The sequence below is a fragment of the Micromys minutus genome (assembly GCF_963924665.1).
Source record: "Micromys minutus genome assembly, chromosome: 7".
Classification (NCBI taxonomy): domain Eukaryota; kingdom Metazoa; phylum Chordata; class Mammalia; order Rodentia; family Muridae; genus Micromys; species Micromys minutus.
In genome coordinates, this window is record NC_137976.1 from 56,933,877 (window position 1) to 57,078,055 (window position 144,179).

General features: G+C 40.3%; 3 protein-coding genes across 4 annotated transcripts; 1 reads left to right on the top strand and 2 right to left on the bottom strand.

Annotated features, from left to right (window-relative positions):
• Positions 1-5,973: 5,973 nt before the first annotated feature.
• KPNA1 (karyopherin subunit alpha 1) lies at positions 5,974-57,566 on the bottom strand. Its single transcript, XM_080918909.1, has 14 exons — positions 57,398-57,566; positions 43,062-43,195; positions 37,759-37,866; positions 32,000-32,099; positions 27,092-27,186; positions 21,535-21,666; positions 20,907-20,995; positions 20,519-20,618; positions 19,672-19,835; positions 18,332-18,410; positions 12,448-12,573; positions 10,783-10,910; positions 8,616-8,794; positions 5,974-8,306 (listed from the first exon to the last, which is right to left on the bottom strand). The coding sequence occupies exons 2-14, from the start codon at positions 43,188-43,190 to the stop codon at positions 8,119-8,121; spliced, it is 1,617 nt and encodes a 538-aa protein (XP_080775035.1). The 5' UTR covers positions 43,191-43,195; positions 57,398-57,566; the 3' UTR covers positions 5,974-8,118.
• Positions 57,567-64,699: 7,133 nt separating this feature from the next.
• PARP9 (poly(ADP-ribose) polymerase family member 9) lies at positions 64,700-95,366 on the bottom strand. 2 transcript variants are annotated; one of them, XM_080919647.1, is made up of 11 exons: positions 95,279-95,366; positions 93,426-93,527; positions 92,742-92,775; positions 88,646-89,499; positions 83,477-83,692; positions 81,065-81,283; positions 78,662-78,719; positions 77,050-77,436; positions 72,113-72,249; positions 69,506-69,680; positions 64,700-65,431 (listed from the first exon to the last, which is right to left on the bottom strand). In XM_080919647.1, exons 2-11 carry the CDS (start codon positions 93,438-93,440, stop codon positions 65,037-65,039), a joined length of 2,490 nt encoding a protein of 829 aa, XP_080775773.1. In that variant the 5' UTR covers positions 93,441-93,527; positions 95,279-95,366; the 3' UTR covers positions 64,700-65,036. The 2 variants fall into 2 exon arrangements, with proteins under 2 accessions (XP_080775773.1, XP_080775772.1); XM_080919646.1 differs by having other exon boundaries at positions 95,244-95,366.
• Positions 95,367-95,497: 131 nt separating this feature from the next.
• On the top strand, positions 95,498-104,535 carry DTX3L (deltex E3 ubiquitin ligase 3L). Its single transcript, XM_080919037.1, has 5 exons — positions 95,498-95,726; positions 97,681-97,931; positions 100,325-101,815; positions 102,323-102,540; positions 103,454-104,535. The coding sequence occupies exons 1-5, from the start codon at positions 95,531-95,533 to the stop codon at positions 103,521-103,523; spliced, it is 2,226 nt and encodes a 741-aa protein (XP_080775163.1). The 5' UTR covers positions 95,498-95,530; the 3' UTR covers positions 103,524-104,535.
• The last annotated feature ends 39,644 nt before the right edge of the window (positions 104,536-144,179 follow it).

The window sequence follows — 144,179 nt, forward strand, 5'->3', positions numbered from 1 at the left end:
GGCGACTATCCTCTTTAGCAATGTGGAAACTGTTTCAGTGCATCATTTTTACTGGGACTGATAGTTATGTCATAGTCGGACCTGAACTCATGGTCCTAATAACTCCCACTTCCAATTGCTGGGGTTACAGGTGTGGACCATCATTTCTATTCACAAGGGAGCAGGGACCAAGGTGTTCATCCACAGTGTCGGGTTTCACTGTTGCCCAAACTAGCCTAAAATTTAAGGCCTGAACCTCCAGAATACTGGGATTACAGGATTGCTACCACGCCCGGACTGCCTGTTTTAGTGTAGCTTTTCTTTTTTGTAATGTGTACATGTGTTCTGGGAAGACTGAGTCCTCTGAGCTAGCAAGCAAGCAGTTACTGGCCGAGCTCCCACTCCAGCTTTCAACTGGTGAGGAGAGAGGAAAAGGGGAGAAAATGGATTGCTCTCTTTGATTAGGTGTGTTTTGTCTGTGGGTATGTGTGCACTTTGTGAATGCAGTAGCCTCAAGGTCAGAAGAGGTATCCCATTGTCCTGGAACTGGAGTTACAGATGGTTGTATGCTGCATGTAGGTGCCAGGAATCCAGTCCGGGCCCTATGAAGAGAAGCCAATAAACCACTGAGCTACACCTGAAGCCCAGACTACTGTGAGTCCTGATATAGAGACACTATCAATTCAAAATTTTCCATTTTTATTAATTCACCTAAAGCACATTGCATAACCAATTTTAGGTTTTAAGTAAATACATATTTTCTTTTTTAAAGATTATATATAAGTACACTGCAGCTGTCTTCAGACACACCAGAAGAGGGCATCAGATCTCATTACAGATGGTTGTGAGCCACCATATGGTTGCTGCGAATTGAACTCAGGACCTCTGGAAGAGCAGTCAGTGCTCTTAACCACTGAGCCATCTCAGCGACTAGAAAACCAAAAGGAAATAATGGGTACAACCTAGGAGCTAAAACAGGATGGTGCTGCGTGTTTAGTTCACTACACACAAGCATGAGAGACAAAAGGTGCACAAATTTGGTGTGTTGGTAGGATTAAGACATGACTTTTAACTTTGAAGAGTAAAATGCACTTTTTGATGTGTAGGATACCTTGCTTATAAATACCATCGGGGACTTCTACAAAGAGAGGGCTGTGAATAACAGACTTTTCATCATTACTCACATAATTCGGAGTGCGCTTCGGTGACTGTGTTCAACAGGAAATAGCAATCCCAAGGTGGCAGCAGACAAGTGGGATCCCGTTCCTAGTCAGTATCATGCCTATCCTTTTCTAACAAGCTACCCTTCTCATTAGTCAAGGTGACCTTTCAAAGAAGTCGCTTTCTAATTGCCCTAAGCCTCCCATCTATAACACAAATGCTCATGTCCAGCCTCCTCAGTAGTTTCCAAACAAAAGTACTGAAACATTTTTTTAATGTGCCTGATTTACATGGCTATGGAAGATCACTCCGTTCAGAACTATGTTAATGGTTTCCTTAAAGCAGCCCTTGAAACTACAAATCCAGTAGCCTAACCTCTACCCAATCTGGAAAACCTCTTCAGACTAAACAGGACTGAATATGGCCTATAACTGAGTAGCTTTTAAAAGCTGAAGATGACTCAAAAAATTAGGGTGTTGATTCATCTATAAATTTATAAGCACCATCTTCAAGTCAGAAATCAGTGACTAATTCCCAGAACATGTGATAATCATGCTACCCTTGTAAAATCACATGCTTACAACTTGCCGCTCACTCTGAAGCCCTGTACTGTTTGTCCCCAACACTGGTCTTCTATGTTTTATTTTCTTACCTGTAGCTCAAATTTGAAAACCAGTGTCCCTTATTCCAGTCCCTCTTCTGGACTCTAACTTCCCTGTGCTAAGAGACTATGCCTAGAGATGTGTAAAGCATAACTTTATTCTCCACTAAAACACTGCGATCACAAAGGAGCCTGAATACTTAGTAATTTTCAAACATGGGTCAAGATGGAAATATGGATGAGTAGATTGAATACTTGGGTAGTATTCTCAAAGCTGCAAGTTCAGCCCTCAGCACCACTCAAGAGTTGGGTGTGGTGGTGCCTACCGATAATTCCCGCACTCCAACATTGGAAACATGGTGGCCAGTTTGAAGCTACCAGCTAAAAAGAAGTTAAACCTAGACTTGGCTTCATGAGACTCTTACTTTAAAAATATTGCCGCGCGCGCGCGCACACACACACACACACACACACACACACACACACACACACAGTCTCTCTCTCTGTTTTGTAGGCGGGTGTAATGGGCCAAAATCATCCAAGCTTTATAGTATATCTGTACAATCCACAATTTTGTACTGGACATGAAACAGTTCACAGGAACTTTAGCTATGTCTTCATTTAAAGTTCGGATTCTTTTGCAACGAAACAAAACAAAATTTAAAAAATGGCCAGTAAACCTCAAAAGGAGAGTGAATAAAGAAATATGTCTCATAAGCCTAGAGGAATAAAGCATTCTTCTGCAAATATACACAGCAAATAAAAATGGGAGATCTCAACAGCATAGTCACCTGCTCCTCAGGTGGATATAATAACAAAACTTCTAACTTTAAATATGCCAGAACATCAGAGGCAGGCAGATCTGTGAGTTCAAGGTCAGCCTGGTCTACAGAGGAAAGTCCTCTGTAAGAAAGAAACTGCAAGAAAGCTACATAGAGAAACTGTCTTGAAAAATAAAAAATAATATAAAAAATAAAGAGGGGGGGTTAAGACTTTAGGGCTGGACAGATGGCTCAGAGGGTAAGAGCACTGTCTGCTCTTCCAGAGGTCCTGAGTTCAATTCCCAGCAACCACATGGTGGCTCACAACCATCTATTATGAGATTTGGTGCCTCCTTCTGGCCTGCAGCCATACATGCAGGCAGAACACTGTACACATCATAAATAGATCTTTTAAAAACAAAATTTGGAACTAAAGTATGCCAGAATACACTAATCAGGTATTATCTGCTGTATGTCAATGCACTGGAGTATGTGTTCGTGCAGAATAAACCAGCAGCTTTTCCTCTTCCTCGTATTGCTTTGATGTCACAGACTTCTGGTTTGAAAATGTTCCTTTTCATAAACTTCAGACCCCTCTTTGTATCCTCAAAGGTAACTACAAATTTGTTGTCAATTCCGGTTTCAGCCAACTGTGTAAAGAATTCCTCTGAATTTCTTTTTGTAATCCAGAACCTGTATCACAGGTGTATATTCCTGATTCACTATTTACTGAAAATTGAGGCCTGGCAGAATGCACTCAATACAAAGAATCAAGAGCCATTCCAGATCTAGTGTACACTCTTGAGAAAGGGCACACAATGGTCAAATGTCTTGAGGTAGGAACAACCAATAGATAAAAGAGATTATGTGTACAGGGCAATGTATGTTTAAGAGCAGGGTAGGCTAATGCCACACCCATGGTGCTGTTCAGAAGAACTCTACCTCAAAGTGTTCCTATGTCAGTTGTTTTCACTTGTGTCACTAAATTTACAATAAACCTTTTGAACTTTCAAACCATTGTACTTGTCTGACTATATATGTTAGTACTACAGAAGGGGAAAGATGCTTAGGAACAAAGGAGTCAATTCATCTATCCTAATATGCAAACTAATAACAATTGTGATATATAAGATGGAGCCATTTTAAAGTACTGCCAATTAGGAACAGTTGGGAACACTGCTCTAATACAAAAGGTTTGCCCACTGATGACTACTAAAAAAACAATCTAACACAGGACTTCCTGGGCACAGAAATGTTGTATGACCATGAAAAACAGAACTTGCAAGGATCTCTCCTTTGGACAACCACCATCTAAGAATTATGACACTGAAGCGAAGTAATCCATTAAGTCTTGATCTTCCATCTAGAATCCAGTAATAATTACCCATCTTAAATAGCAACTGGGGGACTGATTAAGGGAATGCCCTTAGCCAATTTTCTGGAACAAAATAGACACAAAGTATGATTTGTTTTTATTTGACCTAAAGGAAAACAGAAATTTGTCTACTCCTAGCTGAAAACAGAACTGACTCCACTAATATTCCTTAATCCTTTCTTACCTCAAACCTCTAGATGACCTTATGACCAACAGTAATCTGATACTTTGAAAAGAATTCAGGTTTGTTTTTATCTGTGTTTGCTCATAGTGTGTGCACATGATGCCTGAGAAAGCCAGAGGTGGCTCTGGCTCCACTGGAGCTGGAGTGACACGTGGTATGAGCCACCTAATATGGGTGCTGGGTCCACGGTCCCCGGTCCCATCTTTTCAAGGACAGTGACTTCTCGTAACAGATGATCTCTTAACACACAAGCCATCTCTTTAGCTCTAGCAATGTAATATTTTAAAAATGTTTAACATCTACTTTATTAAACATTATCCTGATGTCTTAGTATTCATTCTTACAAGCTCTCTTTCCTGACAATATTATAGAATATCATTTATATTATAGACAAATGTTATACATAATTGCATCTGGTCTCCAACTACTTTTAACTAATTTTGAATGACATGAAAGGGTAGACCAAAATACTTCCAGCTCTGCAGGTAGGTAATTTATTTACCTCAAAAAAAAAAAAAAAAAAAAAAAAAGGAAATGGCTCTAGTAATTTAGGATTTCAAAATTAAACTGCAAGTGAGCAAACTTTGAAATGTGGAAGGTGGCACACAGTATATATGCATCCTGGAAAGACACAATCCCCCTCTCAAAAACCAACTCCTTTTTCTTATGGTGCATTACTCAACACACTTTCCAACTTAAATAAAAAAAGCTTTGGCCTCTAAAAACAGCTAAAATGGCTTGCTTATTGATATGAAAATTTTCCCAAATTTAATCAGAAATAAATCATCCCATAACCCAAGGAAGACCTGTTTTACAATACAGCCCCCCGTTTGGGGTCAGACAGCTGAAACGTTTATTTAGCACTACAGAAATCAAAGCTGCCGGTAGGTAGTCATGTACAACAGAATTTGGTTGACAAATTAGACTTACATATGTTTTCTTAGGCATAGTCAGCAGCAACTGGAATAATTCAGATTTATTATAGGACAGTAAGGCTGAAAAACACCCAGGGTCCAATAGCTTTGTCTGGTGTGTGGAAGAAACAACCCTAGTGAGGCAGTTTCCAGCAGTGGGTTAATGAGGACAATCTAAAATATCTTTGACTGGTGGCAAGAACAAGTGCTCCATAGACAAGCCTCCGGCAGCCGGACTTTCCGAGTTATTTCTCCACCTAACTGTATTTATTTTCTGGTGCTCTGGGTGCCAGACACCTTTATATCTCCAATTCTCTGAATGCTTTTTTTTTTTTTAAATTAAAGTTCTCAGTATAAAATATGTACTTGGAAAGTCTGGAGGGAGACAGGAAGGAAAACAACAAAGCCACTTTGCCCTGATCACTATCTAAAATCCTTAAGAGGTTTTATGTTATAAATACTAGCATGCTTCTGTAATAAGTAATACCTTTCAGATAAAAATATTCAAAAGTTTAAACTAAATTAATAGACTTTGCCAGGTGAAAGACTAAAAATAGGATTTACAAGTACCCCCTAAAATTCCACTTGCATTAAAAAACAAAAAAAGTCTGTTTTGTAAGCATTCAGTTCCAGAAGATCTGAATTTGCTAGGGTCTAGCCAACTCCAATGTTTATACTAAAGCAATCATTTTACCATAAAAACAAAGTTCAGGATATTTAAAGTTCATGAACTTCTGCTCAGGCTTAAGATAAAAGAACTCACACTCTTAAGCCTAAACTCACTGGGCCACCCTAATATTGCTACAAAAGTTCCAGCTGGATGCTCTTGGGAAGGTGGGGGTGACAACTCTGTGTGCTTTGTTTCTTTTCATTCAAACTCATTTATAAGATGCAAAGATCTTAACTATCCAATAGAAGGTACATAATTTAAAACATTCTATAGAAATAACATGTTACCAGTAATTTACAATTTAAGAAGAAATCAGCCACAAGAAAAGTCAAAGCTAAAAACAAAATTTTTACTATGAATCAGTGCTTCTATTACCCTTCTCAAAGAAGTGATATTGTAATGTGATGTAAAGGCAACATTGAAAGTTCATCTTTAAATTAACCACCTAATTTATCCCTAAAATTACAAAGAATCAGTCTTGTACAGGTCAAGTTCAGTAAACTAACATGTTCTCTCAGCACAAAGCAGCACTAGAAAACAACAGGACAGAGGGAGTTGACTGGTTTGTAGTGTCTGCTCCAGCAGGAACAGACATCAGACGGCATCCATCCCAGAGCATAGACACAAGTAAAGACTAGGGCAAGAATGCATCACACTCTTGGCTGAAAAATGTCCTTTGTCTCTGGAACTTTCTAGTTTAAATGAAACAAATTTTTCAAAGTAGATCAGGTCATATAAGTTGGCTGCTTAAATAACATCATGATGAGGTATGAAAGCTCTGAATATTCCTTACATTCAGCAGGGTTTACCAGAGATGTGCAATAGCTTGTCAGGGCAACTTCCAGATAGCTTTTACCTATTTTGGGGCTACGATGAATTCTAGAAGAGTAGTCTAAAAAGATTTAAAAGGGTATGCTCTGAAACAGACACAAGCCACTTTTCCTTCAAAATTCATTTTGAACAGAGTATCATTTAAAAAAAAAAAAAAAAGAAAGAAAAGAAAGAAAAAGACTCCTCTCTGACAGTGTGTCCCAGCATTGAGCCAAGATGGCCAACTAGCACCGAGAAGTCGAATTGAACTCATTTGCAGTTCTCTTGGCAATTATCCTTTTTATCTTGTTTCTTTCCCCTTCTAGTCCAAACACAAATGTGGGTCAGTGAACACAGTACTGGAAGCGCCATTTGCAGGTACATTACAGTCATCATTAAATAAGCAGGAGGTGGGCATGTTCTTCCTAGGGGAGGTAGGGGACTAGTCAGAGATGAAATAAAATCAGGGGGTACTGAGGTTATTCCATCATTGCCCTTTTAGTCTAGAGGTCACACTGAGGAGACTAATATGCTTTTAAAGATAAGGACGCTGCACTGCAAGAGCCTGTGTGCAGCATGATTACATTAGAATCGAGCTGCACTCAACAAAGGGAAAAATATCCCTCAGTAACATTTAAATATGTGTTATCTGCCAGTCACAAAGAGGAAAAGCACCTAGGGTGAACTCCAATTTACCAGGACCTTGATCAGGACCACAAAGCCTGAGTATCTTTTGTAATGCAGAAACACAGCCTCTAGTCACACTGGTTTAAAGAAAGTGATAAGTTTTGTGTTCTTCTTACTCTTTAATTGAATTTTAGAACATGGTTTCACTTAAGGACTTTTAGCCTTCATACCAGCGTTAAAACTGAACCACTTCCAAATCCTAAGAAACAAACCCAAAGAGAAGCAAAAGCCATACAAACTAATATATGCTTCTCCCCTTCCTGCTTTAAGGAAATCTGCCAAGCCAGGATCACATTTAAAAGTTGAAGTGTTAATTCTTCAGCATTCCTGACAACTAGAAGCACATTCACTGAAGGCTGAAGGTGAGGGATTGGATGGTTTAACTTTAATATCTGAAGAAAATGACTCCATTACAGGAAAGAAAACCATCCCATCTCAATAAGGATTAATGCAAATGTGGCTAGAAAAAGCCACCAGGTACTTCAAGGGTTGATTCACTGTGGAAGAACTCGAGAAGAGTACTCTGACGTATACACAAGTCTAAATATCTCCCTTGTCCAAGTAGTTGTGTAAAATTCAAGATAAAGGTTTTAGTTTTATCTTTTAATGTCATTTTTCCCCACTTTACGAAATGAGGAAGAGTCCTCTTTTTTTCCCCACAAAAAAAGGGAGCCACATTAGTATGTGTATATATTCCCATGACTCTAATGTAAGTGCGGATCTCCAAAGCTTAGGGATTTTTCCATAAGAGAGTGGGCCGTTCTGGTCACCCTTATAATAAAAGGGTGTTCCACCACAGAGCGCCAGAGGTTTTCCAGATGTGTGTAAGAGAGCAGGTGCGCAAGGCAAGCAAATGAGCGCAAACAGTATTATGGAAAACGTTTGAGAAATTAGCTCCATGAGGACTGTGGGCTCCACACGAGGACTTGACTGGGTAGCCTGGTCTGACACAGGAACAAGAAAGCAGAGGATTGCTTCAAAGCTGGAAACCTTCCATAGGAGCCTCACACTGCTGGAAGATGTACTGCTGCTGGCTAAGGTCAACCTGGGGTGCGATGCTGCTGTCCTCATCTTCGGTCCCAAAGTAATGCTCAATAAGATCAAAAGCCTTTTGATAGATTTCCTGGTTTTCATGACTCTGTAAAAATTCAATTTTATCCAGACCTAAAATGAAGAAAACAGAAGAATATTTCTTGAAAATTTTCAGTAACTAGATTCTTAATTTTACTTTTCTGATGTAAAGATTCTTTACATACATATCTTGTATTACATAATTATACAGAAATGAGTATTACAACTATATCCGAAAGCTACTATTATAAATTAACATCTTCAATTAAATGCACATGGCAAGCAGCTTCTGGCCTAAGGAAGCACGGTTCTCTTATGTTGTTAATAGTCACCCAGTGCTCCCATATTCGCATTTTTATATGACTATTATTAACATTTCCTCATTTTCAGCCAAAGTCTTACCATATGCTTCCTCAATCAAAGCACAATAAGGGTTAATGCCTGAGCCATTTCTCTTGGCTTCTTGTTCTCCAAGCCTCAGGATATTTTCTAAGCCATTTAGGGCAACCTGTACAATTTTTGCATCCATGACAGTGAGGAGATCACAGAGTGGCTTGATACAACCCAGTTCCACTAGGTACCTGAATCAACAAAAAAGGACAATTTAGTCATACAAAACATTAAATTATGTTACATTTTTATTGAACTGTGAAGCACCTTCAAGCTTGCTGTAGAAAAAGAAGTGTGCTGTCCACTATGTAAGTTTAGGGAGAAAAGAGTATATTTACTCGCACATCTCGACTACAGTCCATTATTAAGAGAGACCTCCACCACCTGCAGAACAACCACTAAGCCATCTCCCCCAGCCCCACAGAGCTTTGAAGAGTTAATTTTAGCATCATTTCTACATCTAGGCACACTTCTCAAATACATGTTGTGTGAACTAAGAGAAGAAGGAAACAAATGAAGGGGACGACAGCTGTGTCTTTAATTCTAGCAGGACTCACCATGTAACACAGACTACTGCATCACATTCACAGCAGACATTCACACACTCCCCATCACTCCACTGATAACTGATGTAGCTGAGACCTGTATATGGGGAGTGTCACTGTGGACCTCAGTACTAGCCTTTATATACTTTCTACCCTACTCTACACTTAAAATACATATATAGATCTCAAGAAGGAAGAGAACACATAAAATTTAATAACATTATACTATTATAAAAGTATATCATATATGTATATATATATATAAGTATATTATCATACATGATAAAGATGAAAATCACTTCTAACCAATAACTTCAACTCATAACCAATCCAGGCTGTTTAACACTGAGAGAACATTTCTGAGTATAGTTTCCTGATAGTATACAAACTAAACCAGGATATAACAAATATGAAATTACAAGCCTTTTTAAAGTTAGGATAGATAACTAGATACATAGTGTTCTATTTAGTTGATAAAAATGATGAACTGGGTGTTAGGTGTATTTTGTACTTTATAAATTACAGAATGGTAATAGTTATACTCAGTTAATATTTGAGAGTTTTTTGGTTTGTTTGTTTGTTTAAATTGGACAGCAAAGGTAAAATGTTGCAGAACCTTCCCCTAATGAATAAAGATTTCAAGGGACCAATCACTGGGTGAGTAAGCGGGATTTCAGGGCTGGGAAGAAGAGGGAGGCAGGCAATGGGAGAGAGCATCGCATAATGTAAAGTAGCCGAAGGATGTAGGTTTAAGTGGTGAATCTGCCAGAATCCACCAGAAGATTTATAACATAGAATATCTTATAAAATTAGGATACTAGGGGTTTTGCACCCAGTGATTGTGTAACTGTTGACTCTAAACTAAGATTGTGTGGTGTTTTTCCTTCACAAGTCAACTCAACTGGGTTCCAGTGGCAGAGAGTGGTGGGCAAGAGTCCACCCCAGCCAGCCATGTTAATTTGGGGTGGGTGTGGCAACAGCCAGCCATGGGAACTTAGCAGGCCGGGTGGATAGAGTGACTTAGGAAGTCCAGAGAGACAAAGCCAATGTGGGTGAAACAGGCCACTGCGAAAAAGAAAGAACATGGTCTTGGCCTGTCCACCAGGCTGGAGACATACCAAGGCCATTGGCCAGTGCCTAGCTGACAACAGTGTGGGATACCTTTCCAGAAATAAGTCCTTTAAACACACACACACACACACACACACACACACACACACACACACAGAGGAGAGAGAGACAGAAAGAGACAGAGAGAGAAAACAAGTATTAAAAACTGAATGTAAGGGATGCACAGATGACTCAGAAGTTAAATGCACTTAACTTCTCAAGGACCTGACGTCAGTCCCCGTCACCCATACCAGGCAGCTCACAACCACCTGTAACATCAATATAACCACTCTTCCAAGACTTGCATTTACGTGCACACACATACCTACACACATCACTCATGCATGAATAATTAGAATTTGTGAAAATATTCTGAGTCTAATTATAACACCGATAATTTCCCAAAGTGCTGAGTCAAGAAATGCATTTCTTAGTGATCAAGGTTTTAGGTTATATATTGGAGTTGGGGAAAGGTTAAACCTGTTTTCCTTTAATTTGCAAGATGCTACCTAGGCAGTACTTACTTGATCTGCTCGGCTGATCCTCCAGAAGTTGCATTTGTGATGGCCCAAGCAGCTTCCTTCCTTGTCCGGAACTCTGCTGTTTGCAATATACTGATAAGAGCTGGGAACATGTTAGCATCTATCACAGTCTGAAATTGAAGAAAAAGTTAAAAGAACAAGGAAGTTACATGATTTGTAAAAATATTACTGTCATTATAACTTGTTTTATTTTTTTGTTTTGTCTTTTGAGACCAAAATCAGCTCTGATTGACCTGGAACTTTCAAAGTAGACAAGGCTGGCCCACAATTCACAGTTCTGTCTCAGCTTTCTGAGTACTGGGATTACAGTGTAACTTTTGAACTAACTTGACAAATGATGCTTGTTTTTACTGTTACCATTTTTTAATCTTTATTTTTATAAATTATTTCTGTGTATGTCTGGATGTATTGACACTGCATTGATTTTCTCCTTCCACCACAGGTTCTGAAAATCAAATCCAGGTCTTTAGACTCACTCAGCAAATGTTCTTACCTGCTGAGCTATATCATCCCACAAGTCCTGTTATCTTTTTAGGAGGTTTATATTTACCATAGATAATACTCTTAAGGAGTTTTTGGTCTGAAAAAGTCATCAAAAGATTAAAAGTTCTTGCTGTTCAAGACTGACAGAGTTATAAAGCCATTAGGAATATCAGATGTGGTGGCAAGCTCAAAATGAAGGTCGTACGTAGCATTGCCTACTTGAGTTTGATGCTAACCTGGTCTTATAGTTTTAGGCCAGCCATGGCTACACACTTGAGACCCTGTCTCAAAATAATAATAGTATTTCTTTTTAATGAAATGGCATAATTTACACAATTCCAGCTACATGTTATTCCTAGTCTTCCTAATATACTTTCTTAAAATTCTAATATGCTTGAAACTGGCCTAGAAACCTACTATGGGCTAGTATAATTTCCTCTATCAAGAAAATGAGAAATTCTGCAGAAAGGCACATTTAAAGAAAATGGACCCTCCTGGGCATGGTGGTATCCATCTTTAATCCTGGAACCCAGGAAGTAAAGGCAGAAAGGTCTCTGAGCCAGCCAGGGTTACAAAAGAGCTTTAATAGTCAATAAAATTTTAAAATAACCTAACACATGGGTTCATTAAAAACTATAATAAGAAGTAAAACCAATTTATATAAACATATAGTCCATCAAAACCTTTTAAAAACACAAGCCCTTTTTTTGGATATTCGGTAAGTCACTAAACTTTAAAGGTAAAGAGAAAATGCATGGCTAAGTAAAAATATCAAAAGACTAACGTCAGAATAAAGAGAAAATTAGACTGAAAAAATAAACTCTGGAAGTTGAAAGTTCTATAAGAAATGATGCAGTCTGTATATTAAAGGCTGACCAAAACAACTTACCTTATATTAAAGGTTAAAACTAAAAAGAGGCTAAACAGATGGCTCAGCTGTTCACTACTCTCTCAGAGGATCTAAGTTCAGTTTCTAGTACCCACAGATGGTTTACAACTGCCTTTAATTCCATTTCTGGGAGATTCAATCCCTATTTTGGACCCCAACAGCATCATATGCACATATACAGCAAAGCAGGCACACACACATAAATACAAGTAAATAAAATATCTTGACAATGCACCTCTCATACAAGGACAGAGGGGCAGGTACGATAGCATTACCTGGATCTGTGCCCTATTTCCGGCTGTAATATTAGAGATTGTCCAACATGCTTCTTTTTTGATAGATTCCTTTGGGCTACTCAGCAGATGCAGTAAACTTTGAAGAGCTGAGCAATTCAAAATGACCTGAAAGGAAGAAAAAAGAGTTTTAAGTTTTAATTATGGCATTATTCTCAATATATCATTTGATTTTGGATATTTTTTGTTTTTGTTTCTTGAGACAGGGTTCTATGTAGGAGAGTGGCCTCAAACTCAATGCCTAATGTAAGAGGATCTTGAAATCCCAGATCTTCCAGAATCTACTTCCCCGGGGGTTAATAAGTACATCTTTAATTCAACAAACTTATTTTAAGAAAAATATAGTAGAAAAAACCCTCCTCTAAAAGTTTTAAAAAATAACTTTATATATATATAAAGTACTTTTAACTTGCATTTATTCATGTATGTATATAGGCTTGATTTATTTCAAATAGATATTAAAAATTACAACAGATAATTTATCTGTTATATAAGTTAAAAAGAAAAACCTAAAATTAAAAGAAAATTTCTTCACAAGTATAAATAAATCAAAATTAAAACAAAACCATGATTTTCTTTTCAATGTACCAACTAAAACATTAAAACTTACAGCTAAAGTGTCTTTCATTTAAAAAAAAAAAAAAAAAATCTGTAGGCAGTGATGCACACCTCTCAATCCAGCCAAGGCAGGTGGATCTCTGAGTTTGAGGCCACCAAGGTCTACAAAGTGGGTTCTAAGACAGCCAGGACTACACAGAGAAACCCAGTCTTGGGGGATGGAGAGAGATCAAAGAAGGGAGGAAGGGGAAGAGAGGTAGAGAAAAAGAGAAAACAAAAGAATGAGGGAGGGGAGGGACAGAGATTACTTCTCTTGTTGCCTGGTATAAAGGGCCTTCTCACTAAATCTTCACACCACAGAAGGCCGAAGAGCCAGAGAAGACAGAATTCTATTCTTACAGGACAGAAAAGCAAAACAATAAACAGAACTTTCTAAAATCAATTTTGTCACAAATATTATTTTATTTTTTATTATTTAAAAACCTTACAAATAGGCCACATGGTTCAGATGCCGGCTAGCGAGACTTTATAATGATTATCTTAATTGTTTACATTGTTTCAAAATAGATATGATGTTGAGTTTTGTGTTCATATTATTTCTGTGGGAAAGAATACAAGATACAAGATACTCTAGTTGCCAACTTAAGGACACGCTATTTTGGAGAAAGGTTTTGTCTTTACATCTTTAAAGAGTGTGATTCGGCTCTATGTGCCTTCCACAGTTATTTGGTTTAGATTTTATAGAGGTGAACCACCTGAAAAACTAAATTAAAAAAGATCAAACAAAATATTTCTTGATACTAAAATGTTTTCTGTTGAGTTTATATGCTTCAGAATGTACAACTATGATAAAGCTTGTCATCAGAATGCTGAACTGGTCTGATTCCAGACATCAGAGACTACAACAACCATCAACCATCAGTGTGCCTTTTCCTCTTGAGGCCTGTCAGGCTTCTTCATTCCTCTCCCCCCTTCTAAATTCTCAATGCCCATACACTCAGCTTGAAGAAGCTTAAGATGAGTCATTGCCCAATTCCCTGGACTTTGGAGGAGTGAAAGTTGTTTTTATAAAAAATTTAGAAATGGCTATAACCATATAGGGAGGAATTAGTCAGATTTGATTATACAGTCATAATCCTATTTTGGTAACTAAGCTATAGTTATATCTTTATTGGTAAGAATCTAACTGATACAAAGTTAAGGTTATAATCCTTACAGTACTAAAATTAATTTGATACATATTTAAAGTGTAAACATTGTGTTTAGTTGGTTAAACAATACTAGTTGAGGGCTAGATAACAAGCTCAACTTTTAATTCTGAGTCATTAAAAAGGTGCTTTTTTTAAAAGACAATTTCAATTTCTATAGCCCAGAGTAGTCAAGGCTTAAAGGTTCAGAGATGCTTTATATAGATAGATAATCTTCAAAGTTGTCAGAAGTCCACAGAATATGACATTTATAGACATTTTTAAATTAAAGATCATTTAACTAGAGACCTGTCTGCTTCTGACAGCACCCTATCTCAGATTCTAAGAAGAAATTGAGCATCAACAGAGTTGCTGCAGTTGTGGTGAGACAGCCACTTGGCAAGAATTGCCTCATTCATCTACAGACAATACTGTCCAGAAAGGGACACTTTTGCAAAAGAGTCAACTGATAATCTTTGCCAAGCCAAAGTTATCAGCCCTTCAGATTTCTGCATTAAAAAGGACAGATATAACTAATAATACTTCAATGCATACTATCAAACCTTTTAAAAAGAATCAAGTACTGACAAAAATATATTCATATAGTTTTATGCCAAAATGCTTTAAAAATCTGTACATGTATCTGTTTTTTTTTTTTTTTTTTAATAAAGTTATAAGGACCCAAAAAAAAAAAAAAAAAAAAAAAAAAAAGGTCACATATGATCCTGGGCCAGAAGACTGAAGCTCCAACATTTTGAGAGAGGTGGGACTGTCCAAGTGATCAGCAGCAGTCTCTATTGGCTAGTTTTGGAAGCTGTATTTAGTGCTTCAGGTAATATTAGTCATTCTGAGATTTCTGAAGTTGTTGAAGACTGGTAGCCTCTTAGCCAGATCAGCTGTTTGGCATTAAGAAAGTTAATATAGATCTCAAAAGGAAATTTTCAGATGACATACAATCTAAAAACCAAGATATAAGTCAGATATAAAATTAGTCTTTCAAGATAGAAAAAAAAAGTATGTTATTTAATAGATAAAATTGATAGGCTATTCTTAAGGTTGTCTTATACTTTATAAATTATAAACCGGTAACAGTTGTATTCATCTTATTTTTACAAAAGGCTTTTTAACTGGACAAAAAGGAAGCAATGTAGATTGTCCTGAAGCTGTTTGTATTTTAATGTTAATTCCACTTCCCCAAGAAGGGCAGCCCTTCAGGTCAAGAACCTTCCCATTTTAATTAGTAAAATAAAGGAAAGCCAGGGACTGGGCAGGGTGAGAGAAGTAGAGACAGGAGAGATCTTAAGAGGTCAGGCAGAGGAGAGGGTGGAGGATGTGGCAACATGGAGGTTCCCAAGGACCTGCTAGACCCAGGTGGGATTGGTTAATGTTAAATAGCTATGAACATTAAGGATTTTATAGGTTTAATATCTCATAAAGAAGGGCAGTTTGTATCTTTGTCTATTTGATGTAATCTTGAGTAGAGGGTTTGTGGATTAAGAGTTGAATATATAAACCTGTATAAAAAGCTAATTAAAAAAACTTAAATAAAATAAATATCACCCACCAAAATTAACAAGACCTGAAGTCTATAAATCTCAGTAAACCTCTCTGTAGTTAAAGCCACCATTCTGAAGCTATGGAACTTCACACTCTCAGTACTAAATATATTATGCAATCATTCACCACCAAAAATCCAACGTTAGAATACGAAAACAATTCTTTTTGTTCTTTCATAACATGTGCCTGAAAAGCTGAATAACCTTAAAAAAGATTTTTCTAAATGTGTATCATTTACCAAAATTAAGCCCTTAAAATATAAATGAACAGACAAGCAATAAGACTGAAACCACTAGTAAAAGCCTCTTCTCGTTATAGAAAAAAATAGAATAAACCTAGTTATCTATTAATGTAGATGAATGGATAATGAAAAGTTAGTATATATATATATATATATATATATATATATATATATATATATATATATAAAAGAATATTATTCAGCTCTCAAAATTAAAATTACAAAATCCTCCCTACTCCAGCCCCCAAAAAGCTCGAATACCCAAGATGGTTATCCACAGAACTTATGAAGCTCAAAAAAAAAAAAAAAAAAAAGGCCAGAATGTGGTTGCCTCAGTCCTTCTTAGAAGAGAGAACAAAACAGGGGAGGAAATACAAGGTCATATAGAGGAACAGGGATTGAAAAAAATATCTACAGAGACTGCCTCACCTGGAGAACAACCCCATATGCAGCCACCAAACCCAAGCACTATTGCTGATGCCAAGGAGAGTTTACTGGCAGGAACCAGATACAGATGTCTCCTCAGAGGCTTTGCCAGAGTCATATAGATACAAATGGGGATGCTTGCAGCTAACCATCAAACTAAACACAGGAACTCCAGTGACAGAGTTAGAGAAAGGACTGAAAGCTGAAAGGTTTGCAACTTTATGGGAAGAACATCATCAACCAGCCAAGGCACTCAGGCATTAGATTACCACCTAACTTAAAAGAGTTTGATGTTCAAACAAAGCCTTCCAAAGAATACAATGCTAATATAAAAAGAATAAAGAATCATTAGCAACCAGAGTATAATTATAGGGAAAGCAGTAGCCAGGGCAGGGATAGGGAATGAAGGAAAAAGCATGTGCTAACCTCAGAGGTAAGAGAGGTCAGGCAAAATACAATGAACACACAGGGCAAGAACAAAGAACATGGGTCTAACAGGGAGACATTTTCACTGTTTTGTTTTGTGGAGCTAGGAATTAAACTTAGGACCTCATATATACAAGTCAAGCAATTTATCACTGAGCTATATCTAAGACCTATAAAAACCCGTCCCTCACCCCAAGTAAATACATTAACATGGTTTTTAAAATCCAAGATATAGTCCAGAAAAATATATCAGTGTATAAAGTCGAAAGTCTGGAACTGGGCTTGATCCCTAAAACTCATTTTAGTATAAGAATAAAAACAACCCCACAAAGATGTCCTCTGACATCATCCACAAGGATGTCTACACAGGAGCTATGTATGGTACATATATGCACATGGACATTATACACAAACATACAGTAATTTAAAAATTCAGAATGTATAAAGACTGCATAGGTAGAAGACTCCTTTCCCTTCCTTTCTTTTCCTATATTCCAACAACCAAGTTCTCCTCTGAGATAAAGATATTAATTTCCTACATACTGTCCCAGAGAAATCCTGTACAAGTACAATCAAACATATTCTCTTTCTCTTGTCTGAGACATTGACATTATGCAATGCAAGGGATGAGGAGCACTAGAGTACCAAGGACAGATCTGGGGATGAGTGAACGAGGACAAGTAGAATCAAGCCAGTGCCTGCTATACTGGCATGGGCAACTGCTGGAGCCAAATACTAAGACTAGTAACTAAAACAGACAAAGAGGGGGATGAGTCCCCTTGTAGAGGGAATAAACTAGAATTAAAAACATTGTAATTATGACATTTGAGAACACAAAACTAATTTCCTTGTTTTTAGAGATTAGAAAATTGAAGTTGATGCTGATTGAGACAGCTATAACCTAGTTCTCAATCCAGGAATGAGGCTAAAACATGCCCACAAACAAATGAGAACAAGAAAAGGAGGTTGCTAACAAGAAATAGAGACAAAGAACCAAAGTATTCATTATCATGGAAGCCTAGAAAGATAATTTTAAGACAACATCACCAATGCATCAGAGACAGATACCTTGAAGAAAATAAGTAGCTAAAACGATTCACTGTGAATGACATGTCTTGTTATTAAAAGTATAATGGACATTGGGAACTATGAGGAAAGAATCTTTCTTACAAAATACTTAGCACATACAAAGGAGGGCACTACCAGAAAGCATACTACTAGAAAGCCCATTTGGTGCTTCTAAGACCCACTACAAATAAAAGCAGAGAAAACTGATTAAGGAACAATTTTTTTCATAAGGGAACCTACAATTGTTACATGTCACAGGACAACAGAGGGATACCAAAGATACTGAGAATATATAAAAACCGTGTCAGTTAGGATGCTTAACAATACAGAATTCAGTATAACAGAACCGTGCTTGTGAAGTTCAATGAACTCACTTTAGTGAAACTGTACTACTTGTTCATACCTGTGTCTGAATATCATCCCCTGTGACGATGTTCCCTACAGCCCGCAAAGCAGGAGAAACCACCTTATAATCATTATGCCTGCAACCATAGAAAGAAAGGTTAGAGACAATAGTTCAATCCAAATCTTTTCTTTGTGGGATTAAATTAAAAATACAAAAAATGTGATTCAATTTTAGAGCAGAAAGGCACTCTATGGCTATTTAGAGATCTATCTGAATGGTTGCAGAATTCACCATTACCTTAAAAAGCTATGGCTCTCCTTATTTTTAAAGAAAATTCTTTCCTAGTAACCGTTCCCAGGTACTTCAGCACTGAAGTCCACACTTCTATTCTTTGCTACAGGGCCCCTCCCCCTTACTTGGCCTCCTGGAGGCACAGGCAGTATTCATACACTGCTCCTATCCCTGAAACTGCCAAGTCAATAGTTCAGCTAACTCCAAAACCCAAGTGAGATCCACATCTCAAAATACTTCCGCTTCCACTGAACTACAAGGCTGCCTTAACAGTCAAGAATGCTTTCCATAAAGCCTGCTGCCTATATGAGAAGACAGATATTGAGGAAAGACTTCAAGGTAAGTAAAGCAATACCCTTGTAACTTTCCTCCAAGTCCCTATTTTCTTGCTTCACATTTAAGATCTACTGCTTAAAATGACACATGCTTTAAGTAAGAAATGGCAATTTATCATATCAATATGCCTTTGATTTCTAGTACCTGGCCTTAGAACTTCCATTGTGGGTGGAATAAGAGAGATAGAAACAAAGTTTTCCAAAACATTCTGCTAAAGGACTATAATAATGGTAGAGAAATAATACAGTCTTCATTAGGTCTTAAACAAACTAAAAATTACATCAATATAAACAAGAGGCAAATGGCTAATGCCTAATAAGTCAGTAAGATTTATAATCAACTAATATCAGAGTGCTAGAGATATGGAAAATATAGTAGAGTGTACTAGTTGGCATCAGCTGCTAACTTGGCACACACGGAGTAAGTTTCAACTGAGGGGCCGCCCAGATAAGAGTGGACTGTGGCTGTGGCAGATGCGCTGGCTGATAACTGATATGGAGGGTGGGGCCCAGTCCTCTGTGAGCAACACAAGTGATAAACTGGCTGAGCATGAGTTGGGCAGTAAGACAGAACAAGCCAGTAAGCAGCAGTCTTCCAGTTTGTACTTAGTTACTTCCGTGGCTTCCCTGAGACACAGGCTGTGACCTGGAAGTGAAAGTAAAATAAACCCTTTCCTCTCCTCATCTAAGTCCATGTCTAAGACTTTGAATCATGGCATCAAAAAGGAAACAAGTAAAAGTGCTCAGACACTTTCTTAAAGATCATCTTACATTAGAAGTTCCACAAGTCTCCTGCATACTCCTGCATCGATGACTGCTTGGATTTTATCGTTGGGTCCATCTGACAGGTATGAGAGGGCCCAGCAAGCATCAGCCAGTACATCAGTGTCACTGACAAACAGCAACCAAGAAAGGACATTCAGACAAGGAGAAACCTGGAGAGAAAAAGATGATTACAACTTCTGGAATGAGCTAAGACTCTCAAGAAGTCTACCAGACAGATGCGGGGTTAGCTATGGAGTGGCTTATACTTCTAGTTAGGAACTGCCGAGTGTCTGAATGACACTTATATCTCTGGCAATATAGTCAGCAGGCATTCAGTTTACTAAACAAGAAAAATGATTTCAGGAAGAAATACTTAATACACACTTATAACAAGGAGGTAAATGAACTTTCACAAATACTACAGCTGAGAATGTCTGTTGCAGAACTTTGTTATTCACAAAAACTTTTAGGGGTACAGCCCTAAAAGTAATATAGAGCTTCATACTGGCACTGAGAAATTACCCTAAACTAAAACAAAAACAAACTACCAAAAGCATTTTCTCTGTAAAGCAATACATTTTCTAACATTCTAAATAATTTTATCAAAAATTATCGTAGCCAGGTGGTGATGGTTCATATCATCCCAGCACTCAAGAAGCAGGAGGAGGCTGACCTCTGTGAGTTCAAGGACAGCCTGGTCTACCAACCAAGTTCTAGGACAGCCAAAGCTACAAGAGAAACCCTGTCTTGAAAAACAAAAGCAAAAACCAAAGCAAACAAAAGCCCATTTTCTGTAAACATTAATATTTAAGAATATTTTCCCCTAACAATTTCCCATAAGCATAGCGTTTACCTTAGCAAATTCTGGAGGTGGACTCTTTCCTCTACAGAGATTAGATAAAGCCCACACTGCATTCCGGGTCATGGTCAAGCGGTTTTGCTTTGAAAATAACCTACAAGTACATGGTTCCATGGTAAGCGTTAAGATATTGATTCTCTATAAGAGATATGAATAATGCTACTGAAAGAATGTCTCTAACTTTCCTCCAAAACAATAAAGATTAATTCCTTTTCTACAGTATTCGTTCTTTGAAGATAAACTTCACTAATTTTAATGCACTGTTTTCATAATTTCAGTGAGAGACATAATCCTAACAATGTAACAAGAAGATACTTGAAATCAAAATAACACTAGGAAATCCAAAATGATGTCTCCAGATGTAAAAAAGCAAAACACTTACTGCAGAAGAGGGGGAAGAATATTGCAGTCTAAGACATAGTCCCTGCACATGGTACTATCTCCAGCAATGTTGCCAAGAGCCCAGACTGCCTGTGAAAGAATCATTCATCAATAAAGTTGCATACTTTCATTCCCTCATAGTTCTTTAAAAGATGCCAGCATACCACAGTAACATTTTACAAAATCAAATAATTCACCAGCATTTTATATAAAGACTATTATTAACTCTTAAAATCGCTCATCAGGAAGTCAAACCAGTTCCAGGATTAGAGTTAGAAAATATGTATGTGACTGTGGAACAAGCAAAAGGAAGTGTTGTTCCACTAAAAGAAAAGCTTCACTAGTAAAAGACAACTTTTTTCCAGTTCTGGGAATTGAACTCCGGACCTCACACAGGGTAAACAATTGCTCCCCTACTAAGCTGTATCCCAAGTCTGAAGGCAATTATTTCTAAAGAATCCTATCCCTGCTCATAAGTAAAAGACAGCTAAAAGCTGTGAGAATCCTATGGTTGGAAGGGAAATACCAGAGGATTTTTCATCTTTAAACAAGCTATGAATCAATGTGATCAGGTGTGACTGAGAGAATGTGGGCTCTCTTATCTATCTGTGTGACTGCTGAGACCTTACCTGCTCCTGGACATCTTCAAACTCTGAGCTAAGCAACTCAATGAAGATAGGCACGGCTCCTGCCTGAATCACAATCCGGGTCTGAAGAGAGTTTCCTGAAGCAATATTTGTCAGAACCCAAGCTGATTCAAACTACAAAGACAAAAGTAAGTTTCATTATCTTATTAAAATTTAGAGGGTTGTTTACATAAAGCAATACAGCATTTTGTACATTAAAAAAAAGTCTGGAATTAGACAGAGACTATTATTGGCATGTTGTAAATACCATGTTCATTTAAAATAATTTCCAGAATACCTCAGTCTACAAAGGAATATTTAAAAATATCTAAGATTTCAGACCAAAGTATAGTTACCATGAAACCACAGAGAAAAAACTTGTTTCATAAGTTGATATGGAATGATCTCTAATGAAAGGAACAAAATGACAAATAATATACTTCAATACAGTTAACATACCATTTTATTAATTAAAGGGTTAAAAAGGAATAACCACATTAATACACATACTGTACACATAATCTCTGGACAGTCACAGTAAGCTTACATGGACAGCCTAGATGATTGGAAAATGGTCTGGAGCTCTATGTAGACCACACTGGTCTTGAAATCAAGGGATCTGCCTGCACCTGCCTCCCAAGTGCTTAGATTAAAGACAAGTGCCACTATGTCCAGCTAAAAATATGTTCCTTACAAGAAAAAAGAAAAAGAAGGAGGATGAAGATGAAGAGGTGGTGGCAAAGTTGATCTAGTATTACAGCATTGGTAAGCAGAAATGAATTTATGGCCAGCAACAATTCCAGCATATTACTAACTTTAGAGATCCCTAATTTTCTCTTTAGCTGAACACTAAGAAATCCAAAAATGAATATAGCCCTAAATTTAACCAAACCCCTGAATTTTAGGTTAATTCCTTCTACCATGCTCTATTCTTTAATGAATAGTGTATGTAAAAGAAAAAAAGGTCACATTTCTATTTAGAGGTATAATTTTCAATAAAAAAAATCAGTTACATGTCATCAAAAATATACTTGTGGATGTTTTCTAAGATTTTATCAGTTAAAAGGCAACTATCATAGGGAAAATTAAGCTGTCAATCATTGGATGCAGCAGAACAAATTCATGTGACTGACAGTAAATTTACAAAGAAACAAGATCAACGTGAGAGAAGCCTATGTGTTCTTTCTTGTCCTTACGAGCTCTTTTTTAGGAGTAACACAGTCAGTAAAGGGATCTATGTATAATGATCTGATTTGGTCTATAGTTGGGAACGTCACCAGAACAAAACAGCAATCAAAGACACCTCTGAAAGCATAAGTATTTGGCTAGTACTGTATGACTCCCATATGTGTAACTACCTCAGTAAAGACTTTGGGGGTTGGGGAGTATAAAGAAATTAAAGCCAAAATATCATGAGGAAAATATACTTTGTGTGTCTGAAGAGCAACCATGTACTCACATGCATAAATAAATAAATCATTTTTTAAGTTCAAAAATAATTACCAATTACTATAGAGTTCAAGTCAAAAGAAGTTGAAAACTGAGGAAAAGCAATCTGGAAAGAGTAGTCCTATCTGGATGCTACAAATCCAAGAGAAAAACCACTACAGTCAAATTTTGATGAAAACCATACTAATATCCTGATAAGATGAAGAGCATGTTAAGAGTTATCAGTGGGGGGGGAATCAATTCGAACATTAACTGCTGCCAGGGTTCATACCATTGGCTGAGTTTAACATCAAAGGTCTCTGGGGAAAATCAAAACCTACTCAAATAAGTAAAACAGAAAACAGAACTGCAATGATGATTGGAAAAATGGAAGAGTGAGCAACAGCTGAACATGGATGATAAGCAAGAGATATGTTTTTGAAAGAACTAATATGCCAGTTTCATTTAGATTCATTACATGATCAAATGGTAGTCATCTTCAAACGCAAAGAACATTGCAAAATGAAAATCAAAAAGTAGTTTTTGTATTTATTATAATGAGGTATAGCCACATCTGTAGAAAAGATGAAATGAGAAAGACAGAACTCACTTCAGGAATGAAAGCCTGCTAATCTCAAATATGTTTAACGTGTGTGTGTGTGTGTGTGTGTGTGTGTGTGTGTGTGTGTGTGTGTAAATAAAATTTTAAACTTAGATGTAAGCTACCTGGATGTCATTTCCTCACAGTCTGTACTACAAACTCCATTTCACTAAGACAGGAAACTTTGTTTTTAATATTTTTTAGCCTTGGATGCTAGATTAGAATGCAACCAGAAAGAGATAGTAAAACAGAAAAGCTCAGAACTAATGGTGACTACAAATAAATAAAGATATGATAGAAACAACAATATATAATAATAGCAACAATAATAACTTAAGTAACTGTATTAAGAAAAGAACAATAACCTAAAAAGTGAAAGGAGTTTCTAAGCAATGTTATCACTAAAAGTAACAAAAGATGAACAAAATCATTATAGCCTTAGCTTTCTCTATACTAATGTATTCTTAGCAGTCCAAAAACTGCACCACATAAAACAGCCTGTTGTGTAGCTACAACTGCTTATAATTATGATGCACTGATGCCCAGGAACCTGCTAAGTAAGAACTGGTTGCTACAATTGCAACCTATGTTCTTCGGGTTTGAGGTTTTCTCTGTCCTTTCTGAGTTTCTACCTTCTGGTGCTCAGTTCCTTTAATAGTAAGGAAAATGAGAATCCAAAGCTGAAGTACTTCTGACCTCCTATCAAGTTTCCCACTCCAGGTTGAGGTACGCCTGGCTCCCTTTCTCCATTTGGATCAGGACTCTGTTGCTGGCCACTTTGCCGGTTCCACTCTGGTTCCTAGCAAATGCCAGGCTCACCTGGAGAGCAAGTGAAAAGAAAGGCTCACATCAGAAAAATAAACCCAGGTTATCAAACTCTGCAGAGAAGAGCACCTGAGGCATCTGAGCAGCCCTCCAGGAAAGGTAGAGATCAGTGCAGATGGAGGGAAGAGGGCATAACTTACTGCAGTTTATCATACTAAGTTTCCAGAGGGGATGAGAAAGCCAAGGGGAAACAAGCCAACTTCATTCAAACTTACAACTTTTGGAGGCGTGCCATCTAATGTTTAAAAGCAGGAAGCAATGTATTATATCTAGATATTTTTATATAAGGTTTGGCAACAGTGTCTCAGCACTGCAGAAGACAGTATAAAGATGCTGAGCGGGAACATCTCAGAGAGCAGACCAGTCTCGCACCAAACCTTAGAGGGAGGCACTAAGCTTGACCATACTCTTAAGATAAGTAACTGCTTAATTTCAAAATCTAGATTCTACCCAAACTCACCTCTAGTTTAAATGGCAAGCGAGTACCTGGGCAGTGATGTCCAAACAGAAGTACTGTTAGCTCCCTTAGTTCAGACACTCTACTGGTTTGAGTAGACAAAATGGTAGTGAAATTCACTAAAACTCAGGTCTTTAGCTATGGGATGAAAAAAATTAAACTTGGCCCTGGAATGTATTATTAAACCATCCAATTTCCTTTGTGTCATGTACTACCAGTCTCTTTCTGAAAGAGAAATGGCAAAATCCTTATCCAAAGACAGCTACTCACATCTCCAGAAAGCAGGCAGGTATAAATACGCTATCTCACATTAGTGCTCTCCCCAAGCCACAAAGCTTTCCAGAACACATCTACTTATTTGAAGCCATGGTAGAGCAAGTATGTCTCCCTCACATACTTCAATCTCTGACTGCTTTAGAGGTGATGGGTGTTAAGCAGTGCTCACACTAGAGAGAATACTGTGCTGTGCTTTACATGCAGAAGGAAAATGGAGACAACAACCATAAACACTAGACTGGTTACCTCTCAGTCTTAGAGAGTTAAGGCAAAAATTTATGAAGTGGTCTCTTGAGAGGAATCATTTTTCAGACTTTGATCCCAATTACTACTACTCTAGACAAGGGTGGAATCTAGAAATTTAGATAAAAGCAAATCAGAGCTTTTAAAGGCATTCACCTAAATTCTGACCAATTACGAATCACAAAATGATACTGGACTTTATATATGTCAGCCAGGAAAGGGAACTGTATAACATACTATACTGCTTACAACGTACAGGATAATGCAGAAGCAGGGAGACTTGTTTCTCAAGGCTTTTATCATCGTAAGCCTACAAGACTCAGCTTATGTTGTCAGTGTATTAGTAGGCCTCTATGGTAGAACCAGTATTGTCCACCTACACTCATCCCAGAGACTGGGAGCAACATTTTTATAACTGACAGAAGGCTATCTTCCCTACCTCCCTTTCCCACAGACCACTTCAAATGATAAACTGCAGTAAACTCCTCTTTTGGTCCCTATAGTTCTCTTGGCAGGTTGCTTAATTAGGGGCTCAGGCTCTGTTCTCTGCAGTGTTGGTTGTCTGGATTTCCTTTTTTCTGAGAAAAATCTCTCCTTTGCTCTCAGTATAAACATGATTTTTCAACTGGCTGGCAATTCTGGACTTAAATGAAGACCAGAATTATAATCCAGAAGGCAGCAAGCAAAACAGAGTCTTAATTCAAATAAACATAGGGATTGGCAAAGGTCAAACTGGAGAAAAAAAACTGATGGGATAGAGAAGTACTCTACCTTTTCTGGATTTCTTCCTTCTCCTCTAGAAGAAAACCACTGTAATGAAGATGTAAAATAAAGAGAAAGATGGAGCAGAAAGAGAGAAAATATCAAGACAAAGCATCAAGACTGATGTGCAATGGCCGAGCCAGTAAAGAGCCTGAGACATAAGCTGCCATCTATAAAATATCTCCGTCACAAAGACAACAAGGTGGGAACTAACCTTATCATTGGCAAGTATTCCTCCTGTCCTGTAATTGACCTACTTGTGATTTAACCAAATTTTATAGTTGCAGGGTATCTCTAAAAGGTCTGAGCCCTTCTTTGGTGAGTACTTATGGGTTACAGGTATTTGTCAATAATTCAGATATTAAAAGAATTTGATATACCAAGGATGTGTAGCTACTGAACAATCAAAATAATAGCAAAAGTTTGACTTTACTCAGGAATAAAGTAATATTTTTAGAATTCCAGATACTCAAAGACTGTGAGCTTGGCAGCAGGCCCCTTATACTATAAAACTATTCAAACATATGGTGGCAAACTCTCTATACCGTACATTATTAGAAGATCAAACTTAAAGCAAAAAAGTTCTCATGGTAATGTTTGTCGGATCTTTTGGTATAGAAGGGGGTAAGTTAAGACCAGGTCTGGTTACTGAGTTTCTGGGCCGTCCATGTTACCTGTACCTCTTCAGACAAGTAGTGTATCTCCTGTCTCTGTCTCTCAAAACTTTACATAGCTTGCATAGGCTCCTGTTATGCAGACTCCTACTGCTAAAATTCAAGTAAGGTACGAATTCTGTGAGTATTAACTAGGACCTACGTAGTAACAAACTTATACAAGCAATTTATGAGGTAGTTATCATCAATACCACTTTAAACAAACAAGCCTTCATATAGATTAAAATAAGTAACTCATAGACAAAAAAGTTTTCTAGAACAAAGTTCTACAACAAGAAATAAAAATATCCGCACCTGCAGTGTACAATTTTCTTTTCGTTTGAGGAACTCCACAAACCTGGCCACTACTCCTGGTGTGTTGATGACTTCATCAATAGGAGGATTAGGTTCTGTTTCCCCATAAAATAAAATAAGAGATCTCAATATAATGACTTTATAGAACAAAATTAGTCATAATACCACTCTTCATTCCCTGAACATCTCTCATATTAAATTCTATCCCCCAAAAAAGGTTAAAATTGAGTTTGGTCACTTTAAAAGTAGTATGGCTTGAAAGATATCACAAAAACATAAGCTTTAACCTTAAGAATAAAGGGAGGAATGGTTCTTTAGTTTTTGCAGTACAAGGGAAGTCTCATGTGTGCACCCTCAGCACTTTACCTTGTATGCTAAGCATATATGTCTCATCACTGATATATTATTATTATCAGGTCCCAAAATTAGTGTCTCTACTGTAGTTCTCAACCTTTCTAATGATGGGACCCTTTAATACAGTTTTTCATGTTATTATATAACCTAAGCATAAAATTATTTCATTGCTACTTCATAACTGAAGTTTGCTACTATTATGACTTGTAATGCAAATATCTGATAAACAGTTTATCAGATATGTGACCCCTGTGAAAAGGGATCATTTCGACCTATGGGTTAAGAAACTTTGCTGTTTTAGGAAACTCAGAAAGCAGAGGAAATCCAAAGACAACTACTACTACCCAACAGCATTAACTATTATCAAGATTCTGATATACTTTCCTCCAGTACAGAAGGTTTCAGACTCTGCCTTGAGAACCTGAACAAAAAGATTCTTAGTGCACTTACAGGATTTCACATTATCCCTAACAAGCAAATGCCAGCAAGAATTCATTAACACTCACTCTGATTTATGACAATGAGTATAAGTTGTCATTGAATAAACAATTATGAGGTGGACAAGAAATCAGATAATCAGACCAATAATTTCAGATTTTTATCTGTACATATTAATGCCAGAAAAATACAATTAGAACAGTACTACCTAGGGAGATCTTTGGCTAGCCTTACCAAGGTAAACCAGGCATGGGGGTCCACACCAATAACCCCAACAGTCCAAAAGTGGAGGCAGATCTGGAGTTTAGTTTATCCTCATGGCAAGTTACAGGACAGCTGTGTGCTACATGAAGGCTTTATGTTTATGTTTTGACTAAAGATTTCATTAATTTACTGTTGATTTGGAAGCATATCCTTTGCTTGGTTCAACATTTTTTTTTTCTTACCACTTTATTTAAAAAGGGGGGGAGATACATATACAGACTTTTAAAGGCATTTTGGCATAACATAATATGAATATTTTTGTTAGTACTTAATTCTTTTAGAGGTTTGACAGCATGCATTGAAATCCCACTAGTTACCATAAGCATAAAGTACATGTAGGACAGAACGTAACATGAAAACATATTTCTTGGTGAGTATAGATTAAGCCTAATGATCTGTGAATACCAAAAATTGCCACAAGGCTATTATCTTAACTCTTGGATTATTAATGATTTAAGGTCCAGGTGTACCACACTCTGAGAGGGTGCTATACATTTATCTTTTTCCTAAGAAGGACTGAGGCTTTCATTTTGTTTTTTCTTTTTTGTTTGTTTTGGGTTTTTTGGGGGGGGGGCTTTGTTTTTCTTGAGCTTCATATAGCCTGTGAGTTGCTTCTGGTCTGTTCAGAGCTTTCTGGGGTAAGTATCCAATTATCAGTGCCTGCATATTATATTTGTTCTTTTGTGACTGGGTTATCTCACTCAGGATGATATTCTCTAGATGCATCCATTTTTTAAAGAATTTCATAAAGTCATTGTTTCTGATAGCTGAGTAGTACTCCATTGTGTAAATATACCACAATTTTTGTATCCACTCATCTAATGAAGGACATCTGGGTTCTTTCCAGCTTCTGGCTACTATAAATAGGGCTGCTATGAACATTGTGGTGCATATGTCTTTGTTGTATGTTGGAGCTTCTCTGGGGTATATGCCCAGAAGTGGAATAGCTGGATCTTCAGGTAGTACTATGTCCAATTTTCTGAGGAACGATCAGACTGATTTCCAGAGTGGTTGTACCAGTTTACAACCCCACCAGCAGTGGAGAAGTGTTCCTCTTTCTCCGCATCCTTGCCAGCATCTGCTGTCATCTGAATTTTTGATCTTAGCCATTCTGAGTGGTGTGAGATGGAATCTCAGGGTTGTTTTGATTTGCATCTCCCTGATGGCTAATGATATCGAGCACTTCCTTAGATGCTTCTCAGCCATTCGATATTCCTCAATTGAGAACTTTTTGTTTAGCTCTGTACCCCATTTTTTAATAGGACTGTTTAATTCTCTGGTGTCTAACTTCTGTTGTTCTTTGTATACCTTGGATATTAGGCCTCTATCAGATGTGGGGTTGATAAAGATGGTTCAACATTTTTATTTATCACTCAAACTTGGTAACACTGAAGTTATACTAGTTAATATTCTGAATTACAAAAACATTGTATAAAAAAGAAAAAATAAAATAAAAGCAACATTTTGAATGGTTGGTTGTCAGTACAGGAAATAAACCCCAGGCCTTATGCGCATCGCAGGCAAGTAGTCTACAATTAAGGTACTTCTATAGCCATAACAGCTGAATGTTTTTATTTATGTCTTACTATGTTACACAGGTCAACTTTAAATTCTGAGATTCCCGCCTGAATCTCCTAGAGTGGTAGGCAATTTCACAACCATCTTAACAACTGCATTTTTTTTTGTACATATTTTAAATTTACTTATTTGTTTGATTGTCTCTCTGTGTGGACCCATGTGACATGGCACATGTGTGGTGGTCAGAGAAGAACCTACAGATTTGGTTCACACCATGTGGGTTCCAGAGATCAAACTCAGGTCATTGGTCTTGGAGTCCAGTGCCTTTATCAGTCTGATGGCCTAGCTTTTTAAATTTCTGTTGTGTTCATTGTGCTAATTAAGCTGTTTACTCGACAGAACCTACAATTATCTGATAAGAAAATTTCAACTGAAACACTGCCTACATCAGAGTAACCTGTTGGAGAATATCCTGATTGTTAATTGATATATATGCTTACATTATTTGCAGCACCATTCTCTAGGAAGATGGTCTGAACAATGTGAGAACGCAAGATGAACATAGCCTACCTGCTAGTCAGCAAGAGGATCACCCATAGAACACCCGCCACACTTTTTTTTTTGCTATGAATTGTGTTCTTTGGCATGAAACAGCAAAGCAGGCCTGCCTTCAATTCCTCCCTTTACTCCCTTCTACAATGGACTGTAGGCTGCAGTGACTTAGCCCCATAAGTATTGCACATATGAACACTTGGTCCCAAGCTAATGACTATTTCAAAGGATTAGGAGGTGTGGCCTTGTTGAAGAATGTATAGTGCATCACTGAGGATAGGCTTTAAAACACATGTGTGCTCTCTGCTTCCTCTCTATGGTTTGAGATGGGAGCTCTCAGGTGCTGCTCTAGTCTCTTGCTGCACATCCCTCCCTCCATCATCATGGCACCATCTAGACCTGTAAGACCCAAACAAACTCTTGCTCCTATTAAGTCTTAGCACAGCAATTAAAAAGTAAGTAAATCAAACAAGTCCTTTGTCCCTAAGTTGCTTTTGACCAAGAAGCTTTGTCAAAACAACAAAAACCTAAATCATTCAAAACTACGGTTCAAGAAAAGTTTGTTTGCTAAAAAAGTCAGATACATAATTATGCCATAACCACTACTGTTCTTTTAAGCTGACATTAGAATGGATAGCCTTCTCAGAACAAGAAAGCAAAATCTCGTCATCAATTTCAGTAATAAACACAACTAGAGTAAACATTCTAGCTATTACATATTTTTAAGAAAGAAGGAGAGATGGCTCAGCAGTTAAGAGCACTGACTGCACTTCCAGAGGTCCTGAGTTCAATTTGCAGCAACCACATGGTGGTTCACAACCATCTGTAATGGGATCTGATGCCCTCTTCTGGTGTGTCTGAAGACAGCGACAGTGTACTCATATACATTAAATAAACAAACAAACAAACAAGCCAGCAAACTAGAATGCATTTAAGAAAGCAATGATCATAAAATACCTTTATGTGGAAAAACCATGCTAAAAACAAGACATGAAATTTTACCAAACTGTCATACTAAATACCACTTCTTTTTTGTTTTGGTTTTTAATTAATTTATTTATTTATTTACTTACTTATTTATCTGCATTGGTGTTTTGCCTGTGTTTATATCTATGTGGGATGCCAGATCCCCTGGAACTAGAGCTACAGACAGTTGTGAGCTGCCATGTGGGTGCTAAGAAATGAACCTGCATCCTCTAGAAGAGCAGCAAGTGCTCTTAACCACCAAGCTACTTCTCCAGCCCTAAATATCACTTCTTATGTGTATGTTAAATTTTGATGGTCAATTTTTTAATGCTGTTATAACCTCACGATATAAATATTTTTAATAGCACGATTTTAAACAACCATAATTTAATAGTATGGTTCACTATTTATTACCAACATTTTAATACTGTTCAGAATTATTTTTGCTTGCCCGGAGTAACAAGTACTATATATACACCAATTCATTCTAATTACACAAATAGGATTTATCCTATTCCATAATAAATCTAAACTTTCAATGTAAAATGCTAACATTAAAATCAGTAATTACCATTCAAAGAGCAGAGCTTTTCAATTTCAGTCAGCTAAGCTATTATTACTTACTATGAGGTCTTTATAAGACAATTCTCAAATGAAAGTAATGTTTGCTTCTGGTAAGATCCCATAAATTTTATAAGAAAAGAAGTATTTCTACTTATACAACATACTCCAAAAGAAATCACAGAGAAGCCCTGTAGAAAAGAAATTATGGACAAGGAATAGTTTACACAAAGATGAAATGTATTCAAGACTTACCTTTTGAAAGTAGTTTCCTAAATTTCTGTGTTGCAGAAAGCTGCTGTTCTGGGCTATTTGAGAATATCATCTCAGTCATGTCAGAGGTAATGACCCCCCCCTGGATCACAAAGAACAAATACAACACAATATTAACCTTTGTTCAGTGGAAAGAAAGACAACACAAAGTGTTATCAAATTAATAACACATTTTCAAAAGTTATACAAGTACATAGAAATCTTTAAGTCCAAGACTGTGTAAGAGCATGCTAACATGATACGGTCTATTATTAAGAACCTCGGGATAGCTGGGCAGTGGTGGCACAGGTCTTTAGTCCCAGTGCTAGGGGGGCAGAAGCAGGTGGATCTCTGATTTTGAGGGCAGCCTGATCTACAGAGTGAGTTCCAGGACAGCTGGGGCTACACAGAGAAACCCTGTCTCAAAAAATAAAAAAAAAAAAAAAAACATTTAAAAAGGAAGGGGAAGGGGAGAGGGAAAAGGGAAAGAAAAGAGGGGAAGGGAAAGAAAAGAGGGGAAGAGAAAAAGAAGAAAAGAGATGGGGGAGAGAGAGAAAAAGGGAGAAAGGGGAGGAAGAGGGGGAGAGGCAAAGGGAGGGAAGGAGGGAGAGAGGAAGGAAGGTGCTGATAGTAAGAAAGCCATTTAATTAGTAAATGCTGAAGAAGACATGCTATCACTGTTCACCTAGCTCAGCATATGTATGGCTATTACTGCTATTAAAACTAAATATAAAAATTTTTAAAGCAGAACTAGAGAGATGGCTCAGCAGTTAAGAGCACTGGCTGCTCTTCCTGAGGACCCAAACTCAAGTCCCAGCACCCACAAGACAGCTCACAACCACCTCAAGTCTGGGGGACTGCCATTCCTCTTCTGGGCTTCCTGGGCATACAAACAGACAAAACACTCACATGCATAAAATACAAAAAAAGGGTTTTTTTCATGACCTCTAAATCTAAAGCAACTACTCCATACATTACTCATCTCTATCCTGTTCTTTTATTATGAGGATATCACATCTGAGGCTGGCCTCAAACTCTATGTAGCCAAGACAGAACCTTGAACTTCTGATCTTGCCACCAATTCCTAAGCATCGAACTTAGGCATGGCCACCAGACCCAATTTATGTGGAACTGGGGATTGAACCCAAGGCTTTGTTTTATTTCTAGGTAAGCACTCTGCTACCTGAGACATCCATCCCCAGCCTATTTAATCACATACCAAATTCCTATCACTACGAGGTGGTTTTCCTAGTTATTTGTTAATATCTGAGCTTCCAAATTAGTATAATCTTCGTGATACCCAATAACCCTGTCTTTTATTTATTTTTCCAACAGATTATACTAGAGACATAATATTGTATATATTAATAGGGTGGTATTAAGCATTTCTATACATATTAATCACTACTACTAATAGCTGTCATACAAGAAATGTTCAACTAACACTTTGTAAAGGAGGTGGTAGTAATCTTCCAGAAACCACAGATTCTAACCACTGCCAAAATCAAAATTTGAGTCCTTAAAGACTGATTCCTGAGTACAAAAGTGTTCAAGAGACTACTTCATATGTCTTCATATATGCAAAAATGTACACCTATGTATACATAATAGTGCCTTATATGATAAACAACTATCTTTTTCTCCTTTTTATATTCCTCACTTCAGATTTATATCATGGTATTTAAGTTACAGGACATCAAGAAGAAGAGTGAACATTACACAAAGATTTTTGCATCCTCTTCTAGGGAAAAGGTTGGTTACATAAAAGCTATACCATTTTAGACGAAGGCATAACTTCCTTATCTTGATTTGAAGCTCCGTATGGTTTAAAAAATATATGTATGCCTAATAAGAAGTAGATTCTGATAGCTAATTTTATGTGTTGACCAGATTACCTAGACAAATATTAGTCTAAAAGTTACTCTGAAAGTATTTTAGATGTTATTAACATTTAAATCAGGACATCTGAACAGAACAGATTATGATCGCTTTTCCTAATGTGGGGCAAACTTAATTAGCTATAGGCCTTTTAGACTGAGGTTTCCATGAAGGAAGAGAATTCAGTCTGACTATAACAACAATTCTTCCTGAGTTTCCAGCCTGCTGACCTGCCCTCCAAACTACTTGGTTACTAGCTCCCATCATAAAAGTCCCTCCATTCCCTCCGCCCTTCCATCCCACCTTTTCCCAGTCTCTCTCCATGTTTCTTTCTCCAATAAACACTGACTAATACATCTAGAACATTACATTCTGAAGAGGTAGCTAAGTGGTTAAGAGTACATACTGCACTTGCAGAAAGATCCATGTTCTGGTCCTAGAACTCACACTGGGCCACTCACAAGTATCTGTAACTCCCATTCCACTTCTGTCCTCCTCAGGTACAAGTATGCACCCACAGAGAGACATCTTTTAAAAACACTACTACATTTACTTAGCATCCCCTTTAGTATTTGGAAAGACAGACTGCCTGCCTGTCTGTCTGACCGTGAACTCACTTTGTAGACCTAGCTTGCCTTGAACTCAAAAGATCTGCTTGCCTGGCCCTCCAGTGTGCTGGGATTAAAGGTGTGCACCAGAGAGACAGATGCAGATCTTCTAAAGGCCTAAAAAATATTTATTACAAACTGATTAAAATGTTGGCCACAATTTCTATGTTTGGGGAAAACCCAATCTCTCTTGGTCTAGGCAAACTGTACACATTCCCTTACCAACAATCCCTTAATACATTCTCATCAATGTTTGAGACCACCATTTGTGGTGCTGGGATGCAGCTCATTGGCCGAGCTCTTCTAGTACACACAAGTTCCTAAGTTAACCAATAAAAAACAAAATTGCTCCATTTGTTTTCTAATAAAATCTGGGATGGATATAATTATTACTACTCAGAGGTAAGTTCTGAAATACTTCCTTAGGTATAGCTACTTTATATATCTAATATGCCTTATATATATTATAGATTTAACACTCACCTATGTCTATATACATTTTATATTTTTGCCCATTTATACTTAGCTTAATAATGACCTCTTATTATTAAAATAGTCAAAACTGTAGTCTAGACTGAGTATGTTTTATTCTGTAGTATGGTTATGGCTTGAATTTATTTTGAGACATTTGTCCAACTTTGGATCCATTTTCATCTCTCAGTTTTAACTATTTGTGTTGTATGATCAGAATGGTACTTTAGTGAGCCTGTGTTATCTATGATTTGTACTGGAGCTCTCTCAATTCATTTCTATAAAGCAGATGTAATTGGTCAGTGTGTCATCACTTCCTCTTGGTGCCAATCTCAAACTAAACTGAATCATAAAAATTTAAGTTCCTCTCTGTTCAGAGTTCATTCGCCTCAAAGATAAGTTTCTTTCTTTTGGGGGTGCTTATAGGGGTAGGGTGGAGGTAGGGGATTGAGACAGCATTTTTCTGTATAAACCTGACTGTCCTGGAACTCAGTTTGTAGACCAAGCTGGCCTCAAAAAGAGATCTGCCTGCCTCTGCCTCCCAAGTGCTGGGGGTGGGGGGGTGGTGAAGGCATGCACCACCATCACACTCTAAATTTCCAGAGATGTTTCAAGAACATGGGCCCTTAACTATTGCTGTCTCTTTTTCTCTTAATAATTATTTATTTATTTTATGTATGAGTACACTGTCACTGTCTTTAGACACAGCAGAAAAGGGCATCAGATTCTATTATAGATGGTTGTGAGCCACCATGTGGTTGCTGGGATTTGAACTCAGGACCTCTGGAAGAGCAGTCAGTGCTCTTAACTGCTGAGCCACCTTTCCAGCCCACTATTACTGTCTCTTAAGTTCAGATTAAGTTCAAGATTTATTTATCAGAATATAAAACTCAAATGCCATTTTTTTGCCATGAAAAGCACAGTTCTAAAACAATGACAGAATAAGAGTACAGTTGCAATAAAATGACGTGGCAGCCATAGATATCAAGGAACCATAAATACACCACTGCCAACTGAAAGGCCAACCTTAACGGTCTACACAAGATGTAATTCTAACCATGGTATCCTGGCACAGGCAAAACCATGGAGAGAATAATATAATCAGTGGCTTTGGGGGGAGGGATAAATTGAGGAGTTTTAATGCAGTAAAACTATGTATGATCCTACTAAGAGAGGACCCAAAAATAAATTTCAGACTCCAGGTAAGAAGGTATGTTAACAGCAGCTCATTAACTAATGTACCGCTCTGATGGCTGGGCTAAGGAAGGGAGAAGCTGAACACGTAGGGAGGCAGGGTAGTACAAAGAAATCTTGTGGTTCTATTTTGGTTTGGTTTTTGCTTTTTACTGTTTTGCTGTGAAGCTAAATGTTCTAAAAACTTCACTCTATTAAAAATTCCAGAAGCAATTATATTCTGTCAAATTGTAAAAGGAACTTTCTTTTGTAAACTGGAGAGTTATGCAGTGACATAAAACACAACATCGCATCACATGCCACCATTTATTTGTATAGGAAAAAGGAGAAACATTTGTTTTCCTTCACACACAGAGGTTCTCATAAAGAAGTATCAGTGACTACCAGGAGGAGAAAATATTTGAAATAGCAAAAAAAAAAAAAAAAAAAAAAAAAGAGGGCTGGAGTGTGGCTCAGTAGCAATGCTGTTTGGTCAGCATGAAAAAGACTGAGTTAAATCCCCAGCACCACAAAGATGTGTGTGATTTTATTAAACTATATGAACAGTTCAAGATAGGGGGCTGAAGAGATGGTTCAGCAGTTAAGAGCACTTGCTGTTCTTGCAGAGGACCTGGGTTCAATTCTCAGCACCAACATAGCAGCTCACAACCACCTCTAACTCTAAATCCAAGGAATTCAGCACCTTCTTCCAGCCTCCAGGGGCATCAGGCACACACACATTAATATAGATACCAGCAAAACATTCATACAAATAAAATAAACATATCTTTAAAATATGTAGACTTGCTGTGCAATAATGGTGCACTTGAGAGGCAGAGGCAGATGAATCTCTGTGAGTTCAAGCCTCACCTAGTGAGTGAGTTCTAGGACAGTCAGAGCTACACAGAGAAACCCTGTCTCAAAAAAAAAAAAAAAAAAAAAAAAAACCAGAAATAAGAAAAAAGAAAAAGGAAGAGAAAACACATTTACTAATTGCTCATTATAAAGAAATTTAATGACATTTTCTTAAATTCACAGCATATTTATATAATTAAAATTATTTAATTATAATGCACAGAAACTTGGCGGATCCATTTCAGTATAATTCCTGTATCTTTTATGTAACCCCCAAAACAGTTACAACAAAACTAATACTTCTGACACAGAATCCAGTTTTTCAAATGCATGTTGGTCTATTACGACGACTTTGGGGAGGGTACACATGCCATAGTTGTATGCCATGGTCAGGACAAGGGAGTCCATTCTCACCCTCCACCATATGAGTCAGAGAGTGAGTTCAGGTTTGATGAAAAGTGCCTTTGGTACTGAGCCACCTCGCCCTTCTGTCTTTCCTATGATGCATCCTCTGTACTACACACATTACAAAGTACAATGATACTTGTTTTGGAAACAGTATCTATGAGGTCAATGAGGGTCTGAAACTATCTCTTTCCTCAGATTCCCTAGTGCTGGGATTACAGACAGATATCACCATGCCCAATTAACTAACCTTTCTATTAAACTAAAAAAGAAAAAAGGAAAAAAAAAAAAGAAAAAAAAAAAACCAACATCTCTTACCTTCATCACAATACCACCAAAGATAATAAAAATTCTTTTTATTACCATACTTACTGGTGCCATCTCCATGTTATTTATCTGGGCCTCATGAAAGCCACCATCGGACATAACTTCTTCTTCTGTTTCTTCTTCTGCTGTAGCAACATTTCTTCTCTTGAATAACTGAAAAGTAGAAAAATGTTAGTCACATGATTTTAACACAAGGGAATTCAACACCTTTTTAGTTCTAAAGCTTTGTGCTGCCTTTCTTTTTCTACAGTCTTACAACTGAATCAAGTAATCTTCACACTATCTAGGCCAGTACTCAAGAGCATAAAACTTAAGCAAGAAAAACCTGATATTGAATGAAATAAATGTGGTGGTGGTGATGATGATGACAACAATGACAACCCACACGAATGAAAACTTTGAGCATGTTGACGCCATTTCCCTCAACACTTGATAAGAAACAGTTACAAGGCAGTCTTAACAGTTCTTCAGGGGAAAAAAATGACAAAAGATGCTATTAGAATGATTTAATACTTCATCTTAACAATCTTCAAGGATAGTATATTGAGGTGTCTAGAGTTCCCAATCTCTAGAAATCAATGACAGCAAAGGATGACTATATATAAACAGTATCTTTTAAAGCCTCATTAATTTTCTGAGGCAATACTTTATGTTGTCTAAGTCTTCCAAACCTACTAAGCGTATACCCCTCATCACAATTTGAACTAGCAAAAAGCTAATTGTAACAAGTGACCAACATACTGGAAATCAGCTCTAAAGTTTAGGGATTCAGGGAGATTAAAGCAGTGTTAGATGTAGCTAAAATCTGAAGCTCTACAGAACACACTTTCAACACTACTGGTTCAGCTGATGTCAACGACCTATGCAACTGTGGATAAAGGACTAGGGACAAGTAACTCAAAATGCTTGAAATGGAACTGGGCACTCAGGAGATAAAAGCACAAAGATCTTTGTGAGTTCAAGGCCAGCCTGACCAGCCAGAGCTACACAAGGAGACTACTTCCACAAAAATGTTTAGAATGACACCTGATGTAGCAAATACTCAAGAGTTAACTATTACCACACTTTAAAATATTAATTGGTTTAGTTAACTAATTTAGAGCTGCATAGTCATCTACAACAAAAAAATAACATGCTAATTTTCCTTGTATAGTGAAATAAAGTTTTGTAAACTAAAAAATGTGACTTTTGTGTAAGACATAGAAAGTGACAGAGTGAAGCTTTTCTAAGCCTGTAATCTCAGATATAAAGCCCTGTTGTGGTGGGTGTAGAGACACACACTTTAACCCCAGCATTCAGGACAAAGAGGTAGGCAGGACTGCTCTATGTAGATAATTCTAGTCTAGTCAGGGTTACAAAGGCTACAAAGCCGATGCTTACAAATAAAGAAATGAGAGAGAGGACAGAGGGAAGGAGGAGGGAGGGAAAAGGTATGGGGGGAAGGGAAAAAAGATGCAATCTCATAAAGCTTTACACAAACACTCAAAATTAAATACACCAGGATGGTTTAAAATTAAGAAAAGAGAAATTAAGACCATTCTATAAAGTTTGTCATCTGACTTCAAAGATGTGAATTGTTTAATTAAGCCTACCGTAATGGACATTTTTTTTTAAATACCAACATTTATCATTTTGGACTTCAGAATTGGGAAAATTATACAAAAAGAAAATAAAGTACACAAAGAAGCAATAGTAGCATTTGCAAACCAGTATGAAGGAAAACAGTTTCAACATTCTAAAAGACTCTGCTTGAGGGGCTGAGGCAGAGAGACTGACAGGAGTTCAAGAACAGAGTCTACACAGTGACTACCAAGCCAGTCAGAGCTATGAGGCAGGACCCAGTTACTGCATGCCTTTTCAAAAGTCTACTAAACGACTAACTACAGCAAAAGGCGAGAGTTAATGCTTCTAGAAAAGCAGTCCTCACCTATAAGTCTCGACCCCTTTGGGGGTCAAGGACTCTTTCTCAGAGGTCACCTAAGTCCATCAAATACAAATATTTACATGATTCATAACAGTAGCAAAATTGCAGTTATGAAGTAGCAACAAAATAGTTATAGGGTTAGGGGTCACCACAACATGAAGAATTGTATTAAAGGGTGGCAACATTAAGATTGTTGAGAGCCACTGCTCTAGAAAATACATGAGATGAACCACTACTCTAGAAAACACATGAGATTAACCACTGCTCTAGAAAACACATAAGATTAAGGAGAAAGGATCATTATAAGAAAAAGGTAAGAAATCTCCAGTAAATAAGTCTCAGTACAATAGCTACAGAGCAAGTCCACAGGATAAGCAACATTAACTGATCAAAGAGAAAAAAATTATACTGGGGAAGCAACATCACCCCCAAAATACTAAAGCCAAAAAATTATCTGAAAAGTTTACAAAGTTAGACTAAAAAACAAAAGTTAAAATTAAAAATTAACAGGGTGTAGTAATGTATGCCTCTTAGTCCCAGTAATTGGGAAGTAGAGGCTAGCCTGGTCTACACAGCATGCTCTAGAACAGTCAAAGCTAAACAGTGAAACCCTGTCTCAGAAGCAAACAAGTGAATAACCTAGCTATAGAAAAAAATGACTAAATGTTAGAAATTTTTAAAAAGCTAAAATAGTTTTTTTTTTTTTAAACACATGGGGGCAGGAGGTTTGCTGGAGAGATTACCTCAGTGGTTAAGAACACTGACTGCTCTTCCAGAGGACCTGGGTTCAATTCTGAGTACCTACCTAGTGGTTCATGATCATCTCTAATTCTGAGCCTCTACTGTCTTCCACAGGTACCAAGCACAACAGAGTACACAGACATACATAGAGACAAAATACATAGATAAAATACAGAAATAAAATATTTTTATAAAGGGGTGGAGAGATGGCTCAGTGGTTAAGAGCATTCATTGTTCTTGCAGAGGACCAGCCATCCCAAGTTCATAGCTCCCACATGGCTCACAGTTCCCAGATCTGATAAACTCTTCTGGCCTCTATGGGCCCTGCATGCACATAGTGCACATACATACATGCAGAAAAAATACCTACACACACAACCATATTAAAAAAAATCTTAAAACAAAACAAACGAACAAAAAACCCAAAAAAAACCAAAGTCCATAAAAGAAAATGTAACTATTCAATTCCATGATGGGCACTACACACACAGGAATACAACTGTACTAGAAACCAACGGGAGGGCTGCTGCTATAGAACTTTACCGATCACAATGAACCATCAGTGCACATTTTAAACTCACCAATATGTAGGAATTTCCCAGAATTTAACATCTGCAAGAGTTAAAAATCACCTTATGTCAGAAACTGCCTGTTTATTTTCAAGTATTTTAATGCTCTGTAGCTTCCCCTACTATGTGTGCCAGTCACTCCTAAAGTAGGATTGTAAACAGAAAATGTAACTGCCCAGACAATCATGATCTGTATGTATGTATGACTACCACATACAGAGCAGATAACCTGGACTCATGAGCCAATTGATGGGAAACAACAACAGTCCAGTTTTTACCTGTCATTCCAGAAGGTATTTCTTGTAACTAAAAGTGTCAAATAAGCCTTTATTCAGTATCACTTTGTTTTTTTATGAACTTTATAGCAATATCCTCTGACCAAATCACATCAAGTCAGCAAAATTCTGCAATTCAGTAAACACAAAACAGGTTTTTCTGTACAGGAAAATGTTGGGTTTCATCTATCTGAGTATTAGACAGAGGTCATTTACACACTCTACCTACATAACAAATATTAATTTCTGCTCTACTAGAAGGATAGCACTAACAAATGCAGCAAACATTTTATTCTTAGCATTACCAAATGCTTGCCACACTTCACTCAGACCTGACCACTGGCATGAGCCAGTGACTTTTTCAGATAAATAACAATGCAGCTGTGGGGGACCAACAGTACCAAATGAATTTCTGTTTTCTTGATTGTCACTATCTTACAAACCAAGCATTCAGCACTAATTAGTTTTACCAGTTTTTCCATACAAAACAGAATCTATGAAGTGACAAAGTTAAGATTTCTTTGGGAGGGGTGTCTTTGGCTGGCCTAGAAACTCCCTCTGAGGACCCAGCTGGTCACCAACTTAAAAATACCCGTTTGCCCCTGCTCCCCACCCCACCCGGAGTACTAGGATTAGTGGCAGACCACCATACTCAGCTCAGAATTAAGGTTCCGTTTTAAGATGTTTTTTCTCTGAGTACTCTATCTGCATCTACATGCCAGAAGAGGACAGCAGATCCCATTATGGATGGCTATGAGCCACGGTGGTTGGGAATTGAACTCAGATAACCGCTGAGCCATCTTTCCAGCCCCCAAAGCTAAGATTTTAAATAGAACAATATTCCAGAAAATTAAAGCCCTAGCACAATTTCAGATTTTTATACAATAAATAGGGTAAACTTCCAACTATAACCACAAATGATTTTAGTCAAAAGTATGGTCATTTGTCAATTTATATACTATGGGATGTTGAGCTTCTGCTTTTAGCAATTAAATTAAAAAAAAAAAGTTGTGGAAATTTTATAGCAGAACTGAAACATGAATACGCTATCACAAAAAAATAAAAGTCAGTATGGTGAAACCTTTTTGACACTGACACAAGGCTACAAAGAAAATAAAATCATTACCTACTGGATCAATCACTACCCCAAGTTTTGCTTGTCTTAAGATAGCCTGTAACCTAGACTGTCCTCAAACTAGCAACGATGCTTGTCTCAGCTTCCTGAGCAACTACAGGTGTAAGGTACCACACCAGCTTTGTCCTGCGCATTTTAAAAGCGAGACTAAGTCCTTGATCTTCCTGTACATTTTTATATTTAAAAAACAAATAATTAAAGGCATCCATGAGATGGCTCGATGGCACCTTAGGACCCACACGGTAGACAGAATCAACTCCCACAAATTGTCCTCTGACTTCCACAAACATTCTTGGCTCCAACATGTCTACTCTTACCCTGCCACACAAACATCATGCACACACATTAAATAATAACAGTTTTTATTATTATTATTATTATTATTATTATTATTATTATAAAAGCATTATCCAAAATGTCCTTCTGGGTAAAATACACTGAGAAAAGAAAAGGTGTATCCCAAAGTTATACTTCAAAACATTAGGCATTAGAACTTTACAGAGACACAAAGCAGCCACAGCACATTGATGACAATCACTCAGGTTAAGGTATAGGGTTTATGCAGTTCATAAACCCTCAAACTTTATCTTCAAACTTCTCAAACATTTGTAATGAGAGGCAATGCTCTGTCATCTGAGACTTCAGTTAACATGCAACTTTTAGAGAGATGACTGACAGTTGAGAATGGAACATCCCAGACTTACCTGTTCTTCTCTTTTCTGCTTCCGTAACTGCAGTCCTTCTTCCTCCCTCCTCCTGCGCATCTCATCAGGATTTAGAGATTTGTTCTTGTAACTTTTCAGGCGGAAGTTCTCTTTTCCTGGCGTAGACATGATTTCTAGAAGAGAGAAAACAAATTTTAAGAGTTTTATTATTCAGTGAGCTCAGCCTTTAACATAATACATACATGTATATTATGTGTGTGTGTGTGTATGTAATATATATATATATATATATATATATATATATATATATATATTACATACACACACACACACACTCACCAAAAAGGTTATTTTTCAAATTTTATTTCATTTGTTTATTGAGAGGAAGGATACCAGCACATTGGAGGGCAATCAGCCTGCCAGATGGAACTTGAGTTAAGTCTTAGTGGCAAGCATCTTGCCCCACAGTCTATCTCATGGCCCCTTTTTATTTCTAATACCCTTATTAAAATATTCAACTTAACAGTACTTACTATATTACTGAGTATGTACAACCATCACCAGATTGAACTTGAGTATTTTTATCACCTTAAAAAGAAACCTGTTTCATTTAGCTATCACATTTACTTTAGACATTTCATAGAAACAGAATCATGTGACATGAAATTTTGTTGACAGGCTTCATTTAGCCAAATGCTTTTGTTTTGTTTTGTTTAATGTATGAGTACACTTTAGCTGTCTTCAGACACACCAGAAGAGGGCATCAGATCTCATTACAGACGGTTGTGAGCCACCATGTGGTTGCTCGGAGTTGAACTCAGGACCTCAGAAATAACAGTCAGCGCTCTTAACCACTGAGCCATCTATCTCTCCAGCCCCTAGCTGAATGCTTTTATGATTGATTTTCACTGTAGCAAATTATCAGTATTGTACTTGTCTCTGGCTAACTAACAGTCCATTGTATATGTCTATAACCATTTTATTTATATCTTATCAGCTGAGGGACATTTGGGTTATTTCTACCATTTAGCTACTATGAATTACACTTCTATAAACATTTACAAAAGTTTTGTGAAGATATATTTTCATTTCTTGTGCATTTATAGTTATGAGTGGTCTTGTGGGTCACAGTAAGTCTGTTTTAATCCCTTGAAAAACTGCCAACTGCTTTCTGAGGTGGCCGTATGATTTTATATGTCAACTTCATATGAGTTGAAATTTTCTACATCCTAGCTAATAAAATTTCTTTAATTTAATCACCTTAATATGTATAAGGTGGTATCTCACAGTTTTGATTTGTAATCATCTGATGACTAATGAAGTACAGCAGCTTTTCACAATTATTATCTAAGTATGTATTTCACAGAACCTTTATTTTCAAATTGGGTTTCTTATCTTTTCTTTATTAAGTTGTAAGAGGTTTTTGTCTGTTTTTTATACATTATAGATGAAACTCTTAAAAATCCCAATTTTAGGCTAGTGAGATGGTTCAGTGGTTAAGAGCAGCTGGCACTCTGGCAAAGGCCCTAGGTTTGGCTCCCAGCATCCACACAGTGACTAGTGTCCGTAGCTCCAGCCCATCTGAAGCCCTCTTCTTAACCCAAGGGCACCAAGTACCCACACATACTCACATGCAGGCAAAACATTAATACACATAATTTTTAAATATTAATTTTAATGAAAGTTCTAATTTATTTTCTTTTCTTATTCATACTTTTGATGTCATATGTAGAAAAGTCTTTAACCTTATGTTCCTAAGACTTTTAAACAGATTTTCTTTTATAGTGGTCCATTTCAAGTTAATGTTTGCATCTGATATGCAGTCAAAAGTTGAATTTCATTCTTTTGCATGCCTATACAATTTTTCATATGGTATTTGGTGATCTTTCAATAATCTTGACTGGCTATAGAATGCATACTGTGACTGCCCAAAATTTATGTAAGAAATCCTAAGTCCCAGTATGAGATATCTCCAGTATGATTTAGTCATGATGGCAGACCCCTCAGAAATGAGATTAATTCCTCTATAAAACACACAACCAGTTGTGCATAGCAATGTATGCCTTTATTCACTCCCAGCACTCGAAGCATAGGTAGGTAGATCTCTGAGTTGAGGCCAACCTGGTCTACATATTAAGGTGCAGGAAAGCCAGGGCTACAGAAACTATAAGATGGTGAAGTGTTTACCTCTCCCTTCTGTCAAGTGAAAAGAACCATAACACAAACTCTTGCCAAAGACTAAATGTGCCAGACCTTGGCCTTGTACTTTCTAGCCTCCCAGAACATGAGAAGTTCATTTCTGTTGCTTATGAAGCATAACAGCTGCCTGACAGTACTCTTGCTGATTACAAGTTTGCATATATATATCTATATCTCTAGCCTAGTTTTCATTTTTCTAACAGTAATTTTTTAATCTTTATTTCAATGTGTGTGTGTGTGTGTGTGTGTGTGTGTGTGTGTGTGTTTATGTATATGCACCATGTACATGCCTGGTGCCCCTCAGGACACCAGAAGAGGGGATTAGATGCCCTGGAACTCAAGTTACAGACAACTGTGAGCCACGATGTAAGTGCTGGGGAACAAACCCAGGTCTTCTGCAGGAACAAGTGTTCTGCACTGATCTGTCCAGCCCAGGAAATGCTCTTAAACACTAAACCTGCTTTCCATGGGTGCACTCCACTGTGTTGAGAAGCTTCTTTCCTACATGAGTGTTTCCACTGCTGAAAAAAAAAAATTGGATTTTTGTCAAGTGCTTTATCTACTGAAATGTACTTTTTAATTTTACTTATAATATATTACACTAAGATGTTTTAGATTGAAATCTATCTTGCATCTCTAGGAAAGAAAATCTACTTGACTATGATGTGTTAAGACTTTTTCACTATTGAACTTCATTTGTCCTCTGTTGAGAACTGTGTTCAAGTTATGATGTTGACATGTACTTTTCTTGTGAATACCTTAACTGGCTTTGGTATAAGAGTTTATAGTATGGTCTTTATAAAATGGAAGACTTTGTGAAGAATTGGTACTGAGTCTTCTCAGTACTAGTGTCTGGTAGAATTAAGGAGTGAAGCAGCAAGCCTAAGCTTTTCTCTGTGAGCAGCCTGTTCTATAGCCCACACCTTTTATTCCTTCCTCTAGGCCTTTATTGTGACACAACTGCTGATCATATTTTTATAATCCTTTTATTATAAGGGAGCAAGCTAGTAATGTCCCCAACTTTCCTTCAGTAATCCTCCCCTTTCCTATGGTTTTGCTTTCCCAAGTTCCAGATACCATAATAAACCACAATCTAAACCTAGGAAATTCCAGAAATAAGTAACTCATAAGTTTTACACTGCTATCATTCTCATTGTTGTAGAAATCTCACACCATCTCACTCTGTATTATCAGGTGAGTAAATCATTGCTTTGTCCAGTATAGTCATGTTATACTATACTACTGCCTACTTGTTAGTAACTAAACATCTGTCATCACATCAACTGTTGGTATACTGCAATGCTTCTATGTACAGGTTCAGTATTACTCAGTTTCAAATACCTATTGAGGAAAAAGGAATATCTCCCCAAAAGGCAAGGGAGAAATACTGGACTTGATTTACAGTTTGTTTCCTCACTGACCTACTACCTAATTGTTCTGTCCACTACTGAAAGTACAGTAATGAAGTATCCCCACTCTTACCAATTTTTTCAGTTATCCTTTCATTTCTCTCTCTGAATTTGTCATAGAAGATGCTTTTGCCTCAATTCATTTAATAACAGCTCTACTCTCTGCCAATCTATATCCAAACCTCATTGACTAAAGATGCTATTTTTATTATATTCAAACATTATACCTTTCCATCACGCTATCCCTCCTGTAAACTTGAAGATATCCTAAATGGGCTAAACATTTAACAGCTAAAATATTAATAATGGGACACCATAAAATATATTTTTCTTTTTCTAATGCATATTGATGTCTTTTTTTTTTTGCGCATATGTCTGTATATCAATCATGTGCCTGTTTGGTGCTCAAAGAGAAGGTGGCATTGAATCGCCTAGGATTACAGTTATAGACAGTTGTGAGCCATCATGTGGGTACTGGAAATTGAATCCTCATACTCTGCAAGAACAGCCAGTGAGTGCTCTTAATTGCTGAGCCATCTCTCTAAGCCTCCAAATGCAAACACTCTTAATTACATTATAAGAAATGAGATGCCATCTTATTAAAAAAAAAAATGTGAAAAAATAAAATAGAAAAGGAAAATATGTGACTTTAACATGAGAAACTAAAACTACAAGAAAATATTACTGCAAAATCAGAAAGATTTGAGTTACATATAAACCCTAAGAAGCGTGGGGTAGGTTCCTAATAATACTGAGTGTATTGGAAGTTTCTTTCCATCCTCTGCTCCCCCAAATGGCTTTACTGGCTAAGTAGAGAACTACAAAGCTGAGCACCTGCAAATGCAGAACAAGGTGATTAATGCTACCCACCAATCAGGAAGCTTCACAAGATCTTCTGAATATATAGAAGCTAAAAACTAGGCTACCACTTGAAAGTCAATGAAATAGCCAGATTGTTTCACCTGTTCTCTGAAGATAGTCAAACAAACCTCCTAATCCTTTCAGATGCTGGGAGCAAAGAAACTGAACCAGAAAGTCTGAGACAGTGTTCCAGTGCAAGCTGAACCAACAAGCCACTCCCACAAAACTGCAAGTTTGGTTTTCGGAACTACACTCTAAAGTGAAAAGATGACAAGTCTCAGTGGATGGAAATATAAGAGAAATAAGGGAACAAAAGAAAATGCCAACACACACAAACTATTATCAATATTCTCTCTCAATAAGGAACTGGAGAGTTTGCTCAGTGGTTAAATGCACATGCTGCTCAGAGGACCTGACTTTGGTTCCCAGCACTCATATCAGACAGTTCACAACTCCAGCTCCAGGAACTCCAACACTCTCTAACACCCTCTTCTGGCCTCTGAGGGCAGTCACACACATATTCTAATCTTTAAGATTTAAAAAAAAAGGGGGGGGGGAGAAAAAATAGCAAAGACAATAAAAAATTAAGCCACTTAAAATAAAAGAGTTCTAATATTGACTGGAGAGATGGCTCAGTGGTTAAGAGCACCAAATGCTCTTCCAAAGGTCCTAAGTTCAAATCCCAGCAACCACATGGTAGCTCACAACCATCTGTGATGAGATCTGATGCCCTCTTCTGGTGTGTCTGAGGACAGCTACAGTGTACTTATATATAATAAATATTTTTTAAAGAGTTTTAATATTCAAGTAAAAAGTTGCAAAAAGACAAAATTAAAATATTATAGACAAAGTGATACGTGGTGCAGGGAGATCACCAAAGTCAAAGCCCTTAATCAAGGCCCTTAATCCAATCCCAAGTAGCTGATAGTTAGGAGCTAAGGATAATACGGAATCATTTACCAATTTGAGAATAGCTACTCAATGAAATACCAAGAACAAAATTAACAGAAAGATGACATAGACCTTTTTTCAAGTTTAAAAATCAACAGACCATTAAAATTCAATGTCCTCAACTCTGAATGGTGCTACATACCTGCAAACCCATTTGCTGGGCAGAGCAGGAGAAGGCAAAAATCAATCCCTAGCTTGAGACCAGTCGACGCTAAACAGTGTTTCAACAAATCTTACATCCACGAGCAACTTCAGCAAATCAGAAAGCCAACAAGGAACTATTAAAAATAAAACTAAAAAAAAAAAAAAAAAAAAAAAAAAAAAAAAAATCTGCTCAAATTCATCAGCTGTAAGTAAGCCTGTAGGGCATTTTCTTAATTAGTGATTGATGTGGGAGGACCAGTGCATTGTAGGTGTGGGCACCCCTGGGCTGTTGGTCCTAAGTTCTATAAGAAAATAGGCTGAGTAAGCCTTGAGGAGCAAACCAGAAAGCAGCACCCCTCCATGGACTCTGCATCATCAGTTCCTGTCTCAGATTCCTGCCATGCATGAGTTCCTGTCCTTCTTTCAATGAACTGTTATGGACATGTAAGCTAAATAAACCTTTGGTCTTGGTGTTTCGTCATTTCAATATTAACCCTAACTAGGACAAATGGCAAATGCTCTTAACATCTTTGCTATCTGCAGTACCAATTCCAGTGTTTTTACTAAACATAAAATCTCTGCTTGTACAGAAAACATAATAATTAATTTTAGAAAGTAAAAACTTGTAATATTTTCCTATAATTCATCCTCAGCAGATATTAAGACAATGTATCTTCATATTGCACTGTATTAGAAGGCTTGATTTTTTAATTTTCTATGTCAGTTAAAAAGAATAATTCTTCACTTGAATTTTGGCTTGGTAGGACCAGGACAGATTTCCAAGCACTTCTGAAATAACTGCCAGGATAATGCTACCACTTTGTACTAGGTATTTACATAAAATAATAGTCTCAGCACTGCTAATTATAAAATCAAAATATCAATCAACTTTGAAAGGCGCTGAAGATATTCACGCCTTACAACAAACATTTACCCAAGATTTAATGCTTCATATAAAAATAAACACACAATCAACTCATACAAATTTGCTTTAGTCTTTAGTAAATGGTAAAAGTACATTTATATCAAAGAATTATTTTAAATTAATTTCTGGGGGTTGGAGAGAGGTCCTGAGTTCTAAGCAACCACAAAGTGGCCCACAACCTAAAGGGATCTGATGCCCTCTAGTATGTCTGAAGACAGCATATACATAAATAAATCTTTAGAAAAAAATAAAATAATTTCTTTGTGATTCGTTATCAGAAAATGTTTGATCTGCCTTCCTATTCATATTATGCCTACATACTTTGGCTGCATAAAAATTTCTTGGGCAAAAACGGCCTCTAGCGGAGGATGTTATACACATCCACCTTGATATATATTTTACAACTATGAATATTCACAGCTGAACTACATAGAGTACTATGAGTCCACAGTGCTACAGGAAAGAAATGAAAGTAGGGCTCAGAAATTCAAGACAGATAATTTAAGCTATCCTGTATAATCTGAAGTATCAAAATTGAGATGCAATCAACATTAAATTCTTTTTACCTAAAGGACAAGAAATAATAAAATTTTCAAACCTCAGAGGCAAATTTCCAGTTTTTAAGGGTCTACAGAATGCTTTTTTTATAATTTATTTATGTAGGCATATGGATGTTTTGTTTGCACAAAAGATGATATTAGATCTTAAAGACTGCAGTAACAGACAGTTGTGCGCCACTCTATATGTGTGCTGAGATTTAAACTCAGAGCCTCTGGAAGAATAGCCAATGTTCTTAATCATTGAGCCATCTTTCCAGCCCTGAAATGCTCTTTAAAAAAAAGAAAGAAAGAAAGAAAGAAAGAAAGAAAGAAAGAAAGAAAGAAAGAAAGAAAGAAAGAAAGAAAGAAAGAAAGAAAGAAAGAAAGAAAAGAAAAGTAAAGTAAAAAGTGGTAGTTGTGGGGAGAGGGGTTGATGATAAAACATAACTCAGTTCTTGTCTACCATGTTGGGATTCCATCCCTGGTACCACATTAAAGAAAAAAAAATTCAGATGCTAGAAAGAGCACAGAGACTTGGGAACACCGCTCTTCCAGAGGACCTGGTTTCAATTCCCAGCACCCACATCGGGTAGCTCACAACTGTTCTAACTCTAATTACAGAAGATGTGACTCCCTCTTCTAGCCCCTAGGGCTACCAGGTAGTAGCATGTAGACAAAACACCCATACACATAAAAATAAAACTGAAGACGCTGGAGAGAGATGGCTCAAGAGTTAAAAGCATTAGGTGCTATTGTAAAGGTCCTGAGTTCAATCCCCTGCAACCATATGGTGGCTCACAACCATATGTGATCTCTTCTGGCAGACATGAAGTTAGAGTACTCATATACATAAAAATAAATAAATCTTAAAAAAACAAAAAAAAATTGAAAAAAACAAAAGTAAAACAATGTTCTAAGAAGAGGAGGAGGAGGAAGAGGAGGAGGAGAAAGCAATTCATAGTGGTGCATGGCTTTAATCCTAGTCCTAGGAAGGTGCTTGAAAGAATATAAGAAGTTTGAGGTGAGGTCATCTATCTTCTAGGCCAAACTGTACACACACACACACACACACACACACACACACACACGGGGGGGGGGGGGATATGAAATGTCAAAGGTTAAAAATATTCTAAAAAGGTTTTGGGACATTTGAGAAAAGGGGAGGAACTAACCCTCAAAACTGGGAGGTTGGGGAGATATTCTCAAGCATAAAAACTTGAATTCTGATCCTCAGCACTCAGGTAAAGGTCAGATATGACACAAATCTGTAAGCCCAGAGCTGAGGTAGAGGGATCCTGTCCCAACGTTCAGCTCCTAGTTCAGCAAGAGACCCTATCTTCAAATAAAACTGAGGGCTGGAGTCAGTTACTAATGTGTTCTTGCAGAGGGCACACACTCCATCCATGTATGGCATCTCACAACTGCCTGAGACTCCGACAGGGACTGCAAATCCTGAGGACACTGCCACCTGACCTCATGTGCAAATACCTACAAAGTCACACATAATTAAAAATAAAAGAGTGAGACTGAGGATACCTGATGCCTTTGGCATTCACACTCATGTGCACACATGTGCATGCACACCCAGGCACAGGTGTGTACACCACACATTTTTAAAATGGCTTGAAATAACAACATGGAAGGAAGCAGTAGAGATTCTACTTCTACTGAACCTTGAATGGAAATAAATTTTCAATCCTAATTCCATACCCAGCAAAATTATAGGTCAATGTGAAAACACAATTTTTAAAAAGCTCACTCAACCACGATCTGAAAAGTTATTACTGCCATGTGTCAGGCAATTATCAAGAGGACACACTCTGGGAGCTGGATAGATGGCACTGGCTGATTTTCTAGAGGTCCTTAGTTCAATTCCCAGCAACCACATGGTGGCTCACAACCATCTGTAATAGGACCCAATGTCCTCTTCTGGTGTGTCTGAGGACAGCTATAGTGTACTCATATACATTAAATGTTTTTTTAAAAGGACATATTCCAAAGAAATTAATAAAGAAAAGAAAAAACAGGGAGAAAAGATGAGGATAACATAGGGCCATCCGGAGACAACAATGTGAACAAACACAGATGAAAACCACCAATCCAGGCTGTGCTAACAGAATGAAGGAACAAGGATTTTTTTTGGCACACACCTCTAGTTCTAACACTTGGAAATGAGAGGCAGAAGAATTTTGAGTTCCAGGACAACCTCATAAAGGCAAAAAAACAAAAGATGATTCCAAAAAAGAGCTCAAGAAATGAAGCCACTCTACCCCCAAAACATAATTAACTCCTTCATAAACATCAACTGGTTAGCAGGAAATTATCTCATAGTAGTCTATATGCTTTGGCTGCATTTACAGTTGTATTAACAGAACCTATGATAACTCTATTATAAACAAGGGAGGGCCAGTGCAAGTTTAGGTCAAGCTGATAATGTAACACCAAGGAATATTTTTCTCTGAGGAACATCAATACTAAAACTATTCTAGCAAGAAATAATCCAGAGCCTGGCATGGTTAGGAGTACCTTTAGTCCCAGCACTTGGGAAACTGAGGCAGGCAAGCAGATCTCTGAGCTAGAGGCCAGCCTGGTCTACAAGAGTTCCAGGACAGCCAGTGCTATACCTGTCTCAAAAAAAAAAAAAAAAAAAAAAAAAAAAAAAAAAAAAAAAAAGGGAAAGGGAAAAAGAGGAGGAGAAAAGGAAGAAAGGAAGCCAGGAAGCTTGATGCACAACCTTGATCCCAGCACTCTGGGTGGATCCAAGTCTGTGACTAAGAGGTCAGCCTGATCTACATATCAAGTTCCAGGGAGCTAGAACTATACAGTGAGACCATTAACAGCAACAATAATAACAGTAATATTGTTAGGGCTGTAACTCAGTGGTAGCTCATGTGCCTCAAAATGCCCAAAGACCTTCATTTAAGCCCCAGAACTAAAAGGGGGGAAAAAAAAAAAAAAGGTGAGGGTGGTAGGAGCAATAAAAAGAAAATATTTATCAGTACAGAGCTGTGCAATACTTAACAGAAAAAGTAACACCTAAAAGTCCAGAGAGTGGAACAGGTGTGGCCGTTTGTTCTTGTTATCCTATTTTTAAATTGAGGTAAATTTAATGGTCATAAAATAAGGAACTTAAGACAATCCCTTAACTATAAATAAGTTCATCCTCTAGTTTGTTCTGATGCAAAGACTGAACTGCTGATAAAGCCAAACTTTAAAGATTGGTATAAACATATCCCGAACAGCCTTAAAGCTTGAATCTTGCTTGGTGCCACCACTTACTGTGAAGTGGGGTAAGTTACCTAATGAGAGAGCAAGACAATCTCCTTCTCAAAGTGGCTTTGCAAGGATAATAACTGAAAAACATCTGATGTAGACAAGGCTGACCCAGAATGTATTTTACTACTTTCTGTGAGTCTTTCTATTCCTCAGTTAGAAGCCCTCATTCTGACCCCAAGCTGTCTTGTGGGTCACAAAGCATAAGAGACACATGGACAACTCAGCACATATCCTTATTCATGCTGGGAAACTATTCATGATGAGCAAGCAGACTTATCTTTGTATATGAAGGACAGCATTATTCCTGTTATATGAAGAGGATTATCCCCATTATCCACATTCTGAATTATTGCCAGCTCTCAAAAATTATTCCAATTAGTCTACAACATTGGGAAAGAATCAGGTTTTCCCCTCCATTGAAGTTGTTAATGTCTTCAAAACAAAAAACAAAAAACAGAAACTATGATTCATCAGTCTTCATTCCCACATTTTCTATGGCCTGCTTCACAATCCTAACAAGTTCTATCTGTACTGCATCAATTCAGCTAAATAAACTGTCATAGTCAATGTTTTCTTTGATTATTACACCTAAATTCACAAGCCCCACAGAGTACAAAGTTAACAAAACAAGAGCAATAAGGGTTTATTTTTATCAATAAGTCAGTCACTGAACCAATCAAAGATCTTTGGTTTGATTTATGTAAGCCAAGTAGGCCTACTTTGTGCTGAGGATAACTCTGAACTCCCGATTTCTTCTCTCCCTCCCAAATACTGGTTCTAACCCTAGGAATGAAAAGATATAATTCTACTCTCCATTTGTGGGAAAAGATAAAATGATAAAATAATTGAAAGTAACAGATAACAACAAAATAGCTCAAAAAATGACTGTATGGTATAAGACAATTTATGACATAGTAGAGACTGAAATGAAGAAAATCACAAATACTAAACCCATCAAGCCTATCAGTCAACACAGAAACAATACTGCTGCTTACAATTATTAGTCTAATACAAGTGATCCTGCATTTAAGGGAGGGGGGAGGGGGAAGGCAATGGCTGAAGGAAGTAGACTTTGCTGCTCTTCCAGAGGACCCAAATTTGATTCCCAGAATCCATTTTTGGACAGCTGACAATTTTAATTCCAGCTCCATGGAACCCAACACAACCCTCTCCTGGCCACCTCCACAGGCAACCCCAGCATACACTAAAATATGCACAGATTTTTTTTTCTTTTTTAAAGAAAAAGACAGGGCTGGGACGATTTCTCAATGGGTAAGAACTCTTGCTGGGAAAGGAAGAGAATATGAGTTTCACTCCCCAACACCCAAATTAAAAAGGGGGGGGGGGCATGAATGTATGTGATTGTAAACCCAGTATTGAGGAGCAGAGATATGCAGATCTTTGGAGTTCAAGTGGCTACCAGCCAGCTTAGCTTACAAGCCACAAGCTTCAGACTCAATGCGACCCTTCCTCAAGGCAGCCCAGCAAAGATCAATGGAGAAGATGCCCAAAGTCCTTCTCCAGTTTCCACATGCACACGCAAGAGCAAAGGAACCTGGTCATGTGCCTGCAACACTCATGCATATACCCCACACACATACACGCAAAAAGAGCCTACCACAAAGCAACGAAGTTTTTATTTTGTTTGTTTTTGGCTTTTTGTGGTTCCCTTTGGTATGTAACACTTCATGAAGACCACCAAAAAGCACATAATGCAAGGACTGGAGACATGGTCCAGCGGCAGAGCACTAACCCAGTATGTGTAAGACCAGGAAATGGATCCCTGGCACCACAAAAATGAAGGCAGCATAACTGCCTGGCAGAGGAGGACACACCTTGAATGCCAACCCTTTGAGTTCCAAGACTACCAAGTCTACATAAAAAACCCTATCTCAAAAGGAAAAGAGCATAATGCAAATGTTTGATTTAAGCTAAGACCTTAGTTCTCTTTACTCTAAGTTTTCTAGGTTTGATTTTGTAGACCTTTTCGAAGGGTTAAGTGTTAACTACAGGCTTCTGGCATGCTACACTTCTTGTTTTGTGACTGGGTCAAGTTCCAGGCTGGCCTCAAACTCAGGATCTTCCTGACTTTCTCTCCGTCTCTCAAGTGCTAGGATTATAGGAACAAGCTACTAGCTCTTAAAATGCATTCTATCATCGAACAATTTGTTTCCCTAGAACTTTAAGATTTGAAGAATTTTACTATCTTCTTCCAGTGGTTTCTGGACTAGAAAGATAGCTCAGCAGTTAAGAGCACTTGCTGCTCTTGCAGAAGACAGGTTTAGTTCCTGGTACCCAAACTCAAACCATCTTCAACTCCTGTTTTAGAGGCTCTAGCACCCTCTTATGACCTCTGCAAGCACCAGGCACTATCATGACACACTTACATTCAGGCAAACACTCACACACTTAGAAAGTTAAGTAAAATATTTATAAGAAACAAGCTATTCTTAAAACTAATACTGTGTTTTTCCATGCTTTCATTCATACTAGGAAAAGCTAATATCTGCTTCAAAGCTGCTGTAAATTTGCTTTTATTTCTTTACTTCTCAGGCCTCCATCTTAAAATTATATATCACATAAACAATAATCTGTCAAGAATAAATTATTTCAGCAAAACTATAAAGCTAAACCATTCTCAATTTCCTTTCAAAATTTAGATCTTTCAGCCTTTAAAATGGAGAAAGGAGGTCAGGTGTGATAACACACATCTTTAATTTCAGAATTCCAGGAGTCTGAGGCAGGTGGATTCTCTGAGTTCAATGGCAGCCTGGTCTACATATGAATTACAGGGCTACGTAATGAGACCCTGTCTATAAGTATGTATGTACGAATGTATGTATGTATGCATGTATGTATATAAGTGCACATAATGCATACAAATTTATATAAACACACCATGTACATACCCAGGCATGCTGTTGTTGTACCTGTAACTCCATCCCTTGAGAGGCTGAGGATGGACTGTTTTGAGTTCAAAACAACCAAGAGTTATATATCCAATGTTAGGCCAGCCATGACTAAATAGTGAGACCTGTCTCAAAAACAAAACACACACAAAAAGGCAACCTACAGGCAAGAAGGTGGGAACCCACTTAGTCATCTAGGCTGATCGAAATTTTGAGCTGACTGCGTGGTGCACATCTGAAATCCTGCCACCCCGAAGGCCAGGGCAGGACAAGAACTCAAAGTCAGCTTACCAAACAAAACCCAGTCTTAAAAAAACAAAACGAAGAGGAGGAGGAGGAAGGAGATAGTGTTTGAAGGAACAGTTCTAAGAGGCGGGTAAAAGGACAGGTGATAGTGTTTAATATTTCAAAAGCATTTCTCGGTGGCTGATTCTGATAGTAATTGACCAAACCGAAGTTTAAGCCTTAAAGTCAATTCATTTGAAACTTTTCATTGAAAAGTGGATTGGAAGCGGCTGCATTCAACCTTCACATTCTTTCTTGCCGACGTCCCCGATCCCAGTCACTGCTCCCAATGCGAGCCTCACCTAAGGCTTGGCGGTTTCCCTCGCATCACCGCTCACACAGCCGACCAAGTTGTCATTGCTATAATTACCACACCCCCGTCAGCAGCTCCAGGCCCGCGTAGTTATGACATCTGTAAACTGCAGCCTCCCGTCTCCACCCCCACCTCCCTCCAAACACCGGCTCCGGTAACCTGCCAACTCCCGGATCGGCCCCGCACGCCTCGGCCTCAGCCACCGCACTCCGCGCCGCCCGCCCCCGCCCTCAAGCTAGCGCGGCGCGCAGACTCCGCGCCGCCGCCCGGCGCCCCGCAGTCCCCCGACGCCGTTTCCACCGCCGCCCCGCCCCGACCGGCGTTCCTCACGGCGAGCACCAGCGTTCCCCACCCCCACCCCGCTCCGCCGCCGCGCGGCCGTTAGGACCGCCGGGCCCGTGACGCACGGGAGCGACGCGAGGGTCCGGTCCCCGGCGCGCCAGCGCCAGCGCCAGCTCCGGCCGCCGCCCGCGTCCGCCTTCGCCCCGGGGCCTCCCTCGGGTCCGCAGAGGGAACCCAGAGCCGCCCGCCGAGGGGGAGGGGCCGCGAGGAGCTCCCACTCACCGGCTCCAGGCGACCGGTCCCGGTGCCACTACGAGGTTGAGACACACGCTCTTTGCCTGCCCGCTGCGCCTCTTCTGCGCACAACCTTGACCAGCCGGCGCGCACCACGGCGGCGCTCACCAGGCCTCGCTCTTCGCTGCCGCGCGCAGAGCCGCGAGACCCAGCTCAGCCGGCGTGCGCACTGCGCCTGCGTGCGGGGGCCGGCCTGCGCGCCTGCGTGCGCTTTTCCGCCGCCCGCCGCAGGAGCTGCCGGGAAGCGGAGTCTCCGAGCGTGAACGCTCTAGGCTAGCACGGGCCAGGGAAAAGGCAGCGGCCAGGGCGTGGGTCTCTGAGGACGAGGTTGGCAGTCAGTAAATGCGAAGACATGTGGAAGTTATGGAAACAAACTTGTCCTTATTAAGCTTTTCCAGAATGGACGGATTCCCCCTCACATCAGTATAGCTTCCCTCTCACATGGTAGGTACTTCACACCCGAGCATGCTTATTGGATGACTGATGGCATGGTTGGAGGCTGAAGGAGTATTACAAAATACGTCAGTGTCTCACGTTCAGAGAATTCACATGCAACCCGTTTGCAAGAACCTTCTGGGTATTCTTTTCAGTTCTCACCCATTTTGCCTGGTAATTTATTAGTATCATAAAACATTAAGAAATTGATTTTTGAACCTGGCATGATGACGCATGCCTGTATTTTCACCATTAGGAAGTCTAAGGCAAGAATGGCGAAATCTAGACCAGCATTACTACGTAGAAAGACCCTATCTCAATAATGGTAATTTTCAGCAAGAAATATTTGCTTTGATCTGAGAAAGTGCGTTAAAACAGAATGTTTAGGGAAAGGATTGTTACTGTTACGTGGTGGAATGTTCTTTCTGGGGTGTAGAGTGGTGGCTTCAAAGGAACACTTTCAGTCAGCCAAGCAGAGGTCACCAGAAAATCTCATACACAGGACATGGTTTAACAAGACAGTTTAAAAGGAATACTGAGGAGCAACGGACATGGAGCAATGCATTTATAAATAAATGTAAGACAGGAGGAGGAAAAGGACCACACGGACTAAATCCTAGGTAATGCAGTGGTCATTTCTCTTGGACTCTGTATTGGCTCTAGTACACTCGACACAAACTAGAGTCGCCTGGGAAGAGGGACCCTCAATTGAAGAATTGCTACCATCAGATTGGCCTGTAGTGCTTTCCTGATCCGAGAGTAAAGTGAGACTCTTTGTGGACGGTGCCATCTATGGGCTGTCTTAGATAGCAGGCTGAGCCTGAGCCAGTGACCAAATTCCTCCATGGTCTGTTTCAATTACTGCCTCCAGGTTCTTGCCTTGAATGCCCGTCCTGGCTCCCCTCAAAGATGTACTGAAACTGAAATGCCTGCCCCCAGGTTGTTTTGGTTAGTTTTATCATAAAAACAGAAAGCAAACTGGAACAACTTTCTAGCTCCCTCAGTCCTTCAGCATCAGTATCACCTCCACTAACAGCGTTCTTGTTACAGAAAAGCTGAGTTTGAGCAAAGCAGCTTGGGGGAAAAGAAAGTTCTATCAGAGGGACTTAGGGGCAATATGTTGGCTAGTTTTGTCGATTTGACACAAGCTAGAGTCCCCTGGAAGGAGAGGACCTCAACTGAGAAAATGCTTCCATAAGATCCAGCTGTAAGGAATTTTCTTAATTAGTGATTGATGGGTGGTGCCATCGCCGGACTCTATAAAAAAGCAGTCTACAGACGCCATGAGGAGCAATCCAGTAGGCAGCATCCCTCCATGGCGTCTGCATCAGCCCTGTGCTTGCTAACATTTGGAACATAGTGTGTATAGACACTGATCTCCCAACTCATCATCTCTCTGTAAACTGTTTGTGTTTATTTTATGTATTTGTTACTACTTTTATCATTCTCTATATTTTTTGGCTTTCTTCTATGAAAATTAAGCCCCACCTGGCCACATACATAACTGATACTGTTTTAAAACAACTAGAAAATTTCAGGCTAAATGTAGAAGATAGTTCAGTCAGGAAAGTACCAGCCACTAGCGTCTGAGGACCTGAATTCAATCCCCAGCATCCGAGCAAAAAGCTAGGTGTGTTTTAGAAGTATCCCTGGGGCTTGCTGGTCAGTGAGAAACTTCCTATCAAAAACAAAAAAACAAGGTGGATAGTTCCTGAGGAATTATACCTAAGGTTGCCTACACCTTTAATCCCAGCACTCTAATAGGTAGAAGCAGAAATATCTGTAGCCTACATAGTAAGACCCTGTCTCAAAACCTCTGTAAGTTGAGCTGGGGGGGGGGGGACAACTGCCAATCTAACATACAGAAATAAATAAAAACAATACAAATGTCAATTTATGTTATTACTCAAACATAAGTATAAAGATAGACTTTTATTAATTAATTAAAGGCATGCCGTGGCAGTGCATACCTTTAATTCCAGCACTCAGGAGGCAGAGGCAGAACTCATATCCCAAAGTTCCAGGACAGCCTGGTCTACAGAATGAGTTCCAGCACAGCCTGGGCTATATAGGAGAAATCCTGTCTCAAAAAACCAAAACAATAACAAAAAAGAAAGGAAGGAAGAAATTTACTTGGAATTATATAATCTACCATACTTTTTTTTTGTTACATACATCCTGTTACTAAAAACAAAATAGCAACAGGCCTAGTTAAAAATGGCAGCTAGTAATAAGTACAAGAATTAAGTAACAGGTATAACAAAAAGTGAGACAATATTTACATTGCTTCTATCCTTTTGCTTCAGCCATTTATTTTAATTCTTCATTGCTGTTTAAACCTTTTGGGATATATTATTCTATATTCCTTATGCGCACTTGTTTTTATGCAATGGTGCTGGGGAATCAGGCCTGAAGCTTCACGCATGCTAGGCAAGTACATTACCAACTAAGTTCAGCCTCTTGGTCTGTACTTTAAAGTATATAAATAAATATAAGCACAATAAAAGAAATAGTTAAATACATATTATTTGTATTAAATAAAAATAATGATGTATGTCTGTCCTGAGAAAGTTGAATATTTTCTGTTAACTTTTTTTTCTTGGTTATATGTTTCTTTTGTTTTTTTATTATTTTAAATGGAACAACTGTATTTTAAAAAACAAAGATAAATGTACAGATTTTAAGCAATCTTTCATAAAAGTATATGAATACATTTTTGTCAGTACTTGGTTTTTTTGAAGGTTTAATAGTGTGCATTAAGATCTTACAAGTTACAATGAGCATAAAGTACATGTAAAACAAGATGTAACCTGGAATTAGTCAAAGTTTTCTTGGTGTGTAAAGATTAAGCATAATGGTTTTTCATTTTCTTTTTTTTTCTTCTTTTTTCCTTGAACTTCATATAATCTGTGAGTTGTTTCTGGGGTGTTCTGAGCTTTCTGGGGTTAGTATTCAATTATCAGTGACTGCATATTATGTCTGTTCTTTTGTGACTGGGTTATCTCACTCAGGATGATATTCTCTGGATGCATCCATTTTCTTAAGAATTTCATAAAGTCATTGTTTCTGATAGCTGAGTAGTACTCCACTGTATAAATATACCACAATTTTTGTATCCATCTAATAAAGGACATCTGGGTTCTTTCCAGCTTCTAGCTATTATAAATAGAGCTGCTATGAACATTGTGGTGCATGTGTCTTTGTTGTATGTTGGAGCTTCTCTGGGGTATATGCCCAGAAGGGGAATAGCTGGATTTTCAGGTAGTAAGTACTATGTCCAATTTCCTGAGGAACTGCCAGACTGATTGCCAGAGTGGTTGTACCAGTTTACAACCCCACCAACAGTGTTCCTCTTTCTCTGCATCCTCACCAGTATATGCTGTCATCTCAATTTTTGATCTTAGCCATTCTGGTTGGTGTGAGGTAGAATCTCAGGGTTGTTTTGATTTTCATTTCCCGGATGACTAATGATGTCGAGCACTTCCTTAGATGCTTCTCAGCCATTCGATATTCCTCAATTCTGTTAACTTTTCCATTAATACTTCCAATTAACTGCCTGGAGCCTTCAGGAGAATGAACACTCTCTCTCTCTCTCTCTCTCTCTCTCTCTCTCTCTCTCTCTCTCTCACACACACACACACACACACACACACACACAGACACACACAATGGTAAAGCTGAATAGAGTCAAATATGAAATTTTGACTTGCAGCTCTGCTTTTTTGCCTACATAGCAGTGGTTCCTGTAGTCAAAGTAATTTTACATTGCAAATTGTAATTGTCATTACATTGCAAAGTAATGACATTAAGCTAAATTTTCTCTCAAACAGTATACAAACATAGAGTACTGCCGGTTTTATTTACTCACAGAGCAGGTTAGAAACTTCTAAAAATTCATTTTAGCTAAGTATGATGACTTGGGCCTATAATCCCAGCACTTGAAAGGCAGAGGCAGGAGGATCAGAAGTTCCAGATTATCTCAACCATATAATAAATTCAAGACTTGCCTAGCAGTAGCTGAGCACACCTTTAATCCCAGCACTCAGCAAGTAGAGGCAGGAGAATCTCTGAATTTGAGGCCAGTCTGGTCTACAGAGGGAGTTCCAGGACAGCTGGGGCCATACATAGAAACCCTGACTCAAATAAAAAATTAATAATAATAACAGTAATCAAGTTCAAGCTAACCTGGGCTACACAAAATTCTTTCTGCAAATAAAGGCACATAAGAACTGGTTTTCACTTCTCTAAAGTGGTTGTCTACTTTGAATGTACAGCCTGTCAATCAGATCCTTCACATCTATAAATTAACCATGCCGTTTCTCTGTATCTCACATACCCAGCACTTTAGAGGCATTCTGATGTGTGTTGTCAGCATGAGTTAAACATCTTTCTAGGGCTAGGATATAGCCAGTGGTAGAGTGTGTACCCAACATGCCTAAGGCCAGAGGCTCAGTCTCTAGGACCACAAAATAATAATACCTACTCCATGTAAAACCTCTCTCCATAAAGAAAATTATTATTAAGCACAGACATGAGCTGAAGTTGCAACATTGGAGTTAAATTTTAAACATTTAAGTTTGGGTAAAGAAACAAGTGCATTTTAATTTGCTTGCCTTTTTCTAAGGACTTTTTTTTTTTCAAAAAGTTATTTTATATATGTGAGTACACTGTCACTGTCTTCAGACACACCAGAAGAGGGCATCGGATCTTGTAACAGATGGTTGTGAGCCACCATGTGGTTGCTGGGAATTGAACTCAGGACCTCTGGAAAAAGTCAGTGCTCCTAACTGCTGAGCCATCTCTCCAGCCCATCTGAGAACTTGTTTTAAAGCATAGAACTAATTCTATTTCTAAGAGTGTAGTTGATCCTTCCCTGCTGTGTTCCTCTGCAGTAATGCTGAACAGCTCAGTCAGCCCACTCCCTTCTGTCTTCCACGTGGCTTCACAGATGACCTGTCCTCTCATTGTCAGCTTGGTACTACTCAGTCAGCACATGCAGGCCCCCCTGTCCTGACAACTGGCCACCCTTTGGCTGTTCTTTTGTATTACTATTTGTCTTAGTTAGGGTTTCATTGCTGTGAAGAGACACATGACCAAGGCAAGCCTTTAACTGGGACTGGCTTACATTTTCAGAGGCTTAATTCATCATCATATCATCATCATCATCATCATCATCATGGTGGGAAGCATGGCATCCTCCAGGCCGACTTAGTGCTGGAGGAGCCAAGAGTCCTACATCTTGATCCGAAGGCAGCCAGGAGGAGAAGCCCTGATCACTGGGCAGAGCTTGAGCATAGGACCTCAAAGCCTATACCCACAGTGATACATTTCCTCCCAGGCCACACCTATACCAACAAGGACACACCTCCTAATAGTGTTATTCCCTGTGGGTCAAGCATTCAAACACATGAGTCTGTGGGGGCCAAACCTATTCAAACCATCACACTATTAATTTTTGTTGGAATAAGGATGGGAGAGTTGTGTGGAAATCAGACAACTTGCAGGAATCAGTTCTCTCCTTGAACCATGTGAAACCCAGGGATTGAACTTAGGTCATCAGGCTTGGTAGCAAGTGACTTTACCTACTGAGCCATCCCAACAACAGCTCCACTTACATTTTTTTTAAAATGTGTATGTGCTAGAAATTAAGCATACAGCCACACACAGGAAAGGCAAGCACCCTACCACTGAGTACATCTCTAGCATAACTGCAATATAGTCTGTTTTGGGGAAAAAGCAAGAAAAAAACGCAGCTGTGTTCTGCAAACGTACTCAAAATTCTTTAAGCAGGAAATCTGAGATTTCTAGATACCTAATGGTTGGCTTAGGAGTATTACAGGGTCTTAATGGTCCATTGTCTTGACCCTGTGATTTCTTACCTTGTGTTGATGGACCCAGCTATGGCAGACCCATAATGGGACCTCTGGAGCAAGGGACCAAGGTGGGAGACCTTTTAAGCCAATAGTATAAAGCCCAGATTTTAGGACAGTACCATATAGTAGAATAACCACGTTTCTTACAAGGAGAATACAGCTTAAGGTAAGAACAGAAAGACATGTTCTTATGAGGAGTTGAAGATTGAACAGCAAGAGGTCAGAGGTTTAAAATTGCAGATAAATGTGGACATGGCAGAAAGCAGCACATAGATGGTAAGATTGGCCTCGTATATTACAAATAGCACCTTAGAGTCAAATTTGGGCCCAGCAGAGGTAGACTCAGCCGTTTATCTTTTGTATTCAATTCATATAAGAGCTATCTATCCTCTTTGCCTATGACACTTTCTAGCTCCACTCCCCCTTACCTTCTGGTTTCTGTTTCCTTTGAAGCTGCTTCTGAGCCTTTGATGAATTGCCAGTTCTCACTTAAATCTTTCCAAAACCTCTGTTAACCCTCCTTTCACCGTATATATTTATATTTGTTCATGTGTTCATATCTGCCTTTCCAGTTATTCAGGATAAAATGTTTTGGGATATTTGTCTTGCTTAGTATCCAGAAAGTGACTGAAGCAACTGTTGTAACCAATAAATGCTTGGTAAGTTACTTAAGCCACATAGTAGTTGAATGACATTGGAATTTTGTTTGTTCTGGGGGGAGGGGGTATTTTCCCGTGACAGGGTTTCTCTGTGTAGCCTTAGCTGTCCTGGAACCCCCTCTGCGGACCAGGATGGCCTTAAACTCAAGAGATCTCTCCTGCCTCTGCCTCTCAAGTTCGGGGACTAAAGGTGCACCCTACCACACCTGGCATTAATTGATATGACTAAACTCTTGACATTCTTTGAGTTTGCATCAGTCCCTTTCACACATTAACAATTCACAGCCAGTTACTCAGACAAAAGTGATTTATTTGGATATCCAAAGCACTTTATAAAAGTATATAGAAAATCGAAATCATCCTGTTGTCCTAGTTTGTGCTATTATTTTAGAAAATAACAGACTTGGAAAAAAAATAAATCATTGTTTTATGTAAAGTATTCTTGCTGCCACCTACAGGAAAGGAAATGAAAGATGTCAAGTAGAAAAGACAGTGAGGAAGTTTTAGCTGTCATCTGCCCAATCAAGCCCAGAAGTAAAGGCAAAGGCACTAAGATGTGACCCTGTCATGCTGAACAGATAACCTGTTATTCAAGTCACCAATGGTCATCATTTTTGTCAGTTCACTCAAACCCTTCTGCTCGTTAAAATGATGTAGAGACTAAACAGGGCTGCCATTTGAGACCCTTCCCCAGGACTGCAGTGAAGAGACCATTCCTGGTTCGGATGAGTAGCTCCGTGACCACATCTGATGCTGTGAGAATGTTTTATCCTGTGTACAAGTCCACAAATACTGGGGCATCGCCTGCATGCCACTAAAAACAACAATGGTTTCAGGGTTGGAAACATTGTCAACTACACTGTCATGAACATCTAAGGACCCAGGACTCAATGGTGGAGGGATGATATTTGAGAAATTACCCTGACAAAAGGACCCTGTGAGTACTTCTGCCTCAAACACATAGATTAGGCTGTCTGTGATAGAAGTTTTCCTGACTTTGTCTGCTAGTTTTTTGATGCTCTTGGTGAAATATATGCCAGCTCCATAAACTGGGTCTGAAAGAGAAAAAAAAAATACATTCTTGTAAATGATGTCTGTTTGGGAGCTAACGTGTATCCTCTCTCTAGACATTCACATAATTAATTACCTCCACCCTAAGTTTCTCCCCTGAGACAAATCACTGATACCATCAACAATAGTTTTATGTTAGAACACACAATTAGAATTTACAGAGAAGAAGTTTCTGGCTTTCAAAGCAATTTCACATTGATTAGATTCAATTAACCTGTAATTTGGATAATATTTTCACTTGAAGCATGAAAATCTAAGATTTGGAGAAATTATGATTCAAGTCAATATTAACCAAGCAGTTGGCAGCAGTAAGGTAATGTGTTTTTCTTAGAACACTGGCAGTCTACACAAGCTACAAATAGGCCTATCTATCTCTACAGCGATTGAGATTACAGCCTTTAAATAGCAGCCAGTAAGAACAGGCAGCACTAGGCCAGGAAGAGAGCTGAGTTTGTGGCCAGCCTGTGCTACGAATGCATCATGAAAATCAAAAAGAGAAAGGGGAGCAGCCAAGAAGGCAGCGTCCTGGACATTGTAAGAGAAACAATGTAAATGTTTTTGGTTAAAGAACAGCAACTTTGGTGTAGGAAAACATAGTCCTTACATCCCTTTCAAGGTATTTCTCTTACTGTGGCCTGCAGTGCCCCACTGAGTATCCTCCATTGCTTTGAACTAGTTTACACCTATTGTATTATACTAGAAAAGATAAATTCTGGGATAGTAACAACATTCAAGAGCCAGGCATGGTGGTATATGTCTGTAATCCTGGCACACTGGGAGCTGATGTGGGAGGATTCAGAGTTCTCAGCAGACCAAGACTATATAGGAAGACCCTGTCTTAAATAGCAAAAGAAAAGAAAAGAAACAAACCAAAACCCTCCAGACTAAGAGCCCAATTTTGGCCTTTAAGATGGTCCCTGTTCAGTAGCCCTTCTTCACCATAGAGAGACTTAATACAGCTTGGGGACATACATGTATTAGCACCGAAAGGTTCAGTCCCCAAAGTGAAAACATCATGTGAGGGGACACACTAAAGACTCTTTGAATCTAAGGTGTCATTCCTTCCTCCTGTCCCTTCCACACTGAACCAAATACTATCTTAGGCTCTAGAGCAGCCCGGGGAATGAGAAATGCAACATAAGCCACATATGACACTTTAACAGTTTTCTAGCATCTACACTAAAAAAGGGAGAGCCAGGAGTAGTGGCGCACACCTTTAATCCTAGCACCCAGGAGGCAGAGACAGGCAGATTTCTTATGACTTCCAAGCCAGCCTGGTCTACAAATTAAGTTCCAGACCAGCCACCTACACAGAGAAACCATGTCTCAAACAGCAACTACAAAAGGATGAAATTAAATTATTAAAGTGTCATTTCAATGTCTAATTATCAGTATAATAATTCACTAGGGAGGGGGCTGGAGAGACAGCTCAGAGGTTATAAGCACCTGTTTTTCAGAGGGCCCAGTTCCAAACACCTATATGGTGGCTCAGAATCTGCAGTTCCAGGGAATCTAACCTCTTTTGACCTCCACAGGCCTCAGGCACACTTGTAGTGTGATGCCCATAAATTCATGCAGGAAAACACTGCTGCACATAAATCTTATTAAATGTTGTATACTTAAAAACATTTCACTAAGGAGATACTTTATGTTTTTACTGACTTTGAAATCCAGTATCTATTTTATTTATATTTACAGTACATTTCAATCCAGATTAGACACATCTTATGTTCAGTAGCCATGGGTTTCTAGAGGCTCCCACACTGAGCAGTTCATGATAAATGGCTACGGCGACATTTCTGTTCTGAAAACATCACAAAGAGATCTCCCTTAATGTAAACACAGAAGAGACAGTGCCAAAATAATAGTAGTCTGAGATTAAAAATAAATACAAGTTTCATTGCAAGAATTTTTTTTTTAATATTGCCTCAAGGACAAAAGAGATACAGCTGAGAACACAGTCTCTTAATATATTTATCCACAAATAAAGATACATTCACATATATTTATATATATATGTATATATATAGATATATCTATATATATAGAAAAAGATAGATATGAGATACTTATTTTTAATTCATAAGGAAATCATGGTCTTAAAAACAGATTAGTTTTCTGAGGTTTTTTTTTTTTTTGAACAAAAGGCTGAGAACCTGAAGAACTGAAAACACGGTGTTTTGTTTTGTTTTTTTTTTTTTTTTTTCTGTTTTGATTCTAAACTATAAATGACAGGAAAATAAAGCATGATTGGTTTTAGAGCAGTTTTCTCAGTTCAAATATTCTCTCTTCCAGCCAGTAGAACCAAAATAATAAGAAAGAAAAGTAACTAGTTCTGACCCAGAAACTGCAACCATCCCCCTCCCCAGCCTAACACCTCCTTTTTCTCTCCTTACCAAAATCCTAAGCCTGTCACCCTGATACTGGGGCATCCCTTAGTCCCTGGAGCTCATGTCCCCACTGTGTCCTGTGAAGTCATAGACTCCTTACTGCTGGGCCTGCCTGCTGTCTTGACTTGAAGCTCTGTAAATATAATGTTCCCTACATTTCCACTCCCCCTCCAGGCCAATGCACAGACTTCCAGCCTGTTTGCCTGCGCTATTATTTTCTCTGGCTCCAACAAAGTAATCTTTGAGCTGCCTGCTGAGTCAATTTTTAAAATTGTTTTATTGATGTTACCAGGATCTGCAAAAAGGGATCCTGTGTCCCCCTGTGGAATCATGAAGACATGAACTTGACCTCAAATCAATCCTCCTTGATGAATTTTTCAATCATTTTTTGTGTTTTTGGATTTCATTTTATTCAGTTTCTATGTGTCTGTGGAAGTGCTTATATACATGTTTGTACACCATGTGCATGTAGTGTCCACAGAGGCCAGAAGAGGGCACTGGATCCCTCTGGGACTGGGATTACAGGTGGTTGTGAGTCACCATGTAGGTGCTAAGAGTCAAACCCTGGTCCTGTGGACAAACAAATCCTTTTAACTTCTGAGCCATCTCCAGCCCTACCTGCTGGACTCTTTTTTTTTTTTTTTAATGTAGTTATTCATTTTTATTTTCTATGTAAGTGGTTTTGCCTACATCAGTGTGTATGCACCAAGTATGTGGTGCTTGGTTCCTGGATGGGTCAGAAGAGGACATCAAATCCCCTGGAACTGGAGTAACAGATGTTGTGAACCACCATGTAGGTTCTGGAATCAAACCTGGGTCCTCTGCAAGAGCAACAAGTGCTGACTTTTTAAAGGAATCATATTGCTGGAGAAATTGTAATCTGGCTACAATAATTTGAGCATGTTCTAGCCTGTGAGGCAGTCCAGGGGCTACCCTCTCTAGGTAGAAAAGGGCAAAGGCTATTGAGCAATCCTGTCCAGCAGCACACAGTGTTTGGTCTGTTTTCCCTCTCCTGTTTCAAAATGGGAGTTATCACTACACTTCTCCCAATCCACTTCATACTAGTAGCTAATAAGTAAGAGGGGGCACCTCACCTGCCAGATTATACAGGTATTATTCATTCACAGGAAACAGAGGGCAGATGAGATCTGCATGATGGTGCATGCCTTAAATCCCAGTAACAGTCCCAGGAGGGAGGCAGCAGGCAGATCTCTGTACCTTCCAAGACAGCCAGGAAGACATAGACTGTCTAAAAAAGGCAGAGCAGGACACAGGACACAAGTTTCCTCAAGCTACTTTCTTAAGTAACTAAGTTACATTTAGTTAAATGTAACCTTCTAACTAAGGAATGAGGAGTTGGTATTGATAATTTTGTTGAAATGGGAAAGGTAAGAAAAGGACACATCAAGGTGCTCTCTGCAGACAGAAAAGCTACAACACAGAAACAGGAAGGAGATTTAAACAGATCTAAACCATAGATCCTGCCGCCCTTACTCACATCAAAGTATCACCCACAAAATAAAAGACAGGAAAGATAACGGAGGAACCATTTCTAAACAACTTCATCTCTGCAGTCCAGGGGCGAAGGAACCCTTCCCCACAGCCATCCACTGATGTCTGCTTGCCTGTGCCCATGTAGGTAGCCCCGAGGACAAGCCCGATTCCTACCATAGGCTGTTGAGTACAGCCTGTGGAAGCCGACTCTGCACACCGCATTGCAGAACTGATGTGGGACTTGCTGAAACAACCTTTGGCTCCTGGATCCCCTTGGTGTTCTCTCGTCCATCATTTTCTTCTTCTCTCGGAAGACAGCCTGCAGCACCCTATTGTCTATCTGTTCCACCTATCAGCAAAGAAAAGAAGAGAATTGATGGTCTGAAAAATGGCTACTTAAATTGTTTCCAGCACTGCTTGAAAAATATTTGTGCTACGTGGATGGAATGTATGAAGTTTGTTTTTCAGTTCACTCTTAATTTGGATTTTCTCTCTTCAATATCTACCTACACCCCCCCTTTTTTTAAATAAATGCATTTAATAATGTCAGTTGTATGCCTATAGATCCAGAAGTAGAGACAAAAGAATCAGAGAGAGAGATCAAGGGCAATCTCAGCTACATAGCAAGTATGAAGCTAGCCTGGGCTACACGAGACTATGTCTCAAAAGAAAGTAATGTAGTAAAAATCCACAGGCTTGGGGGATGGCTTGGTTAGTTGGTAAAGTGGTTGGCTTGAAAACATGAGGACCTGAGTTCAATCCTCAGACTCTCTACATTTTAAAAAGCCAAACGTGATGAAAGGATAAAAAATATAGCCTAATCCCTCCAAGAACCCCAAGCTAAAGGAGCCTTAACCCCCGTGCCTAAGAACCCCTAAATAACTCAAATTCCAGACCTTGCTCTCTGACATATCTGTAAGTAGATATAAGGTCACACTCCTTGCTGTTCCAGAGCCTGCTTTCTGTATGAAACTGGGTGAAAGGGCATAGAACAGGCTCTTGGATAAGAGAGCTGGGCCTAGTAAGTTAACAGGAGATAAACTGACTTAACCGTTTATTTGGCTTCTGAAAACTGCTAGCACCATAGAAACCCCCACCCTAGTGAATTATCCTGAGTGCCATTGTCACCCACACACATGAGACCTCACAAATACAGACCTCTGAGACTATAGGGAACTGATTGGTCCATGGAGTACAGGCTTAGATAATTTAACATGATTGGTCCATGAAGCGCGGGCTTAGATAATTTAAAATGATTGGTTTGTGATTCGCGGGCCTTGTGAACCCTATAAAAGCTGACCCGATCCTGCAATTGGGGTCCGCGGTCCTCTAGCCCTGCATGGTGTACGACCATGGGCCCCAGCGCGCTTGGAATAAAAATCCTCTTGCAGTTTGCATCAAGACCACTTCACATGAGTGATTTGGGGTGTCGCCTTTCCTAGGACAGAGCGTGGGGGTCCTCACTTTGAGGATCTAAAAGTGACATACTCTTGTAATCCCAGCACTAGGGAGGGCACATGTCCCTGGGGCTCACTGGCTGGCCAAGCTTGCCCAATTAGCAAGTTTCAAGTAAAAATGAGAAACCCTGTTTTAGTTACTATTCCATCGCAGTGAAGTGACACCATGTCCAAAGCAACTCTTATAAAAGACTGCATTTAACTGGGGCTGGCTTACAGCTTTGGAGGTTAGGTCCATGATCATCATTAAAGGAAGCAGGCATGTGCTAGAACAGTAACAGAGAGCACAACAGACTGGCAAAAGTTTTAGTCCCACCCTCAGTGACACACCTCCAATAAGGCCCACCTCCAAACCCTTCAGAAATAGTTACACTGAGGACCAAGCATTGTAGTATATGAGCCTATGGGGGTTGGGATGGGGTGGGGGTATTCGAGTTCAAAGCACCCCAGACCTGTTTCAAAACAGGGAGTGTTGTGGGAAAGAACTTTCCTAAGGCAGGGCAATAGCTAAGATTTTTCTGACCTCTACATATTAGAGACCACAAGTATTAGTCTTTCCTGACAGTCTTTTATGATAAGGAATTCAAATCTTTTTATCTCCCCTACCAAGTAAGACTTATGCAAATGCTTTAATCCCCTACCCCATAAAATTTTTTATTTACAAAGCAGTCAGCATTCTCGGAGCTTGAATAATTTAGGCACTGACACTCCCCACCCCCTTTCCTTCATTTCCTTTTCACTGTTTCTTTTAAAGCTAGCCCAGCCAGGAACTTCGAGGTCAGACCCCATGGGACCGGGCAATCTCCGCCTGTGTCAGAATAGAACAGAGGGAGCTCCCCACCCAGCCTGCTGGCTCCTCTTTTTTGAGTAGCAGCACCCTGCTAATGAATGCAGAGCTTTGCCTTGTTGAAGCACTTTATCCGGAGAAGCCCCTTTGTTTCCGACAGTACGATCCTGCTACACACACTGCGTCATCACCATGCGCAGTCACTGGTACGGCAATGACCAACAATGAGGACATAGTACATGTCCCATTAAAGCTAATGGTTTAGTGAGATAAAAATGGGTAAACAGAGGTAGCGTGGCAGGCTAAACACTGCTGTGCTTTCCACTGGCGTGGTCACTGATAGGCAGATCACGTGGTTCTCCTTGTCTTAGCATCATGTCTGCCTCCTGATTCCAGCTCTGCCCTTCAGGCCTGTATTCCCACCCACTCTCATTCCAGACTCCAGGTGACTGAGCTGCTGAGTCCTTGGCAGGAGAGTTTTAATTTTGGCTACAGAACCAGTTAACAGCTAGCTAAACCGGAGCTGATTAAATATACCTTCACAACCCACAAGCCACAGTCTTCAAACTGTTTCTTTCGGTCCTGAAGTTCCTGCGTTAAAGATACTGGGTATCTTTGAAATGTGTACAATTCTTCCATTTCATCCAGTTTTCCTTGCTGGTTGATCCCCTGTCCTAAAAAAAAAAAAGAAAGAAAGAAAGAAAGAAAGAAAAGAAAAGAAAGAAAGAGAGAGAGAGATATAAAACCTTGTGTCAATGCTCCATGAACAAAGGGGAAAGAATGTTAATTAAAAAAAATTTTTTTTTATACAAGTGCTCTATCTGCATGTACACCTGCATGCCAAAAGAGGGCATCAGATCCCAGTAAAGATGGCTGTGCGCCACCGCATAGCTGCTGGGAATGGAACTCAGGACTTCCATAAGAACTGGCAGTGTTCATAACCACTGAGCCCTGAAACACATTCTTTGATGGGCAGTAGAGAAATACAACTTTAATCCCAACAGTCGGGAAGCCGAGGCAGGTGGATATAGCAGGATGTGCATGCCTGGCATAGTCATGCTGGTGAAGTAAAGAGTTTGAGCCACCTTGAGTTCAAGGCAAGCCTGCACTACAGAGTGAGTTCTAAGACCGTCAGAGCTACACAGAGAAACCCTGTCTTGAAAGACCACAGTAAAAATGTATCTAATATCTAAAAGTGTAGCAAATTATCCCATTGGGAACGTATGTTTCCTACTGTTTAGGACATGCTGAAAGAGTTGTTCCAGGTACTCAGGAGCTGTTTTGGATTAAAACAAACAGAAACCCTTGCTCTTCATTTGGTCCTAAGGGTATCTAAAACAAGAAAGAAGCCTCTACGTTTCATATTTGTCTTTTACTTCATGCCATAAGTGCACAGGCATGTCTATTAGTAAGGAGCGCCAATCTACTTTATCTTAACGTTGAAAAAAACCTAAGCCTCAATCACCTTGATGGGTTCTCATCTCCAAGATGAGAACAATTGTCTGTGATGAAGACAGATCTTGTAGAATCTAGGTTAGTCCCTCCCTTAGAATACTGTTGGAACAATAATTTATGAGACCACCCGGCAGAACCCTGAGCTAAGGTAATGGTGAACAGGAAAAGCCTGATAAGGGCTGCTTGCTTTCCCAGCCTACCCTCAAAGTCTTCTTTTTCTCTTTCAAGATTTATTTTTCATTTTATGTGCCACGAGTTTTGCCAGCATGCATGTCTGTGCGCCGTATGCCTGCAGTACAAGCAGAGACCAGAAGAGGGCACCCAATCCTTTGGAACTGCAGTTTAGATTCTTAGTCTTCCAGGACAATAACATTGACTAAGAGGCGCCTGGTTATATCAGTCATTACTTTGGTGGTGATCAGAGTTCAAAACAGCAATTATAGAGACCATAATGCTGCCAGAAATACATCAATGTAATAAAACTCGAAGCGATCAGGTAAAATACAGTTGCATTTAGTGCTGCATTTGCAGAATTGGGCCTGTGCCATTGCTGTTGCCTTTTATTCACGGATCTAACTTGGTCTTCAGGCTTTCTGTGTAACCCATGTCACCACAAGTGAATCCAGTTTACGTGTTGTGCCTCTATTTATTAATGAACAGCTAACAGTAGAAAGACAAGACATGGCTTATCAAAGTGATAACCTGAGCTAACGATGGTCACATCTGTAACTCCAGGGAGGCTAAGGCAGGAGCACTGTCCTAAGTTCAAAGCTCACCCAGGATACATTGTCAGTTTCAGGATGCCCAGAGTTATAGTGTTAGACCTTACCTCAAAAACAGGTTGGGCACAGTGGCTGTTGGGATTCGGCTAGGACCAAGCTCCTGAGGTGCCTATTTAACATACCAAAGCAGAACTGGTCTCTAGATTCTCCCAGCATCCCTCAGTCCCTACCTGTTACAGGGCATGACTGGCATACCCTGCCCTCTACCCTGAACTCCCCAGCCCATGGCTGGGCTTCCCCTCCCCAGGAGGTTCTTCCATATATAATTCAGACACTTTGGTTCTCTTGCTCACCTACTCTCCCTCCCTCCCTCCCTCTCCTCTCTCTGTGCCTGCTTTCTCTCTCTGGCCCCAACTTTTCTGTCTCCTCACCTGCACAGCAACTCAACAAACCAGCCCAAGAGCTGTACCCAATAAACCTACCTTTATATACTTTAATTTGACTTGAATTGGCTCATTTCATCAGCACAGATAACGTATCAGTGGCAGAGACCTTTAAACTCAGCACTCAAGAGCCACACAGGAAGGAGAACCAGAAGTTCAAGGCTATCCTTAGGTATTTAATGAGTTTAAGGCCAGTTTGAGAACTTTTCTTTAAAAAAAGGAAGGAAGGAAGGAAGGAAAGAAGTGAGAAATTCTCTACTCCCCACCCATGTGGAAACAATGGCCCATTGGCCCACCCTACCTTGGCCTAAGGGACTTCCTTGAGTAACTAATTCTCAGGAGAATCATAAAATGTGCTGACTGGTAGCCATCTGACACTCTAGAGAGTCCCAATTAGGGTCCTGACACATATGCTCACTAAAGGTCAGTATGCTTAGCCAATGAATTTAATTTATAACCTTGCTGACGTAACCTGTACCCCTAAAAAGTATAAAAACTGTAACAGCCTTTCGGGGTCACATCTCCTCTGGATGTAGGCTACCCCAGTGTACTGGTCAAATAAACCTTTTGCTTTTGTATTGATTCCCGATCTCTCATCTTATTCATGGGAGCCTCAAATAGATAAGACTCAATTTGGGTCTTACACAGAAGGAAGGAAGGAAAGAAGGGAGAGAAAGCTGGCTGTTAACAGAGCTGTTGTAAAAGGATAAAAATTATAGCCTAACCCTTTCAAGGACCCCAAGCTAAAGGAGTCTTAACCCCCGCGCCTAAGAACCCCTAAATAACTCAAATTTTAGACCCTGCTCTCTGCCAGTAAGCAGATATAAGGTCATATTCCTTGCTGTTCTGGAGCCTGCTTTCTGTATGAAACTGGGTAAAAGGGTGTAGGACAGGCCCTTGGATACTAGCCAGGGCCTAGTAAGTTAACAGGAGATAAGCTGACTTAACCGTTTATCTGGCTTCTGCAAACTGCACCATAGAAAGCCCCCGCCCTAGTGACTTCTGACTGCCATTGTCATCCCCACCCGGGAGGCCGCGCAAATACAAACCTCCGAGACTATAGGGAACTGATTGGTCCACAGAGGCTTAGATGGTCTACAATGATTGGCCTAGAAAGCACAGGCTTAGCTAATTTAAAATAATTGGTTTGTGATTCGCAGGCTTTGCCATGATTGGTTTAGAATTTGCGGGCCTTGTGAACCCTATAAAAGCTATCCTCATCCTGCACTGGGGGTTCCACAGTCCTCTACCCCTGCGTGGTATATGACTGTGGGCCCCAGCGCGCTTGGAATAAAAATCCTCTTGCAGTTTGCATCAAGACCGCTTCTCGTGAGTGATTTGGGGTGTCGCCTTTCCTAGGATGGAGCGTGGGGGTCCCCATTTTAAGGATCTAACATTGGAAACAGGACCTCACCAACTGTGGCTGCCTGTACCAGATATGCATAAAGTCAAGCTAGTCAAAATTTGAGCGTGTAAAGGGAGAGCCTCAGGAACTAAGAAACTATGGGATTTGATAGCTACTAGGAGGAAGGGTTCATTTTCCTCAGTGATATAGCCCAGTAGGTCGTTCATAGTCCACTGGATAGCACTAGATTCGCGTGCAAATGGAAAGCTCCAATTGGACTCAGTAGACTTTTAAAAAGGACATTGGATTTTGGGGGCCTTTTAGAGGTCCCACTAGAGGCTTAATAATAAGACACTGGGAGGGATAAAAGTAATAATAAAGATAATAATAATAATGATAATAATAATGACACATAGACATCTAGGCAGTTTAAAGCTGTTGGCCTGTTTGCTGGAGCTGTTCCTTAGCAGCCCATCTAAACATAAGGCAAATTACCTGCCACTGAATTTCTCCACTTGGCTTGCAAAAGAGTGTCTCTTTCCTGCAGGTTTTTCAGATCAAGCCCCAGCCCCAGCCCCAGCCCCAGGCCCCTTCTTTATTATGCAAATTCTAACCCTGGCTAGAAGACCTTCCTCTCAACAGCAGGTCTTTCTTTTTTGATCAGGTGAGGAGGTGACAAACATTTACATATCCTGTTCGCCCAGTGCATCAGGGCCCAACAATTAATGAGAATGCAGGGACACACTCTTTCATAACCAGTAAATACAGTATCTGTGGGTCATCCCAACAGGACGGTCTAAGAGAAACTGAAACAGAAGAATGGGGGTAAATATGATCAAATTTTCATATAACATATACATGTATGAAAGTCTCAGAGAATAAGTAAAAATTTATACTCCTAATTTATTTATACCCCTAATCATGAAAAACAAATGACCTAACCCTGAGCCAGAATGGTTTATTTTCTTGGCTCAGTCTGTTATTCACAAATACACAAATATACACAGGACCAGAAGGAACACTTGATGGTTTTGTTTGAAGACAGGATTTTATGTAGGGCAAGTGAGTCTCCAGTTCACTTTATAGCTGAGGGTAGCCTTGAACTCCTGACCCTCCTGCCTCTATCTCCTGTATGCTGGCTTTGGGAGATTGGGGGTTCACTGTTTTGCTTCTTTCTTTTCCTGTCCCATCTTCTCTAGCTTCAGAGAGCACTTTGGAATATTATTGTTTTGCCCTGACTTAACAAATTTAGTCAATACCAACACTAACCAATACTAATACAATACAAACTAATACTAACCCTTCCCTCGTCCCTTAGGACATTTATTTGAAATTTAATAATTTTTCCTCATTTAACTTTTATATATTTATTTATTTTGAGACCGTCTCCCTATGTATGTAGCCCTGGCTGACCTGGAACTCACATAGATTTACCTTACAGGTGCCCGGATAAAAAGTGTGTTGCGCAATGCCCAGCAAGAGCTTTTAACTTAATATGCAGTTACTCACCTGACAGACTCAGAAGACTTCTCTCCCTTTTTCCTGCCACTTCTTCCTGAACTTCACACAGCATACACTCAATCTTCATAACTGCTTCAATGAGGTCAGCCTGGGAACCTTGAATCTCTAAAGTTGCCATCCTGGGACTGACAGTCTCTGAAATAAAGACACTTGAACCTGTCTGGAGCTGAGACAGCATGCCGTGCTCTTTTTTCCCAAGGTAGAGAATATGATTATTCTCAATGACGTGGTGGTCCTCGGAGATCAGCAACCTTTCGATCCATTCTTTGGCCTCACACATCTCTTCCAGTTTCACACCAATGAGATTGATGGCAGGGGATCCACCTTCAGGGTCGCTTCTTTGCTCCCCTCTGGTCCACCGTGGGGCTAAAACTTCTATCAAAACCGGTTAGGGAAGGCTGGTGAATATTTAAGTAGCACAGAACAGCACAGCCACTAACTGCCCCCAAGGATATCACCACCATTGTCAGCCACAGCAGCTGAGACTCATCTATCTGTAACGCCTCACCGGGTATAAAGAGAAGCTACATGCTTAGCTTATGGCCCCTTAAAAAAAACACCAGTTATCTTAGAAGGCAATGCTTTATCATATTTACCCTCTGCTGTGGGTGATTTGTCAATTTGCAAGTGAGCTTACCTATTCTCACCTACAAATAAAGTGAAATATTTCTTAATCTCTTGCACCTACCAGACTTAAAAATCAAATACCTAAAGCTACAGAATTCAAAGAATAAAATTCATTTTAAAAGACAAAAAAAAAAAAAAAAAAAAAAAAAAAACTGAAGTTGAAAGTCATAACATGTGCTTATAATCCCCATATTTGAAAGGAAGGGACTGGAGGATCAGGAATTGAAGGATAGCCTTGGCTACATAGAGATTTTGAGGCTAACCTTGGCAATATGAGACCCTGTCTCAAAATAAATGACTGCATAAAATAAAGGGATAGATCTAGAAAGAGCTAGGGACAGAATTAGGATGCATTGTATGAAATTCTCAAAGAATTAACTAAAATATTAATTTAAAAATGTAGCAAACTAGTAGCCATTTAGGCAAAACAGTTCACAGAAAAGCAAACCTTTTCTGTGTAGGTTCTGGGAGCTGGACTCTGGTCATTAGGATTGGCAGCAGGCGCTTTTACCCGATCAGCTATCTCACTGGTCCACAATCTACTGTTACCATCATCACGCTACAGACACGTAAATCTAGGCTCCTAAGAAGCACCATCCCAAGACTCAATAGAGTCACCCTTCTGTACTTCCAAACTGCAGAGCCATTAAACATTCCACCCCAAAGAGTGAGACAGAACTAACCTCAGAGTCACACAACATCCAAGACCGGTTTAACCCATGTATCCCAGCATTCCCAGACAGTTCAGCAGTGAGATCAACTAGACAGCTTTTAAAGAGACCTGCTTGACCAGGCCAGAGTTCCTGAGAATTAGTAATGAGAACATGGACAGGTGCCCCATCTCTTCTCTAAAAGAGTTTCGTGTAGCTCAGGATGGCCTCAAACCTGCTTTTAGGTTTGACTGGAACTCCCAATCCTCCTGCCTCCACTCACATCCTGCTATGCCTGTAAAACGCTTAAATTTCTTACTCACCACGATTACTGCTGGGATTCAGCTCATTGAACCTTTTTGTCATTTCAGCACAAAAAACCTAAAATAAGCAAAAGCAGAATAGTCATAGCAGATCGGACAACAATAGTAACAAAACTCTCTACCTGAATACACCACACTACTGTCTCATTGGACTCCATTCCCGCTGCCAGGAGCCCTAAAAGCACTTAGGTAGTCCACGTGAACATGTGCAGCACTGTGATCTATTAGAACAGCAGTTCTCAACCCGTGGTTACACATCAGATAGCCTGCACACTGGATACTTACATTGCATGATGGTAGCAAAATTACAGTTATTAAGTAGCAAGGAAAATAAGTTTATGGTTGGGGTTACCACAGCATGAGGAACTGTATTAAAGGGTCACAGTGTTAGGAAGGTTGAGAACCACTGTCTTAGAACATTTGAGAAATTAGTACAGGTAAAATGAAAAACAAAACAAAAACCACAAAGACCTGATAGAATTTAGGCAAAATAAAGGCTTTCATTCATTCAGGTATCAATGTAGGGAACCAAATTAAAGCTAAAATAAAAATAGAGATCACTTCTACATGTTATCAGCACACCAAACTGTTTTATATGGGTTCATTATTATATAAACTACTTAAAATTGGAGCTGACTCGTAGTGAGCATTCAATATATGTTCTATATGGTAATCATCATTATAGACAGCTTACAGAAAAAAGACTGTATTCCTAGGCAAACCTTTAAGATAGAGTTGACTTGAAATAAGTGAAATCTCTTAGGGGTTTGGAAATACCTTATCCGGTATTTTTCTTATTCGAAGTTGATAAATAGGCAGTAATTACTTTTCTGAAAAATCATAATACTAATAAGATAAAGACTATAAGACCAGATTTAATTTTATATCTGTACTTCAAAAATGAAACGAGAGGGCTGGGGAGATGGCTCAGTGCTTAAGAGCACTGACTGCTCTTCCAGAGGTCCTGAGTTCAAATCCCAGCAACCACATGGTGGCTCACAACCATCTGTAATGAGATCTGATGCCCTCTTCTGGTTTGTCTGAAGACAGCTACAGTGTGTATATATATAAATCTTTAAAAGGAATAATTTTTTAATAAAATGAAGAGAGAGAGAATGAGAGAGTGAGTGTGTGTGTGTTTAGACAGGTTTTTACTATCTTGCAATCTAGCCCTGTATGGCCTGGAACTCATGAAAATCACACTGGCCTCAGACTCAGATCCTCGTGTGTGTGTGTGTGTGTGTGTGTGTGTGTGTGTGTGTGTGTGTGTGTGTGTGTTAGGTTTTAGAGACAGGGTTTCTCTGTCTCTGTGTAGTTCTGGCTGTCCTAGAACTTGCTGCTATCCAGGCTGGCCCTGAACTCAGAGATCCACCTGCCCCTGCCTCCAGAGTACTGGGATTAAAGTTGTGCTCTACCCTGCTCAGATCTGCCTTGCCTCTGCTTCCTAAACAGTGGAATTAAAGGTGCATGCCAACATGCCCAACTCAACAATGAAGTTTCTTAATTTACAGAACATTTCCATTATAAACTGTGTTTGTAGCTTCTATCTCCAGAGCAAACAAAATCTCTTGGTCTTACTGTATTTAGTTACCTGGAGAGATTATGATAGGTTGTTCCCGGTCATGCCCATCCAAGTATTTATTTGGAAATGAGCTAATGTTATCCACTGATAAACCAACAATAGCAATAGCATTTATGAAAGGAGTAGACAACAAGCAAACGGTCAGCAAGGAACCTAGAGGTCTTTCAGGGAGCCAAGGGCAAGATTTGGCAGTGTCTTTCCAGTTCTGTCCAGCACTGACGAGCATGATTCTCTTGCCCACAATGAGTTCCAGAGAGCTGTTCCTTTCTCTGAGACACAATGCCTGGCTTAAGTTAATACAGAAGAAATATTTGCTAATGACTCTTTATTGCCTTTCATAGATACCCAGCTCTATCTAGAACAAAAACCATCAAGAAGTATCTTGAAGAAGAAAGAGGAGGATGAGGAGGAGCTGGATGAGGAGGAGGAGGGGGAGAAGAATGAGGAGGGGAAGAAGGAGGAGGAGGGGGAGAAGGAGGAGGAGGGGAAGAAGGAGGAGGAGGGGGAGAAGGAGGAGGAGGAGCAGCAGCAGCAGACAGGCAGGGAAGAAAGAATCACCCCATATCTAAAATAAGTTGCTTACCTTTAAAAACAGAGAGAATAAATGTCAACAAGTAAATGAGAAAAGCAAACACAAACATGGCTTAGATAATGACCTTTGCTATTAGGCCAAGGGTGCATAATGTGCAGAAATTAAATGTTACCAAGTTAGAATCCCACCACATTGTGGGATCCTTACCTAGAGTATTAGATGATAGATACTAGTTAGCCATTAGTAATGAACAAACGAACTGTTAGACTTTCCCAAGACACTAACTCACCTTGTATGTCTCCATATCTACTGGAAAGATCACAATCTTCACAGTTAGCGTTTTTTCCTTGTGCTCTTTAGCAAATGCAAAAACTTCCTCAAACATTATCTGAGCTGCTGTACTCATCTCCAAATCAATCTTTCCTGTCCCGAGAGCAGGAAAGGAAATGGAATTTATATCTGGTTTAAGGCATTTTTCTAGACAGGACTTCATTGCATCTTTCAATATCTGTAAGATAAATACAAGTATGAGCTCAACCTTTGAGACAAAGAGTTCACTTACCCTTCAGTTGTGCTCGGAATTTACCATGTCAGCCTGCTTGTTTAGTTTTAGGATAGCCTGGACTACAGAGGTTCAGAATAGCCTGAACTATACAGTGCCAGCCTGCACAAAACATGGCCTGTGTCCATGAGTCCCCAGAGGGCTGCTAAGGCCCCATGCCACAAAACCCCATGTACTGGCTGGTTTTGTGTCAACTTGACACAAGCTGGAGTTATCACAGAGAAAGGAGCCTCAATTGGGGAAATGCCTCCATGAGATCCAGCTGTAAGGCATTTTCTCAACTAGTGATCAAGGGGGCAGGGCCCAGCCCATTGTGGGTGGAGCCATCCCTGGCCCCGCCCATTGTGGGTGGTGCCATCCCTGGGCTGGTAGACCTGGGTTCTATAAGAAAGGAAGCTGAGCAAGCCAGGGAAAAAGCAAGCCAGTATGTGAGATCCCTCCATTGTCTCTGCATCAGCTTCTGCTTTCTGACCTGCTTGAGTTCCAGTCCTGACTTCCTCTGGTGATGAACAGCAATGTGGAAGTGTGAGTTGGATAAACCCTTTCCTCCCCAACTTGCTTCTTGGTCATAATGTTTGAAACCCTGACTAAGACACCCTACTATAGCTATAAGCTAAATAGTAGGAAACATAAGGCTGGGAAACTGAGGCAACTAAATGCTGTCCATGGCACTGAGCACTGTGATCTCTCCCAGTTACAAAGCCTTGATCATCTCCCTAGCTCAGGGAGCCAAGCATCAGTGTGCCACTCACCTGCCACATCCAGAGCAGTAAAGAGTTCCTGACAGTTAGGTGAAAGACATGAGATGGAAGCAGCATTTCATTAATACTACTACGATCTACTGTGTAGCTTTTCCTAAACAAGTGCCAATAGTCTGGGCAGACTCAGACTTCCATCAACTTTTCTTTTTCATTTTTTTCTTTTTAAAAAGATTTATTTATTTGTTATACATAGCTGTCTTCAGACACATCAGAAGAGGGCATCGGATCTCATTACTGATGCTTGCGAGCCACCATGTGGTTGCTGGGATTTGAACTCAGAACCTCTGGAAGAGCAGCCAGTGCTCCTAACCACTGAGCAATCTCTCAAGCCATCTTTTAAAGATCAGGTCTCACTACACAGCTCTGGCTAGTCTAAAACACACACACTCCCAGCTGGACCGAAATCCTGCAGAACCCCACCCATTCTGGACTCCAATTCGTTCAGCCTGGTGTGCATGGTCTGAATACACTGAGGGAGGAAGCAGAGGACACAGAACCACACAGAGGGTTTGAGGCTGCTCTGCCTTCCCTTCTTATTCTGCTGTGTCAGGGTTGGGTTGGAGGAGAGCCCAAGTCTGAACTTGTAATTGAGACCCTAATGCTGACATCATTAGCCATCTAAGATGGCTCCTTGGTGGTCTTTTGAGGTTCATAAGTGCTTCCTGGCACAACACTATCTTAAAATATATATATTTTATATATATTATATATATGTGTATGTGTGTATATAATCATATAGATACGTACATACAGAGAGAGAGGGAGGGAGGGAGGGAGAGAGAGAGGACACAATGGGTTTAAGTATTTCTCTATATCTTCATGGACTCCCTCTATTCACAATTTTCATGTTTTATGGGAGTTGGAAGAAACTGTAGTGGCTTTGAACCCTACTCCTGCTGGCATTTAACCTGTGAAAGGAAATACGGAAAAGCTGAATCCCCTGCCTCACTATAGAAGGACAGAGCAGGTCATTATCCATTATAGAGCAAGCTGCGTACAGACTGAAGGGTGCTGGGTTTCAGTGCCCACGTGCAGTGTGCTCAGTATTTCTAATCAAACTTAAGAGAACCTGGGTAAACCATAGTTGTTCAGCCCTTTGGCCAGTCATAGGCATGTTTCAAAAAAGGAAACACTTCTGTGGTGGTTAGAATATAGTTTGGACCAAGAAGTGACACTATTAGAAAATGTGACTTGTTGGAGTGGCAACCCCAATTAAATGTCCTTTATAGGAGCTGCCATTATAAGAGTTGTCTCTTCACAGCAATGGAGACACTAAGATACCATCTAACAATTTTTGATAAATACAATCAAGCAAGGGAAACATATCAAGATGCTTAAATGATGCAAGTAAAGAAAGTTAGGCTTATTTTGAACTTACCTGGCATTTGTTGGTTCTGGGATGCCATGACACGTGGAACACATAATCACAGAACAATTTAAATCCTTTCGTGACCCAGACCAGTTGATAATCTGAGGACACCTTAATCTTGTCAAGTTCCCTTTCCATTTCAAGCCCTGCTTGTCTAAGAATCGACTGTGCCACACATCCTGATTTAAAATCCCACAGGTAGCCAGAATTAACAATGACATCTGTCTGAAAAGGGCAGAAAACAGAGAATTCATTGTTAAATTCCTTTTTCTAAAAGAACTAACTTGTACATCCCTCAAAGTTTAGAAAAGTACTTTTTGAATATTCCAAATCCAAAGATTGGTTTTAAAATAGAGACATATTTCCAAGAGATTTCGCTTCACTGCTGTGAGGCTGTTGCCTATTTTAAAATTATACACATGTAAATGATATTGTCATCACTCCCATCTTTTGTTGAATTTCAAGCCTTTGATCATTCCTTCTGACTTCTTTTAAAGACGATATTTTCAGGCTGGAGAGTTGGCTCAGTGACTAAGGGCACTTGTTGCTCTTGAAGAGGACCTGGGTTCACTTCCCAGCTAGCACATGGAAGCTTGTAGCTGTTGGTAACTCTACTTCCAGGGAATCCAAAGCCTTCTTCCAACTCTGCCAAATTTGGTGCCAAACACACATGCAGACAAGACACTCAAACCCATAAATTACTAAAATTTAAAAAAATATTTTCAATGTGCATGCATGTTACTGTGTAGGTTTTTAAAAAATATTTATTTATTTTAGGCATTCAAGTACACCATCACTATTCTGACACTAGAAGAGGGCATCAGATCCCATTACGGATGGTTGTGAGCCACCATGTGGTTACTGGGACTTGAACTCAGGACCTCTGGAAGAGTAGTCGGTGCTCTTAACCACTGAGCCATCTCTCCAGCCCCATCTGTGTAGGTTTTGCACACATGTGTATAGTACCTGCAAAATCCCAAAGAGGGTATCAGATTCCCTGAAGTTGGAGTTAAAGAAAGTTGGAAGCTGCTCAATTTATGGGATGGAGACAGAACTCAGGGCCTCTAATAGAACAGTCACACTCTTAACAGCTGAGCCTCTTCTCTCCAGCCTCTTTTATTGGGTGGTTCTTTCCTTTGTTTTGGGGACAAAGTCTCATCATGTAACCACAGCTGGCCTGGAACTCACCATATAAACCTGGCAGACCTCAACTTCACAGAGATCCATCTGTCTCCACTTCCTCAGTGCTGGATTTAAAGGCATGCACCACTACAACTTATTTGTTTCGATTTTGAAACAGTGTCTCCTGTAGCCTGAAAGACCTCAGATGTCCCAAAAAGCTGAAGATGACCTTAAATTCCTGATCCTCTTGCTTCTATCGGCCCTGTGTTGGGATTACAGGTTTGTGGGTTCTAGGGACTAAACCCGAGGCTTCATGCTATTAAGCAAGTACTCTACACATTGAACTGCATCCTACAGATTAACCTTGAGCCATACCCATGTCTTCAGAGCTAAAATTACCAGCACACACAGCCTACCCATCCAGCTGTTATGTTGTGTCCCCAGTACTAAGGATAGAACCCAGGAGGACCTTGCACCTGCTAAGCAAACATTCTACCACTGAGCCAAACCCCTAGCCCATGGTTATTTTCGAGACACATCCATACAGGTTTCATTCACTGCCTTATCTCTGTCACCTCCTGCTCTTTCCATGTAGGTTGTTTGGTAGCAAAGAATCAAGTGTCTTAGGAACTTCCTACTATCTCATGTCTTTATGTTCTCAAGTACAAGTTTAAAGAACAACCAAAAGAACTTTAGTGAAATGAAACTTTCTTTCCTTATGGGTCACCAGATACACTTATCCAACTATTCTACAGGCAACCACTTAAACCATCTTCAGCAGCCATTCTCAACCTGTGGGTTATGACCCCTTCAGAGGTGTCCAATGAGCCTTTCACAGGGGTCGCTTAAGACCATCTAAAAACACAAATGTTTACATTATGATTCACAACAGTAACAAAATTACAGTTAGAAAGTAGCAAGAAAAGAAATTTCATGGTTGGGAATCATCATAGCATGAAGAACTGTATTAAAGGGTCACAGCCTTAGGAAGACCGAGAGCCACTGCTCTACAGAAATGCAAGTCACCAGCTACATTTCTTACTACTTTATCTTGTAACTCTGAGAGCAGTGCTAATTGGAGCTGTGTTTATGATAATAGACTAAACCTCTAAGACTGAAAGCCAGCCCCAATTAAGTGGCTGCCTTTCTAAGAGTTGCCTTGGTCACGGTATCTCTTCATGGCAATGGAAACCCTAACAAAGCAAGTACCAAAATTCTTATCATCCATCAAAGGAAACTTAGATACTTCTGTGGATTTTCTTTGTTTTGTGACAGGGTGTCACTATGTCGTCTTGGCTGGCTTGCAACTTCATTTGTTGACCAGGCTGTCCTCACATTTAGATCAAGTCTTCTGCCTCTGTCTCCGGGGTGTTGGGTTCCAGGCATTTGCCAAAGTATCATGGGTATTAATGGCTTTACCCTGAAAGAGCAATCTGAATTTGCCTTTGGGGGGCACTGGTACCCTTCAGAAGACCTATGCATCCTAATGCTGCTGACAATAACTGAGACAATAAAATCTGGCATTCAATAATGCTTCTGCTTAAATGCTAAAAGCCACACTTACGACTCCTCAGAAATGGGATTTCATGGAGTCTCTTCCACCTTCACTCTGATGCCTTGAAGGCAGTAAGTGTTACTCTCATTGATGAGGTTAATTTTAATTTGATTGTGGCCACAGGACATATCAATGATCCAAAAAATAAATAAGTAAATAAATAAAATGACTACTTTAAACTTCAGTGTCTAGCCAAGATCATCATCTCCTGTCTGTGGATTCCTTTCTATCTCTCTGACCAAGTCTCTCAAGCCTCCCTGAAAGCCTTCCTCCTGCTAGTTCACACTTCCGACATCCTGAGACCAGTCTGTTTTCCCCCAGGGTGGGGGAATCAAACCCATGCTAAACAAGCATTCTGCCACCAAGCATGCCAGCCTGAGTGTGCTTTTAAGAGGGGCATCGGTAGGGCTTTCTTCTCTGCCATGTCACCATTATTTCTTGCTACCTCTGTGAGCATGCTACTCTAATCACAAACTACCTCCGTGAACATGCTACTCTAATTGCAAATGTAACATACTCTTGGGCTTTGTTTTTTTTTTCAGATTTTTGAGGAAGGTTTTGTGTAGCCAGAGCTGGCTTCTTCAAACTCAAGGATCAAGAATGACTTTGTATCCAGGATCCTTGGGCTTCCACATCAAACTCCTGTGATTAGAAGGGCGGGCCACCATGCTCAGCCACATCCCTAAGTGCTATTCTTTGTTTACTAATATTGATAGATTGTTTCAGCAATGCTGAATGATTTGTTTCCCCAATGAGATATTGCCAAATAAAGTTGTTTTTTTTTTTAAAGATTAAAAATAGGATAGAGAGCCTTACTGATACAGATAAGGATGTTTACAGCCAACCATTGGACTGAGCACAGGGACCCCAATGGAGGAGTTAGGGAAAGGACTGAAGGATCTGAAGGGGTTTGCAACCCCATAGGAAAAACAACAATATCAACCAACCAGACCCCCCAGAGCTCCCAAAAACTAAACTTCCAACCACTGAGCACACATGGAGGGACCCATGGCTCCAGCTCCATATGTAGCAGAGGATGGCATTGTCTGGCATCAATAGGAGAAGTCCTTGGTCCTGTGAAGGCTCGTTTTCTCAGTGTAGGGGAATGCCAGGGTGGGAGTGAGGTGGGAGTGGGTGGGCGAAAGGGAGAAACATCTTCAGAGAAGCAGGGGGAGGGGAATGGGCAAAGGGGTAACCAGGAAAGGGGATAACATTTGAAATGTAAATACATAAAATAGCCAATTAAAAAATAGGATAGAGAGACTGGAGAGATGGCTCAGTGGTTAAGAGCACTGACTGCTTTTCCAGAGGACCTGAGTTCAATTCCCAGTAACCATATGGTGGCTCACAACCATCTGTAATGGGATCTGAAGCTTTCTTCTGGAGTGTCTGAAGACAGCTACAGTGTACTCATATACCTAAGATAAATAAATCTTTTTTAAAAAAGGGAATTGCTTAAAAAATAGGGCAAAACTAGAGAGATAAGTAACTCAGTCAGTAAAGTACATGCCAGAAACCATGTGAAAAAAGCCAGATGTGATAACAAGCACTCGTGATCTCAGCCAAGCCAGAGAAAACCAAGACAAGTTCCCTGGGGCCAGCTGGCCAGTTAGGCACAGCCTGCATGACAAGTTCCAGACCAATGAGAAACTGTCTCAAAAAAAGAAGGGTAGACAGTACTTTTAGGAAGACAACCAAAGTTGACCTCTGGCTCTTCCACAACCGTGCACAGGTGTGTGAACCCCACCCCCCACCTCCAAGCATACATAAATCCACAAATATACACCTATTAACACACACATATAGATATACATACATACTCACTCACACATACATAGACATACACACATACACACACATGTGTACATACACACTAAATTCATTCATTCATTCATTCATTCATTCATTTTAGTGCTCATTTGAGGCATAGTAGTCTTTAATCCAAGCTTAGAGGCAGAGGCAGGTAGATCTCTGTGAGTTCAAGACCAGCCTGATCTACATACCAAGTTCCAGGACAGATAAAGCTCTATAGAGAACTTGCTTCAAAAAAGTAAAAACAAAAATCTAGTGTTTGAGGCTGAGGCAGGAGGATGACATGGTAGAAAACAAAGTCTGTTTTTAAAAACAACAAAGAAATAAGAGAAAGCTTTAGTTCTTTGGGATCAAAGAGAATTTCAATTGCTTTTGGTTCCTAAGAGTCAGAGCCTAATCATTATAATTTCTATATTACCATATGCCACATACTGTAACTGTCTCTTGGATAATGATTCAGCTTTCAGATTTTTAAGTGCTATTGTTATATGTTTTAAAGAAAAAAGAGAGCCATTGAATTAGAAATAGTAAAGTTGGTCTCCAATCCAGATGGCTTAGCCCTGACGACATTCACTCTCTAACCCCCAAAAGATGCATCTGACATTCTTTCACTTTAAACATCTTAGTAATTAACTATTAATTCCAGGACTTCCCTCTGTTGGTGCCAGGGAATAAAAACAAAAACTTACTGTTTGCAGTTCAATGAAGCCTTGGACAATCTGGAGAGTCAGGCCTTGGCCAATGTTTAGAGTTATGTTGGAAGAAGGTTTAGTTTCTAGACTCTCCCAGGAGCTCAGCTCCTTTGTTAGGATGCTTTCTGCTGCAGATTTAAAGGACTCAACAGTGGGTCCCTCATTGCTCACCAGATGGATCTCTCTCAAGCTACTGATCGTTTGCTTGTCCTGGAAGTAAAGCCAGATAGTTTCTAAAATTATGCGCGTACACAAATCCAGAGGGAACTGGAAAATTCCAGAACTCAGGGCTGGAATTGCTATTGTCTGAATGTGTGGTTCATTTTCGGTGACATAGCGTAGAATGTTCTTAACAGCACATTTCAGTAATTCCATAGCTTTCTGGCTATTCTCATCCGTCCACCGAGGTCCAACTGCGTGAATAATCAAATTGCAAGGAAGCCTCCCTGCTTCCGTGATAGCGATCCCACCTACTGGAACTTTACCATAGGTGGCAACTAATCTTCTACTCTCTTCTTGGATTATAAAGCCACCAGTTTTCACCAAGCTTCCAGCCAGGCCACCTCCATGGCAAAGGTCTTCATTGGCTGCATTCACCACAGCATCAACAACATGTCTGGTGAGGTCGTCCTTCCAGACAGATAACTCTATCTCAGGGGTCAGCATCCTTCTGAAGACCCTCTGAGCAGAAGAGCTGCTTCCTGCTAGAGTTGGACACCTCAGGGTAGAGATGCATCCAAACTTATTCTGGAGGAGTTCACACAGCTGACTCTCATTGCTTTTTAAAATTTCAAACATGTTGTGTCTAATGGGAATTTGCCATCTATGGTGTTCTTCAAGAGAATCGTTGGCTGGTAAAGGAGAAAAGACAAAACAAGAAAGAAATGAACACCAGTTCTTTTGATAAGGACATGGTTCCTTTCCACACTAGGAGACTGTGTTTCTTATGTGAAAGAGAGATTAACTTCCGCTACCTCCCTTATGGACACTGCTTTTCCCTTCTATATGGAATCAGGTCAAAGATATCAAAGGGTCTTTGAGTCAAAGTCACTTGAAAAGGGCTCAGCCTTGTGTGTGACATTTCATTAGCAGTCCCTAAATGAGAAAACAAGGATGTCTTGAATGTTTGTAAAACACAAACACACTAAAATGACTTAATTGTGAGATGGGAAGAAAGGGAAGCTGTAGTCATAACTTCTTTGCTTATATTAATGTCTTAGTTTTAAGTTTGCTTAGAAGCAAATCTTGAGAAAAGACTTGAATGGAAGTACTTTAAAAGTTGATTCTAGAAAACACCACAGGTTGACGTTAAGGAGAGAAAGTAAGAAACTAAGATAGGAAAACACAAACAAGGATGCTATATGTGCTGTTAGCAAATGAAGCTTATCTCTACTCTACTAGAGGGCAGAGCAGATCATGTAACTCAGAACCAGAGCCCTAGAGCAGTCATCATTACAAGAGCTGCGATATGTATCCAGCTTCCATGGGTCACTAGTCAAAGCTGTTCCGTATTGAGAGGAGATGGTAAACACAGGACCAGCCAAGGGGTAGAAGACCAGCAACCTCTGGTTCATGGCACATACTCTGGTCCTCACAGTCGAAATTAGCACAGAGTTATACCCCAGTAGCTAAAAGAATTATTTATTATGCTATGCACACCCTTCCTTAACCCTAGCTCTGGGGAGGCAGAAGCAGAAAGATCTCTGTGAGTTCAAGGTCAACTTGGTCTATAGAGCCAGTTCTAGAACAGTCAGAAGGACTACACGGTAAAATCCTGTCTTTAAAAGAAAAATCACTTACTGCATTTTTAAGACTACAAGATGTGTTGTACACATCCTTAATTTGTTTATACATCAAAAATCTAGTAAGCTTACAACCTCCATTAACTATTTAGTACTAAAGTTCACCTCAATAGAAGTCACGGGTCTCAGGACAACCCCATCCAAGGCTGAGCAATGCCACTTATGGCCTATACGGGGCATCTATAGCACATATCTCAGGCTTTCAGAGACTTCAGTTCAGGGGTGGGGGAAGTTGATGGTGGTGATAATACAAGGTTTTGCTGTGTAGTTCTTGAATTAGAATCTTCCTTCCTCAGTCTCCTAAACTTTGGGACCACCACCATACCCACCCAGCATAGGTTTTCATACAGTCTGGTGGATTTCTCTTTTTTTCTTCACATAAACTTTTTTCCACCTCAAAATCCAATTTCTGGATAACCCAACCTGTAGAGTGACAATATCTTTTTCTGCAAATCCCTGTAACTGAGCTGTGGCAGTGGCACATAGCATACCTTTAATCCCAGCTCTCAGGAGACAGAGGCAGGTAAATCTCTGAGTTTGAGGCCAGCCTGGTCTACAGAGTGAGTTCCACAGTAGCCAAGGCTACACAGAGATACCCTGTGTCAAAAGGAAAAGGAAGGAAAGAAGGAAGGAAGGAAGGAAGGAAGGAAGGAAGGAAGGAAGGAAGGAAGAGAGAGAGGAAGGAAGGGAGAAAGGAAGGAAAGAAGGAAGGGAGAAAGAGAGGAAGGAAGGGAGAAAGGAAGGAAGGAAGGAATGAATGAAAAGAAAATCCTTCTTACCTTCAGAAACTGAACTTTTGCCAGACCTTGCAACCAATCTAATAATATACCTAGAAATCACTTAACTTTATGTATTGAAATTATTTCCATATTCTATATATATCCAGCCTTCTAAACTTGCTTTTAAGAAAACAATATAACAACCTTATATCTTTGCAGTCAGCTTTTAAAATATAAACTAAATAGATTTATGTATGTGAGCATGCTATAGCTGTCTTTAGACACAACAGAAGAGGGCACTGGATCCCATTACAGATGGTTGTGAGCCACCATGTGGTTGCTGGGAATTGAACTCAGGGCCCCTGGAAGAGCAGTCAGTGTTCTTAACTGCTGAGCCATCTCTCCAGCTCCTAAATGCATAGCTTTCATCTTAAACTAAAATTGTTCCATGTCCCTAACAGAATAATGTGTGTGTCTGTGTGTGTTGTGGCAATCATTTGCTGAAAGCAGCCAACAGGTTGAAAGGAACCTTAAACAAAACAAATAACAAATAAAGTAAATCACAAAAATGAATAAATAAACACCAAACAAAATAATGATAAGAAAATAAAAAACAAAAATTAATAAGTGTGAGAAGCAACATGTGGACAGATGTTGAGAACATCTGTTTGTGGGTCACCTGGGGCCAGTAAAATAACGTCTTTCCTTCTAAGACTCTTAAAAAACATGAATTCTTCATTCTTTAACCGTACTGTCTTTTCTGTGCTGTTAAATAAACAGCTGTTTATTTATAAATGCTGTTAGGGACAGACAACAAGGACAGACAGACATCGGATACACACAACAGACAGATTACAGACAACAAACTACAGACAAACGGAGAACATTTTAAAGAATGAAGAGCTTCCTCTTTATTCTTTGATGAGATACCAATACAGCCTTTGCCTTTAAGAAAGAAAAATGTGTGTAAGAAAACTGGAGCCTCATTTCAGAGATGTTAACGTGTAGGGCAACAGATTAAATGTAGTAGTTTATTCTGTTTCTAATCTGAGCTGCCAAGAAAGACTTCTGGTGTCCTCTCTTACCCAAAAGAAGTCACGACTATGCAGACAGTCTCAACTGGCCCGCACACTGATGGCAAACATCAAATGGGTCACCCCTAGAAACTAGGCATGCTGACTCTCTCAGCCCTCAGCCAGTCTTCCTGACCATTTTGGCCGTCGAGGAAGGGTCAGAAGTGTATCACAGGCTGGAGTGCTGATGTGCACATTTAATCTCAGTGCTCAGAGGCAGAAGCAAGCAGATCTGCGTTCCAGGCCAGCCAGATCCACAACGTGAGACCATTCTCAAACAGTCTCTGCCAACAAAGGACAGAACAGGGGGAGACCCAAGAGAACATGTCGTCTGCTACCACAGTGCATCAGAAGCAATTGCCCCTTCTGCACAGTGTCTGCAGTCACACACCTGAGCCCCTGAAGGGAAGATAGTCTCCTTCCAAGTACCCTCTTCTGCACCGAGGAAAGACCTTAGCAAAGGCTTTCCTAAGTGAGAGAGAGAGGGAGGCGATCATACCTGCTCTTTCGGTGGGAGCCCCTGCTCCTGTATCCTGTGGAAAAAAGAAACAGCTTCTTTAAAAGCCTGTTGAGTATGGGAGCAACTATATTAGCACACTCATTCATAATTTCCCATTTCTTACATGATACAAGGAAAAAAAACTTTTAAAAATGTTAACAATTTTATACGTATGGGTGTTTTGCCTGCATGTATGTTTGTACATCACGTGCTTGCTACGGAGGCCAAAAGAGGGGGCTGGATGTCCTGGAAGTAGAATCTCCATGTGAGGACTGGGAATTGAATCTGGGTCCTCTGGAAGAGCAGCTAATGCTCTTAGCCACTAAGTCATCCTAAGTCATCTCTCTATCCCCAGAAGAATACTTAAAAAAAAATAATAATCATATGTATGTACGAGCCTGTTGAGTTGTGTATACATCATGCATGCAAGAGTCAACAAAGACTAGAAAAGGGAATCAGATCCCCTAGAACTGAGGTTACAGGCAAGATGGTGAGCTACCATGTGAGTGCTAGGAATCAAACTTCGGTCCTCTAAAAGGGCAGTAACCACGGAGCGGATAAAACCAAATGAGGCTGCTGGGTGTAACTGAAGGCCCCAGCTTTCTTACTGTCGTGGAGAGAACTCTTCATGTAATGACTGGACTTTTCATGATGAAAGGTATTTATTTATATTTCTGGTTTTACCATGTAATAGGCCATTCTTCAGGTCCCAGGTGGGTCTTCAGATGTTTAAACTCCTTTGTTTCCAAGTGTTGGTCTGTTGATCCAGGAGATGGTGGCCTCTTTCTGGGAACAGAGAGAAAGAGTACAGTAAGCAATGACCAAAGCTGAGGCAATTTGGGTTTGGGTTATTGTTTTTGAGACAAGGTCTCATCATGTTACTCTTGCCTGGTCTGGAACATGCTAAGCAGATGAAGCCTCCTGAGTATTGGTATTCAAGGCTTTTGCCACCAAATGGCTAAAGCTATACCATAGAAGGCTGGCACTTTTAATCCCATTGCTGGGAGGTAAAGACAGCTGAGTTTGAGGCCAGCCTGGGCTACAGAGTTCTAGGACAGCCGAGACTGCACAGGGAAAAAAAAAAAAAAAACATCTTGAAAAAATAAAAAAGAAGGAAAAATAAGCCATAGGAGACTTGAAAGAAATTTCTGTTCTTGAGTAGTTTTTCATGTCAATGGTGAGGATGACCATGTCATTTTGGCACTGATACTGTTAACCTTCTGGGAATTCGGGTTGAACTCAGAGGGGGAAAACTGCAGGCGCTGGAATAGGGATTGCTTTATGGAAGTGAAGTCCTGAAGGTGCTGGTATACTTAGAAATTGATTGAGTGCTGAGACCAGGCAAAGCATCTAAAGAGCAGCCTTCTTCACAGCGGTGCTACCCACAGGGCATTCGAAAACTGAGTTAACTGCTTGAACCTGCACAGGGTGTGTCCTGCTTAATCTGTTATCAACAACTCTGCACTAAGGATGTCTGGGGGGTAAAAAATCTGAAGCTCTGGGAAATTTTACTTTCTCATGATTTTAGCCTAGTGGGTTAAAAACTAAAGACTGTTAGACTCATGACTAAAACTTACAGTATCATTGTCTAAAACTGTTGCTACCATTGAGTCTGGTCCGACCTATAATGAATGCCTTTGCAATAGGAAAACGTTGTACATTATCAGAGCACAGTTGGCCATGCACATTGAGGAGTAACTGGAATACTAACCAAAACTGCCCGGACAGGATCCGCTGAGCCTCCAGAGGGCAGTGTTCTCTCACAAAAAAAAAAAAAAAAAAAAAAAAAAAAAAAAGACCTCTGCGGTTCCTTGTAGGCTGCTGATGGGAGTATGCTTTGGGGTACACTCCCGTCTGTCTTGAGGCAAGCAGGCAAAAAGCAAAACTTCCTTTTTCCTTGTCCTTTTATATAGGCCGCTACCAGGAGGTGTGGCCCAGATTTAGGGTGGGTCTTTCCGTCTCAAATGACCCAATCAAGAAAATCGATACAAGCACTAAGCAACTAGCTGGGGTTTTAGCTGATTCCAGACCAAGTCAAAATGACAAGCAAGATTAACCATCACCTACAAGCTAAACTATGGTGGTAACCTTTAGAATCACACACGATCCCCACTATATTTCTGCTGGCACTATAGATCTCACAAACCCGCCCTCTTCCTCTCCTGGCCTGTAACTGAACTCTCTGGACTTCAGACTTCAGCTCTCCCAGCCTAGGATACTCCCCCTCCCCCACCCCACCTTAAGATTCCACTTGAAACCAGCTCTTTGGCTTTTGCTTTGTTCACTGCTCCTGTGCTCGATGCCTCTTTACCCCACTCTAGGAAGCAAGCAGATCTCTGCTATTCGCTGACTTAAGACCCCAGAGCACAAAATTTAGCAGGAAAAGAACGGGCGATAGGTCACCAAGCAGGTAAACTCCCTCCACTTTCAATCAGAATCGCATCTCAGTAAATACTAGTTATAAAAATATTTCAAAAAGCACAAACAAGTGAAACTCTTTACCCCTCTACTCCGCTCCACCCTTAGGAGACCTGAACCTGGGATCCCGGTTCCCGCCACTCTTCTGTTCCGTCAAGAAAAGAAGGCGACCTGCCACCGGGGAGAAACTACTTCTTTTAAGCGTCCACCGCAGAGCAAGAGAGGCGGCGGTTCTGCGGGGAACAGGGAGGGACCTCCTGGGAAACGAAACTGAAACTTTGTCTTTTGGGTCTCTGGGGCCGGACGCGCCTCTGCTCTGTCCTGGCTGTGCAGCGCCCCTGAGCCCCCAAGCGAGCCAGACGCGGACAGCCATGGCCTCCAGCCCCGAACCGCCGTCCCCGCTGCTCGTACGGCTGCTGGAGTCCACCCCCCAGGAATGGAAGACGTACAGCAGGAAGCTAGAGATATACTTCCAGAGCCGGGCCTCCGGAGGAGGGGAGTGCTCTGTCCAGCCCGTGGGCCCCAGCGCCCCGGACACCTTCGAGGTGAAGTTCCTAAAAAAAGCAGGTGAGCCGGGGCAGGGGAAACAGGGCGAAGCTCGGATGCAAAGATGGACCCAGCAGGTTTCCAAAATAACCCCTGCGTGCTTCGGAGGACAGCTCAAGAGAGTGTGGCTCTGCCTGTGGGAGAGTGCGGTCCACAGACTCCCTCTGTACCACAGTGGCAGATCGAGCCTCAGATGAGTCCAGCAGCTGACTCGGGGACTCCATCGGAGAATCTCCCAGCAGACCAAGTTGAGAGAAGAAACTAAGTGTGGGGGTTGGGAATTGAGGAGCAAACCCAGAACACTGTGCACACTAGGCAAGTGCACCACCAATTTTGACTCCAAGCCACTTTACTGTTGTAAATAATTATTCCATTGACTTATTTTTAAGAATTACAAAAATAATACATGACCACTTTAGAAAGGAAAGTCAAAGAAAAATTATCTGAAGATAGTTTGTTTTTGTTTTTGTCTTGGTTGGTTTTATAGACAGGGTTTTCCCTGTATCCCTGCCTGTCCTGGAACTATCTCTGTTGGCTGACCTCAAACTCACAGAGAGCCTCCTGCCTCCACTGGGATTCAAGGGCTGTGGTGCCCAGCTAATGTCCTCAAGGGAGCATTTTCATGCACTCTTTTCTGAGAGTCAGCTAACGCACAAACATTCTAAACTTTTGGATTCTTGGGTTTTTGTTTGTTTGTTTTGTTTTGTTGTTTTAACTATATAATAAATATTATTCAATGCCATTGAAATGAGAGACTCAAAACCATTACAAAACATGGTTCCCCCATCCCCACTCCTCTGAGACAGGATCTTGCCGACCCCCCACCTATTCCTATATTACTGTGGTGCCAGGACTGTGCGTGTGCACCAACATGACCAGACTAGAAACATAGTTTCTAATAACCAAATTATATTCTACGGTAAAACTTTAAACTCCCTACTTTAGAGTTCTGAATAGTCTCTCCCATCAACAGCCTGCAATTCCAGAATGCCAGAAATAACTGTTCATGTCCTCTGTACACATTTGACAAAATCCAGCTTGGTTAGCCAATGAGTTTATTGGGGTTACTTACAGGAATATGGGAAATAACATCAAAGGCCATTTAGCATGGGTGACAGCTCACAAAGATGGGAACCTGGAGCTCACTGCACAGCCTGCAGGCAGCTCAACAGGTTGGAGAGTATCCCTTCCAGTGCCTCAGTTAGTCTAAACCTCCTCCAGGGAGCTTAGTGTCTGCTTCCTGCAGGCAGCTTCTCTGGTGTCAAAGTTTTCTTCACAGCTTGGCTGCTCTGAGAGTCTTCTGTGCAGATCGTTAGTGAGTCTTTATAGCAGCTCTGTTCTGGGAGTCTCAGGAGGACTCTTCCCAGCAGTCTTTATTATTTACTCTGTCAGGGAGGGGTCCATTGAGTTTGGTCAGTTTCAGGGATTTCCTGAAGTTAATTTGAGTTGTTTACCTTCTTGCTTAAGGAACTTCTTTGCAGAGTGCAATGTTTCAATCTTGAGGAAATTTACACAACAGTTCCACACCCTAGAGTTCATCCAAATAAATAATACAGTATAACGATTCTGTAGTGTTTATCTTGTGCGAAGGATTAAAAATTATCTAGAAATTCTTAAAAGTCTATGGAAGGGTGGGCAATGGTGTTTAAACATGTTCCTTTAATTACAGCACTCTGGAGTCAGAGGCAGGCAGATCTCTGTGAGTTCAAGGCCAGCCTGGTCTACACCAGGAGTTTCAAGACAGCCAGGATTACCTGGTGTCTCAAAAAACAAGCAAACAAACAAAAGTCAACACATAAACAGCATATGGGATAATATGGATAACTTATGTGAAAGTCCTAATCTTATTAGGGACATCTCTGGAAGTGGTGTCCTCAGACATTTCTAGAATCAACCTAGAGGGACACTGAGGGTCATGTCTGCAAATTCTCTCATATTTCTGTGTGAATGTGTATGTTTAATGTCTCCCTTGAAGATAAGGAGAACGTGTTGAAAAAGAGAGACCACCAGATATCAGTTGGTGACAAATCTGTGACCATTGTCCTGGAAACTATTAAAAAGCCAGTAGAGGACCTGAGACCCACACCTCCATCTTTGACACAGCCAGCTGGGACACCAAGCCCCACACCTCCATCTTTGACAGAGTCTCTGAATGAAGCAGTGTGTGATGAGATTCATCCCAGTGATGGGCTTGTTTTTAATTCTGTTGACTCAGTTGTTCAAAAGGTGAGTGCTGACAGAGGAGCTGGTGTTGCTCTAGGGTCTGCTCCCCTTTCCCCTCAGGGTATTCGGGCAATGTTGTGCACCTGGACTGCACTGGTGGGAATGAAGCTTAGTTAGAGCTTAGATTAAAGATCTCAGTCAGCCTAAGTTAGGCAGAAACAGCTTTCTCTGGACACGTTTTTCAGTGAAACATCCCTTTTTATTGGGAATAAACAAAGGCTATATAAACCAGGGGAAGTGCGTAGGAGTTTTGGGGGTAAGTGTCATCATTGACTGGGGGCAGAGATACTAGGGAATGCTTTATGTGCATGAAGAGGGATTCCAGGTGCTTGCTGGACATGTCCTTTTAAGGAGAAAGGAAGTTTAACCTGTAATCCTAGCCACCGGGCTTATGTGCACTGGGATATCCTGGGCCCGACCAAGGAGGAAGCAGTTCTACAGTTCTGCAGGTCTCTGGATGAGATTTTCAGGTTTGATTATGTCTGGACCTCACTCTTGCTCCTGACTGGTGGCCCTGGTCTCCCGGCTTTTGGGACCCACAAGTTGGTACTATTCCTACAACTGCCTCTGTGGTCACCTCCACTGTCTTTTTGGTCCAACAACTTTGTGCTAGGGGCTAGCTCCAAGCTAGGCACTAGTGTAGGCACTGGACTACAGAGGCACACAAACAGATAAGCAGCTAGCATTGGGTGTGCAGACCAAAAGCAATGAACTAAGTAGCAGTACTATAAAAATGGAGACATGCTAGAGTAAAAACAGAGTTTTGTCTTAGAGAGGAACAGGGTGAGGGCTTGCAAGGGGATGATGGGACATTTAGTCTGAGTCTTAAATGATGAGAATACATCAGCCATTAAAAAAAGTCCTGCATTTTCCAAACAGATAGAGTCCTTCTGTGTGCCAGGCACTGTTGTAGGGACTGGGGACACAGACACATTGCAGACTGGCCTCAGGGCCCTTAGTCACCTAGGAAACAAAGAATAGTAAATAGATTTACAATAAATCCTTTCCATCAGCAAGTGCAGGAAGAATAAAGCCGGGTAGGTGACAGTGGCAGAAACACTTTAAAACAAATCGTGTGCAAACAGACAAATCCAAATGATGCTTCCTCTAAAGAACAGAAATAAATGAAAAGACCTGGCTGTGTGGTTTTGTAATAGGAACGTTCTAGGCAGAGGAAAGCACGTGCACAGGCCTCCCAAGAACTGATCTTGAACTCAGAAGTTTCACTGAGGCAAGAGTAGGGGGGCAGGCAGTGAGCAGGAGAGAGGGCTGGGAGTGTGGAAGGTGCCGTGAAGGCAGAGCTGAGCGGTTTAACTTCGCTGTGGAGCTTCACCTGCTGCTTTTGAGCCTGGAAGTGAGGGATCTGGATTGCGGTGGTAAAGGATTAGGTTGCTGAGCTGAAGCACAGGCCTAGAGAGGCCAGGTGACAGAGGGCTAGGTGGATAACCACCTAGATTCTAGATGGTCCTCACAGAGATGTAGAAAACGACACTGATTTTGGAAACAACCAAAATGTTCCCTGTGGATTAAAGAGCATCTGCAAAACCCCGGAGTGGGAACAAACCAGAAATTTTGCTTTTATATTACATTCAATTTGCCCGTATCCTTCTTATCTAAATCTGCTATTTCTATCTCATCACTGAACATTTAAAAACCAAGGTTTAACTTAGTAACTTTCCTTGAGTTAAGCGTTCCATGCATTATGGCTTTCTTTTTTTTTACTTATTTGTTTCTTGTATATATGTATGTATGTATTTTAAGACAGGGTTTCTCTATATAGTCCTGGCTATCCCAGTCTCTACGTAGACCAGCATGGCCCCAAACTCAGAGATTCCCTGCCTCTGCCTCCAGAGTGCTAAAATTAAAGGCCTGTGCCAACAACCCCTGGCTGCTTTGGGGTTTTCTTAAAGTAAGAGGGTAAGTAAGAAAAAGCAGGGTAAGATGAGGTGGGGCGAGACTCCTTCTTGGAATCAGAGCTACCTTCAAAGCTCGAAGCTGGCAAACTCTTGAGGACCACAGCAGCTTCAAGGGAAGCAAAGTTGTCTTCTCTACCCTTAGTGCCCAGGGTAGTAGCTCTAGACACCGATCTCTTGGCCACTGAGTTTTAGAAAATGTTCATGCCCAGGCTTCCTTTTAAATCAGTTGCATTCGCCTCTGCAATGAGGTCTGACCTTGGCTTTCTTTGTTTAATTCACTTTTAGACACCGTTCCCCGCCCCAGGTGAGTCTAATGTGTAAAGGAGTCTGGCAAGCCTGGCTGTAGCAGACTATTCCCCTCAGGGGACCTAAGAAGTTAGTCACCGCTAAGAAAAAAAGACAGTGAAGTTCCTGGGTGTCTTTCTGAAGAGGGGTGGATATCTGAGACATCCTATTTGTACGTTTCTTTTAAACCTTCAGGTCTTTCTTGCTGTGACCGCTGAGCTGAACTGTGAACTGCTCTCCAAAGAGCAGAGAGCACAAATAACCACTCTCTGCCCTCGTGTCAAAAGCATGGAGGGTAGTGACGGGATTAAGAAGGTGTGCGGCAACTTCAAAGACATTGAAAAGATACATCACTTCTTGAGTGAGCAGCTTTTGGGAAGTGAGCAGGAACGGCAGTCCGCCCCACAGAACGCCCCACCTTCTGACGTGGAGAGGAGGCCACCGGATCAGAGCAGTTTTGACGTTCCTGTGCTTCTCCTTGAGTATTTCAAGCATGTTTATCCAGGTAGAATAGAGTCCGTAGAGAAAACATGTGGTGTAAACATTGAAATCCGTGAGAGGTCTCCCAATATGGTATCTGTAGGCTTCAGCTCCAGCCAATCAGGCAATTTAGAAGAAGTATTTCAGTCTTTTATCAGAGACTTTCAGAAATGCACACAGTCTCTAAAGCAAGATTGGATCTCTTTAGAGGAGCACCAGAAAGCAAAGGAGGTCAGACAGGAGCTGAATCGCTGTTTCCCAAAGCTCTTGATAAAGGGACGGGGAAGAACACTAACTCTCATCGGCTCTTCTGCTGACGTTTCAGCCGCTGCAGAAAAAGTCTCCCAAACTGTTACCCTGACACCTGTGAAAATAACCACGTCTGGGAACATGACAGGGATCGAGGTCGATTTGCTTCGCTTTAAGCTTCTAGAACTTGAACTGCTCCAGGAAATCGCAGAAATCGAGCAGAAGTTTAACACTTGTAGCAAAGTCCAGGAAAAAGGCCAGAAAACCCTCATTCTCTTTGTCCCCAAGGATAAAGAGTTAGACCTGTCTGTGCAGTCTTACACGAGTTTTACCGATGCGTTCCAGCATGCCACATGCCAGCTGAGGACGGAAGTTGTGCCACTGAAACAGCTGGGCAACAAGGAGAGAGCTCGCTTACACAAGACCAGGTTTGCCGAGGACTTTAAAAAAAAGCACCCAAATGTGCACTTTGTGATATCTCAAGAGTCAGTGACCTTGACTGGTTTGCCAAATCACCTTGCACAGGCAATGCGATTTGTCTCCAAAGGGCTGGGACCGTCCCCATCGGCTGGGGAGAAATTGGCTATGGATCATGAAACACCCATGGAGATCGACAAGAATGGTTCGACTGCAGCTTTAGCTCCTCTCCAAGGCTCTGCTACCAGCCCTGCAGCCTTGAAGGGGAACGAGGACGAGGACAACTGTGTCATCTGCATGGATACCATCATTAATAAGCAAGTGCTCCCTAAGTGCAAGCATGAATTCTGCGCCTCTTGTATCCGCAAAGCCATGTCAATCAAGCCTGTCTGTCCTGTGTGTCTGACTTCCTACGGTGTCCAGAAGGGGAACCAGCCAGAGGGAACCATGTCTTATGTCACTCGAAAAGAGTCACTTCCAGGCTATGAAGGCTGTGGTACTATTGTGATTTATTATAATATGAAAGGTGGCATCCAAACAGTAAGTGTACCTGTGCCCCTGAGGGTCGCAGATTTTTTTTTTGTTTTGTTTGTGTTTTTTTTTAAGATGTATGTATTTATCTATTTATTTTATGAGTACACTATAGCTGTCTTCAGACACACAAGAGGGCATCAGATCCCATTACAGATGGTTGTGAGCCACCATGTGGTAGCTGGGAATTGAACTCAGGACCTTTGGAAGAGCAGTCAGTCTTCTTAACCACTGAGCCATCTCTCCAGCCCTTCATGTCTTTCTATTAAAGATATATGTATGTTAGGATGGGAAGAGTTGGGCAGGTAGTATCTTAATTTGAAGAGTTTGAAAAACTATGAATTATTCAGGATATGAGTAAAATGTCAATATTTTTCTGGCTTTCAATAGGTTTCATCTACCATGAATTTTAATATACCTTTACTATACTAAAATTCAGAAGCATCCGTGTGTGTGTGTGTGTGTGTGTGTGTGTGTGTGTGTGTGTGTGTGTAACATTTTCTTTTCTTCAAACAGAGTGAGCACCAAAACCCAGGAAAGTCTTATAATGGGACAAGTCGAACTGCATACTTGCCTGATAATAACGAAGGAAGAAAGGTTTTGGGTCTGCTCCGAGAAGCCTTTGAACACAAGTTGATTTTCACAATAGGATACTCCCGAGTATCAGGGATCCCGGATGTCATCACGTGGAATGATATTCACCACAAAACAGCCACATCTGGAGGACCAGAAAAGTAAGAGTCTTTTGAAATGTAGTGGTTGCTGAATGGAGTACAAGGTTGTCAAGTGCTGTAGATCTTAGTCAGGGTTACTGTCCCTGTGATAACCCAAAAGCAACCTCAGGAAGAACAGGTCCCATGATTGTAGAAGATACATATTCCAGGAAATCTGACTGTACTTTATGAAACACAGAATTCCTCTACCTGTGGCATCCAAAAGAAATATATCATGAGACCTTTTTCAAATCCCCCAATTTGAAAAGCCCACAGAAGCTGGAAAGATGTCTCAGAGGTTCAGAGCACTGCCTGCTCTTCCAGAGCAGTCCTGAGTTCAATTCCCAGCAACTACATGGTGGTTCATAACCATCTGGAATGGGATCTGATGCCTTCTTCTGGTGTGTCTGAAAAACCCACAAGCATATGATTACTACCACCTTGGCGGAATATGACAATTATAACAATATGTGCCTCATTACTTAGAGTAAGTTAAGAATTTAAGCAACCTGACTAGAAAACAGATGCTGGTGAGTCAGCCAGGCACTTGAATATCAGTCACTGTCCGGAAGAGTGTTGGAGCCCAGAATACTAGATGCTTAAATAATATATATATATATATATATATATATATATATATATATATATATATATGCTTAAATAATATATATAATAATATATATATGTATATATATACATATATATGTATATATATACATATATATATATACATATATATATAATAGTACACACAGATTTTGTTATTTTGAGGCAGGGTCTCATTATGTGGCGCAGGCTGGCCTCGGACTCACAGAGCTCTGACAGCAGTGGCCACCCAAGTGCTGAGCACTCATGCCAGTGAACCCAGCTATTGTACATATTCTTAAGAATTATTTGGGAGGAAGCTAAAGGGTTCCTTTTTTTCTCCCTGCAGTTTTGGCTACCCTGATCCTGATTACCTGAAACGTGTCAAGGAGGAGCTGAAAGCAAGAGGGATTGAGTAAGGAACCTGCAGGGAAGATTTCTATCCGCTTCGAAAGAAGTATTAGGAGGCTGTATTAGCACAACCAAAATCTTTTTCCTAGAAAAACCTTAACATTTTTCCTGTGAAGCAGACTGCTTGGCAGTTCGTTCTCGAGTGCTACTCTTTCATGGAAGGCAAACTATGCTAGCACAGGCTGGGGGAATGGCTCCATCTACAGTGTGAAGAAATGAGCTCAGATCTTCATCCTCCGGGGTGTAAGATTACTACTGGTTTGTAATCTTAGTACTGGTGAGTGGAGACAGGAGGATTCCTGGAGCTTACTGGCCAACTGGTCTAGTCAAAACCATGAGCTCCAGGTTCACTGAGACCTTGTCTCAAGAAATAAGGTGTATGGGGGCATGGTGATGCTTGGCTTTAATGCCAAAACTTGGAAGGCAGAAGCCGGCAATCTCTGTGAGTTCCAGACCCAGTCTGGTCTACAGAGCCCAAGTCCCAGGACAACCAGATATACCTATTAAGACCCTGTCTCAAAACAGATATTAGATGGATAGAAATAAAGATATCTGGCATTATCCTCTTTCCTGCATATGCATCTTCACACCCATGTGCACAAACATACACACAAACACAAACACACACACACTCTCTCTTTCTTCTCTCTCCTCTCTCTCTCTCTCCTCTCTCTCTCTCTCTCTCTCTCTCTCTCTCACACACACACACACACAAACACACACACACACACACACACACACACACACACACACACACACACACACGGGGGTGGGTTAAAAAAGAAAACATAATAATTTTATAGGATTTCCATTTTTGCTGAAGAAATCTGATGTCATTCTTGTGTTATGGTTGGGGTGTTAGGTGAGTCTGTAATCATCTTCTAGGTCCTAATGTGAGTGGCAGTTAATGGGACCTCCCCTGGTTTTTGTTTGCTTTCTTTATTTGAGATAAGGTCTCACTGCATAGCTCTGAAACTTGATTTGTGGATTGGATTGGTCTTGAAAAAAAAAAAAAAAACAGCCAATGAAGCTGTGTCTTTAATGCCAGCACTCAGGAGACTGATAAGGCAGATCTTTTTTTTTTTTTTTTTTTGTTATTGTTGATTGTTTTGTTTTATAGTGTTTTTTTTTTTGTTTTTGTTTTTGTTTTTGTTTTGGTTGGTTTGGTTCGGTTTGGTTTGATTATTTGGTTTGGGTGTTGGGACTCAAACCCTAGGCCAATGAGTTTCATCTTGTCATCCTTTTTCATGTCTATCTCTGTAGCAATACATTAGTTTTTGTTTTTTTAACCTCTGCCTGGACTCTTGTGTAAATGGGAAAGTGAAACCCTTATATAAATGGGAAGTTTAAAAAGAGGTTGGCTGAGAAGGACCCATTATTTCCTTCCCTACCCACAGCAAGAAAGGTTTCCAGATCAGGTGACTTTTGCTAACAAATGACAAGAACAACAAGACTCATAGTTTTCAGGACACGGAGCCTGGGAGACAGCGTGTGATCACTGCCTGACTCAAGTTGCTAGGAGCCCAGCAGAGGGATAAATATATAAAAAGATAAGTTTCCCAAATCCTCTGGAAAGGGGTGGCTTGAGTCCTTAGCATTCAGTTTGTTACCCCAACATGTATTGCTTAGACTCTGACTAAGCCTTGAGCTCGGGTTCTACTTTCCCCTGACCCATGGAACTTGTCCTAGAGGGTGCACTTGGCCTGCCATAAAAGTGCAACATGTTTTTTACATTTTCCCACTCATCGTGTTATACTTTTTGAATATATACTGTTTCAAGTTTTAAAGGGTAAATAGCTTTGCCTTAGTTTAGTATTTTACAATAGTAGCTTTTTGCTTTTTAATCCCTTGAGTGAGTCCTAGCAGTTTATGGTAACTCTCATAGATAGTCTTTCTAATCGTTCCCTGGGCAGGAGTAAAGGAGAGAGTTAGACCTACTGTTGAGTCCACATGGTATGGCACAGGTCACTATAAGTGGTTCTCCAAGTCAGAAGAAAATCACAGCAGACAGTGACCTGGTGATCTGCATTCTAGCCACTCTCCAAATGGTAAATGACCCCTTGACCTTCTCCTTAAGATGCACATGCACATTCATAAAACCATTTTGGCCAGATAGGAATAGCAAGTATTTATCTAGTACTTTACATTGATATGGTCAATACGATTAGTAGCCCTGTTCTTTGTACAGAAAACTCATACTCAGAGCATAATAGTCAGTCACCAAAGGTGACATAATCAATAAATAGAAGTACATTTACTGTCATCTCCATTTTTTTTTTGAGACAGGGTCTCATGTAACCCAGACTGGCCTCTCCCTGTGTAGCCAAGGCTACTGTTGAACTCTGACCCTCCTGCCTCATCTCTTGCCCAAGTTCTTGCATATTCTAGGTGGAATTCTCAGGATCTGCTTCCGCAGCCTGACTTCTGCATCCAGTTTAGACCTTTTACTTTTGATGATTCACCAAGTGTTTACCATTAAGACTAACTGATCATTTTCTGTCTTCTAATCTTGTAATTAAATTTATGACACAGAAGCAAAAAAAAAAAAAAAAAAAAAAAGGTTTCTGTTAAGTTCTGGATCTTGTATTTTTTCCCAGTGTGCACATGCAAATTCTATATGGTGTTGAATTCTCAATGGCATTTGGATTTCTTCCTTTGCAAAGTGTTATTATCTGCATTAAATAAAGTTAGGTCCTTACGTATGACAGACTGTGGTTTCCCTCATTCCTTGTTACTATTTCCTTGGGTGGGACTTGTGGGTGTTTCATATGACACATATATACAGCGATGTGTGGAGGCGTTTGGGTTGGTGTGTGTGTCTCTAGCTCCACCATCACAGAACAACTCTTTTAATCAACTTCACTTCTGATTGCAAACAAACTAACTAACAAGCAAACAACAACAACAACAAAACCCATGTTTCTCAGTATTTTTTCTTTCCCGCTTAGTGAATCTGGGTTGCTATAGAGACAAAAGTAGACTCACAGAGCCAGTGAGATAGGTCAGAGGGTAAAGGCACTTGCTGCCAAACTTTTTGGTGCCTGGAACCCACAAAGTAGAAGGAGAAAACCAACTTCTGCAAGGTGTCCTCGGACTGCCACATGCATGCCTTGGCACACCACCAAAAAACAATTTACTTTTATCTTATGCATATGCATGCTTTGCTCACATGTTTGTGTGTGCACCACATGCATACAGTGCCTATGGAGTTCAAAAGAGGGTGTTTAGATCTCCTGGAACTAGAGTTATAGACAGTGGAGAACTATCGTGTAAGCTGGGAATTGAACCCAGGCCCTCTGCAAAAGCAACAAGCACCCTTTTCACCACTGAGCCATCTTTCCAGAACAATGAATTTTTTAGATACAGGCTACAGGTTTCATATTTTTGCAATTACAGAAAGTATATTTAGTCTCCATTAAACCTGTCACCCTGTCCCTGCTTTCTGAGCACCAGCAGCATATTGGGGGCACTCTCCCCTCCAAGAGAAAAAAAGGCTAAAAATCAAGATATTTAATAGTTCCTTAAAACAACATCAAGATAGAAGTCAAAATCAAACTATTATTTAACTTTTTAATTTTACTTTATTTATCTCACTGGTTTTTAGGAGTTTATTTAGTATTATTGTTAATAGCAGTAGTAGTATTTAGCATTATTATTATTAGTAGTAGTAGTAATAGTAGTAGTGTTTAGCATTATTATTATTATTATTATTAGTAGTAGTAGTTAATAGTGGTAGTATTTAGCATTATCACTATAGTAGTAGTGTTATGAAGTTCAAGATCCCAGGAAAGGACCAAAGATTCAATCATATTATAATTAATTAAATTTATTAAAGCTGGTTACTAGCCTTATTTATAATAGCTAGAAGCTGGAAAGAACCCAGATGACCTTCAACAGAGGAATGAATACAGAAATTGTGGTACATTTACACAATGGAGTACTACTCAGCTATTAAAAATGAGTTCATGAAATTCCTAGGCAAATGTATGGAACTTGAAGGTATCATCCTGAGTGAGGTAACCCAGTCACAGATGAGCACTCATGGTATGTACTCACTTATAAGCGGATACTGCCCCCCCCCCCCCCCCCGCAAATGCTAGGAGTACCTAAGAAACCATCCACAGAACCTATGAAGCTCAAAAAGAAGAAAGACGAGAATATGGATGCCTCAGTCCTTCTTAGAAGGGAGAACAAAACAGGGGAGGAAATACAAGGAGGAGCAGGGATTGAAGAAAAGATCTACAGAGACCGCCTTACCTGGAGAACCACCCCATATGCAGCCACCAAACCCAAGCACTATTGCTGATGCCAAGAAATGTTTACTGGCAAGAACCAGATATGGATGTCTCCTCAGAGGCTCCCCCAGAGTCATACAGATACAGATGAGGATGCTTGCAGCTAAACATCAGACTGAACACAGGGACCCCAATGAAAGAGCTAGAGAAAGGACTGAAAGAGCTGAAAGGTTTGCAACCTCATGGGAAGAACAATATCATCAAGAAGCCAAGGCACTGAGGTGGAGAGGGTGACTGGGAGAGGGAGCATCTTCATGGAAGCAAGTGGGGGGGAAGGAGGGAGGGGAATGCGGGGAGGAGTATAACATTTGAAATATAAATACAAAGAATATCCAATAAAATTGGGGGAAAAAAAGCTAGTTGCTAGCAGGACGATCTCTGAGCCAAATGTGAGATTGCCACACAAAGTGGGGGTGAGAGGAAGGTTTTTAAGGGTGAAAAGCACAAGAAGACCTCAAATGTCTTCACAAGCAAGTGAATCTGTCTGACAAGATTGGGTAGTAAAGGCAACCTCAAAATAATCCTCAAATGTCTGCATAAGCAGGTTACAGAAGCCAAAAAAAAAAAAAAAAAAAAAAAAAAAAAAAAAAAAAAAAATAGCCATATCATAGCAAGTAGATAGTCATGGCTATCTATTTCTGGGTGGAGGTCACTGAGTCAGGGAGTCAGAGACAATGGCTAGTGGGAACCAAGATGGATACCTAACATAAATGGAGTTTCTTTAGATACCACAGTGTTAGTATTTTGATTGATTGGGTCCCAAGGGCTCTAAAACACAGTGACCGAGGCCAAGATACTATTTATGTGCTCACAATAGTAAATATAAAGAGAAAGAGACAGGAGTCAAGATAGCAGACAGCATACCCCTGTGGGTTACCACCAGCTGCACCTCACAGGACCCCTGGAGAAAGCACAGCAGACCACTAGGTAGCTTTGGCCACTTGGTAACTGAGCTGGAAAGGATCCTAGGAGTCAAACTTTAGATGCCTCACTTTCCTAATGGAGGGCACTCAGATCTAGTCTCAGGAAAACATGAGTCACTATGAAATACACGCTTATTAAAATGTAGCCCTGGTTGAAACCATTGGCTCCTTTCTCTCCAGCACCCCTCCTGTCCACTGTTAACATCCTACCCCTTCTTGTAGTTCTCACTGTGGCTTGGCTTCCTCAGAGTTCTCTCACCAGGATTACTGAAATACCCTCAGAGAGGCTGCCTCCACCCCTTCTTCACACCTCACTACCTGCCCCAGCCCCAAAGCATACATTTGTACAAAAATAATGGGTCTCATAGATATCTCGTACCATGGTCTTTGATCATCTTCAATGTCACCGTTAGTCCCCTCTGGTCCTCATTTCACCTCCTGCTATGCAATATTTGTCTCTCTTGAGTTTGATTACTTTGCTCAGCCTGGGAATAGATCAACCCCTGCAAACCTACATTTACCTCACCACAGGTCACCATAGCCAACTCGCGGGCTTAGCCTATGTGCCTATCGCTGGATGAATGGGGCTAAAGAAAAGGAGGTCCTCAGGGTTAGAGAGGTAGCTCAGCAGTTAAGAAGACTTCCTGCTCTTGCTGATTCTTGACTGCTATGTTTCTACCTGACCAGGATTGCCACTAAGCTGACAAACACTGCCCAAAGATCAGCGTCAGTCTACAAACTGCTCTGGACATTCAAGTTGCTGAGCTTATATGAGACTGGCAGGAACATTCTACAGAACTTTGAACTCAAAAATATTTAATCCTAGGATTGCCAAAACAACCAAACTGGACACTGTGGAAAGCTTGGCAGAAATAGCTTCATTGTTTTCATTAGTTTTATTGGGTTAAAGTTAAAATCTTTCCTTTTTATTTAAACAAAAAAGGGGATATAAGAATAATAGGGGAAAGGGGTAGATTATGTAATCTCCTTTTATAGATCTTTGTATACAAAATTAAGGCTGTATTTGGTTACACTGTTTGGATCTTTGTATATTGATACAAAATTAAGGTTTTATTGGTTACATTGGTATAGATCTTTGTATAATGATACAGAATTAAGGTTATATTTTAGTTATAGCATACTCTATATCAACTCCTTTTAAGGTATTTTACCAATATAATTAGTAAAAATGCAACTTGAGTTCTAGTTCTTTTGAAAGCTACTATTATAAATTGTTTAGTATAATTAAGAAATGCAGGTGTATAGTCAGTCAAATGTGTGGTATTGATAGGTACTAGCTTAGTTAATCACAGACATTTTCTAAGTTAATCAGGTAGTATATAACTAGACACAAGCAATAATTCCCTACTCAAATATATTGAGATAGTTAGATGGTCTTCAAAGGCATCAGAAATCTATAGAATATGGCATTTAAAGATTTTTTTTTAAGACTTTTATTTTTTTGAACATCGAAACATGTCAGCTCCTGGCAGCACCCCCACTCTATTTCAGAGAAGATAATGAACATCAAAGAACCTCCTTCTGGAGTTTGCTTCAAACGTGACAAGCTGCCACTGGGCAAGAAATTGCCCTTGTTTCAACTACTTACTAACAGGCTGCTGTCCGAGCAGGACACAAAGAAAGTCAACTGCCAAACCCACCCAGGAAAAGGTAGAGAAGTCCTTCATAATTTCTGCCTCACAAAAAAATTATCAGATATTCTGGGCCAGTAGGCCAAAGAGATAGATGCCCCAACATTGAAGAGGAGTCTTGTGTGACTGTCCAGGCAGCCAGCAGTATATATAATTTCTATAGTTTGGGAAATTGCTTGCTCTGGACTTCCTGTTTACTCAGGTAATATTTATCCTTCTCAGGTCTCAGATGGGGTTGAAGATGACATAGTCATAGTCTCACAGTTAAGCTTAAATTGTTTAGGATTTAAGAAAATGTTCTAAGGTCTAAAAGAATGTTATTAGGTTGATGAATGCCAAGTTTTGATGGAAAGTGATTTAGACACAGAACTTTGCATTCACTGAGATAGGATAGATAGTAGTTTCTCTAAGGTTGCCAAATACAAATAGACTAGACATTGTGAATGTAATTCTTAACAGATAGCGTATAGTTTATTGATGTTAGAAAAAGAATCTTTTATTTTAGACAAAAGGGGGAAATGTTGCCGGATATTTGATCACATTGTAAACCCTGAGATTGTGAACTGGAAAAAGCTTGTTTTTTTTTTTTTTTTTTTTTTTTTGTGGTGTGACTCAGCCATAACACACACCTTTAATTCAAGAGCTTTCTGTAAACTAGTGTTAAATAACATCAACCACAGGTCAACAGGCAGAGCAAGCACCCAGTTGACAAGGAGTGAACATAAGAAAACGCAGAAAGAGAAAGGAGGGTTTCTGACTGTTTGCCTACATTTATCCGTGCACCACTTGCACGTCTGGTGCCTGCAGGGACTAGAAGAGGAAGTCAAATCCCCTAGAAATGGAGTTACAGAAGATTGTGAACTGTCATATTAGTGCTGGGATCTGAACAAACCCGGGTCCTCTAAAACACAGCCAGCGCTTTTACTGCTGGACCATTCTGCAGCTCCAGGTTTTTAGTGTACCAGGCACTTGGACAGTTTGTTTCATTTAATCCTCATGATATTACTTTAAGTAATTATGCCTCTGCACAGTGTATACATGCAACTGATGGAGCTTTTACAACTGATGAATTTCAGGGCTCAGCATTTGACCTAGAATTTCTCTAACACGAGCGTTAAAAAGGGTCACACAAGTCCCGAGGCAGTGTTTGCATCCGATCTGATGATGCTGTTTTGTTACCAAGTGTTGTGTTTTATAAGAAGATAAGGAGAAAGAGAATATGTTTGGTGGACGTGTAGTCAGATGTTGGGAAGGGGCTGCCTCTAAAGGCCCATGCTGAGACATCCCTTACCCCAGAAGGACCAGCCACAGGACCTAGGTATAGTATAGAATAGAGTTGATTCAGGGCAGCGGGAGAGGAGTTGAGAGGGTAATAGAGACAGGGAAGGGGGAGGGGGAAGGGGAAGAGAGAAGAAGAGAAGGAAGGGAGGGGAGGGGAGAGGAGAGGAGTAGACGCAAGGGAAAGGGGAATGGGGAGAGAGTGGAAAGGGGTGAGAGGACACAAAATGAGAAGGCAAGAGAGAGAAGAGGGACCAAGCAAGCCCTTTTAAAGTGAGTCAGGCATACCTGGCTGTTGCCAAGTAACTGTGGGATGGAGCCGAGATGAAATGCTAACACCAAGCATTCTAGATCCACTTACTTTTAGTTGATTTTAAAAATCACTAATTTGTCAGGCTCGGTGTCACACACCTTTGGTCCCAGGATTCAGGAGGCAGAGGCAGGTGGATCTCCGAGTTCCAGGCCGGCCTGGTCTACAAAAGGAGTTCCAGGGCATCCAGGGCTACACAGAGAAATCCTGTCTTAAACAACAAAAACAACAACAACAACAACAAAAAACAAATAAGCAAACAAACAAATAAATAAATGAGTATCACTAATTTGAGGGGCTGGATAAATGGATCAACAGAACTCTAGCCCTCAAGGTCCAATGCCCTTTACTGGCTTCTGCTGGCTTCTGCATACATGTGGTACACACACACACACACACACACACACATACGCACACACACACACACACTAAATGTATAAATATATAAGTATATATTTATACAAATATACATATATGTACATTTAAATGTGTATATATGTATAGCACACACATGTGTGTGTGTATATAGATATATATAGATATTCTTATCTTGACTCTCACATTTTTTTCCCTCAAATTATTAACTTTGGGGGACCACATGACTGAATGGTTCATTATTAATCTCCCTCTAGCTTTGCTGTAGATAGAGCCTCAGATCCAAACACATCTAATGGGTTAAAACTGTTCTAGACAGCACATGGTGGTACAAGCTTGAGATGTCAGAAATCTTTAGCTTCATAGCAAGCTTGGGATCAGCCTGAGATATACAGCAAGACCCACCCTCCAGAGCAGCGGAAATCTGTTGTATGAATCGCTGTAAGTACTCTCAGATCTGGTAGAAGTTGCTTTGGATATCTTTCCCTGTCTCCAGGGTTTTATTGTTTCTCACAGTCTTCCTGTTCTTTATATCTTAATGATTTACTGTAGAAATGACCATTTCTGGGAAAAGGAATTAAAAACACAGTCATCAGACTTTCCCATTTGTAACCTTTTTTCAGCTTTATGGAACCCAAAACACCATGAGATCTGTAGGAAACAGGACTAGCATAGGAAAACATGGCACCAGCCACCTGCAGCTGTCTGGGTGCCCCCCACCCCATCTGACTTGCCTCTTCACCTCCCCGGCTGCCCACAAAAATCCTTACAATAGCTTCGGACCACAACCTGTAAGGCTTTTTAACAATAAAAATCCCAATCTTAAAACTGCCAACTTGTTGCAAGTAAGGCTTTTTATCACCGTATCTTCAAGGTTGTCTATATTGGAAAGAGGAGAACAAAGCTTTCCTGTTTACAGCTTCTCAGTAGAACAGAAAGTGAAAGCCACCCAAGGCCTGAACGGCCAAGGGTGAGTCAACACCAGCTTGGGGCGAGCTAGGGAGCAAGCAGACAGAACTAGCAGTTGAGAGGCTTTTATTAGGGCCTAGAACACATACACATAATGGGCACAGAGAAAGCCCAGCCTCTCCCTGCAGCCTGGGAGATTTTAGTCTTTCAAGGGTCTCCCTCCTCTATTTTAGGTTTGGTGACTTTGAAAAAAAACAGGATGGTTGATTGACCCACAACTGTTGTTAACCATGTCCTGACTACACAGTGGTCCAGCAATACCGGCCCTATTGGCAGGAGAAGGAGCCTTAAAAGACCTTTGTTTTAGGTTTTTGTCTCAGGTCTAGAAGAAATGGAGGAAGCAAGTCCTCTGGGAAATTCACCATCTTTATTAATTAGTGATGGTCCCTATCTCTGTTGGGCTTCCTATCAAAGAATCTGTCTAACCCTAGACCTGGAAGATAACAGTTTGTCAGGTGTGGTTCCCATCACAGGACTAGGTGTTTCCATCTTTGGGGGTGGGGAGGGTTCAGGTGAGGGAGTTATACACTTTCCTTGGTCTGGTGTGTCTGATACAGTCTTTGGCCTGGTTTCCCTATATGATTATAATATGCCCAAACGCCAAGCCTAATTTAAACCAACAAATTTATAGGGTAGCACACTTCTGACTCTCAGGGATAAAAATTATCAGTCTATTGTACATAGGTGGTGTGGGGCAAATGGTACAGTGCATGTGTCTGTCTACCCAAGGACATGGCCATCCTCCATCTTTAAAGAAGAGTCAAAAGGTGCTTGTAAATGGGGGTCTCTCAGAGCAAAGCTCAACTTGAAAACCTACTGATTTACACAAAAGTGTGTAACTTAGAGTAAGACCTGATCCTAGAATCATACAAACACATGCACACGCACACACATCACACAAATAGATTTGGATTGTTTGTTCTTTACTTATAAAAACTAAAGTATATTAGGTAGGGGTAGTGTGATGGTTTGACTACAGAGAGACCCCATAGTTTTATGTGCTTGGTCTCCAGATGGTGGAACTGTTTAGGAATGAGGAGGAGGCGTGGTCCTGTTGAAGGGGATGTGTGCCTGGGGATTGGCTTGGAGGTTTCAAAAGCCCATGCTGTTTCTAACTAGCGTGCATGTTCTCTGTCTGTTTGTCTCTCTGTCTGTCGGTCTCTGCCTTATGTTCATTATTTCAGTGTGTAAGCGCTCAGCTACTTCTCTAGGGTCATGTCTGCCTAGTGCCATGCTCCCTGACATGACAGTCATGAATTTACCCTCTGAAACTGTAAGCAAGCCTTCAATTAAATGCTTCCTTTTAGAAGTTGCCTGGGTCAGGGTGCCTCACCACAGCAATTAAACAATGACTAAAACAGGTTTGGTGATGTTGTGTGTGCTTAGCATGCACAAGGCTGAGGGTTCAATCCCCAGAATACCAAATAAGTAAATTAATTAAATTAACATAACTTACTAATACATTATGGAAAAAATTAAATGTTTTGAGTATGTGGGGCAGGATTGCATATGAAGGCAGATACCAGTGGAGGCCAGAGGCTTGGACTCCTAGGTCTGGAATTACAGATGTACGCATATAGGTGCTGGGAACCAAACTACAAGAGCAAGTCCACATTGAATCTTCTCTGCAGTCTGCTGGCCCACACTCCTTTTAAGTGAATAGTTTTGTGCATTTTGAGAAATGATTAACATTATTTGTCTTACCTTTCATGTATATGAGTGTTTTGGCTACTTGTTTGTCTACACAGCACATGCATATCAAAGGCAGAAGAGGACCCCTGGAACTGGAGTTTTAGGTGATGATGAGCTACGGTGTAGGTGCTGGGAAGAGAACCTGGCTCTTTTAGAAGAGCAGCAATGCTGCTTGTCTGACTCACCTCTCCAGCCCCACTATTCTCTCTCTTATTTCATCCTGTGGTTTTAAAAGTGTACACATTTGGCCTCCACCAACTAAGTTTTGTAATTTGTCATATGGGTTTGGGAGTTGGGGATGAATGAGACAGGGTTTCTCCTTGTAGCCCTGGCTGACCTCAAATTCACTATGTAAACAAGGGTGACCTCGAACCCTCAGAAATCTACCTGGCTCTGTCCCCAGAGTGCTGGAATTAAAGATGTGCACCACACTTGGGTATCTTAACTGGGATGGAGTTAATAGGATTTTGTTCTTTTATCTCTGACCTTAACTCAGATACCATTAGCATTTGTAATATTTTTGAAAAAGCAGACTGGATTTGATGGAGGTCATTTTTAGCCACTGAAATTAAATTTTTCCCTTAATATGGGAATATTAATGTTCCTTTAATATGAATTCCTTATCCTACTTTCTAGAAAATTTTAATTGGGGTTTTTATTTTTGTCTTAAGTTACATTTTATTTTACTTTTGTGCATATATGTGCACACAAGCACTTGCCTACATGAGGCTAAGAGGACCACTTACAGGAGTGGGTTTCTTTTCTTCTACCATGTGATCCCAAGGGTTGAACCCAAGTCATTAAGCTTGGAGGCAAGTGCCTTCACCTGGTGAGTCATCTCAGTGGCCATGATTTTTTATATTTTTAGATGGATTCATGCTGGCACTTGAACTTGCCACATATCTGAGGGTCGCAGAGACACAGCACCAGGCCTGGTTTATGCAATGCTGAGACAGGACTCCACACATTCTAAGATAGCACTGTGCCAACCAAGCTAGGTACCTAGCTCGGCTTATTGGGTTTTGTTGTTTAATTGATTACAAAAATTTTTAATTACCTTTATTTATATTTTAATTGTGTTTGTGTGAGCAGACACATCTAGGCACATGTTTTCAAATCTAAGGACAACTTGTGGGAGTTGGTTCTCTAGTCTCCCATGTGGGTCTCAGGAATCCAGCGCAGATACTCTAGTTGGTGGCAAGTGCCCATACCTGCTGAGCCATCCTGCTGTGCTGATTTGTGTTGTTGGTAGCAGCTTTCCTGAGGTATTATTTGTACACTATAAAATGTGCCCTTTTTAAGTGTATAATGCAACAGTTCCCAGTGTATTCACCAAGCTCACTTTTGCATCAACAAGCTCACTTTTGCATCACCAAGCTCACTTTTGCATCACCAAGCTCACTTTTGCATGTCCTGAGACACTTTCGTCATCTCCAGGGAAATTCCAAATGCTCTGATATTCCTCCTCTTCCTACAACCTGTTGGCCATACAGATGGCTTCTGCCTTTGCAGCTGAATCCATTTTAGTAATTTTCTATAAAAACGAATCATATGTGGTTATACACATCTGGCTTCTTTTACCTGGCATGTTTGCATGGTCTCCCGGTGTGACAGAATGTATCAAAAATTCATTGTCCCTCCACCCCCAATTCAAACAGTGTCCTGTTGTGTGCACATTCCACTTTCTGAATTGTGAATCCAGTTTCTTCAGACATTTCCCTAGTCAGCTGGGGCTGCTGCAACAAATATGCAAGGGGTGGCTCACAAATAAACATTTATTTCTCATAATCTGGACACTGGACGTCTGGCATTAGGATCCAACAAGATTGGGTTCTTGGTGAGAGCACTATTTTTAGTCTGTAGCTAGTTCCTCTCTTACTTTTAACATACCCAGAACAAGAGGAGGGAAGGGAAGGGAAGGGAAGGAGAGAAAAGAAAAGGGAAGGGGAGGGAAGGGGAGAGGAAGAGAGAAAAAGGGAGGAAAAGAGTGGGGGAGGAGGGAAGGGCAGGGCAGGGGAGGCAGTCCTTATATGGTGTTGATCACATCTACCAGTTCCATTCCTCAGACTCCATCTAAACCCAATTATCTCCCAGTGTAGCAGGCACAGCAGTTCCTGTGCTCACAAATAGGCACTAGGGAAATCTGGTTGTTTAAATGTTAAACATGGTTGGTTGTGTCTTCAAAGGGAGAGCTGAATAAGTTGCTTTCTACCCAGAAGGCTGAGGGCAGAGGTAGTTAGTAGCCTGGTGACCTTTGTACTGTCTGTGTGACTGAATTCACACAAGATTCTCCCCCAGACCCTTAAAACATCACATGTAGTCAATCTACAGAACCTATATTGATGGAAGATGTCAATATTCATAAAAGAAATTGGCCTGAAGTTTTCTTTCTTTGTTGGGTCTTTGTGTGGTTTAGGTATAATTAGGTAGTGTTCCTTCTGTTTCTGTTTTGTGGAATAGTTTGGAGAGTATTGGTATTAGGTCTTCTTTGGAGGTCTGCTAAAGTTCTGTACTAACCCCATTTGGTCCTGGGCTTTTTTTGGTTGGGAGGCTTTTGATGACTGCTTCTATTTCTTTAGGGTTATGGGACTGTTTAGATGGTTTATCTGATCCTGACTTAACTTTGGCACTTGGTATCTGTCTAGAAAATGGTCCATTTCCTCCATATTTTCCAATTTTGTTGAGTATAGGCTTTTGTAGTAGGATCTGATGCTGTTTTTTTAATTTTCTCAGTTTCTGTTGTTATGTCTTTCTTTTCATTTTTGATTTTGTTAATTTGAATACTGTCTCTGTGCCCTCTAGTTAGTCTGGCTAAGGGTTTATTGATCTTGTTGATTTTCTCAAAGAACCAACTCCTGGTTTTGCTAATTCTTTGTATAGTTCTTTTTGTTTCTGTTTGGTTGATTTCAGCCCCGAGTTTGATTATTTCCTTCTGTCTACTCCTCTTGGGTGCATTTGCTTCATTTTGTTCTAGAACTTTCAGCTGTGCTGTCAAGCTGCTAGTGTATGCTCTCTCCAGTTTCTTTTTAGAGGCACTCAGAGCTATGAGTTTTCCTCTTAGCACTGCTTTTATTGTGTCCCATAAGTTTGGGTATATTGTGCCTTCATTTTCATTAAATTCTAAAAGGTCTTTAATTCTTTATTTCTTCCTTCACCAAGTTATTATTGAATAGAGCATTGTTTAGCTTCCATGTATATTGGGGCTTTCTGTCATTTTTGTTGTTATTGAAGACCAGTCTTAGTCCATGGTGATCTGATAAGATGCATGGGATTATTTCAATCTTCTTGTATCTGTTGAAGCCTGTTTTGTGACCAACTATATGGTCAATGTTTAAGAAGATATTATGAGGTGCTGAGAAGAAATTATATTCTTTTGTTTTAGAATGAAACGTTCTATAGATATGTGTTATTTGGTTCTTAACTTCTGTTAGTTTCACTGTGTCTCTGTTTAGTTTCTGTTTCTATGATCTGTCCATTGATGAGAGTGGAGTGTTGAGGTCTCCCTCTATTATTGTTGAGGTGCAATGTGTGTTTTGAGCTTCAGTAAGGTTTCTTTTATGAATGTAGGTGCCCTTGCATTTAGAGCATAGATATTCAGAATTGAGATTTCATTATGGTGGATATTTCCTTGAGGGATATGAAGTGTCCTTTCTTATCTTTTTTGATAACCTTTGATTGAAAGTCGATTTTATTAGATATTAGAATGGCTAATCCAGCTCATTTCTTGGGACCATTGCTTGGAAATTGTTTTCCAGCCTTTTACTCTGAGGTAGTATCTGTCTTTGTCACCAAGGTGTGTTTCCTGTATGCAGCAAAATGTTGAGTCCTCCTTACATATCCAGTCTGTTAGTCTGTGTCTTCTTTTTGGGGAAATTGAGTCCATTGATGTTGATATATTAGTGACCAGTGATTGTTGTTTTCTGTTATTTTTGTTGATAGAGATGGATTTATGTTTGTGTGGCTGTCTTCTTTTGGGCTAGTTGAAAGAAGATAACTTTTTTGCTTTTCCTAGGGTTTGGTTTCCCTCCTTGTGTCAGAGTTTTCCATTTAGTATCCTTTATGGAAAGATAATTGTGTAAATTTCGTCTTGTAAATTGAGACTTTTGCTGGACATAGTAGCCTGGGCTAGTATTTGTCTTCTCTTAGGATCTGTATGACACCTTCCCAGGATCTTCTAGCTTTCACAGTTTCTGTCGAAAAATCTGGTGTGATTCTGATAATTCTGCCTTTGTATGTTATTTGACCTTTGCCACTTACTGCTTTTAATATTCTTTCTTCGTTTTGTGTATTTGCTGTTGTGACTATTATGTGACATGAGGAATTTCTTTTCTGGTCCAATCTATTCAGATTTCTGTGGGCTTCTTGTACCTTTATAGGCATATCTTTCTTTAGGTTAGGGAAATTTTCTTCTATAATTTTGTTGAAGATATTTTTAAATGTATTTATTTATTATATATAAGTACACTATAGATGTCTTCAGACATACAAGAAGAGGGCATCAGATCTCATTACAGATGGTTGTGAGCCACCATGTAGTTGCTGAGAATTGAACTCAGGACCTCTGGAAGAGAAGTCAATGCTCTTAACCACTGAGCCATCTCTGCAGCCTTGTTGAAGATATTTACTGACCCTTTAAGTTGGGAATCTTCCATTTCTTCTATACCTATTATCCCCAGGTTTGTTCTTCTCGTTTTGTTTTGTTTTGTTTCCCCTGTATTTCCTGAATGTTTTGGGTTAGGGCCTTTTAGCATTTTGCATTTTCTTTCACTGTTGTGTCAATGTTTACTATTGTGTCTTCTGCTCCTGAAATTCTCTCTTTCATCTCTTGTATTCTGTTGGTGATGCTTGCATCTATGACTCCTGATCTCTTTCCTAGGTTTTCTCTCTCCAGGGTTGCCTATCTTTGTGATTTATTGTTTCTATTTCCATTTGTAGATCCTGGATGGTTTTGTTCAGTTCCTTCACCTGTTTACTCGTGTTTTCCTCTAATTCTCTAAGGGTGTCTGCCTGTTTACCTGTGTTGTCCTATATTTCTTTAAGGGAGTTATTTATGACCTTCTTGAAGTCCTCTAACAACATCATGAGTTGTGATTTTAAACCAGAATCTTGCCTTTACGGTATGTTGAGGTATCCAGGACTTGCTGTGGAGGGGGAACTGGGTTCGGATGATGCCTCATGGCCTTGGTTTCTGTTGCTTATGTTTTTGGACTTGCTTCCTACCATCTGATTATCTCTGGTGTTAGCTGGTCTTGCTGATTCTTACAGTGGCTTGACCCTCCTGTAGGTCTGTGTGTCTGCACGACTGGGGGACAAGCTCTCTCCCAGTAGAGTCTGGGTATAGAGAGCTGTGGCACAGGGTCAGCTCCAGGTGCAGTCAGAAACCAGCTACATAGAGTTTTAATAAACTGTCCAGCATTAGACTCTTGGAGTTTGAACCAATACCAGCTCCTGAGTGGTGTTGAATCAGACTTCCTTCTTGCCTCATGTAGCTTGAAACCCTGCTGGTTTGGGTGGTTGCAGAGACCCCTCACATCCCAAAGGCCTCTCCTTCAGATAGACTATCACAAGAAACTCTTTTTAAAATTTGAACTGGGAGGAAGGAACACAATATTAGCCTGAAGCACTTATGTATAATTTTTTTGTGGATATGTGTTCTCATGTCTTTTGGGTATAAAATCACTGAGCCACACGTTAGTTCTAACTTTTTGAGGAACTTCAGAACTCTTTCCTAATAGTTGCATCATTTTATAGTCCAACCATCAATAAAAAAGGGTCCCTACTCCATATTCCCTGTGACACTTATCATTACCTGTCTTTTTAATTTTATTATTATTTTATGGTGTTCTATTTTGGTTTTGCCTACAAATTTGTTTGTGTGCCACATGCATGCAGAGCCTTCAGAGGCCAGAGATGGCACTGGATCTCCCAAAACTGGAGGTTATGAGGTTGTGAGCTGCTGTGTGGGTACGGAGAATTGAATCCAGGTCCTGTGGAAGAGCAGTCAGTGTTCTTAACCAACTACTAAGGCATCTCTTTAAGCCCTACCTGTCTTTTTAATCTTAGTCATTTTCCTGAGATGTTTCATGTTTTTCTTTGCCTTTTCTCCCTTTATTTCTTTTGGAAACAGGATTTCTTTGCTGTCCCGGGTTCCTGAGCCACTGTGGGAAGTTAGGCCTACATCTTTGGGTCTCTGGAAGTCACATTCTTTCTCTCTGGCCTGATACCTGCCCTAGGACAGAGTCATACACAAGGGCATTATTTTTTAGCACTTTTCTACCATGGGTGCTGTTTAAATCCAAGTTGTTGCTAGATTGACTCTAATTTCCAACCTGCTGCTACTTACACTTGCTTACTACCAACAACTATAAAAATGTGAGATTCGAGGAGAGTCCTACAGGATGAGGCAGGGGTGAGGGGGTAGGAGAAGGGTGGAGGAGAGGATGAATGAGAGCTCACCAGGTGCAGGATGAGGCAGGGGTGAGGAGGTACTTTTTGTTTGTTTGTTTGTTTTGTTCTTGTTTTTTGAGACAGGGTTGTTCCATGTATCCCTGCTGTCCTGGAACTCACTCTGTAGACCAGGCTAGCCTTGAACTCACTGAGATCTGCTTTCCTCTGTCTCCCAAGTGCAGCACCGTCACCAGGCTTTCTACCTCTATGTGTAAATTGTGATTATGTGTGTCCTCAATTTGCCCATGAGTTTTTTAACACTGAGGAATTTTATTTTTATGATGATGTATGTATTTCTGGGTAAGTTTTGCTTTTTGTGGCTGTAACACAAAGCAACAGGATCCAAGTGATTGGTTCTATGATCTGAAGTCAAAGATTAACATACCATAAATTTGAAAAGCATCACACAAAGGTTCACTGATTATTAGAAGGTCCAAGTTCACCTACCAGACGATATGCAGATCCACCTTCTATTTCTTTATAACTGACCTCTTAAGTGGGTTCAAATCCAGTTTTCTCTCTGATTCACTGAGCATCAGGAAAAAAAAAAACACATGTGCACCTCATCACATGACTATTCACAAACACACCCTGTTCCTACACCTTGCAAAGATACAGGCCAAATGAGGAGGGTGGAGGCTGTAAGGACAAAGTTTACATTCTCAGTGTGGCTCCCTCTCTCACCTCTCCTATTGTTCCCTTTCCTGTCAATCACCAACTAGCAGGAGATGTAGATGTTACATTCTACCTATAAATGACATTCCAGTTGTTCAATTCAGGTTGAGTTCAGTTTTTATAATGCCTGTGTACTACCCCCTAGATATCCTTATTTCAATTGGTCAAGGGTACTGGTGTAGAATATAGCAGCCTTTAATACTATTCCAAGGGATTTTTATTACACAGCTAAAGCTAAAAATTGTAGCTTGTCTTTTATTATTTTGTAGGTCCTTCTTTTTTTGCACCATTTATCCTGCTCCTCCAATCCCCCGGTTTCATCCCCAACACTAGATAGGAGAGAGGGGAAAGAGATACCGATCTCTGAATCTGGGACTAGAGAGATGACTCAGTAGTTAGAGCACTGACTGCTTAGAGGTCCTGAATTCAATTCCCAGTAACCACATGGTGGCTCACAACCATCTGTAATGGGATCCGATGTCTTCTTCTGGTGTGTCTGAAGACAGCTACCGTGTACTCACATAAAATAAATAAATCTTTTTTTATAAGGGCCCCTGAATCTAATTTCTTTCTTGTTTCCTCTTTGAGCATTACTACTAATAAACTTCAACCAACCCCCCTGAATGACCACCAACCACCAACCTCAATTCTCAGGGTCCAAATAGATATATGCCCACTGAGAAGTTCCTAGAATTTCTTTCGTCATACAATCACAGAAACTATCTGCAGCTGGCAAAACCACACCTCTGCTAGAGCATGAGGTAAATTATATAGTAGGCTGCTGGGAAGCACCCCCATACCCCCACTCCTGGGATTAAAATGAAAACATATTATAATATAGCTGAGGTTTTTCTTTTTAAAAGAAACCAAAATTCCAGATTTCTTAACACAGAAAATCACCGTTTTGAATGTTTCTTCAGAATTTGACTGTCTAACCTTGAGAGTCACCTCTGTATGGATAGCACCGAAATTAATGGGAAAGGAGCCCTTCTGAGAAATTCAGCAGCTTTCTGATTATGAGCTTCTGGAAACATTCTTTGCTTTTGATGTAGCTAGTGAGATAGCAGAGAGGAGGCAGACAGCTGCTTTTTTTATGTTCTCTAAAGAGCAGAGTCCTTGGACTATCTTGGAATGTGGACTCAGGACCTTGTCCTGGGATCAGCAAGTTGAGCAGTTGGTTCTTATCTTTTTACCTAGAGTTGATCTGACCCATACAAATCAAACTCAGGAGAGTTACTTTATGAAGCTGGAATTGTAATTACTTAATTTGCAGTGAGAAAGATAATTGTCATGGTTACTGGTAATTGTGAGTCAACTGACTTTTATGAGGGTTCCAGAGAATATAATCAGACCAGGTAAAAACAATGGATGTTTTAACAGCATAACATTGGAGTTAATTTATTTCTCACTCTAGAGAGGCTTAGTTGGCTCAGCAGACCAACCAGAAAGCCATCTCTGGCCAGCTTCTCAGGCATCTCACTGAGAGCAACCACTGTCTCGGTCAATATTTATCAAACACTTCAAGGTCCTTATCTATTAAAAACAGATAGAGGTGTTATCAAGACTGTTGCTTAAATAAAAATAGTTCATATAGGGCACTTTCCCTGTATTTGGCACATAATAACAGAGTAAAAATTATAGCTGTTGTCAATCTACCTATGATGGGCCATTTCATAATCCAGCCAGCTCAATACAATTGTGATATCTATTACCAACCTCTGCTACAAATGTTTACTTAGGATTGTCAGATTGTAAACAATGGGTGTGTGGGCAAGCACATGCAGGCCAGAGACAATTCTGTGGTGTGAGTTCTCTTTTTCTCCTTTATGTGGGTTCCAGAAATCAAGATGAGGTGCTGCTGTGAATTCAAATGCTGATACACCGGCCCCCAGAATCTGGTTACTGTCCAGAAGAGCACATTCTCAGGTACGCCGAATGATGTTATGTAAACTTTGCCCAATAATTGTCTCTGACTGCTTAAGTTAAAGTAGTTCTGACTGCTTAAATTAATTTAATTTCCATTACTGGAAATACTAGAGGTAGGTGGAAATTTGATTACCAGGCTGGGGTTGCAGGTAGGGACCACAAAGAGAGAGAAAGGAAATAATGTGGAGAATCAGAACCAGAAAATGCCCTGATGGAGTGAACCCAGCACAGACGGGACAACTACTGGTGAGTAACTTGAGGTATACAGCTGAGAAATAGCCAATCTCGTACATAAAAACAGTTTAGGGGTAATTGTTGTAGATTTAACTTAACACCTGTATCATCATATCCATTGGGTTTCCAAAATTGTGTGATGTACACCTTACCTGTCAGATGAGGAGGATCCCGGTCCCCAGTTGGTTTTGATTGGTAAATAAAGTTCTTGGTGGCCAATGGCTGGGCAGAGAGACAACGGCAGATTTTAGGATATTTGGGCAAGGGGACTGAGGAAGAAAGAGAATCATGTATAAAAAGGGAAAGATCTGGACTTGAGAGCTGGAGAGAGACATACTGATCATGTAAGAGGCAGGGAAGAGTGGCCTCATGAAGTCTTCCCTATTGAGTCAAGGACAGTAAAAATGGAATGTGGATTTTAGTAATAACTCAGGTGTATTGGAGGGGAGACATTAGCATCTTGGAAGTTTGGGAGTGGCCCAGGCATTGAGCTGATTAAGACATATTTAAATATAAGGCTGTGTGTCTGTGCATGCGTCTCTCTCTCTCTCTCTCTCTCTCTCTCTCTCTCTCTCTCTCTCTCTCTCTCTCTCTGTGTGTGTGTGTGTGTGTGTGTGTGTGTGTGTGTTTGTCTTTCTTTCAAAAACTCAAAACATTGGGGCTGTTAGCATAGAACTTGTTCCACCACTAGGTGATTTGAGTTGATTAATCGACTAATGTAATAGATGGCACCCAGTGCGGGGCTCAAACTCACTATTAAACATTAATTAGAGAGTCTCAAATAGCACACATCATAAAGTGAGATTAGGAGGTGGGGAGAATTGGTTTCTCAGCCAAGCCAAGCCAAGCCACATAGTTCCTCCCTAAGCCTCATGAGTTTGGGATTAAGACAAAAGACATGTTAAATTGGTACACATAATTCTGGGGTTCATGGTGTGAGCTGGGACACAGCTAAGTCCCCCCAAGCCAACCAAGACAAAGTTGGGTGGCAGGAATTTAATGAAAGGCTTCTAAGTGCTGAGATTAAAGGCCTATTTCTCCATACCTATCTTCACCAATTTTTTTTTCCCTCAAGCTTCTGAAAACTCAAAGTTCACCCCACTGACACATTTCTTCCAACAAGGCCATATCTTCTAATAGAACCACTCCCCTATGGTTCTGTGGGGGCCATTGTCATTGAAACCACCACAATGTCTACCATCCAAGTAGGCTAAAGGTAGTTTTTACCTCCATTAACCATCTACAAACCTACTCTTTCCTCAGCACACCTGACACAGGTGACCATAGTTATCTAGGACAAAAAGATTAGGGGTATCCTAACAATAACCACAAAGTGTTTGATTTTTTTCTCACTGCCAAGATAAGATAAATATTTGTGATGCTAAGGTAGATTATGTCTTTAGGTTTTCACAGGTCTTTCCCTACATTAGTTGTTGACCATAAGAGCTTCTTAACTCTCTACCAGGCTTCCCATGAGCTATACTTAGAAAAGAAATAAAGTCTCAGCATTAAGACTCATTGAAAACATTCCTAGATTGAACCATGATCTAATTAGCTATGTCTCTGAAGTAAGAGAAAACCTTGGAAGATTATTGTTATTATTGGATAGTGTAGAGGAATTTTAATCCAGCAATATGGCTGCTCTGGTAAGGGATCACATTCCAAGACTTTCTAGGTCTATGTGATCCAGATAGAATGACACCTTTAATCCCTCTGTCTGGAATGTAGGCACTCCCTTAATATACACCTTTAATCTCAGACAATGAATGGTAAAGTTAGTTTGTAGAAGAAAGCAGCCATGTTTGAAAGTGATACCTAATTGGATGGAAGATAAGTGATGAATCAGAGAAAGATTTGAGAGATTGAGTCAAAGTTAGGACACGCCCAACTCTCAGCACAGGAAGGAGAGGCTACTAAAGAGGGCAGTGCAGAGGAAGAGAGGTAGAGAAGGCAGTTTTACAAAGACAGGTTGCAGGGGAAGACAGATAAGCCATAGGATGAGAAGAAGCAAGAAGACAGAACAGATTGCCGGAGTTAATCTAAAGCCAAGCAGAGCAATTCAGTCAGAATGGTGGAGAAGCCAGAGTGAATCAGTCAGCTTGGAGAGGAATTTGGGACAGAACAGCTGAGTTGAACCAACTAGCTGGAGTTCAGAAAGAGCTTTAAAGGGGGGGGGGTGAGTTTCTTTAGCAGTAAGCCTCCTCGATGATAATTACATCTAGAGAATAAAAGTTACTTTTATAAGATAGTTGAGGGATTGGACTAATATTTACAACTTAACATTGTGACCACTTACTGTTTTCATTTCTAGGTATTTTTTAGATGAATTCACTAGATGGTCAAGTGGAAATTCCAACAAATTTTAATACATTCACATTTCATCTCGTTTAGCTCTTTTGTTCATGATGCTGAACAAGAAATGAAAGTCAATCTCTTTTTCTTGATTTTTCCCTGACATATTTGCCCACCCCTATTGATATAACACCTTTGAGCCCCACTACCTGCATCAATTGTCCTATACTAGCATACTGTGTGTATCATAAAACATTGAGATTTAAGTTAAAGGGTAAGATCAAATAAAAGCAGACATCTTAATACTTTCTCAGCTGTAAAACATTGTGGAACTCACAGAATATGAGTCTGTAGGATATTTATCTAATTTACCAACCACTCAAAAAGTAGATTCCTGTCTCATTCTTCTGAAATTATTATAAAGGCTGGGAGTAAAGGAAAAAAGGGAGCTGAAAGGAAAATAACAATCAGCCAAAGATAACATTTTACGAGGTGGAACCAGATAGCTCGAAATGCCCTCTTCTAGCCTATACAGCAAGCTCTTGTCCTTAAGGCTGGATAGTCCACTGCAGACATAAAACCAGATGTAGGAAACCAGGGTCTGGAGAGATGAGCTACACAGAAATCAGTGTTAGAGTAGTTCTATGCTGAGTTGTGGGTCCCCTGTCCCAGCATGCCTTGCAGAACAGAACGTGGCCTGCTGCACTAGTGTTTAAGTCTCTTTTGCAGAGAAGATTTAATGTTTAAGAAAGGTCTATACCTCGGTAAGGACAGCAACCAGACAAAGAAAATGAAAAAAACAATTTTGCCTTCCCCAAGAAAAAAATATTTTAAGGAGCTCATCCACCCACATAATCAAAGATCTATATCTATATCTATGTCATCTATATCTGTATCTACATCTATATCATTTGTACTTGTATCTGTATCTATATTTGGCTATGGTGATGTTCTAGGTGTGGTGTTGCACACATCTAATCCCAGCACTAGGCAGGCAGAGGCAAATGGATTTCTACTAGTTAGAAGACAGTCTGGTCTACACAGTGAGTTCCTGGATGGGCAGGGACATGAATATACACACACATGCACATACATGTTGAATCTACATATATATATGCACATACACATACATATTTTTATGTCCTCTCATCATTTTCATTTGCTGAAAGCTTTGTGTGTGCAAGGCTCCTTCGATCCATTATCTCTGCTTGTCAAAGATCCCGGCACAGAAAGCCTGTGTGTGACTCATGAGGAACTGAGAATCACACACTGAAGGAAGACAGCAGAGTCAATTCCAAGCCAGGATGTAAAGGTGCAAAGCCCTTGTGTTTGTGTACTCAACCCAGCTGTCATTGCATTATGACCCGTGTGGTGCAACCGTAAACCTTGACTAGAACATTCACTGTACCAAAGCAAGATAACTATTTGCCTAATTATCTGTATGTAGGAGAAATCAAATAAGTCAAAGAAAATGACCAATTTTCTTGTTAGCATCCAAACTTTGACCTTTTTCTATTTTTCAGTTTGTAGACTATTTTGACAGCTTTGTAACAACTACCTTCTAACACATTTCCTCTGCTATGCAGTCGTTACTAGAGAGAGTAGTGAACAGGCTCTCAGAAAATCCTGTATCTGCTTTCAATTTTTTCACCGACATACAGTATTTACACATTGTCGCTCTTTGTAAATATAACGATAAAGTATAAAAAACACTTCAAATTGCTCAACAAGTATTTCTGTTTCAGCAGAGACTCCAGCTCCTGCTTGACTACTGGAACAGCGCTTCAGAGATGTTTGGACCACTGCCCAGTCTCTGGACAAAGGCTGCTGCCCGTTTACTTTCCTGAAAACTGAAGGTAGAAGAGCACAGACGTTGCTCTTCTGGGAGAGTAGGACAGCGGCTAAGGGCTTGAGCTCAGTAGAGAGTTCGAGCACCCATGGATGCCTGGACCTCCCTACCACTGCCTGAGACTTCACAGAACCCATGAAATGGAGCTCTGCCTACTGGTTTGTTTTAAGGACTGAGTGGATTAAGGCAGATAATACATTTAAATAGCACCCCAAATATTCAACAATATCAACAATATTTTGGTGGGATTTTTGGTTTTGGGGGGGCTTGTTTGTTTGATTGTTTGTTTGTTTGAGACAGTTTCTCTATGAAGCCCTGGTGATCCTGAACTCACTCTGTAGACAAAACTGGCCTGGAACTCACAGAGTTCCCAAGTCTACCTCTACTTCCCAAGTGCTAGGACAAAAGGTATACACCACCAATGCCCAACCTCAATAATAGATTGATTGAGTTATAGACTCTGGATTGGGGAGGGTCATTCAGCTTTGGGGGCCTCTTCACTCATGGATAGGTGGTACTTTTCTGTTATACATTTGGCTCAGAGTAAGAAACCCTTCTCTCAAGCACCTGTAAGTAATTCCAATAAGCTCCTTATTTCCCCCACCAATAATGAAAATAATTCTACTAACAGAAAGTTAAACTGGTCAGGGAGTGAACCAGGAGGTTGGAGAGGCCTCGTGGAAATCTGAGCAGTCAGCCAGTTTCATTTCTCAGAAATCACGGTACGGCTTTCAGTAACTGATGTGTTGTGCATTAACTCCACTCCCCCACCCCTTTTTCAGCTGCACAGACTGGAGGAGACTGAATTGTATGAGGTGAATTGAGTTTTTATGAGATCCCTTTAGATCCAACATAGCTCAAACACTAGGTCAATGCAGATGACAGAACTTTATTGTAACCAAGCTGCTGCTGCTCAGTCACAGTTACAGAAGGGACTCTGGAGCTGAACTGTGACCCAGAGCCACAATGTTACAGACCTTTAAGTTTCGAAACCACAAATATCTGTGCCAAGTTATTGCCACATTTTCCCACCAATCAGGATTTAGGGATAGGGGATTTCCTTAGAAATATGTCTTTGCAGTACACTTACCCTGTTTCCATTAGTTGGGTTGTTCAACTGTTGCCTAGCATTTATGCCTCAGCTTGCCAACCAGGGTGCCAATTACCTACGTACATTTCTCTCTCTGCCAAGCAAGATGTCAGTTACTCAGAGAGGTCTTGGGAACTTCAGCTTTTATTTGATCCCTATTCAAAATGGAAGTTTTATCCAAAAATAGCTTCAGTTTGGTTCCTTTTTAGAGAGTACAAAGTAATAATTGATGTCTTAGAGAAAAATAACGTCAGGAAACCAGCCTCCTGTGTTCTAGAATGGTGTGATCAGAGGTTGTACACCTCTGTTCTGATAACAGCTGGAAGAGGGTTGTGACCTTGTGACTTGGACATCTCAAGTTAGCTCCCTTCTCTTGGACTTGCTCTTACTCTTAGTGAAGTCATTGTAGCATCTGGTACGGGTGGCAGCACCCAGGTGTCTTTTGTTTACCTTTCTTCTCTATTTCCTTTGATCTTAGTGTCTTTACATGTTCAGTCTTAGGCTAGTCATCTTCTGTTACTGGAACAAATACCTGAGACCAATTGTCTTATAAAGGGAAAAGGGTATTTTGTGTGTCCTAGCTTTGGAGATTCCAACCCATAATTAATTGGCCTCCTTGTTTGGGGCCTATGCTGAGCAGCATATCTCACTGAAGTGTGTGATAGAGCAAGCCTGTTCCTCATTATCAAGAAGGGCAAGAAGGAAGAGACAAGGTTCTCAGCATCATCTTTGAGACCATACCCCATGTGATGGTTTGGCCCAGGGAGTGGCACTAGTAAAAGGTGTGGCCTTGTTGGAGGAAGTGTGTCACTCTGGGGATGGGCTTGAAGACACTCCTCCTAGCTGCCTGAGGATGCTTAGTCTATTCCTGGCTTCCTTTGGATGAAGATGTAGACCTCTCAGCTCCTCCTGCACCATGCCTGCCTGGATGCTGCTGTGCTTCTGCCTTGATACTGGACTGAACCTCTGAACCTGTACGCCAGCCTCAATTAAATGTTATTTATAAGACTTGCCTTGGTCATGATGTCTGTTTACAGCAATAAAACATTAACTGAGACACCCCACAATGACTTCCCATCAGTTCTGCCTCTTAAAGGTTCTGCTTCCTCTTGATAGCACTTAACCATAGGCTGGACCTTGGGTGTGTGGACCTTGAAGTCACATTTCAGATCCATGATGTTCATTTGGTTCCTCTGTTTCACTTCCTCCTTCACTCATGTCCCAGTGCTGCTGGCGCCTGGCCTGACACTCTCATCTCTTTGCATACTCAGACCCTGCAACCCTCAATACCATACAGCGGGCTAGGCCTTTTTATACTGATTAGTAATCAATAAAATATCCCACAGACATGCCCACAGGCCAAACTGATGGATGAAATTCTTCAACTGGGGTTTCCTGTCTGTGGTGGTTTGAACGAAAATGGCCCCCATAGGGAGTGGCACTATCAAGAGATGTGTCGGTGTATTGGGGGGCTACTTTATTGGGTTCTATTATCTACCACCCTTCCAACAGTTATTTTGCCCCAATCCCTTCTAACCTCCAACACTATGTAGGAGAGAAAAGTTAGAGGAGAAAGAAAGCATAGACCTCTTTACACTACTTCCTGCTGATTAGAGGTATCAGGGTCCTTGGGGGTAAATCCAATTTCCATTGTCAGGATATTCAAACCAGCAATCCAGCAATCCAGTAATAAAAAAGCAGAAGCAGGGACCAGCAGCAGTGGGGGCAGGAGTTGCCATGCGCCTTTTGGCGCTCTCCCATTTATCCCTTTTCCAGAGTCCCCAGAATTGAACTATCTGCAGCTGACAAAGATCTTGCCCCTCTTAGTACATGGAATAAAGATAGTTAATGTCTGTGGACAAACTGAAACAGCCCCATATCCCACACCCAGGATTAAAACAAAAACATATTAACATAACTGGGTTTTAAAGGAAACCAAATTTCTCACTACAGAATATGTACGTGTTGGGGAAGGTAGAAGTGGCCTTGTTGAAGAAGCGGTGTCACCACGGGGTTGGAATGAGGTTTCAGAAGCTCAAGCAAGGCCTAGTGGTTCACTGTCTCTTCCTGCTGTTGTCATATTAAGATGTAGAGCTCTCAGTCATCCCTCCAGCCCCATGTCTGCCTGTGTCCCACCATGCTTCCTGCCACAGCAACAATGGGACTAAACCTCTGCAACTGTAAATCAGCCTCAATTAAAAGTTTTCCTTTATAAGAACTGACACAGTGTCTCATCAAAGCAATAGAAATCCTAGAACAGTATCCCAAGCATGTCAAGTTGACAACCAAAATTGGCTACCCTAGCCACATTATTCTCACGCCCTGTTTGTAGCCTAACTCACTTCTCCTTTCCCCAGTTTGACAATAAGGAGCTCTAGTAATTAATTAATTAATTAATGAGACATTTGGATAGTTAGGGTCTTAACTGATTTTCTATTGCCATTAAAAGCACCATGACTAAAGAAACTTATAAAAGAAAGCAATTGATACAGGGCTTAGGGTTTCAGAGGATTAGAGTCCATGGCTGTCATGGTGGGGAGCATGGCAGCAGGTGGGCATTTGTGGAGCTGAAGCTGTAGCTAAGGGAGATGACAGAGAGACACTGAAACTGGTGTGGGCTTTTGAAACCCCAAAGCTCATCCCCAGTGATACACCTCCTCCAACTTGGCCACACCTCCTCATCCTTCCCAAATAGTGCCACCAACTGAGGACCAAGTATTCAAATATATGAGCCTATAGGGAACCATTGTCCTCCAAACCTTCACAGCCAGTAAACAATACAAATAGGCTCAGACCTGGTTTGGGGATCCCCTGAAGCTTGTGCCAAAGCCCATCACATATCAAGACCAGATGATACTTTTTTTTTTTTTTTTTTTTTTTTTTGTCTTCACATAGATAAAATGTTTTGCTCTTAGGAAATGCTGCTGAAAATCCTCACTCACCGTTGCTTGTAAGATGAACAGTACTATAATAGACCTGACTGGAAACATTTCCTCTGCAGCATTTAAAATAGTTAAACATCTTTCAATGTGAGCTGCTAAATATATTCTCTGACAGTGTGAATAAAAGGGCCATCTTAGTGACAGCTCCTGCCTCTCAGTCACAGTCCCAGACTGAAAATAACATTCATTTGAGAACCGTGTGGCTGTCTAATATCATTTATACAATATTGAGATGTGAATGCTCCCTGGGCTTATAATTTTTCTACCAGTTTTAGGACTTTAAAAACAACTTCCCATGATACACAGAAATGGCTAACAATCGGGGAATACACTTTCTTATCATCTGATTTTTTTTGGCCTGAAAGACAAATTCATGCCTGAAAACACCACATGAGGAATCATATTAAAGGGTCACAGCATTGTAAAGTTGAGAATTGCTGCTCTGGACTCTGATTTTCTTGATTATTCAGTGGTATTTTCTTCTTCCTTTGAATGTCACATGATGACTGACAGCTGCTATAAGCTCCAGGCCTATTCCAGGCAAGAATACACACTGTAGTATATATTAATCATCAAGAGTATGATACATGGGAACAAGATGCTCAGAGAAGCGTGCCAGGAATCAATATGATTAGGAAAGTCTAGGTCATTATTGCAACCAGGAGGAAATTCTCCGTACACTGATGGCTAAGCCAGGTCCTGTGCTCCACACTTAGTTACAGGTGATTTCAGTTTTCACTGGACTGTGTCCAAAGAAAATTCTGGTTACTTCTAGTAGAAGGGGAAGAAATTCTAAACAACTGAAAGTTGTTATATACTTGCTATACAATCTTGGGGTCAATAAGTAAACTTGTCTTTCTATAGGTCTTTGTAGGTAAACTATTTTCTTTAAACATATGAAGAGCAGGTAAATTGTTATTGGTAGAGATTAAAAGACGATTAAATGAATTCAAGCACTCTCTGCCTTAACTGAAAAATTATTTTATTTTACTTATTTCTTTAGTTTTTGAGACAGCATCTCTCTATGAAGCTCTAGCTAGCCAAAAGTACTTACTATGTAGACCAAACTGACCTCAAACTCAGAGATCCACCTGCCTCTGCCTCCTGAGTATTGGGTCTCACCCATCAAGAATTTAAAGTGACTTATGAAATTAAAAGATGAAATGGGATAGGTGAGATATGCCAGCCAATAAAGGTTCTAATTCTCACACCTGACAGTCTGAGTCCAATACCCAGAACCAAAATGGTATCAGGAGAGAACTGACTCCCCAAAGTTTTCCTCTGACCTCCACACACATACTGTGTGTGCCTAGACACATTCTTACACACAAAATAAGTAAATGTAAAAGAATAAGTTAAAAAGAGAATGGTAAAGAGATGGGTAAAATCAAAAGACTAAAATAAGCAAAAACAAAGCTGTTATACAACCTTTATTTTTAGATAAAGACAACTCAGATTTTTTTTTAAAAGTCAGTTAAAAACTTAATAGCCAAGCCAGGCAGTGGTGGTAACATGTCTTTAATATCAGCACACAGGAGACAGAGGCAAGCAGACCCTGTGTGTCTGAGGCCAGCCTGGTCTGTAGAGTTAGTTCTAAACAGCCAATGCTACACAAAGAAGCTCTGTCTTGAAAAACAAAAGGAACAAAGAGTTTAATAGCCCAAATAAACTTAAATTTTTGTAAGAATGTATTGTATGATATCAGGTCTTTTTTTAAAAAATTTTATCTGAATGTATATGTGTACTTCAGGAGTTTTGTGTATTATATTTAAGTAGGTGTTGGGGGAGGCGAGTTACAGATGGTTATAACCTACCACGTGGGTGCTGGGAACCGTACCTGTGTCCTCTGCAAGAGCAATAGGGCTTTTAACCACTTAGTCATCTCTCCAGGCCCTTAAAGGGACACTTTAAATAAAAGGTTTTGAGTTTCATTTTGACAGATGATACATAATTACCTTTCAAGTGTATGTTGAAGGTTTTGTAAGTCAGGGCATGATTGAGAACTAGGTGCATATCAGAGTAGAATTGAGGATTTGGGAAGTCAGTATACAGAAAGCAAAGTCACCAAGTGTGTGTTCAATTATCTGTGAAGAGGAGAGAGGAAGGCTGGAAGCTCCTTTACCTGCCAAGCCATCCTGCCAGCCCACTTCATCAGTTGTCAAACATGATAGTTACACTTTTATGAAGAACCTGGCGTTCCCTAAAGTACTTTCAGGTCTCTCTCTACATACTAACTTAGTAACAACCAGCCCTGAGCAGACAGGCAAAGGGCTTCCTGCCATTCCCTCTTCTCGGGTGAGAGTATAAAAACTCACACGGGCATGTGACTTGAGTGTATGTCCACAGGTTGACATTACTGGGTCTTCTGGTTCTAAGTCCCTCCCACTTTGCAATGGCACAGCATGAAGGAAGAAAGGCCCTAGGAAAACCACTGCCACACAGCCCTGCTCTGAATTCAGAAGAATGACAGCAGCAGACCCAGAAAGATCCAAAACCACCAACTGGAGATGATTAAAACAAAGGGTTCTGCAAGCAGTGGCCATGGGCGAAGCAAGGACCAGAATCAGCAGCAACTACGCACTGTATCGGTGGGGTCTTCTCTAGACACCTCTGAAGTGAAATTTGAGAAGAAATTGCTGCTGGGGGTTAGAAGTCTCTCCTGCTGTGAGAATTTAGTTTCTGAGATAGTCTTGCTTTCTTTTTTAAAATCATGTTTTGCTTTTTTGTTTTTAATTTTTTTGTCTGTTTCTTGAATTTGCTTTTGAGAGAGAGAGAGAGAGAGAGAGAGAGAGAGAGAGAGAGAGAGAGAGAGAGAAAGAAGAATAAAGTTCAGTAGGGAGGGAGGTGAGGAGAATCTTGGAGGAGTTGGGAGAAAGGAAAAGACAATCAGTATATCGTGTGAAACTAAATTTTAATTAAAAAAAAAAACAGAAAGGAAAGTACAAGCTCTCAAATGGATTTTTAATGCTGAAATTCCATCATCTGCTGATGGGAGCAATAGGTTATCCATCTATAATCACCATATGGCACTAAAAACATCTGGGGGGGGAACCTACCCTAAAACTCCAGGCAATCTATCATTTTATTGAGTCCCTTTCTTCGTAGCTCTGGAAACTGGTCATCCTCATTGTCACCCTAAGAGTAAGAGACATTCCTCCGGAACTAAATGGATGTGCTGCAATCAGCCACAAGTTTTCTAGTCTTTTGAAGCACTTAGTTCCATGATGGATGCCCCTTGCAGAGGCCTTTTATGTTAGATTTATGGCCTCAACTGCCAGAAATGATTCTGCTCAGCCAGGGATTGCCTCAGCAGCCCGACCACTTTGCCCAAGGTCATGCCCTTCCTGGGGCAACCCTGATCTAGTGACAGATTCTAGTGGGATCACAGAGGCTCTGCTTCACTGGTGTGGTGTATGGCTACAACATCAGCATGCTGGAGGTTAAAGCATCGGGCTACTAGTGAGACCTGGTCTCAACAAACAATGAAAAATGACACAATGTCTCAATCTTTATTGTACAGCTCTGGGTGAGCCATTTTGCCTGGGAGCTTGTTAGGGATCAACTGAAGCTGCTGTTGGACCCTGAATGCAACTGCTTCTTTACCTAATTCAACTTCTGTGTCTCCTTTTCACTGGTATCTACCTCAAGGTCACTTCCTGACAAACTTAGTACAAGTTGCATTTGGTTGAGTCTGGTCCTTGGGGAAGCTAGCTGGCGAAGGATGTAACTGGGGCTGACATTTTTAAGTGTCTTTTAATTACATGGGATAAGGACAAGTCAGTGAGTTGGAATAGATACCAGCTGCTCAAGCCTTGTGTCTTTCACAGTCTAACTGCCTGTACCTCCTTGAAGGACCCAATAACACCTTCACAGACCAAGTTTGTAGCATTTGGACATTGTAGCTATCAACAGCCAGAAACTACATTATAAAATCTTCCCTGCACAGATTTTTGGCAAATCTTTTCTGCCTAAGTCAGTGATGTGTCTCAATTAATGTAAATTAATTCTCTATCCTTATCAACTATTTTCTTGAATTTTATCATCTGTCAATGACTTAAATGCATTAGCATAAAGAAACTTCAATAAGAATGACTCTCATTTTATACAACGCAATGACCTAATATTTAATTTTTATATAGTTATTTGAGCTATTTTTCTCTTTTGTAGCAGCTACTCAATTTAGTGACATAAAATGACAATAATCAGCCTGTTCTGATGGTTCACTCCTTAATCCTAGCACTAGGGAGGCAGAGGTCATTGGATCTCTGAGTTCCAGACTAGCTTGGTTTATATAACAGGTTTTAGGCCAGCCAGCCCTACAAAACACGACTCTGCCTTAAGAGAGAGAGGAAGTGGGAGGAGGAAGGAAGAAAGGAAAGAAGAAAGCAATCACTCATTACAGTTGAGGGACCCTAAGTCCTTTTACAGTCTCACACTCTCCTTACAGCTTTCCCCTCCCACTGAGGGCATTTGCTGTCCCACATCCCCCAAGAAGAAGTGCTTCAACCTTATTTGGGCAGCCCCTGGGATGTGGGAGAAGAACCTTGATATATGACCTAGGCAGGTGCCATAACAGCACTTTCAGGGGAGAAGTGTCTTATCTAGACAGCCCTGATATGTGGGCATAGGTCCTCAGATGCAATCCACATTGGCAGCAGCCAATCGATTTAAAAGTCAACTAAACCCATCAATGCGTGCATGCCTACTCACCATCGCTGTAGCCTACCTGTTATTAAGTGTATAAAAACTGGACTGATGGAGGGCTTGGGGTCGCCTCTCCTTGTAGATTGTCCTGAAGCTGTTTGTATTTTAATGTTAATTCCACTTCTCCAAGAAGGGCTGCCTAGTCATGAACCTCCAACTGAACCTTCCCATTTTAATTAGTAAAATAAAGGAAAGCCAGTGACTGGGCGGGGTGAGGGGGTGGAGAGAAGAGAGGTCTAAGAGGTCAGAGGTCAGGAGGCAGAGGAAGTGAGAAGACAGAGGTTAGAGTTTGAGGCAACATGGAGCTTCCCAAGGACCAACTGGACCCAGGTGGGATTTATTGGTGTTAAAAAGCTATGAACATTAAAGATTTTACAGGTCTAATATCTCATATAGAAGGGCAGTTTGTATCTTTGTCTATTTAATGCAATCTTGTTGTGTAGAAGATTTATGGATTGAGAGTTGAATATATAAACCTGTATGAAAAGCTATTGGGCTGTAGAGTTGTGTTTGTGTGGAATTTTGGGGTACAGAAATACTCCAGAACACAGGCAGAGAACAGGCGGTAGAAAACAGCCAAGGGAAGGGAGTTGTGCGGACGAGTTGAGCTGTGGTGGTAGTTCAGACCAGGCGTCAGAGGAGTGAAACTAAAGCCCGAACTAAAACCGGGCTTGAGGAGTGAGACCTCAGGGCTGGTAAAGAGATAAACCCAGTCAATTTTTTAATATTTACTGCAACATCTCCTCTGGATGTAGGCCACCCCAGTGCACTGGACTAATAAACCTCTTGCTTTTGCATGGATCCCTGATCTCATTCATGGGAGCCTCAAATAGATAAGACTCAATTTGGATCTTACACAATCATGTCTCAAGATTCTGGGGATTAACTACTATTATCATGAATGCTATATGTCAGAAACAGATATGTCTGTGTCTTTCTGCAATGTCAGAAACTATTGAGTGACAATAAATCCACAAGCTATATCAGTTTCGTTGGCTGTGTTCTACCAGCTAATCCTGATTTCACTTGATGGTGCAGCTGTCTGTAGTCCCGGGTTCTTTCAAGTCTCTTTATTTTTATTGTATAAAAACCCTTGTGTGGTAGTCACAGCTGGAGCCTGAGTCTTCTGAATGAGATGGTGTGGGTTTTCATAGATGGTGGGTAAATTTCTGATAAGGAGACTTGGTGAATAGTCTCTTTCCATAGGTCAGGGGGTCAGCAAAGACTTGAGCTAGCTGTCTCTGTCACTCCATTGTTGAGCCCTATTTATACCTTCTAAACCTATATTTTATTTACATTTCAAATGTTATCCCCTTTCCTTGTTTCCCCTCCATAAATCCCCTATCCAATCCCCCTCCCCCTGCTTGTATGACATTCCCTAGGGCACTGAGCCTTGGCAGGACCAAGGGTTTCTCCCCCCATTGATGCCCAATAAGGCCATCCTCTGCTACATATGCAGCTGGAGCCATGGGTCTGTCCATCTGTACTTTTTGTTCTAGTCCCTGGGAGCGCTGGTTGGTTAGTATTATTGTTCTTATGGGGTTGCACACCCCTTCAGCTCCTTCAATCCTTTCTCTAAGTCCTCCATTGGGGACCATGTATCAGTTAGATGGCTGCCTGTGAGCATCAGCATCTGTATTTGTCATGATCTGGCAGAGCTTCTCTGAGCTGCTATGTCAGGCTCCTGTCAGCATGTATTTCTTGGCATCAGCAATATTGTCCAGGTTTGTTGACTGCATATGGGCTGGATCTCCAGGTGGGGCCTTCTCTGGATGGCCTTTGCTCTGCTTCAAACATTGTCTCCTTATTTCCTCCTGTGGATATTTTTGTTCTCCTTTCTAAGAAGGACTGAAGCATCTGCCCTTTGGTCTTCCTTCTTCTTGAGCTTCATGTGGTCTGTGGATTGTATCTTGGGTAATCTGAGCTTTGGGGCTAATACACACTTATCATTGAGCGTGTACCATGTGTGTTTTTTGGTGATTAGGTTACCTCATTCAGGATATTTTCTAGTTCCATCCCTTTGCCTTAGAATTTTATGAAGTCATTGTTTTTAATAGCCAAGTAGTTAATTGTGTAAATGCACCACATTTTCTGTATCCATTCCCCTGTTGAAGGATACCTGAGTTCTTTACAGCTTCTGGCCATTATAAATAAGGCTGCTATGAACATGGTGGAGCACGTGTCCTTGTTATATATTGGAGCATCTTTTGTGTATATTCCCAGGAGTGGTATATCTGGGTCATCAGGTTTTCTGAGGAACCTCCAGACTGATTTTCAAAGTGGTTGTACCAGCTTGCAATCCCACCAACAACTGAGGAGTGTTCCTCTTTCTCCACATCCTCGCCAGCATCTGCTGTCACCTGAGTTTTTGATCTCAGCCATTCTGACTGGTGTGAAGTGGAATCTCAGGGTTGTATTGATTTACATTTCCCTGATGACTAGAAGTGTTGAACATTTCTTTAGGTGCTTCTCAGCCATTCAGTATTCCTCAGTTGAGAATTTTTTGTTTAGCTCTGTACCCCAATTTTAAATAAGATTATTTGATTCTCTGGAATCTAACTTCTTGAGTTCTTTGGCGAACCTTCATTTTACACCTAAAAAAGAACCAGAAAACCTTTTTTAAAAGTTATGAAAATCTATGCCTCAAGGCTCTAGGAGAATGAATATGGTCATAAATTAATGAAGGCAATGGAAATTGATCCAGCCTTTCTGAAGGGCAAACAGTACTTTATTGAAAGAATCATAGATACGCCTAACCTCTGACCAAGTGATGGAATTTATCCTGAGGAAAAAAATGTTTAATAAAATAAAACAAAAGAAATGACACATAAAATGTTTATTTTATGGTAGTAAAATTCTGGACAAAGCTAAGAGTCTGACAGTACAGATCTCTGAAGGTAACTGCGGTCTATTAAAATGATATACTACAGTTACATCCTAAAATCACCACTATGGCATCCTTTAAAAGAACTCTATGTACAGGTCACAGGGAGAAAAGCAGAGGAAACTTTTCAAAATAGTTTGACAACAGACTAGTAAACTCCTCTGTAAAGTTGTTAAATATTAGATTTTACAAAAACTCCAATGCTGTTATGACGGAATTTTCTTCTTGCTTTTCTAAACTGGACATGTCGAAAGATTACATTTCTGCTTAGTTATCTAAAATGCGTTGGGGGAGAAAAGATGTATGTGACACAGTGTCACTGTCTCTATTGTAGCCCTGATTGGCCTGGAACTCTCTATGTAGACCAGGCTAGCCTAGAAATCACAGAAAACTGTTTTTGCTTCTCAGGTACTGAGGTTTAAAGTCTGTGCCAGTGTGCCCCACTGGTTTTTTAGGGGAAAAAAAAGTTAAATATATGCAAATGATGACCAAAACAGCTCATCCCGACCCCAGGGATCTTCCAGCCCAGAGCCCTCTCCTAGTTAGTGAGTAACAAGAAGCTATAGAGGCCTAGCCATGAGGCAGGAGGAAACCTGAGAAATAAAACTCCTATGAGAAGAAAGGTGTTGGATCAGGCTGTTCCCTGTTCTGAATTTCTCCATCATGTATAAAAACATTATCAGTTTTAGCCTGTGCCTTGCCTTTTATACTGCAGCAAACTCCATGTTACAAGCAGCTCCTGACTCTGAGGTAAGGTTGGAGGATGGCTGTGCCCCGGGTAGACACCTGCTCTACACCATTTTCCTGGCACTCCTTCCTGGCACAGACTGATGGTGACTTGTTGCTAGGACAGAGAAGATGCCGACCTACATACTCTCAGGATAATCTGGGATAGACTCCTTGCCCTGAGGTGGTGACCAGTTCATCTGCCATGTGACTGAGGTGTGGGGCGCTGCCTGCACATTCTCCATTACAAGATGGCACTGACATCCGGCTGGAGTTAGCAGTAAACAAGTCATGTGCGCACGTGCTGGGTAACTTTCCACTCCTTGAGCTCTGCCTCTCCCGTGGCATCATATGGCCTGATGAGTTTCAACCAATCAGGGGGCTCCACGTCCAAGGCGAGGACTGATTCCTATATAAGGGGACGGGCTAGATAGTTCGGGGTCTTTGCTTCTACTTGATGTAAGCTTATGCTCTGCCTCTCGAGAGCATTAAAGCTTTACCTCAGAAGAATCCTATTTTGTGTGCCGCGTCGTTCTTGCTGGCAAGACGGTTGCACTGAGGTTGTGTAACAAGAGACCGACAGGAAGAAATCTCCCAGCTGTCCCGTGGTTTGGCTTGACTTGGTCCCTGCCATTGGTGCTCAAATTGCTACCTGCCAGTCTTCCTGTTTGCCTGTCTGGTCCTTCCTCTATTCATCTACCCGTTTGTTCTTTAACAGCCTCTGCAGCTAGACTCAACTCTAGAGCTCAGCTCAGACTGAGCAGCCTCACAATACCATATACAGCCTCTCCAGAGAGTCCAGCTGGTACCTCAGCCCCACAGACTTGTTTGTATTTCTGTCAGTGTCCAGGCTCTGGCTTCTCAGGCTTCTTCAGTATAGATAGAAAGATATAAAAGATGACTCCCTAAGATGCAAAAAGAAGGGTGAGATTTTCATCATTTTCATTTTTAAACACCTGTCAAGGCTCTGCATGGTCTTTGGAGATGTTTAAAAACCTTTCTAAAACTCATTTAAAATCTCCTGTCAGTTTAACCCCCGGGAATGGTTTCACAGAAAGCTGGGAACCATGGCTTTGAAATGTAGACTGTAGGGAAGGCTGTATCTTATCTCCAAATTCCCTGGGAGGGAGGAAGACTGACTCATAGATGAGAAAAAAGTATTATTCCTTTGGATTAAAGGCACTTTAGATGGTCACTCCAATTACCAAGGGGATATGGGATGAGTTGTGTGATGTCAAACAGTGTTTTCAAGTCTTTTTATTTCAGAACTATTTTCATTTATCTTAGAAAGTGTGTCACTAGTTTTGGCTGATAACATTAAAAGGTGAGCTTCCTTCTGTCTTTACAATCTGTGTAGCAGACTGCTTGAAATAAACATCGTTTTGCCTTAGTAGGTATTCATAAGTAATTTCCTTTCTTTCTCCTTCTTCTTAGTTTCATTAGTAAAATAATTTAAGAATGGGCTCAGAAGAAAGCTTGAAGGCAATTATATTAGAGTTTAACAGAAAAACTGCAGGGCAAGTAAGCTGTAAACCCCAGCATCTGCCCCAGGGAGGAAGGTGGAGAAGAGAGAAAGCCAGAATTAAGTCAATCCCATGGTGAGATGGCAAGGGTGCTTCAGAGAAATAGTAAGGAGCTCAAAGTGTTGGGGAGAGCATGCCCAGGATCATCTCAGTATCATAGAAAAGGAGGGGGAGAAAGAGGAGGAAGAAGAGGAAGTAGAGAAAGAGGGAGAAAGTCAAGGAGGGAAAGAGAAGGAGCAAAGGAAAAAAGAAGAGGAGGAGGAAAATGAAATAAAAAGAAGCAAAATAGTGTTATTGCTGTGAGTGTGTTTAAGTTGTTTATATCTTCTGGGTTTAATTTTTGTAGGTCATACACATTGAGAACTTTATTCATTCCTTCTCAGCTCCTTTTGAAGTAGAAGTTCTTCACGTCTTCCCTAAGAATCCAGAGTTTCATTGGAGTCTGTTGTAACAATTCTTTTTGCCCCCAAGTTTATTAATTTGGATCTTCTGTCATTTAAAAAATTTTTATTTTATGTGAGTACACTTGCTGTCTTCAGACACACCAGAAGAGGGCATCAGATCTCATTACAGATGGTTGTGAGCCACCACGTGGTTGCTGGGAATTGAACTCAGGACCTCTGGAAGAGCAGTCAGTGCTCTTAACCACTAAGTCATCTCTCCAGCCCCTTCTGCCTCTTTCTTCTGGCTAATTTGGTTGTCAGTCTTCTTAATATTCTCAAAGAACAATTCTTAAATTGATTTTGTATTATACAGTGTTTTATATTTTATTCTTTTATCAGTAAAACTTACAATAAACATACAGAGACAAACTTTCCCTCCTACGTCCCTCATGATTCACTGTAACAGTGTCTGTCACCTGGGACAGGTTGTGCATAGGACGATGAATGGGTCTGTGCTGTGCTTACTTCAAGTCTTGAGAGGTTCCCATGTGAATCTGATCCAGTAATTATCTGGCTGAAAGACCAGGAAAAGTTTTTAATTTTCTTCATTTCATAATCAAGTTGTGCCTTTCTGAAGATACTGCCTTTACTTCTCACCTGTGAGGCTTAATCTCAGTCATCATTGTGATAAGACTGAAAATCACCTGAAAGATGGACCTCAAGGCATGCGTGTGGGGGTGATCTTGATAAGGAAAACAGGTGGAAAGTCCAGTACACTGTGTGCAGCATCATTCCCTAGGCTGGAATCCTGGGCTATTAAGTGGAGAAAGTGAGGTGACCATAACCATTCATCCCCTTCTGCTCCTTGACTCTGGGTGCAATGAAACAGCCACCTCAAACTCTTGATGCCACCTTCAGATCTCATTTCTGTGACTTCTGCACTCTGGTGGATTACCACCTGGAACTATGAGCCAAAATAACCCCTTTCTCCCTCAAGTTGCTTTTATCCGGGTATTTCACAAGAGCAACAGGGAAAGTAACAAGTGCAACAGCAGCCAGCTGTAGTATTAGATGGCCCACATTAATCCTAGTCGAGAAATGTACTATTAGGGATTCCTGTACCAACCAACTGATATTGGAGTTACACACTAAGGAGTCACCCCACAGTAGAAAAGCACATTGTGGATAGAAACTTCAACTATAAAAATCACTTTTACTGCGTGTTGTGAAGAAAACGAAAAACCAGTTGCTCAACCCTGGAGCTCGAAGCTCTGGGAAATGGGGTTGTCAGTTTACTTAGTGGTTTGGGATGAAATCCAGAAAAAGTCAGCACTCTAACATACCCAGCTGTTTGGCTCAGATGATGAGCGCCATCTGCAGGCGGAATGGTGGAAATTGGGGAAAGATACCTGGATACTGTTGACTATTATTTAAAGATCAGGATTTTTTAAAAAGCCCAGTAAATTCTCTTCCGTGCATCTCTAATCTTTGTATT

Bases quoted from the DNA above. Each gene is read 5' to 3' on its own strand.
- DTX3L (XM_080919037.1), top strand. From the start codon at position 95,531: ATGGCCTCCAGCCCCGAACCGCCGTCCCCGCTGCTCGTACGGCTGCTG. The intron at 97,932-100,324 runs GTGAGTGCTGAC...TTAAACCTTCAG, and splicing joins TTGACTCAGTTGTTCAAAAG to GTCTTTCTTGCTGTGACCGC. The intron at 102,541-103,453 runs GTAAGAGTCTTT...TTCTCCCTGCAG, and splicing joins ACATCTGGAGGACCAGAAAA to TTTTGGCTACCCTGATCCTG.
- KPNA1 (XM_080918909.1), bottom strand. From the start codon at position 43,190: ATGTCTACGCCAGGAAAAGAGAACTTCCGCCTGAAAAGTTACAAGAAC. The intron at 27,187-31,999 runs GTAAGTCTTGAA...ATGGGGAAACAG, and splicing joins TAGGAAACTACTTTCAAAAG to AACCTAATCCTCCTATTGAT. The intron at 12,574-18,331 runs GTATGAACAAGT...TCTTCCTTTCAG, and splicing joins GGGATGATATTCAGACACAG to GTCATTTTGAATTGCTCAGC.
- PARP9 (XM_080919647.1), bottom strand. The intron at 83,693-88,645 runs GTAAGTTTTTGT...TGCCCTTTTCAG, and splicing joins GCTTCATTGAACTGCAAACA to ACAGATGTCATTGTTAATTC. The intron at 72,250-77,049 runs GTGAGTAACTGC...TTTTTTTTTTAG, and splicing joins AAGTCTTCTGAGTCTGTCAG to GACAGGGGATCAACCAGCAA.